The sequence below is a fragment of the Marmota flaviventris genome, chromosome 19, assembly GCF_047511675.1.
Source record: "Marmota flaviventris isolate mMarFla1 chromosome 19, mMarFla1.hap1, whole genome shotgun sequence".
NCBI lineage: Eukaryota > Metazoa > Chordata > Mammalia > Rodentia > Sciuridae > Marmota > Marmota flaviventris.
The window spans coordinates 8,399,379-8,509,988 of record NC_092516.1 but is presented as its reverse complement, the minus strand read 5'-3'; the positions used below and the strand labels follow the sequence as shown (position 1 = coordinate 8,509,988).

General features: G+C 55.7%; 11 protein-coding genes, 1 long non-coding RNA gene and 1 other non-coding gene across 34 annotated transcripts; 7 read left to right on the top strand and 6 right to left on the bottom strand.

The window, feature by feature from the left end:
• Positions 1–3,671: 3,671 nt before the first annotated feature.
• Positions 3,672–37,233, top strand: Rab40c (RAB40C, member RAS oncogene family). Of its 5 annotated transcripts, none has more exons than XM_027940849.2 (7): positions 3,672–3,689; positions 3,762–3,943; positions 27,770–27,830; positions 28,525–28,585; positions 34,358–34,435; positions 34,608–34,830; positions 35,479–37,233. In XM_027940849.2, the coding sequence occupies exons 2-7, from the start codon at positions 3,802–3,804 to the stop codon at positions 35,757–35,759; spliced, it is 846 nt and encodes a 281-aa protein (XP_027796650.1). In that variant the 5' UTR covers positions 3,672–3,689; positions 3,762–3,801; the 3' UTR covers positions 35,760–37,233. The 5 variants fall into 5 exon arrangements, with proteins under 5 accessions (XP_027796650.1, XP_027796653.1, XP_027796652.1 ...); XM_027940852.3 differs by lacking the exon at positions 3,672–3,689 and adding an exon at positions 21,688–21,929 and having other exon boundaries at positions 3,882–3,943; XM_027940851.3 differs by lacking the exons at positions 3,672–3,689; positions 3,762–3,943 and adding exons at positions 7,687–10,115; positions 10,447–10,538.
• Positions 37,234–37,248: 15 nt separating this feature from the next.
• On the top strand, positions 37,249–41,572 carry Wfikkn1 (WAP, follistatin/kazal, immunoglobulin, kunitz and netrin domain containing 1). The gene is made up of 2 exons (XM_027940848.3): positions 37,249–39,306; positions 40,035–41,572. The coding sequence occupies exons 1-2, from the start codon at positions 39,112–39,114 to the stop codon at positions 41,508–41,510; spliced, it is 1,671 nt and encodes a 556-aa protein (XP_027796649.1). The 5' UTR covers positions 37,249–39,111; the 3' UTR covers positions 41,511–41,572.
• Positions 41,573–41,838: 266 nt separating this feature from the next.
• Mettl26 (methyltransferase like 26) lies at positions 41,839–43,634 on the bottom strand. The gene is made up of 6 exons (XM_027940782.2): positions 43,055–43,634; positions 42,735–42,897; positions 42,558–42,617; positions 42,295–42,362; positions 42,121–42,199; positions 41,839–42,048 (listed from the first exon to the last, which is right to left on the bottom strand). Exons 1-6 carry the CDS (start codon positions 43,249–43,251, stop codon positions 42,001–42,003), a joined length of 615 nt encoding a protein of 204 aa, XP_027796583.1. The 5' UTR covers positions 43,252–43,634; the 3' UTR covers positions 41,839–42,000.
• Trnag-ccc (transfer RNA glycine (anticodon CCC)) lies at positions 43,536–43,606 on the bottom strand. The gene has a single exon. It is a non-coding gene; the product is annotated as a tRNA-Gly (tRNA).
• Positions 43,635–46,375: 2,741 nt separating the features above from the next.
• Positions 46,376–51,760, top strand: Mcrip2 (MAPK regulated corepressor interacting protein 2). 3 transcript variants are annotated; one of them, XM_034636501.2, is made up of 5 exons: positions 46,446–47,072; positions 47,154–47,283; positions 50,668–50,795; positions 51,044–51,211; positions 51,391–51,760. In XM_034636501.2, exons 1-5 carry the CDS (start codon positions 47,021–47,023, stop codon positions 51,477–51,479), a joined length of 567 nt encoding a protein of 188 aa, XP_034492392.1. In that variant the 5' UTR covers positions 46,446–47,020; the 3' UTR covers positions 51,480–51,760. The 3 variants fall into 3 exon arrangements, with proteins under 3 accessions (XP_027796586.1, XP_034492392.1, XP_027796585.1); XM_027940784.3 differs by having other exon boundaries at positions 46,455–47,072; positions 51,044–51,145; positions 51,409–51,760; XM_027940785.2 differs by lacking the exons at positions 51,044–51,211; positions 51,391–51,760 and adding an exon at positions 50,917–51,037 and having other exon boundaries at positions 46,376–47,072; positions 50,668–50,813.
• Positions 51,761–52,620: 860 nt separating this feature from the next.
• Positions 52,621–70,096, top strand: Wdr90 (WD repeat domain 90). 11 transcript variants are annotated; one of them, XM_027940559.2, is made up of 41 exons: positions 52,621–52,660; positions 52,960–53,051; positions 53,386–53,562; positions 53,643–53,751; positions 53,924–54,094; positions 54,368–54,482; positions 54,574–54,641; positions 54,838–54,938; positions 55,008–55,223; positions 55,771–55,839; positions 56,519–56,629; positions 56,701–56,846; positions 56,923–56,980; positions 57,916–58,034; positions 58,124–58,285; positions 58,369–58,499; positions 58,568–58,684; positions 59,106–59,341; positions 59,447–59,586; positions 59,831–59,961; positions 60,414–60,544; positions 60,815–60,976; positions 61,116–61,244; positions 61,535–61,650; positions 61,726–61,766; positions 61,970–62,383; positions 62,691–62,791; positions 63,260–63,362; positions 63,558–63,679; positions 63,824–63,983; positions 64,073–64,263; positions 64,359–64,527; positions 64,650–64,761; positions 65,091–65,262; positions 67,507–67,629; positions 67,734–67,908; positions 68,019–68,149; positions 68,240–68,383; positions 68,892–69,011; positions 69,143–69,227; positions 69,612–70,096. In XM_027940559.2, the coding sequence occupies exons 1-41, from the start codon at positions 52,651–52,653 to the stop codon at positions 69,797–69,799; spliced, it is 5,568 nt and encodes a 1,855-aa protein (XP_027796360.2). In that variant the 5' UTR covers positions 52,621–52,650; the 3' UTR covers positions 69,800–70,096. The 11 variants fall into 11 exon arrangements, with proteins under 11 accessions (XP_027796360.2, XP_027796363.2, XP_071461891.1 ...); XM_027940562.2 differs by having other exon boundaries at positions 54,838–55,223; positions 61,970–62,143; positions 62,225–62,383; XM_071605790.1 differs by having other exon boundaries at positions 54,838–55,223; positions 61,970–62,143.
• Positions 70,097–70,438: 342 nt separating this feature from the next.
• Rhot2 (ras homolog family member T2) lies at positions 70,439–75,951 on the top strand. Of its 4 annotated transcripts, none has more exons than XM_027940469.2 (19): positions 70,441–70,520; positions 70,608–70,666; positions 70,746–70,827; positions 70,895–70,938; positions 71,726–71,779; positions 72,264–72,316; positions 72,403–72,511; positions 72,658–72,759; positions 72,858–72,956; positions 73,051–73,159; positions 73,244–73,364; positions 73,692–73,776; positions 73,847–73,989; positions 74,064–74,164; positions 74,241–74,371; positions 74,484–74,564; positions 74,680–74,802; positions 74,893–75,095; positions 75,313–75,951. In XM_027940469.2, the coding sequence occupies exons 1-19, from the start codon at positions 70,484–70,486 to the stop codon at positions 75,437–75,439; spliced, it is 1,863 nt and encodes a 620-aa protein (XP_027796270.1). In that variant the 5' UTR covers positions 70,441–70,483; the 3' UTR covers positions 75,440–75,951. The 4 variants fall into 4 exon arrangements, with proteins under 4 accessions (XP_027796267.1, XP_027796265.1, XP_027796270.1 ...); XM_027940468.2 differs by having other exon boundaries at positions 70,895–70,986; XM_027940466.3 differs by having other exon boundaries at positions 70,439–70,520; positions 74,893–75,951.
• A 1,402-nt stretch (positions 75,952–77,353) lies between these two features.
• On the top strand, positions 77,354–79,956 carry Rhbdl1 (rhomboid like 1). Of its 2 annotated transcripts, none has more exons than XM_027940421.2 (8): positions 77,354–77,505; positions 77,899–78,057; positions 78,267–78,491; positions 78,567–78,715; positions 78,844–78,956; positions 79,028–79,128; positions 79,210–79,270; positions 79,350–79,956. In XM_027940421.2, exons 1-8 carry the CDS (start codon positions 77,467–77,469, stop codon positions 79,619–79,621), a joined length of 1,119 nt encoding a protein of 372 aa, XP_027796222.1. In that variant the 5' UTR covers positions 77,354–77,466; the 3' UTR covers positions 79,622–79,956. The 2 variants fall into 2 exon arrangements, with proteins under 2 accessions (XP_027796222.1, XP_027796221.1); XM_027940420.2 differs by having other exon boundaries at positions 77,362–77,505; positions 77,896–78,057.
• A 196-nt stretch (positions 79,957–80,152) lies between these two features.
• LOC114096829 (uncharacterized) lies at positions 80,153–81,364 on the bottom strand. The gene is made up of 3 exons (XR_003583499.3): positions 81,278–81,364; positions 80,533–81,156; positions 80,153–80,401 (listed from the first exon to the last, which is right to left on the bottom strand). It is a non-coding gene; the product is annotated as an uncharacterized lncRNA (long non-coding RNA).
• A 150-nt stretch (positions 81,365–81,514) lies between these two features.
• On the top strand, positions 81,515–83,690 carry Stub1 (STIP1 homology and U-box containing protein 1). Of its 2 annotated transcripts, none has more exons than XM_027940422.2 (7): positions 81,515–81,764; positions 82,160–82,358; positions 82,442–82,607; positions 82,782–82,890; positions 82,989–83,045; positions 83,131–83,247; positions 83,327–83,690. In XM_027940422.2, exons 1-7 carry the CDS (start codon positions 81,606–81,608, stop codon positions 83,450–83,452), a joined length of 933 nt encoding a protein of 310 aa, XP_027796223.1. In that variant the 5' UTR covers positions 81,515–81,605; the 3' UTR covers positions 83,453–83,690. The 2 variants fall into 2 exon arrangements, with proteins under 2 accessions (XP_027796223.1, XP_027796224.1); XM_027940423.2 differs by having other exon boundaries at positions 81,517–81,764; positions 82,782–82,869.
• Jmjd8 (jumonji domain containing 8) lies at positions 82,657–85,337 on the bottom strand. The gene is made up of 9 exons (XM_027940665.3): positions 85,208–85,337; positions 85,041–85,136; positions 84,890–84,938; positions 84,720–84,816; positions 84,568–84,636; positions 84,357–84,476; positions 84,200–84,267; positions 83,980–84,114; positions 82,657–83,819 (listed from the first exon to the last, which is right to left on the bottom strand). The coding sequence occupies exons 1-9, from the start codon at positions 85,303–85,305 to the stop codon at positions 83,739–83,741; spliced, it is 813 nt and encodes a 270-aa protein (XP_027796466.2). The 5' UTR covers positions 85,306–85,337; the 3' UTR covers positions 82,657–83,738.
• A 142-nt stretch (positions 85,338–85,479) lies between these two features.
• On the bottom strand, positions 85,480–90,534 carry Wdr24 (WD repeat domain 24). Its single transcript, XM_027940659.2, has 9 exons — positions 89,501–90,534; positions 88,404–88,581; positions 87,608–88,280; positions 86,982–87,100; positions 86,782–86,903; positions 86,583–86,687; positions 86,083–86,420; positions 85,809–85,993; positions 85,480–85,728 (listed from the first exon to the last, which is right to left on the bottom strand). Exons 1-9 carry the CDS (start codon positions 89,979–89,981, stop codon positions 85,560–85,562), a joined length of 2,370 nt encoding a protein of 789 aa, XP_027796460.1. The 5' UTR covers positions 89,982–90,534; the 3' UTR covers positions 85,480–85,559.
• Positions 90,535–93,758: 3,224 nt separating this feature from the next.
• On the bottom strand, positions 93,759–103,531 carry Fbxl16 (F-box and leucine rich repeat protein 16). The gene is made up of 6 exons (XM_027940972.2): positions 103,470–103,531; positions 96,491–97,137; positions 95,088–95,596; positions 94,609–94,693; positions 94,239–94,302; positions 93,759–93,907 (listed from the first exon to the last, which is right to left on the bottom strand). Exons 2-6 carry the CDS (start codon positions 97,121–97,123, stop codon positions 93,759–93,761), a joined length of 1,440 nt encoding a protein of 479 aa, XP_027796773.1. The 5' UTR covers positions 97,124–97,137; positions 103,470–103,531.
• Positions 103,532–110,610: the final 7,079 nt, after the last annotated feature.

Here is a 110,610-nt window from a genome sequence, read left to right as displayed (position 1 = left end):
CAGCTCCTTCATCCACCAAACCCCTTTCTTTGACTGGGCCCAATCAGACACCAGGGGTTCCCAACAGTAGTCATCACAAGACTATCAGAACCAGGACCTCATACCAAATGTGTTTCTGCAAGGACTTCTGCTCAGCCATTGTCTGTTCCACCTCTGACTTATCGTCCTTGTGGCCAAGGATTGCTGTTCCATAACAGTATGCATAATCCTTATCTTTGCCTTTTGAAGCACCCCTTAGAGAAGAGCATGGTGGCATATGCCTGTGAACCCAGCCACTCCGAAGGCTGACTGCATTGCAAGTTTGAAGCCAGTCTGGGCAACTTGGTCAGATCTTGTCTCAAAATGAGAAAATGGCAGCCTGGGGCTGTACCTCAGTGGTAGAACCTGCCTAGTGTGAGGCTCTGGTCCATCCCCAGGACCATGCATGTGATAAGGCCTCTCCTTGCATCAACCTGTGTGAAAATGCAGTTTATTATGGCTGCTAAATGTTTACAATACTCATTCCTAAATAAATCCTGTTCTTTGAAGCATCTCTGGTTTTTCTTTTCTTTTTGTACTGGGGATTGAACCCAAAGCCTCCTGCATACTAGGTCAGTGCTCCACCACTGAACTGTGCCGACAGTCCTTCAAGATGGTCTTGCAGAGTTGCCGAGGCTGGCCTTGAACTTGCCTCTTGAGTAGCTGGACCATAGATGTGTACCAGTATGTCCAGTGGCCTGTTTTTTAGTGTGATAGTATAGGTGTATGGGAGAGGATTTATCAGGAGAATTGGCTCATGTGATTTGGGTAGCCAACAAATCCCATGACAGGCAACCTGTAAGCTAGAAACCCTGGGACACTGGTAGTATGGCTCAGTTTAAGTCCAGAGGCCCTAGAACCAGGGAAGCTATTGTGTAACCCTCAGAGATTAAAGGCCTCAGAACTCAGTTGGGCCACTGGGCTCAGTCAGTCCTAGGGTCCAAAGGTTGGAGAACCTGGAGTCCTGATGTCTAAGGCAGAAGAAGGGTGTGTCCTGACTCCAGCAGAGGCTACTGTGCCTTTGCTGTTTGCTCCCTCTGGGGCCCCAGCAAATTAAATGGTACCATTCACTCAGACTCACAGGACATACTCCCCTAGACACACCCATAAAGCTCCACTAGCTCTCCCCACATTCCATAATCCAATAAGGGGATGCCCAAAATTGACCCTCACAGGTGTTCGTGATTTCCAGTCTCTGCAAAGGGGAGTCAGTTTCTCACCACCCTCCCAGCAAGATTATGGACCTTCAAACACATCAGATGTGCTGCAGGGGTGGGGCCAGGCCAGAGACTAGGCTCCTCTGGTTAGAGTGACCTCTGTAGAAGAGGCCTTCCATGGCCAGCTAGGTAGTGAATGCTCAGTCCCTGGTCTCTCTGGGTACTCACCCCCCCCCCCCCACCAGCTCAGGGCCAAGACTGTCTGCCTCGCTGCTGGTCTGTGAACATGAGGTGTATTGTGTGTATCCCCTTTCTGTAAGCATTGGTGGCCATGTCTGCTATAACCCCATGTCCAGGGAATGGCCACTCCTGGGCAAAGGTCTTAGCTAAGACACAGGCAAGAACTTCTGGGCTCCTTTGGGATTATAAATGAGCTGAGCTCAGCCCAGCTTGGAGGCCTTGGTGAGGCTCTGACCACCAGGACCCAGAAGCCCGTGTCCCACCCCCCCTGGCCAAGAGGATACCAGGAAAGCCTCTCCCTGAAAGCAGGTGAGGAAGGCTCAGCAGCTCACTCACCAGGTGCTGCCACCCTCTGGAGGCTCTCCCAGAAGCCTTCTCCAGCACTGCATAAAACAAGCTGCAGTGTCCCTGCAGCTTGGCACTCAGCAAAGTTCACATCTTCAGCTCAGGACAGCAGAGAGAGTGGCTCAAGTGTGGTGCTGCCCATCCAGGGGTGTAAAGAGCATTTGCTGCTGGGGAAGGAGGTTCCTGCCTGTCCTTGTCTGCCACACAAACCTGAGAGGTGTTGCAGCTGGGGCATCCTCTGTTGCCCTCAGACACATGGTCGTTGTAATGACATGACTGCTTCTTCTGCACACATCTCTCTGCAGAGAGCCTTAACAGTCCTGTGACCACATGCAGCAGCAATACTTCATACTCAAAGGACTGCACTTGGGTCAACTGATGACTTTTTGAGGTTTTGGTGTCATATATGTCATAAAATGCACCCATTTTGAGCACATAATTCAATGACTTTCAGTAACTTCACCAAGTGGCATGACCACCACCTATCAAAAGAATTCTGTACCCGTTAAGCAATCACTGCCCCGTGCCCCCTCCCCCAGCTCCTGGCATTACCCAACTTTCTGTCTACGGATTGGGCATTCTGGACATTGCAAATAAGTGGAGTTACGTAATATGCATGGTTGGAAGCTTCACTCGTGGATCAATACTCCGTATCTATTGACGGGTAATACACTCCATACTGTATTTTGTTTATCAATGATCGGATGGATCTTTGGGCGGTTTCCTCTGGATGTTCACGTACAGGTCTCTGTGCTGACCGACACGAGTTCTTGCAGGGTGCGACCTTCGGTGCTCCATTTTTGAGTTACAAGTTGTTACGTACGTGGCTTGAGCGAATGCCTTCTCATGCAAGCGACTGACGAAGACTTTCGGCTGGACCTTTGCGTTGCACCTTCCGCGGGCTGCCCGGCCCGGCGGGTCCCCGCGCGGCCAGCGCTGCCCCGCCGCGGCTTGCTACCGAGGTGACTTCGTCCCCTCGCTGAGGGGGCTAACCCCATACCAGAGGTCCGCTTGTAAGAGGAGCGTGGCTGTCAGACGCTGGCCTGCGCCCACGGGCAAAAATCCCGCGTTTCGGCGGAAGTACCGCCCCCGAGCCTCGGAGCGTCTATAGGTCGCCTCCGCCCCCCGCACGAGGCTGACTCGCTTGAAACAGCCGGCTGGGTCCCCACGCCGCCCTCTGCGAATCTCTGGGAGAGCAGCCGAAGCAGCTTACTAGGGGACTCGATAGTCTCGGATGCACTCACGTGGCCTCAACCGGGAACCGCCACCATCCAGCCGCCAGTCCACAGAGGGGAGGCGGCGCGTGGAAATGCCTGGAGTTCCAGGCACCTAATTGGCAAAAATTAGGGAAGGGACGGGGCTTTCAGGTGCGATCGACGTGCCGGCGGCCCAATGGTTTGTCAGGGGTGGTCAAGGGGGACCGGAGAGTGTGAGAGGTGTTGTCGGCTAGTGGGTGGGGCTGCAGGGGTTGCCTGGGACTCTGCGGGAAGCCGCAGAGGCGAGTGGTGCTGATGGACGTGAAGGGGAACCAATAGTTCAGGAAACGCGGGAGGCGAGTATCCAATGGCGACGGTGGCGAGTTGGGGCGTCCGCTGTCCCCGCAACGGCGTGTGGGAAACGGCGGGGGCGGTCGGTCGTGAGGGACTGGCAGCCCCTCCAACAGCCTCGGGAAAGGGGGCGGCGGGCGGCCAATGGCTACGGCGAGGGGTCAGGGAGGGGCGGCGAGGGGGCGGGCGACCGGAGGCTCCGCGGCTCTGTGTGGGCAGCGTGGGGGCGGGGCTTCCGTGACGGACGGAAGGCTGGACCAATGGTCCACGGAGGGTGGGCGGCGGGTGGCCAATGGCGCCGGCGCGGCCGGGGGCGGGGCGGCGGAGCTGCGCGGCGCTGTGCGGGAAGCGGCGGGAGGCGGGCGGCGGCAGCAAAGCTGAGGTGAGGCGGAACGGCCGAGCGGTCGGGGCCTTCGCGGCGGGCCCGGAGCCGCTCACCCGTCTCCGCCCGCAGGTCCGGTGGCGGCGCCCGTGGGCCGCGGCGGGGCGGGAGGATGGGAACTCAGGGCAGCCCGGTGAAGAGCTACGACTATCTGCTCAAGTTCCTGCTGGTGGGCGACAGCGACGTGGGCAAGGGCGAGATCCTGGAGAGCCTGCAGGACGGCGCGGCCGAGTCCCCGTATGCCTACAGCAACGGTAGGGCGGCGGCCGGGTGGGAGGAGGGCGCGCCGCGAGCCGGCCGAGGCCCGGACCAGGCCTCCCGGGGCCGGCGAGGCCTGGTCGGGCGCGGTAGCCTCCGCGCGGGAGGCGGTCCCGCCGCGCAGCCCGCGAGGGGTTAGCTTCGGCGGCCTGCCGCTCGCGCGGAGGAAACACCTCGGCAGCAATGTTATTAAACATCTTCTTTAACTTCCGGGTGCATGGCTTGCGTACACAAGGTGGATTGCACCACCACCGCTTGCCCGAGCCTGCCTCTGGGTTTAGGAGTGTACCGGGAAAGCGTGGTGGACGGTCGGCGCGGGGGCCTTCAGGGGTGTGTCTTAAAGAAGATCCCGGGGCTCCCAAATTCCAGCGGAGCTGGTGGCCAGTCAAGCATCCATCCTTTCACAGGCCCTTACAAGCTCGGGAAGTGCTGTCTCACCTAATTGTACTTCTTCTGTCCTTGTTGTTCTCTGCCTTCCTGCTTTGTTTCTTGGGCTCTTGTCAGTCCTGTCCGACTGCCCTGAGCCTTTGCAGTTTGCTGAATCGCTTGCCCTGGGGCAGTTGAGAGTGTGGGCATGGTGTCTCCCATCCATTGGTTTCAGGATTTGTCAAGCTGGGCTGATGCAGAGGGCCCTGCCTCTTGAGCAGCAGTGCCAAATCCTGAAGGTCCTGACCAGAGAGGAAGAGCCATGGGTTTGTTTTTAGGTGGGGGGCTCACACTTAAGGCCCTTACACCAGCTAGGCCCTTTGACTAGTATTTGACATTCCAGGGGTTATTTTCCTGCTCGGGCAGGTGGCCAGATTGTTTTTCTAGTAGTACTGTCGCCTCCTGGCACCAGACTCCCAGGAGGCTAATGCAGGAGTGCAGGCTGGGTTGGGCTTTTATAGTGGATTAGTGTTTTCCTGGGATATTAACTTGTGCTTCAGAGGATTGGCTCAGTCCCACTGGCTACTCCACCAACTCCACCTCATGCACACAGTGACTAGCTGGAGAGATAGGGCCCTTCTTTCTCTTCCATCCCCTTTATCAGGCTGCTGTGCCTTCCTACAGTACATTGACCGAAGTGGAACTTGTATTGCATAAAATGTGGAGATCTGCAAGACACGGTGAGCTTGTGTCACAGAGGTCCATCTGCCGGAAGTGGTGTGGAAAGCCTGCACTTAGACTAATGGCAGGGCCTGGGCACACTTGTGCCCCTGCAGGCGTCCTGCATTGTCAAGTTTGGTGATAGCAGTGTCCAGGGCTCTTTAGGTTAAGATATGCACAGAACCAGGAGTACTTGTGGTCAGAGCATCACCTTACTGACCCAGGGTGAACTTGGTGGGACTGAGAACACTTTGGTTTCCTTAGGGAGACTCTTGGGGGTTTGGAATCTCCAAAGCCGCTGATTCTCAGGATTCAGCACTGGGTAAGTTTGCTGCTGTCTTTGAAAGATTTGTGGTAGTTGGAAGCTTTGGATTTCTAGTTGCTTTGTGAATAGGTGAATATTAACTTTTCTCATTTGTGAGAAGTGCCTAGTGTGTTTCCAGTTTCTTGTTCTTGGCCTACACTTGTCTGGTTCCTCTGATCAGGTGGCAGGTGGGTCCCCACCTGGTAAAGGGCATGCTGCTTTAGGGTGACTCAGATCTCCTCCTTGATCACAGCTGGATCACTTACCTGCCTTAAAGGCAGGTCTAGCTTGTTCCTGAGACAGGTATGCAAGTAAGTTTGGGCTCCAGCTTCACAAACACTTGTGTCATCAGAATGGCCTCTTGGAGCAGTGGCAGTGTGATGCTTTGTCTAGGTGCCCACTCTTTTAGGGCCTTGGTTTTGGATCTCTGTGAAGCTTTGGTTTCTCCTAGTATGCAGCAGTGGCTTTAGGGGAATGGTCCTATTCTCTTTGGGACAGAACAGGATACTGAGTAGATATTCTCCCTGGGTAGCCACAGGGGAATTATGCTCTTGAGCAAAAGCCTCACTGCTTCTTGGGAGGGTGTGCTGTGAGCAGCTTCTACTCACTGGCCGTATTCAGCTTCTACTCGCTACCACACAAGCCTGTCCTTGTTCATCTTCAGTTAAACTAGTTACATCTTCCTATCTGGGTTCCTACAAAACTTCCCTGAGTGGGTCTCTGGGAAAGTCTGACGTAATTTGTATGCCACAGCCTAGGAGATTTGTGTGGGTTAATGAGATGAGTCTACGGGTATAACTTGATTTCTCCCCCTCTTCCTTTGGGAGTCAGTATTGGTGAAAGCTTCTGAGTGATACCCTGTCCATTGAGCCCAGGGATTTGGGAGGGAGTCAGGGGATTGTGGACACTGCAAGGCTGACATGGAGGTTTGCTACGAATGTTGGGACCTCCTGGTTGTAGAGGTGTATGCGGGACCAGATGATGCTGTGCTCCCAAAGTGAGGACACTGTGTGCCTGTGTCCTGTGCAAGTTGTGATCTCCCTGCTGGAGCCAGTGCCAGAATGCCATATCAATGCCCCAGAGGCCAGTCCAGATATTGCTTTGCTCCCAGTCCATGTCTTTCTTCTCTTATTTGGAGTGTTTTTTTTCTCTCTTAACTGCAGATTCAAGGGGGAAGCCTGAAGTGCTTCTCTGAGCTCTGTTTCCCTAAATCAGAAAACGTCTTCAGGTCAAGTATCCCGTGTTCTCATCTGTTGCCTTGCTTCTATGCTAGCACCAGGTTTTCATTTGGGAATGCTAACTCAGTGTGTTTTTAAGTGAATAGACAGCCTGTGCGCAGCTTCCCTGGACTGTTGCTTGGTGCTAGTCACACGGTCACCATAGCAACCCCTCATGGTTTGTTCTTTCTTCTGTACTTGGCCGGGGGCTCGGGTCTGGGTTTCCTGGATTGATTTGTCAGGGTCCTCTGTTATAAACCAAGTTTTCTAGTAGGGCTTTGGCCCCAGGAGGAACAGGAGCAATCACCATGGTAACAGCTAATGCCTCCAATATGTAATGTGTCCCCAGAACACTGCTGAGCGTTTCTCTCTATTCCTCATTTAATCTTTACCACCACCCTGTAAGAGAGGCACTGTTTTCCCCATTTTACAGATGAGGAACTGAGGCTCAGAGTCAGAGAGACTGCTGCTGTCAAGAGCAGTGTGGTCAGGGCCGGAGTTGTGGCTCAGTGATAGAGTTCTTGGCCTAGCATGTGTGAGGCGCTGACTTTGATCCTCAGCACCACATTAAAAAAAAAGAAAAGAAAAGAAAAAGAAACAAGGACTGGGGATGTGGCTCAAGTGGTAGTGCGCTCGCCTGGCATGCGGGCGGCCCAGGTTCGATCCTCAGCACCACATAGAAACCAAGATGTTGTGTCCACCAAAAACTAAAAAAATAAATATTAAAAAATTCTCTCTTTAAAAAAAAATAAACAAAAATAAACAAAATAAAGATATTTGTCTATGTATAACTAAAAAAATTAAAAAGAAAAAAAGAAAAAGAAACAAACAAAATAAAGTTAAAAAAAAAAAAAAAGAGCAGTATGGTCACTGTGTTTGTGGGTCCAGCCTTCTCATTTGGAGGGAAGCAGGCAAACCTTACAATGAAGTAGCAGAGGATTATAGCTCTTCTCCCCTTGTCCCCATTTTCATTTCTACTCTAGGGCTTCCTGGTTGCTGCATGCCTACTGCTTCTGTACACTGCTTGAGACCTTGAGAAGTTGATCTCAGAGGACTTTCCTCAGCTCCTGCCTGACCCCTGCCAGCATCTGGAAACCCACATCATTGTTTGGAGTTGGAACTTTTTTTTTTTTTTTTTTTTTGCCATGCTGGGGATAGAACCCAGGGCCTTGCCCATGTGAGGCCAGTGCTTTCCCACTAGCTCTGCCCCTAGCCCAGGAGTTGACACTTATTTTTGTGTGTGTGTGGGGGGGTGCTAGGGATTGAACATAGTGGCACTTTAGCACTGAGCTACATACACCCCAGGTTTTTTTTTTCTTTCATTTTTTATTTTGAAACAGGGTCTCAGTAAGTTGCTGAGCCTGGTCTCAAACTTGTGATCCTCCTTAGCTTTCCAAATTGCTGCAGTTAACAGGTGTGTGATACCACACCTGGCTAATTGGCACCACCTTTTTTTTTTTTTTTTGGTACCAGGGATTGAACCCAAGGGTACTGAGCCACATCCCCAGCCCTTTTTTTATATTTTGAGATAGGGTCTCTCTGAGTTGCTTAGGGCCAGCTGAGGCTGGCTTTGAACTTGCCTGTCCTTCTGCTTTTGCCTCCCAAACCCCTAGAATTATAGGAGTGTAGCACCGAGCCTGGCATAATTATTGGCACTTTTTGATGGACCATTACAACTCTTCTCAAGGCAGGTTTGGCCCTTCAGGTGCTGACCTTCCTTCCAGCTCTGTGACATATGCTGTTCTCCCCAGAATCCACCAGGCCTGAGAGCAGCAAGGAAGGGACCCTTTAAGATAGGATGCAATAGGCTGGGGGAGGTACAGCATGCTTAGATGTGATGGGAATCTACAGAGGTATGCTTATGAACCAGCAGAGGGTCATGCATAGCTTCCTAGAGGAGAGGGCATCTGAAATGAGTCCTAGGGTTTCTCCTTTTCTCTCTCTCTCTCTCTCTCTTTTTTTTTTTTTTTTTTTTTGGTACCGGGAATTGAACTCAGGGTCACTCAACCACTGAGCCACATCCCCAGCCCTATTTTATTTAGAGGCAGGGTCTCACTGAGTTGCTTAGCACCTCGCCGTTGCTGAGGCTGGCTTTGAACTCCTGATCCTCCTGTCTCAGCCTCCTGAGCTGCTGGGATTACAGATTTGTGCCACCATACCCGGCCCTCCTTTTACCTCTTTACCATTACCTGGTCCCACCTGCCCTCAAGAGAACAGATTTCCATGTCTGTGCTAACTGTTCCATGTTTTATGCTAACTGTGCTGCTTTGTAAATAAGATAGTCCTCAAACATGGAAGCTGCTGAAGTTAACCAAGGTGCACAGGTCCTCCCTAAGCTCCCCAAGTAGGAAAGCCACTTCTTGTCAGCCATGATTAGGGGAAGGTGGGCAAGGACAGCTTGCTTGAAGGGCTTGGGGGAGAGGACCAGTTCTGGCCCCAGGCAGTGTAGCTGGGGGCCAGTGAGAGTTCTTAAATGAAAACCAAGTTTCCTTTTTCCTTCTGCTTTTCCTTTTCAATTAGAATACCGAATTGTGTTTTCCTGGGTCTTTAGCATTATCATGAATTCTTTCAGATGACAGAGCAAATGCTTAAGTGGCAGGTATATAGCAAGTAGAGCTAGCTGTCGTGCAGTTGGAATTTTTGTGTTGTATATACATACTGGCATCTTTTTCTTCAGTGTGATTGTGTTTTGGATAATGAACTAAATTTAACACTGTTTCAGGAAGGAAACCACATCAGGGAGCCGAGAAGTTGGTGGGAAGGACACAAAAGGAGAGATACGGTTCTTAGAGGGTCCTTTTGCCTCCTATTCTGTTTAAAGATTGTAGCTGGAAAGGTGTGAAATTGCTGATCCCAGAAAAACTGCTGCTTACCTGGGTCTGAATCCTGTGGTAACTGCATGTGGAACAGGAAGGAGATAGAGCTGCACCCAGACCCTTCTCATGGGCAGCATCCAGGATAGACACTAGGCCACATGGGTATGGGGGGCCCATGGGCTACATTGGCCGGGATGTTGTCCTATATCATCTAAGAACACAAGGAAATGTCGTCGGCATCCAAATCCTAACTGGGAAAAAACTGCAGAAAGAATGCAAGAAGAGCAGGATGTGGTGGCCAGGCCTCTGATCCCAGCACCTCTAGAGGCTGAGGCAGAAGGAGGATCCCAAGTTTGAGTTCATTCATGGCAGCCAGGAAGCAGAGAGAGAAAGGGGAGGGGGCCACGGGGAAGATGAATCCTTCCAGGAAGTGCCCCCAGTGACCCACTTCCTTCAGTCTTGCCATGCCTGTCTATAGTTAACATTCAGGTAGTTCATTTAAACAAGAATGAACTGATTATGTTACAGCCCTCACAGTCCGATCATTGAACACTCTTGTATTAACATAGGAGCTATCCAGACTATACCCAAACCATAACAGGCTGCCAAGGTTCTCTGCTGGGGTCCAGAAAATCGCTGTTGCAGGAGAGGGGAGTGTGGCCAAAGGAGCCTTGATCACTGCTGAGGCTACATGCTCTACTCCATTTTTGCTCTGAGAGGTGGCTGTTCATCAGGCCTGGCCCAGGTATGTTGCCCATGCCTTTGAAGCATCCTTCAGGCTGAGGTCTGTCACACCACTGTGGCAGGGCCTGCAAGACCAATGAGCAGAAGAGAAGAGAGGGCAGGCTGCAGCCCTGCAGACAGACCTGTCTTTAGTCCTGGGGCTCTAGAGTGTTTCCTGCCTACCTGGTCCTGCCCGGGTGGGGTTGGTGGATGCTCAGTGGTATTCCTTCACCTCCTCAGCTATGAAATAGTGGCTTCCTGTTGCTGGCTTGTCTCCCCCCTATGCTGCTATAAGTCAGAAACATCTTTGGATGTTAAGTGTCATACTGATGCAAGGTTTTGTTCCTTTACAGCCCCCCTGAATGTGGGGCACCTTCAGGCAGCCTTGGGCCTTTACTGTCATCTGCGTCCCTGAGCATGACCCTGCTTCTCTTGGTGGAGAGAGGTATTATTACATTAACAATCTTTCCCCTCCCACCACAATGCTGGGGAGTGAACTGATGGCCTTGTGCTTGTTGGGCCAGCACTGTATCACTGATCTATATTCTAGTCCCATCAACTTCTTAAATGACTTTTATTAAACATGGATTATTATTATTGGTACCAGAGATTGAACCCAGCCACATTGATTGAACTAAGCCACATCCCCAGCCCTTTTTAATTTTATATAGAGACAGGGTTCTCGCTAAGTTGATTAGGGCCTCACTAAGTTGCTAAGGCTGGCTTCAAACTCACGATCCTCCTGCTTCGGCCTCCAGAGCTGCTGGGATTATTGGTGTGCGCCACCGTACCCAGTTTAAGAAATTGTTTATTTGCTTATTTTTGGTGGTGCTTATTATTGAACCCCGGGCATTGTGCATGCAAGGCAAGCACTGTACCAACTAAGCTTTTTCCCCAGCCCCACAAGAAATTATTATATTGAATTTTTGGAAGAATTCTGGTGCTTCAGTGTGGCACAGACAGTTAAACACATAACTCATAATCAGCAAGTGAATAAAGCCAAGGTTATTGTCTGTGGGAACAGAAGGGTTTGAATTCCCCAGCCCTTTTTATCTTTTATTAAAAACAGTGTGGCAATTTCTTAAAAATGGCCCAGCAGAGCTGGGGCTGTAGCTCATGGACAGAGCACTTGCCTAGCATGTGTGAGGCACTGGGTTTGATCCTTAGCACCACATAAAAATGAAATAAAGACATGCTGTCCATCTACAACTACAAAAAAAAAAAAAGCCCAGCAAACCAGATGAGGTGGTATACCCCTGTAACCCCAGTGACTCAGGAAACCAGTGCAGGAGGACTGCACATTTGAGGGCATCTTCAGCAACTTAACAAGACCTTCAGCGACTTGGCAAGATCTTTCCTCAAACAAACAAACAAATATAAAAATGAAAAGCACTGGGAATCCTCAGTATAAAAAAAAAAAAAAAAAAAGAAGAAGAAGAAAAGAAAAAATGTGGCTCTCTCTCACTCTGTTTTCTCATCAGCAATGCATGAGAGTTCCAGTCACTAACTTTATGGCCAACATTTGATGCCATCAAACTCTTATCAGTTAACTTCATTGAGGTATAATTTATGTACAAAATACCTATTTGCATTTAAAGTTTGGAATTCGATGAGTGTTGACATTTTTGAACATCTGGAAGTGTACAAAGAACTTTACACATAGTCCTCATGTAGACCACCCCTGTCCACTCTGGAACTGGGCATCTGCTGGTCTTTGTATCACTGTAGATTTGCTTCATTTTCTAGATCTTGTGTATAATGGAGTCACACATATGAACCTCTATGGCCTCATCCGACATTTCCTGGGAGAGGGTTGCACCTTGTCATGGTTAGTGTCCTCCCTTCTCTGTGCTTTGTGGCCCATGTGTGTAGACCGTGGTGCCTAGGTCTGTTCTAAAGATGGGCTTTTAAGTGGCTTCTGTTTTGGGGTTGTTCTGAAGAGTGCATTTGTAGAAATTCTCACGCTTTTGGCAAAGTGTCTCTGCATTTCAGTGAGGGATTTGCCCAGGAGTGGATGTACTGGTTGTAGGTAGGGCATGTATATGCTCAGCCTCAGAAAACACCACCAGTTTTCCAAGCAGTTGAACAGTTTTTCCTCCAGCAGGATCCCTTGCCCTTTTCTTTCATTTCAGCCAGGCTGGTGCTGGGATACCTGTTTCTTTGTAACACCCATAGAACAATTCCAACCTCTAGAACCACCTTTTGCTACTTAACTGTTTCCCAGTGGACTTATTTTTAGTTTGTATCCAACCCTATATAATAAAACAATGTTGCAGTAAATAGCCTTTTGTAATGTTTACACCATTCTGCTTCTTTACTCTTGCTGCTCTACAGTGTTACCTTATGGTGCTGGAGGTTGTAAATCTGACCCTAGCTTCTCTGAGCTAAAATCCAGGTACAAGGTGTTGGCAGGTGCATTGCTTTCTGCAGGATCTGTAGGAGAGTCTGATTGTTTGCTCTTTGGGTTGTTAGCAGAATTGAGTTCTCTGCAGTTACAGAACTGGGATCCTTGTGTCTTTACTGGCTATAGACTGGGCCTGAGCTTTTAGAGGTCACCTGTGACTGCTTCCTCCATCTTCAGGGCTGGCAGCAGTGGGTCACATCCCTCTGATGCTTCTGATTTTTCCTTCTCCCTCTGTCTCATCTAACTAACTTAGATGAGGCTTTTAAGGAGTCACATAAATAAATCAGGTCCACCCAGAGAATCCAGGAGAATATTCCATCTCAAGGGCCAGATCTTCACTTTGCCCTGTGAACTAACCTGTTAATCAATTTCTTTCTTTTCTTTTTTTGATACTGTAGATTGACTCCAGGGTTACTTTACCACTGATCTATATCCCCAGCCCTCCTTTTTGAGACAGGGTCTTATCAAGTTGCCCAGACTGGCCTCGAATTTGCAATCCTCCTGCCTCAGCCTCCTGAGTAGCTGAAGTTATAGGCATGAGTCACCCTATTCTAATCTATTTCTTTATTAAAATCATTTTACAAACTTAAATTTACAGCAATAAACCACTATTCATCAATACCCACGAAAAAGGAATGCAAAGATTTAAGAATACTTGCTTCTGAGCTGGGATTGTGGCTCAGCGGTAGAGTGCTCCCCTGGATGGGCGGGACCTGGATTTGATCCTCAGCACCACATAAAAATAAAAAAGGCATTGTGTTGTGTCCATCTACACCTAAAAAATAAATATTAAAAAAAAAAAAGAATACTTGCTTCTTAGCTGGGCTAAGTGGCACATGCCTGTAATCCCAGTGCCTTGGAAGGCTGAGGTAGGAGGATCACGAGTTCAAAGACAGTCTCAGCAAAAGTGAGGCACTAAGCAACTTAGTGAGACCCTGTCTCTAAATAAAATACAAAATATGGGTTGCTCAGTGGTCAGGTGCCCCTGAGTTTGGGGGTACCAATCCCTGATAAGGCCCCATCCCCCCAAAAAAGAATAGTTGCTTCTTGTCAGGCATGGTGGCATACGCCTATAATCCCAGCAATTTGGGAGGCTGAGGCAGGAAGATTACAAATTTGAGACCAGCTTTAGTAACTTAGCAAGACTATGTCTCAAATTGAAAAATTTAAAAAAGGGCTGGGGATATAGCTCAGTGAAAGAGCACTTAACGCAGCAATTTGAGAGGCTGAGGCAGGAGGATTACAAGTTCATAGCCAGCCTAAGCAACTCAATGAGATCTTGTCTCTAAATAAAATATAAAAAAGGGCTGGGGATGTGGCTGAATGGTTGAGTGTCCCAGGGTTCAATCCTGGTACCAAAAAAGACTACTTGCCTAGCATGCACAAGGCCCTAGTTTCAATCCACAGTACCAAGGCGGGGGTGGGGGTGGGGTGGTGAATACTTGCTTCTCTGTGCATGTACTGGCACAAGTAGGATGTCCCCACTGTGCTCCTGACAACATGATGCTGTCTGAAGCAGTAGGATTCAGGAGCACAGTGACCTGGTGCATGGGCTTTAAGAATTCCTAAAGTTGTATCATTTTCTCAGCCATAGTGCCAGGCTCCAGAGCATGCTCTTTGCCTGGTTTTCACATGGGGCAGTCCATAGCATCAATTCCCCCTAGACTTCTAGAGCCCACTGTGTTCACTGTTGTCAGGGCCCAGTTCATCCATTCCATTTCTGAAATTACTGCTCAGTCTGGGTCAAACATTGCATCATCGAGGTAGAACACTGTTTTGATCATCTTTTTCGTCACTGTGATCAAAAGACCCAACAAGAACAAGTAGAGGAAGAAAAGCTTATTTGGCTTACAGTTTCAGAGGTCTCAGTCTGTAGACAGCCAACTCCATAGATCTGGGCCCAAGGTGAGGCAGAACCTCTTGGCAGACGACTATCGTGGAGAAAAGCGGCTCAGAACATGGCAGTCAGGAAGTAGAGAGAGCTCCACTCACCAGGGACAGAATATAAACCCAAAAGTCATGCCCCCAGTGACCCACCTCCTCATGCCACACCCCACCTGCCTATAGTTACCACCCAGATAATCCTTCAGTGGATTAATGCAGTGATTATGCTACAACTCATAATCTAATCACTGCCTCTCTGAAAATTCTTGCACTGTCATCACACATGAGCTTTGGGGGGACACCTCATATCTAAACCATAGCAAACACAAAAGGGTCTCTCAATTCCTGCACCAAAAACACCATGGTCAGCTAGAAATCCTTAGTGGCAGAAGCGACAACCAATTATCTCTGCTTGGAGTGGGCCTGCACCTCTCCCACTGGGCCTCTACAGCACCAGTGTGACTGACAATGTTGGGACCAGTCACCAGAAAGGCACACTCTGATCACCTCTTGCAGGACTTCCTTGTAAGTTTCTTTTTCTTGTTGTTGTTGTTGTTTTTAAATATAGATTTTTGTAGTATGGGTCAGAAGAGAGTATGTGTACTTTCTGCTAGGTATTATGTGGTCTGGTTGCATTTTGCTGCAGCTTGTTGGTTAGCTTACAGTTTCTATGGGTCAGGCTTGCTTAGGTCCTCACAGAGTCTCAGGGCCTCCCATAGGTGCTAATTGAGGTGTTAGCCAGGGCTGGAGCTCGTCTGAGGATCGACTAGAGAAGGTTGCCTTCTAAGCTTAGCTCCTAGTGAGCTGTCAGCCACCCTCAGTTCCTGGCATCTTCATGGGGTGCCTTACTTCACAAAACCAGTCAGTCAGAATCCAGTCTCATGAAACAGTCTTGGAAGGAACATGCATCCATATTCTGTTGATCAGAAGCAAGCCTCAGGTCCTACTCACCCTCCAGGGGATGAGTCCCAGAAGCCAGCCCTGGGCCCACCTGTAGGCTGGCTCCTGCCTCTCTGCCCTCAGCAAGCTACACCAAGTTTCAGCTCTTGGAGCTCCTGCAGGCTCCTCTTTTTTTTCTATGCATGTGGCTCTTTTCTGAGGAGGTCAGAATCCTCCCTGTGCAGGTGTGGACAAAGCATCTTACCTTCAGGGTAAGGCAAATGAGGACAGATGGATTGCATGGAGGGTCCCCAAACCAGTGTGGGGAGCCAGTGTGCACATCCCAGATCCTACCTGGAAGTGCTGGCCCTTTCTGAGCCTCACCTTGTAAGAGCAGCATGAAGGCTGGCACTGGCAACCTTTGCAGGGCCTGACCTGGGCTGACCTGTGAGCCCACTACCCTCCACACCACCATTTCATGAAAGACTTTCTATCTCTGGACACATGGTCAAAGCTGCTTTTTCTTCCCAAAGAAACAACACACCAAGGAACAGTGGCCACCTCTCCTGGGGCATCAGCTTTGGACATTGTGTTGAAATCTACTGGTGCATAGTGCATTCAGGCGCCTGACATGGGCTCTGCTTTCTGGTAAGAAGGGACCTGCACACAGCCTCCAGCAACTGGCTTGGTGTGGCCCTCCACGCGATCCACCTGTCCTCACTTGCCTCCCTACAAGGGTGAGGTGCTTGGCCCACACCTGCTCAGGGGAGGCTTCCGCCCTTCTTAGGAGAGGGAAACTGCACAACAGGAGTAACCTGTTGGGGATGGAAATGTTCCCTTTCCCCTGGACACTAGCATTCTACTTTCTGGTGCTCAGCTGAAATGCACCCTCTTTTCTCCTTAATCTGTTTTTTTTTTTCTTCTCATTTTCTGTTCATTGTCACAAATAAAAACCTCTGTGACTCTTAATTATGTTGGAAAGGGGAGGAATAATTACATATTTATTCTTTTTTTTTTTTTAAAGAGAGAGAGAGAGAGAGAGAATTTTAATATTTATTTTTTAGTTCTCGGCGGACACAACATCTTTGTATGTGGTGCTGAGGATCGAACCTGGGCCGCATGCATGCCAGGCAAGCGCGCTACCGCTTGAGCCACATCCCCAGCCCATATTTTTTTTTATTCTTTAAAAAAAATTTTTTGTAGTAGTAGATGGACAGAATGCCTTTATTTTATTTATTTTTATATGGTGCTGAGGATCAAACCCAGTGCCTCACGCATGCTTGGCAAGTGCTCTGCCACTGAGCTACAGCCCCAGCACTACATGTTTATTCTTGCCCAGTCTTCCATAAAGGCCCAAACCTTAGGCAGAACAAGGCAGCACGTGTGCATTGTGTGTTCAGGGGACTCACTCCTTGCCGGCTGGGTACAGGTGGGTCTATACTGACTCTGACTCTGCAGTGTCATTAGGTTGGAACTGCCGGCCAGCTTGCATGTAGTGGGTCTTCACTCTGACAGATCCCTGCTCCAGTTAATCGATTTATGTGCAGAACACAGAGAGTCACTAGCACAGTCTTTCTGCCAGGAACTGTCTGACAGATGCAGAACAAGGCACACTTTCTACTTCCACTTGTCTTTCTTTGGAGGGCTCCACAATGCAAGTCTGTAAGAATTGAGACAGTACACCTCAAGGGTATTACAAAGTGCTCAGGAGAGGAATAACAACATTAAACAAAAAAAGAGAACTGAAAACTTTCAGAGGTCAGCTTAGTTCTGATCTGATAGCTCAGCTTCACTCTTTAGGTATATAAATCAATTTCTGCAGGAAAGTGGCTGCCTGCAGCAGATTGTCACTCAGGTGACCCTCACAGGCCCCACACTGCCCTTCCTCCTGTGCTTCTCCAGCAACTCTGCTTATAGCTCCCAGGAAAACAGGGCTCCATGAGCTATGTTCAACTTTCCAAAACTCCATTGAAAACAAAGTCACATTCGAGATAAAGTTGACACTTCAGTGATCTCTTTTTGACTGTCATTCCTTCATTGCCCTTCTGACTGGTGCTATGAAATATCCCTTCAGAGAGTACCTGAGTCAGCAGCCTGGTGATTTTGATGCTCCTGCCTGTCTAGCCTCCCTCAAGTTTCTCCTGGAGTAGCCAAAGAGCAGCCATGTGCTTGCCACTCACCTTTCTGTAGTTTGTCCTCGATCATTCCCAAAGAACTACACATGGGGACTGGCAGTGCAGGGAGGCCTGGGTGCCAACTTGAGATTGTCCCCTGGATGTGGCCTAGGCCCAGGGGCCCTCTTAGACAGTGGCTTGCAGCCTCCCCTTCTCTATCCTGCAGCAAGATGCAGACAGTATAATTTTGCTAATGTACACAATTGAATGTGCCTGTAATGCACAGCAGAAAGAAATGGAATGTAAATTGTGACATAATCCTTTGTATCATGAGTGAGGAAGGGGCAGGCAAAGTACATCTTGTGCCTGTGTTATATGGGATTTCTTTTCCTAGAATGGTGAGCAGTTTTTGGCAAAATCCTGAGCAAGGTTCATTCTCCCATGACTATGCGGCATTGGCATTCCTGGGAAACACAGTATTAGCATAGGACAGAGTCAGGTCCCACCAGACCCCTGGCACAGGTGTTTCCCTGTATGAAAACTTGACTGAGTGTTTGCACATTTGTGGGTCTCAGGACAGTTCCTCATGGTACAGAAGAGCCACATACATGGTGGTTCAGCTGATGTCTCTAACCCATGCCTCCTAATCTCAGGACAACAAAAAACTATTCCACAGATTCCAAACACCCCCTTGGGGTATGCAGCTTCCACAAGAGCCACTGCTGAAGCTCATGGTCTAAACAACAGTCAGGCTTGATTACCATCAGCTCCCAGAATGGTGCTGGTGTATCATAGAAATTTAAGACTCTTGTGTGTAGTGAATTGCCACTGCCTCAAAAACCCCCTAAAGTAACAGCAAAGACATTTTAAAAATATGGGAGTCTATAAGGTGAAAGAGGTCAGTAGTTTGGGAAACAGGGTATGCTGCCATGGCCGAGTGAGGGCTGCATAGAACCCCCTGGACTTTGTATGAAGATGGGCTGAAGTCAGAGCAGGTGTGTGGGAGACTGGCCAGGGACACATGAGCCATGGACACCAGACACTACCAGGGATGGTGAGGGTGGGGAAAGCAAGGAACTAGGAGTAGCCTGACCCCAAATCTGTTCTGAACAGGGGCCCCTGTACCCCATTCCAGCACTGGTGGATAGGAGCTCATGGCAGGAGCCATGTCTTTACTGCACAACTAGTAGTCAAGAGAAATGCCCCAACAGCTCCCCTGTGAGCACCCAGTTCCCAAGCCAGAGCCTCATATCTTCCCACAACTTCTCAGGGTCACTCTTTGAGGGGTGAAGGAACAGCCAAGGTCACCAAAAGGACAGACCAAAGCAGAGACACAAAAGGACCTCAGAGAGCATCTCACCACTAGTGTGCTGGAGCCAACTACCTTCAAGAAGAGAAACAAGGATACTATCAGGAAGGACATCCAGACTCCAGAGAGCTTCTAGAAGTTACAAATCAGCAGAAATATTTAAAACCACCATAGAAAGGCTAGAAAATAAAGTTGAAAACAGAACAAAAAGAAAGGAAAGATCAGACACCTAGGCAGTTATCCCAGTGGTCACTCTGGCCAGCACAGGTCAAGATGACTGATAGCAACTAGGTGTGTAGAGGGATAAACTGAGGAGGACAAGCATACGGAGTTACCCAGCACCAGGGGTGTGGAGAACTGCACAGAGCACTCGGCAAAGAGGTTGTCCTAAGAGCTGTTAGAAGAAAAAGGCCCTGGTGGAGGATGAGGAATCAGACAGCACTGGCCTCTCTGGGAGTCACTAAGCACCTGGCAGGACTTGGGAATGACATTGCAGGATTTAGGCTCATGTAATTTTGGACAGGGAGGTTGCAGCCATGTGGTACACAGAGCCAGGAACTCTGGCTGATGACTTTGTTCTCAGGAGTGAGGCTGGTGTTCTGACCTCCCTGCTTCAGTTTCTTTCTGAGTCTCATGATGATAGTGCTTCTGGAGTCTTATAAGTATATGTGTTAGTGCAGGTCTGCCAAGAGGTAACAGCTCACCAGGGTCAGGTGAGCTAGAGGGACACTGGGGTGGAGCTGAACTAGTGGTAAGGCCTTCAGACCCACCTAGAGCCCCTGGCACTCATGAAGCCTTGGTATAGACTAGCTGAAGGCCCAAGAGAGGCACCAGCCCTTTCAGGGGCCTTGCCTTTTTAACTGAACAGTATATTATCCGATATCCTTAAAAAAGAGTGATTTTTGGGCTGGTATCGTGGCTCTGTGGTAGAGCACTTGCCTAGCACATGCTAGGCCCTGGGTTCAATCCTCAGCACCACATAAAAATAAAGGTATTGTGTCCAACTACAACTAAATAAGTAAATAAATATTTTTTTAAATGAAGGGAAAAAAGGTGGCACAAGAATGGATGGACATGCTGGGGCTTTGGCTCAGTGGTAGGGAGCTTGCCTGGCATCTGTGAGGCACTGGGGTTGATCCTCAGCACCACATAAAAAAATAAACAAAACAGAGTGGATCGACCTCGGCATGGATGACATCCAGACTCCAGCTGCTTATGGCTTTTCCTGGGGGCCCCAGCAGACCTGCCAGCCTGTGCCCAACACAGCCCACCATGCTCCTGGCACCTGGGCACCAGACCTTGTTACAGGTCATTGCTCTGCCTCCAGCAGCTGTACCCCTCCACCCTCCGAAGCAGCCTCCATCCATCATCCCCACCAGAGTTGCTCACTCTGAAGCATTGGATAAATGATAATTGCTCCTCTGAGAAACCTCCCCAGACAAGGGCTCCCTTTCTGGTGGCCCTGGCACAGCCCTGCTAAGTGGACTTTCATTAGCCCTCTGGGTTCTGCCTTTCCTACTGGACTCTCTGCGGCCACCCGGTGCACCATCCCCTCAGCACTGTGCAGTGAGCATTTCCACCATGCGGCCTGCGCAATGGTTTCATTAATGAGGTTCTTGGCATAAAGTTAGCTAGAAGAGATCGAAATAAAACACACAGACTCAGTTACCTTATTTCTATTGCCAGGTCTGAGACGGCTCCCCTCTCTGGCTCCGACCTCTAACCGCCCAGCATGGCAGCAAGGATTACTCAGGGCTAGAAGGAGAGAGAGAGAGTGAACATGCCAGGGAGTAGCCTTTTATTGGGGAACAAGAAATTCAGGGGATAATTCCATCCAATGAAGGTTGAGGGGGGACTGCACTCCAAGGTCAGGGTCAGTGATTGGGCCCCCGGGGTCAGTGGTCAGTCACACCCCCACACGGATGGGTTCTCTCATCAGGAGAGGGCTGGGAAAATTCCGACACAGCCAGAAGCCTCAGACCCAAACCAGGAGTCGCCCAGTCATGTGTCAGGATGGCTTCCCACAAGCATTGAAGATATAGCAGACCAAAGACTGAAATACTAAAAGTGTCTGGTGCTTCTGGTAAGAAAGGCCACGTGTCTGATGGAAGGTCAGGGACCCTGATTCCTTCAGTAGCTGTGAGCCTTCACTTGGTAAGCTGGAGACAGGACTAGGGGGAGCTGATTTTGGATTTTGAAGAATAGAAAAAAGATGCTTTCCAGAGTGAGGAGAGCCAGCTTGTCTTCCTGGGCTTTGGAAAGAAGGGAACGGCTGGTGAGGGCTGATGGCAAAGCCACCTGCTTCAGGTCACCTACTGCTGGCCCCTGAGTTACAGGCCCAGAGACATGGACATCCATGGGACCTATTCTGTGTGTGTATTCAGTGCAAATGTGCTACAGGAGCCAGCTCACCTGGTCATCATGAGTTGCCCGTGTAGCTGGGCTGGTTCTATAGTGCAGTTCTGTTCTGAATGCGAATGGGTCTGACTATGTTGCTCAGGCTGGTTGTGTGCTCCTGGTCTCCCACCTCAGCCTCTCTAGTGCTGGGACTACAGGCTCCTGCCACTAGGCCTGGAATAGAACTCCTGATAATCACTTGTTTTTATTTTTATTTTTGGTGCTAGGGATTGAACCCAGGGCCTCATGCATGCCGAGCACATGCTCTACCCCGAGTCTACACTCCCAGTCTCACCTTTTTTTTTTTTGGTACTGGGGATTGAACTCAGGGACACTCGACTACTGAGCCATATCCCCAGCCCTATTTTGTATTTTATTGAGAGACAGGGTCTAACTGAGTTGCTTAGCATCTCACTTTTGCAGAGGCTAGCTTTGAACTTGTGATCCTCCTGCCTAGCCTCCTGAGCTGCTGGGATTACAGGTGGATGCCACTGCGCCCGGCCAGCCTCACCTTTTGTGTGTGTGTGTGTGTGTGTACTGGGGATGGAATCCAGGGGTGCTCTACCACTGAGTACATCCCAGTCCTTTTTATTTTATTTTGAGGCAGGGTCTTGCTAAATTGCCCAGGCTGTCCTTGAACTTGTGATTCTCCTGCCTCGGCCTCTCAAGTCGCTGGGATTACAGATGTGCTTCACCATGCCTGACCACCCCATCATCTTTTAAAAAGCAGCTGAACGTTTCAGGACTGATGGGAGGATGAGGGGTTGTCAAGGCTGGCCATCACTCCCGGCCTACAGCCCTGTTTTGGCAGACCACTCTTCACAGTTGATATGGGTCTAGGAGATGGAGGTAAGAGGACAAACCAAGCTTGAAGAATGTACTTGATATTTTTTTATATCCATGACTAAATTTCCCAGGTAAAAGTGGTAACCCAGGAACTCTGTGCCCTCCCTAGTCACAGCTGGTTCATGAACCTGTCCTATCTGGACCCTGCTGTCTGCTTTGGGACCTGTTGCCCTTTCACCTCAGTACAGATCCTGCTGAGCCCATGCCACCTGGCCTTCCTGTTCCCTTGAGGCTGTGTGTGCCCTTCTCTTGGAGTCAGACTTGCTCTGGAGTTGCATCTTGGGGCTCAGTGGCCTTGGGTTACCAGTGGTAAGGCCCTTGGTAGACTGTGCTCAGAGGAGTGGCCACTAGGGAGTCTTGTCCATTTCCAGCATGACCGTTATAAGTCTAGATCATTCCACGCCTGTGTTTACTGAGCGCTATGCTACCTGGGAGTGTGGGACAGCTGAGTGTGTGCTGCACACAGGTAGCTAGGGAGCAGGCACTCCCTTCCTCTAAGCAGCCCCCTTCTCAGTGTCTGGATCTGACCCCCAGGCCATAGGGTCTCTATCCAAGAAGAACTCAGGGCCCTCAAGGGGCTGGGCTTCATCCATCCTCTGTCTGCTGTAAGAGCAGTGAACGCATCAGGTAGGCCTCTGGGTGTCACGCAGTGAGCTGGGCCAGTGGCAGGATGGCCTCGAAGTCCAGCTGAGGTCTTTGTTTCCAGTAGTGATGATAGGTGTGATATGTGAGGCATCAGCACAGCTCTTTGTGCCCCAGGTCTTTTGGTGACAAGTGTGGTCTCTTCCTCAGCCTTTCCTGGGTGCCCAGAGCTCTCCTACAGCAACTCTGGCTCTTTGGCCAGGCACAGGGCCACAGTGCCCTCTAGTGGTAGCTTGGCAGCAGGGCAGCACCTTTCCTGGGGGGGGGACAGATGGTAATTCTCAAGCAGGCACTTCAAAAATCACTGTTTGCAGCACTGTCCCTCATGGGTCTCTTGTGGCACCTCCGCTGTCAGCACTGAGTTTCATATAGGACAGAATTCTAGAAGCTTCCTCCAGAAAATCAGAGGGAAAGTTGAGGAGAAGGGGGTGGAAGACGGCTTTGGCTGGGCCTGGGCAGGTCTTTCCCTGAGGGTGTGCATGAGATGCCCTCACTTTTCCTCATTCTGAGAGATCTGATGTCTCAACCGTGTTGGAGCACACAGCTCAGTGGCATGTGGATACTTGTTCTGTTAGCAGTTGTACTACAGTCCCTGGTGCATGGAAGGCTCTCTTTTCCACACCCTTGCCACACTGGCCCTTCGTTTCTTTCTTTTATTTTTATTTTTCTGTTTGGTACCGGGGATTGAACCCAGGGCTATTTAACCACTGAGCCACATCCCAGCTTTTTTTATTTTTTTGAGAAAGGGCCGTGCTAAGTTACTGAGCTGGCCTTGAACTCAAAATCCTCCTGCCTCAGCCTCCCAAGCTGCTAGGATTACAGACATGCATCATCATGAAGGAGCAGCTTGGTTCTGACTCACTTTTCCTGGCGGTATTCCACATTTTTTTTTAGTTATGCATAGTAGTAGACTATATATTAATTTTGGGGTAGTTTTTTAAATTTGTTTTTTAGTTTTAGGTGGACACATATCTTTATTTTATGTTTATGTGGTGCTCAGAATCAAACCCACTGCCTCGCGCATGCTAGGCGAGCGCACTACCACTTGAGCCACATCCCTAGCCCAGTAGAATATATTTTGACATGTTATGTACACATGGGGCATAGCTTCCCATTCTTGTGATTGTACATCATGTGGCATTACACTGGTTATGTATTCATATATGATTCATTCCACTGTCTCAGCATGGTTTCTTGTGCTCAGTGGCTATTGGTGTATCATCTTTGGGGAAGTATCTATTCAAGGCCTTTGCCCATTTTTAATCAAGTTGACTTATAGAACTCTCAGTTCATAACAAAATACATGATTTACAAATATTTTCTTCCATTTTGTGGGCTACATTTTTCTCTCTGCTGATACTTTTTATTTTTTCCTTTTTAGTACTGGGGATTGAACTTAGAGGCACTCAATCACTGAGCCACATCCCAATCCCTATTTTTTATTTTAGTTAGAGACAGCGTCTCACTGAGTTGCTTAGTGCTTTGCTGTTGCTGAGGTTGGCTTTGAATTTGTGATCTTCCTATCTCAGCCTCCCAAGCTGCTGGGATTATAGGCATGAGCCAACATGCTTGGCCTTATACTTTTTAAAGAATTTGTTCTGATTAATAATTATACATGACAGTAGAATGCACTTTGACACATCATACATAAATGATATATAATTTCTCATTCTTCTGGTAGTACACGATATAGAATCGCCGGTTATGTAGTTGTATATGACATAGGGTAATAATGTCTCATTCGTTCTACTGTTTTTCCTATCCCCGGGCCCTCTCCCCTCCCTTCGCTCCCCTGTACCTAAAGTAACTATTCTTCCATAGCCTCCTCCCCCATTGTGAATTAGCACCCACATATCAGAGAAAACATTTGGCTTTTGGTTTTAGGGAATTGGCTTATTTTGCATAGCATGATATTCTCCAGCTCTATCCATTTACCGGCAAATGCCATAATTTTATTCTTCTTTAAGGCTAAGTAATATTCCATTGTGTATATATAACATGCTTCCTTTATTCATTCATCTGTTAAAGGACACCTAGGTTGGTTCCATAGCTTAGCTATTGTGAGTTGAGCTGCTGTAAACATTGATGTGGCTGCATCACTGTAGTGTGCTGATTTTAAGTCCTTTGGGTATAAACTGAGAAGTGGGATAGCTGGGTCAAATGGTGGTTCCATTCCAGATTTCCTGAGGAATCTTCATACTGATTTCCATAATGATTGCACTAATTTGTAGTCCCACCAGCAATGTATGAGTGTACCTTTTCCCCCACATCCTCACCAACATTTATTATTGCTTGTATTCTTGATAATTGCCATTCTGACTAGAGAGAGATGAAATCTTTTTCTTTTTAATATTTTTTTAGTTGTTAATAGATCTTTTATTTTATTTATTTATATGTGGTGCTGAGGATTGAGCCCAGGGCCTTGCACGTGCTAGGCAAGTGCTCTACCACTGAGCCACCCCCTCACCCCAGAGATGAAATCTTAAAGTAGTTTTGATTTGCATTTCTCCAATTGCTAGAGATGTTGAACATTTTTTTCATATATTTGTTGATCAATTGTATTTCTTCTTCAGTGAAGTGTCTGTTCAGTTCCTTAGCCCATTTATTGGTTGGGATGTGTGTGTGTGTGTGTGTGTGTGTGTGTGTGTGTGTGTTTATTTATTTATTTTTGGTGTTAAGGTTTTTGAGTTCTTTGTATATCCTGGGGGTTAATGCTCTATCTGAGGTGCATGTGGTAAAGATTTTCTCCCACTCTGTGGGCTGTCTTTTCACATTATTGATTCTTTCATTTGCTGAGAAGAAGCATTCCCTCTAAAAAGTGGAACAAGACAAGGATGCCCTCTTTTACCACTTCTATTCTACATTGTCCTTGAAACTCTAGCCAGAGTAATTATATAGGAGAAAGAAATTAAAGGGGTATGAATAGGAAGAGAAGAACTCAAACTATTTGCCAATGATATGATTCTATATTTAGAAGATCAAAAAAAAAAAATTCATCAGAAAACTTCTGGAACTAATAAATGAATTCAGCAAAGTAGCAGAATATAAAATCAACACCCATAAATCAAACATGTTCCTATACATCAGTGATAAATCTACTGAAAGAAATTAGGAAAACTGCCCCATTCAAGTAGCCTCAAAAAAATAAATAAATAAATACTTGGGAGTTAATCAAAAGAGGTGAAGGAGCTCTATTTACCATGGGGTAAAATAGGAAGGCACTAAAGAAAAAAAAAAAAATGGAAGAATACCTTGGGAGATGGAAAGACCTCCCATGCTCCTGGATAGTCAGAATTAATGTAGTCAAAATGGCTGTACTACCAAAAGCATTATATAGGTTTAATGCACTTCCTATTATAATCCCAATGACCTTCTTTATAGAACTAGAAAAAGCAGTCATAAAATTCATTTGAAAAAATAAGAGACCCAGAATAGCCAAAGCAATCCTCAGCAAGAAGAGTGAAGCAAGAGGCATTACAATACCAGATCTTAACTATACTACAGAGCAATAGCACCAAAACCAGCATGGTATTGGCTGTATATCAAAACAACAAGGTTTTGATATACAGTCACTAATTTGCTAGGCCAACAAATGCCTGAAAGGAGCTCCTGATGGCTGAAGGGGTGCCAAGTGGTCTGCCTGCCTGGATAGAGCCATACACACACAGACACACACACACACACACACACAGTCATGCACAGACACATGCACAAAAAAATAGATATGCAGAGGTATAGAGATACATGCAGAGGCACATGGACCCACAAAAATAGAGAAACACAGAGATATAGAGATATGCAGAGACACAGACACAGATATAAAGACAGACACACCTACAGATATACAGACACCATCGTTTGAGAGTGACATGTATGTTTAAAATGCCCCTTTCCAGGCTAGGGTTGTAGCTCAGTAGTTGAGCACTCACCTTGCATGCTTGAGATGCTGGGTTCAATCCTCAGCACCACATACAAAAATAAATAAATAAAACAAAGATATTGTGTCCATCTACAACTTAAAAAAATAAAAATAAAAAAAAATGCCCATTTCCAGCCCCCTTGGAGCAAGGGTTATAAAAGCTGAGAACCTGCCAGACACCATGATACAGTCTATAATCCCAGTGACTTAGAAGGCTGAGGCAGGAAGATCACAAGTTTGAGATGAGCAAGTTAATGAGATCCTGTCTCAAAATAAAAAAGGCTGGGGGCTGGGATTGTGGCTCAGAGTGAGAGTGGTCGCCTCGCACGCATGAGGCACTGGGTTCAATCCTCAGCACCACATAAAAATAAAGATATTAAAAAAACAAAACAAAAAAAAAAGGGCTGGGGATGTGGCTCAGTGATAAAGCATCCCTGGGTTCAATTCCTGGTACAAAAACAAAAAAAGGAGAACCTGATATGTTTAAGGCTTGTATGAATGAGGACTGAGCACTATGGGCAGGAGCTGCGGACAGGGTTCTTGTTGCCTGTATATTAAATGTCCAGTGTGGCCTGCTCTAATCAACTTCTCTGGGACTGACTTTTTACACATCAGTGTTTTTTTTTAAAAAAAAGAAAAGAAAACCTCAAGACATAGTAAGCATAGGTCTTCTGGACAGCTCTCCAAAGAAATGGCACTGGTGCGCAGTAATGCACACCAGTGACCCCAGGCACTTGGGAGGCTGAGGCAGGAGGGGTCTCAAGCTCAAGAGAGGTCTTGACTCAAAATCAGAAGGGTTGGGATGTAGCTCAGTGGTGGGATGCCCCTGGGTTCAATCCCCAGTACTGCACACACAAGAGGAAGGGAAGGAGGGGATGGGAAGGAAACAACATCTTTAAGTTGCCTCATCCTTGATAATGCTTCAGTTGTGAGTTCCTGGGGCCACAGCAGGCCTTTGAGAGTTTAGCCTCAGAATCCACATTTAGTAGGTGAAAGTGGAGGTGAGCCATGTCCTTCCAGCCTGCCAGACTCAGAGCCCCTGGAAAGGCTGGTGTGACCAGCCTGCAGTCATTGCCTTGTCCTGACCTCAGCACTTGCCTTGTCCTGTGGTTGCTGTGTGCAGGTGGGCTGGGCTGGGGCCACAGGGAGTACTCCTGCCCTATTCCCCAGCAGGTTGCAGGGAGACATTTTTTTCCACTTTGCAGCACAGGCTCAGTTGAGGAGTCTGAGCTCTAGGGAGGCTGGTTGCTGAGGGTTGCCATACCCCTGTGCTTCTTCACAGGGATTGACTACAAGACAACCACCATCCTGCTGGACGGGAGGCGTGTCAAGCTGGAGCTCTGGTAAGTTGGGGTGTTGGGTGGAGACGGGGAGCCATGGGGTAAAATAGGAAGGCACCCTCTTTATATCCTGCTTGTAGTTGCCATTTAAACAGGCCCTGCTCAAGCAGGGAATGGACTCTGTTCCGAGATAGGAAAACAGGAGGTTTAAGGCATCTTTTCCTGACAGGGCCCATGCCCTCTTTGCCCCAAAAGACATATTTCCACAGTGGGTGATGCTGCCTCTCCTGGCATTTTCCTGGGCTACACATTAAAGAACACATTTCATGGGCTGGGTTGTGGCTCAGTGGCAGAGTGCTTGCCTAGCATGTGTGAGGTACTGGGTTCGATTCTCAACACCAATATAAATAAATAAAATAAAGGCCCAACAACAACAACAACAAAAACATTTCCCAGAACTTCAAAGTCTGCGACAACAATTTCATTGGTCTCTGGGGTTCTCCAGATAGTGTCCTGGACTTCCAGGCCCAAGTGGGACTCATTGAGCAGGTAGACAAGGGCTGCCCTCTTGGTCTGCCTCTGTGGTGTTACTCACCGGGCTGGCATGATCTGTGTAGTTGGCATCTTCCTGGCATACCCTCTCTGCGCTTCTCTGGCTCCCTCGCCTGGTCTCTCCAGGATGTCCAGATGAGCTGCTGAGCCAGAGCGGAGGACATGACCCCTCACTCAGGTCCCTCTGACTCCCTATGTGTTTCAGGGACACTTCGGGCCAGGGCCGGTTCTGCACCATCTTCAGGTCCTACTCCAGGGGCGCACAGGTAAGACCAGTGACACTCTCTTGCTGCTTTTTAGTTGGTTTCTTGTGACCTTTTCTGGTCAGGCAGCTGTCCTGTCCAATATCCAAAGCACATTATTCCTTTTTAGGGTTTTTTTTGACATATGAACATCAGGCTTTCCCTGATAGCCTGTATATTAAATGTCCAGTGTGGCCTGCTCTAATCAACTTCTCTGGGACTGACTTTTTACCCATCAGTATTTTTTTTTTTTAAAAGAAAACCTCAAGACATAGTAAGCATAGGTCTTCTAGAAATGGCACTTGTGCGCAGTAATGCACACCAGTGATCCCAGGCACTTGAGAGGCTGAGGCAGGAGGGGTCTCAAGCTCAAGAGAGGTCTTGACTCAAAATCAGAAGGGCTGGGATGTAGCTCAGTGGTGGGATGCCCCTGGGTTCAATCCCCAGTACTGCACACAGCCATCCTCCTTGACGCTCTTTCTGAGCGTGGAAGCCTCCCCGCAGTGTTGACCATGTCCTCAGTGCACCTGCTTTCAGTGTCCCTGCAGTGCATTGCTATTCTCAAGCTGTGGCCAGTGGCCTTTTGCCTGGTGCTTTGGAATGTGCCCTGAACATAGCACAATGGCCACAGCACCCTCCCCGAGCTATTGAAATACATCTTGTTAAGCTGGATGTGATGGCATGTACCTGTAATCCCAGCTACTCTGGAAGCTGAGGCTGGAGTCCATGAGTTGGAGAGTTGGAGGCTAGCCTGGGCAACATTAAAAAAAAAAAAAAAAAAAAAAAAAAGATTATACATTTTTTTTTTTTTTTTTAACCCAGGATACTTTATCATTGAGCCACATACCTATAGCCCTTTTTGTTTATTTTGAGACAGGGTCTCACTAAGTTGCTTAGAGTCTTATTAACTTGCTGAGGCCGGCCTTGAGCTTACAATCCTCCTGTCTCAACCTCCCAAGCCACTGGGATTATAGGCATGTGCCACTGTGCCCAGCTTTTACATCTATTTTTAAACATATTTTATTGGGAAGCCAGGGTTGTGGCTCAGTGGTAGAGCACTTGCCAGCATGCGTGAGGCACTGGGTTTGATCCCCAGTACCACATTAAAAATAAAAACAAAATAAAGGTATTGTGTCCATATACAACTAAAAAAAATATTTAAAAAAATGTTTTGGGGGATGGGGATGTAGCTCAGTGGTAAAGTGCTTGCCTACCATGTTCAAGGCCCTGGGTTTGATCCCTAGCACTGCAAAAAAAGATAAAGCCTGGTACCGTGGCACACGCCTGTAATCCTAGCAACTTAAGAGGCTGAGACAGGAAGATTGCAAGTTCAAGACCAGCCTGAGCAACTTAGTGAGGATTAAGCAACTTAGTAGACCCTCTCTCAAAAAATAAGGGCTGGGGATATGGCTCAGTGGTAGAGCACCTCTGGGTTCAGTCCCCAGTAACAACAACAACAACAAAAAAAGTTTATTATTTTCCATTTGCTTTTCAGCACTTTCTAGTTTCTGCAATAAACATGTAGACTTTTACAATAGGACAATATAGTAAAGAGAGCAGTTACCCTGGTGGGGCATAGAGGGTTATTGGGAAGTCATGGAAAGGCAGTTTAGAGTAAGCCTGGCTGGGCTCACCTGTGGTGTTCCCACCATAGCACTATTAAGCTCTGCCTCTGCCAGACTGTTTTCTGGGAAGCAAAGCAGGTGTCATCATTTCTGTGTTCTTTCCAAAGTATCTATGGCAATAGGTGGGTTTTGATTTGCTTTGTTACTTTTGGAAGTTCTTAGTTGCCATATCCTGGCTAAGAAGAGTAATTACAAACCCCAAGTGCACATCTTGGGCTCAGGTGGGGAGTGCCAGGTGCTTCCTAGTGGCCTTGTCCCAGGAGAAGCCCCTGAGCCTGCCCTGGTACTGTCCTGTCTCTCCTGTGTGTGTCCTGCTTGGGGAACAGCAGGGAGGTAATGGAGTCTCTAGAGCAAGTGTAGCAATGCTTCTGTGTGCAGCCCCTGATGGCATGCACCATCCTTCCAGATCAAGCAGTGTCATTCTCTGACCCCCTCATGACGACAGAGGCCTGTGGATCTTGGGTCTTGAAGATGGCACCAACAGAGGCCTCTGGCCACTGTCTTGCTCGTCACCTGTCATGTACAGCACTGTCTTGTGGCTGCTGCAGAATCCCTTTACTTTTCACCAAGGAGCCACAGGCTGTTCTCTTGGCACCTATGGGCCAAGCACATATGCTGTCTGTGGCTGAGGTCAGAGGTGGCCTCTTAAGGCCCCAAAGGCTGGTGCTACCCACGGAGGGAGTAAGATGGTCACCCTGGTGTGAGAACCTGGGCCTGGGGGCAGGGGAGTCTGGCTGTGCCAGTGAAGGAACTGTCCTGTTCTGTTGAGGGCTCAGGATCAGCTGGCTTAGAACCACCTGGTGTGGTAGTGATGAGTTCCTCAAGGTAGAGGAGGGCTTCATATGGAAAGCCATACAAGATGACTGCTGAGGACAGCAGCCACTTGTGGGTGTGGGTGGCACATGTTGGAACACAGTGTGGCACTTGTTCTTGGGCAGAGCCTGGTGCTGAGGAAACAGGCAGGAGGGTTTCACTCTGGCTGTTGTTTGTTTTGTAGTACTAGGGATTGAACCCAACCCAGGGCTTTACGCATGCCAGGCAAGTGCTCTACTCAAGCTTCACCCCACCCCCAGCCTGTCAAATACTGTTGTTTTTTTTTTTTAATTTTAAGTTGTTGATGGATCTTTATTTTATTTGCTTATTTATATGTGGTGCTTGGAATTGAATGCAGTGCCTCACACATACAGGGCAAGCATTCTACCGCTGTGCTACAACTCCAGCCCCCCCGCCCCCCTTTTTAATGAAATCTAGCTCTGTTGCCCAGGCTGACCTCTAACTCCTGGGCTCAAGAGATCCTCCTGCCCCAGCCTCCCGAGCTGTGCGACTGCAGGATGATACCTGGATACATTTTTTTTTTTTGGTGTGTGTGTGAGGTGGGGCTGCTGGGGATTGAACTCAGGACCTTGTATATGCAAGCAAGGCAAGCACTTTACTAACTGAGCTATGTCCTCAGCCCCTAAGTTTTGTTTTTAACTGAGGCACCTCTCCATCTCAGTTCATAACATAGGTCCATGTATCTGTCAGAAACTCAGAGTAGCTGTGCCTCCAGCCTGTGTATTTCTGGCATGTGGGTTGGAGATCAGAAAGCAGTCATAACAGAAGGGCATCCCTGCTTGGACCTAGCAGTCACACTTCCAGGAGTTTATCCTAGAGGCTGAGCTGAGCAAAAACAGGGGCGCTCCAAGGGGCCTTACAGCAGGTTGTTACCAAAGGCAGCATCTGAGGCTGGGAACTGGCTCGTGTCAGAGAGGGTGGGTCTGAGCTTCAGAAGGGGACATCCTGAGTGTGAGAAGTAAGCCAGGAGGCATGGGGACCTCTGGGAGACACTCAGGGGGCTGGAGGAAGGGAGCACCTACATTTTTTACTTATGCCTTAGAGTACTACTTAGCTTTTAAAAATCAGAGCATATATTACTTCATCACTAAAAAGGCAAAATGTGGTAAGTAGTCTATTTTCCCCTTGTTCTGCCTCTTTGAAACACAGGAGTGATGCTGGGATTCTTTTGGGATTGGTTCTGATAAAAAGGAACCACAGGGCTGGGGATGTGGCTCAAGCGGTAGCGCACTCGCCTGGCATGCGTGCGGCCCGTGTTGGATCCTCAGCACCACATACAAACAAAGATGTTGTGTCCGCCAAGAACTAAAAAAAATAAATAAATATTAAAATAAAAAACAAAAAAAAGGAACCACATTTTGGTTTCTTGGCTATCCTGCCTCTGGTTCATCCCAAATAGTTTTCCCAGACAAATCCATGATTACTGGGTCTTTCTGCCTATAATGAGACCAGTGCTGGCCTTTGTCTTTGTGACCTTCCACCCTGCCTTTTCTGCTCATAACCCCAACTGATTGGATTTAGACAGTACCAGAAAGGGCCTGCCTGCTTAGGGCACATAAGAGGAGAACTGGGACTGCTGGCACTAGCCAGGAGGGGTGGCCAGGGCTCTCAACCACCTCAGGGCACAGTTGAAGCCAAAGCCAACCTGTCCAGCCTCAGTGAGCCTTCTACTCACTCCTTTAAAATGTGACACAAGTGTCATTGCAGGAAATGGGGAAAACATAAGAAAGAAAGTGGAAATCACCTGCCACCCAGACTTCTCTGTGCAGTATTGTGTTTATATTTATCCTCATTCTGTAAGATATGGTGCCAGGCACAGCGGCCGCACCTGTGATCCCAGTGACTCAGGAGGCTGAGGTAGGAGGGTTGTGAGTTCAGGCCAGCCTGGGCAACTCAGCAAGGTGCTAAGGACTTGGCAAGACTCTGTCTCAAAGTAAAAAGGGCTGGGATGTAGCTCAGTGGTAAAGTGCCCCTGGGTTCAATTCCCTGTACCGGGGGGAAAAATCATCATCCTGTGCACAGCACTCAGCCGTCTCTCGCCCTGAGCTTCACTATCTGACCACCGATCATACCTGTGAAGTGCACTTCTGCTATTTTCATTTTCTGCATGACTGTTATGCCTTACCTCGTCGGCTTTCCCAGTGAGTGTTGGCCTACCATATAGTTGTTCCTGGCTCTCAGCAGTGCTGGGCTGCCCCCTGACAGGGGAGTCTTTGGGCTCCGACTCAGATTGCCACACTAGGGCTTGCTATGATGCTTCAGGAGGCACTGAACCCCCCAAGCCACCCCTCTCCTTGCAGCAAACGATAGGCTAGGTCCCTGTGCCAGAGCAACAGAGCTTACACCTAGATGTGTGTTAATTTATTGTAAGTCTTACCATTTTTTGCCCACCCATCTGGCTCAGGTTGGTCAGTTCTTCATAGGGGTGCCTGGCCTGGGGGTTTCCACTCTGGGCTAGAGGGGTTTCTCCTGGATGTGGATGCGGCCCTGTTCTAGGCCTGCTATCCACAGGAGGCAGGAGACCTGGGGCCACACTGGTCTTGCAGAAACGAGAGGGTGTGTTGGAGGGGAAGGCTCTGAGCCCTGGCCCTGAGGTGCACACTGCCCTTGCCTACACTCTCAGCCCTTGCCTGTCCTCTGTCATATGCAGCTTTGTGGCTCTCTGGGTGGGTTCAGAGTGCTGCTGAATACTGTGGTGGCTGGGTGCCTGCTGGAGAGCCACGAGGGTGTCACTGCTGAGAGATACTCAGGACAGGTGAGACAGCCCAGAGCTGAGCTCCTGCTAATTGGTCTCTAAGGGATGTAGCAGGGAAAGACCCCATAGCAGATCCTGCTCAGCTTGGTTGCGGGGAGCCCTCATGAAAACCTGCTCCTGTAGCAACTAACACCCTGCTCTGCAGATTTCTGGTTGGATGACTCAGAAATGCCTCTGTTCAGCTCTGCTCAGCCCCCAGGTACTCCTGGGGCAGAGTTCACTGCTGGACTGACTGCAAGGACACTCAGCTCCCATCTTGCAGCTCTGTGGCCACATAGCCCATACCTGGGTGTGTTGCAGCTTAGCTTCTGTGATGTTTGAATGGTTTCAGAGTAATGCCTGTGCTGTGCCTGGAGATCAGAAATTGAAGACATTTCAGGGGTGGGAGGGAGTAGTATCTGAGCCACCCCCTCTTACAGAAGGTTTCCTTCAGGTCCCCTCCCCACCCGCCCCCTTGTTTGGCAGCAGGTACATTTCCCATCTGATGTTCATGCTAGTAACCCACGAAGTCTGCTGTGCCACTGTTACTGGGTCCACGCTTAGGTGACCTCTGTAGGTGACCTCTATATGTCTCCCTTGCAGGGGATCCTTTTGGTATATGACATCACAAACCGCTGGTCCTTTGATGGCATTGACCGGTGGATCAAAGAGATTGATGAGGTAGGTGTGGGTCTGCACCCCTGCAGGGGAAGGCACAGGACTAGGCTGTACCTGGGTATATTGCCTGCTATAACCACTCCATAGCTTGTGGGTGATGGGGGTCTGCTCAAGACTGAGGGGTTGGTGTGTCCTGAGATTTGCCTCTGAATACTGTGTGTCTCCCCAACCCAAGCACGCACCTGGGGTCCCCCGGATCCTTGTTGGGAACCGGCTGCATCTGGCCTTCAAGCGGCAAGTCCCAACCGAGCAGGCCCGTGCCTATGCGGAGAAGAACTGCATGACGTTCTTTGAGGTCAGCCCCCTGTGCAACTTCAATGTTATTGAATCCTTCACCGAACTCTCACGCATTGTTCTTATGCGGCATGGAATGGAGAAGATCTGGAGGCCCAATCGAGGTGGGTGGCGATGTGGGGGTGGAGCTGAGAGTGCTGGGGGGAAAATGGGAAGGGTCCTCCAGAGCCACAGTCCCCTTATGCTACATGCAGTGAGCAGTTCTGCATGTGGGGGTCCCTCTGGAGATGGGACGCCAGCAGCTTTGCAGTGTTCTGCCTGCCCTATTCCATACCTCGACCAGAAACCATAGGAGATGGGGCCATTTGACCCGTGCTTCCTGGCAGTTGGCTGCTGGGCAAACGGGTGGTCACAGTGGAGCCCAAACCCCTCCCTTCTTAACAGGAGCCATAGAGAACCTTCTTGTACCCTGGGCCTACTCTGCCACAGGAGCATCTGCAGACTGTGCAGACCTGAGCTGGGTGCCGCCAGGCTGGGCTGAGTTGCACTCTAACCAGAGCTACGGGAGGGGCTGCAGAGTGGCTCCAAGAGCAAGTCGGCTTCTGCCCCACCATGGCTCCTAGGTCTGCTGGTCTCGCAGCAGCACCTTGCAGTGCACTCTATTCTAAGAGGGAAGGCAGGAGGGAGCCACTCTGTGCACGGTGTCTGTGCTGGGAGACTGAGGCAGGGCCCTGTCCTGGTTGGGAGAGGGCAGCTCCTCAGCACATACCTTAGTGGGCCTCCTGGCCCCCATCTGATTCCCCCTGCCACAGTGTTCAGCCTGCAGGACCTCTGCTGCCGTGCCATCGTCTCCTGCACCCCAGTGCACCTCATTGACAAGCTTCCACTACCCGTCACCATCAAAAGCCACCTCAAGTCGTTCTCCATGGCTAACGGCATGAATGCCGTCATGATGCATGGTCGCTCCTACTCCCTGGCCAGTGGGGCTGGAGGCAGCAGTAGCAAGGGCAACAGTCTCAAGAGGTCCAAGTCCATCCGCCCGCCCCAGAGCCCTCCCCAGAACTGTTCTCGGAGCAACTGCAAGATCTCCTAGCAGGCCAGCAGGCACCACTCTGCAGACTCGGGAAGGCTCAGTGGTGGAAGAGCGCTCCCGGGCAGGAAGACTTGGCCACACAGCCTGTTTCGGAAGCGTCCGGTTCTCCTCCACACCCAGCTAGGTGGAGGGGAGAGCACACTCCATGGATGAGGCCCAGGGGCCTTTGGGTAGCTGGGCTGCTGGTGCTACGGAGATCCTGGTCTGAATCAACCCCAGACTCCAGGCTGCCTGGGCTTGGGCCAGGAGGGAGCCTGGCTCCCCTTCCTTATTTATATAGAGAACATTTTGCCTGTTTTGTACATTTTTAAAAAGGCTGTCAGGGAAGATGGATGCATCTGTGCGGTGAGCTTGCCTCTTCACGCCACAGCACCCATGAGGAGGGCCCATACATCTGGGGAAAGAGGGGCTTGAGGAGTGATGGCAGGAGGTGCAGTCGGAACAGGAGTTCTTTAGATTTACATCAAATTTGCCTGGGGTGTTGGCACTGCCCATGCCAGTGAGAAACAGGGTACCCCAGAAGCTTCTGGCAGAGGTCTTGGCCCCAGCGTATAACTCTGGAGATCAGTGTGCTGGGCATAGGCAAGGATGTGTGACTTACAGGAAAGGGGAGAAGCAGGGTGTGAGGGGACCCCCCTCAGCCACTCCAGGGTTCCTGCTTGTTATAACTGAGCACCCTCAGTAATACTCACTACATAGATCAGGTCTCCAGGTCAAGGAGATCTATAGAGCCTTCTGTAGATCTGCGAGTGACACTGGAGTGACACTGTTGGCATCTGAACCTCCAGACACTGCCAGGACTTGTTTTCCCAGCAGCTCGTTCTCATCTGTGGTGCCCTTTTGCCTGTGAGGTCACATGCTACTGGAACCTCTTTGACCTGTTTCTTAGTGGTACTGCCTGGACAGCAGCCTTGTCTGCACCTTGGGCCCCTCTGGAGGACCTCCCAGCAGCCCTTGTGCCGGTGCACAGTGTCCTTATCCTCACCCCATGAAGCCATGGCCTGGTCTTTCTCAGTGCTGCCCCCTTGCCTGGCACCCCCACCCTCGGCCTCACTGGTGCTCAACTCTACCTCCTGCCCTAGGGCCCCAGCCACCAAGGAGCCCTCCCTGGGCTGGGACCCCTCTCTCTGGGTCCTTCATAATGCACGTGGTACAGGACAGTCCTGCTGCAGGTATTTCAGGGCACCGGTGGACATGCAGATGCAGCACCGTGGCTGTACTGGGAGATGGCTCCTGTGCTGGGGAGCTTGTGTCAGGGGTAGCTCCACCATCTCCCAACCCAGCACCCCTGTTGCTGCCAGCAATGCCCTTTTCTCTGGAGTTGTGAACAGAGCTACACAGACTTCATTTTGAGGAGCTGGACAGTCCCACGTGCACCATATCAACACTACCCTCACTGCTGCTGGACCCTGCATTCCTGTGTCCTTTGAGCTGTTCTTCCGTTTCTTTGTACAGTAAATGTAATTCAGCTGTGCCCTCCCTGTTGGTTTTGTAAGGTCAGTCGGATTTTATGGGCTGTGGTGGGGGTGGTGGGTCTGGCAGTGGTGCCCTGCACAGGGACCACCACAGCTTTGTGCCTGCCCACCTGAGCCCCAGCTTTTTTGAGCCCTTTGTCTTCAGGAGCTGACCTTGATGACCTGCAGGCACACTAGGTTTGCATACCTGTATACGAGGGCTGAGAGTGGGCTGGGCTGGCTTGGTCTGTGCACAGTATACAAGCCAGTTTCCTAGGGAAACGCCTCCTCATGTGGAGTCCTTATTTCCAGCACCCACAGTTTGCCACAGCTTCAGGAACCCCAAGGGTAGGACTCTGCCGAGTCCTGCTCGGCCAGGGGTGAGTCATGTCCTGGAGGTCAGACCTGAGCAGGATAAGGATGCTGTACTCCGCAGATGGCCCTTCGCAGATGGGACACATGCTGCTCCTTGGGAGTGGTCTAGGCCTTGGGCACCCCCACACTGGGGCTGCCAGGCTGCAGTGAGCTCCTGTCCTGACCCCATCTGTAGGCTGGCCTAGCCACCCACCCCTCATTATCAGGGGCCAGCTCCCCATAGCTCCTGGGTAAGTCAGGAGTCATTGGCGCCTGGCAGCCATCTCTTGGTTCCATTCTGGCCAGACCAAGCTCTTTATTACCCTGCCTCCTGGGTCAGGAGGTCAGACTCAGGGCTACATCCTGGGGCCCCCAGACCTCTGGAGCCTCAGAAGGGTTTGGAAGGGCAAATTCCAGGCCGCCCTTTGTCCTGCCAGGAGCCTTTGATCTCCCCAGTGGAGGAGGGGCCTCCAGCCCAGCTGGCCCCCAGGTCAGGCCAGGCAGCTGGGGGCAGGGAGAGACTCCTGGGTGCTTGCGGGCCCTGGGTAGTTTGTAGGACTTTGCTCGTTTAGGGCCCTTGGACTTGGCCATCCCTATGGACCCTGGGTGGATACCCATGTGGAGCCATATCCTGGTGCTGGGCAGGCCTCACTTCTGTCCTTCCTTGCTCAGCCCAGGAAGGGCCTGGGCCAAGGCCAGAGCCAGAGCCAGAGGCTCCAGCAAAGTGGGTATCTCTGGGAATGCAAAGTTCTGTGTCGGCTCAGGGCCTGAGCTGCCAAGGCCTCACCCCTGCAGATTCCACATGTACTTCAAGATCTGCTGGCAGGTTGTGACCCTGACAGGGACATGTAGAAAGTGGTGTTCTTCCCAGGAAGTGAACAGACCCCCTCCCCATCTGCTGGGCTGAAATAGCACCCCTGTGCCTTACCTGGACTCAAAGGTGACAGGTACCACTTGGACCTGCCTTGGGGAGACCCAGGCCTGTGGTCAGTTGGGGTGAGGTAGGGGCCTGAACTCCCCCACATGGGAGACCAAAGGGTGGGGACAAAAGCTGCTGAGTTCTATTGGCCTCACCCCTCCCCCCTAAATTGAAGGAGGAGGGTCTTCAAGGAGACTGACCCCAGCTGACTTCAGCCTATGGAGGGAAGGATTCCAGCTACTGTGTCATCCCCCTCCTCTCCTCCTCTCTGGCCAGAGCTAGCCCTTCTCCGCCCCTCGATGACCCTGCGCTATTGAGCCCTGGCCCCTCCCCAGCCTCCCCTCCTCTCCCTATGCTGACCAGGACCTGGGAGCGGCCTGCAGTGTTTGAGAGAGGAGACAGACTAGGGAGGGAAAGGGCTACACAGAGAGAGCTCTGAGATTCCAAAACCCACCCAACTGGGGCCTGGGGGAGCATTTTCAGTGGGCTCCAGCCTCAGGGGCCAAAGGGGAACCCAAAGAATAATCAGGGGAGAGGAAGGGCCAGCCGGGTAGCTCCAGAGAGTGGATGCCTGCAGAGTGTTGGGCTCTGTGGGGCCCCAGGAGGGGCTGGCAGCCACACGGCTATGCCCCCTGGCCCTGTGGTCCCCATGCCTGCCCTACAACTGTTCCTGCCTCTGTTCCTCATCATCAGACTGGCCTTGGGGGCTGGCCTGCTGCCAGAGCTAGGGAACCATCCCGGCCTGTGCCCCAACCAGCTCAGCCCCAGCCTGTGGGTAGACGCCCAGAGCACCTGTGAGCGAGAGTGCGCCAGGGACCAGGTGAGTGTGGGGAATCCCAAGGAGTTTGGGTGCTTGGCCCCACCCTAGCCCTTTCCCTGGGGGTGGAGGGCAGCCCTAGGAACCCACTTCCTACTGGGGCTCTCCACATTCTTATGCCAAGGTTTTGGCCATTCCCCATACAAGGGGCCTGGGTCATACCCTATCTTTGCCCTCACCTGTCTGAGAATGGGATCCCCTTTTCCTCACCAGACCTGTCTATTTCCTGCCTGGGCAGCAGTTATCCTGTGAAGACCAGAGTGGACACAGGCCTCTGAATTTTCCCTTGCACAGCAATCTTACTGTGGGCCATCGCCCTTCCCTCACACTGGGAAAGGGGTGACCAGAGGGTTGGCACATGGCCATCTGTGATGGTGGGGGACTGCTTTTTTCTGTATGATGCCAGGGCAGAACCAGGTCCTCCCTCGTACTAAGCCACACCCTAGCCCAAATCTGCCATTGAGCCCAGGGCCTTGGCACACGGGGAAGGAACCACGGTGAGTCCTGCTTGTGGATGTTAAGGATTCAGTTAGGTGATATGTGACCAGTTTTGAAGCTTATCATGCTGGACAAAAAGCACTTCCTCCACTTTCCAGAGGGAAAGCCAGCTCAGGGAGAGGCACAGGGGCTGTAGCTGCAGGCATCTGTACTCCCTGGTGCAGGGGCAAGGTGGAGACCCTGGGCCAGGTGGGAGGGCCTCAGGGCTCTGCTGAGCTACCTGCCTCCCCCAGGATTGTGCTGCCTCGGAGAAGTGCTGTGCCAACGTGTGTGGGCTGCAGAGCTGCGTGGCAGCCCGATTCCCAGATGGCCCAGCTGCACCCACCACAGCAGCCTCCTGTGAGGGCTTCAAGTGCCCACAGCAGGGTTCTGACTGTGACATCTGGGATGGGCAGCCTGTGTGCCGCTGCCGTGACCGCTGTGAGAAGGAGCCCCACTTCACCTGTGCCTCCGATGGCCTCACCTACTACAATCGCTGCTACATGGACGCTGAGGCCTGCCTGCGAGGCCTCCACCTACACGTGGTGCCCTGCAAGCATGTCCTTAGCTGGCCACCCAGCAGTCCAGGGCCACCAGAGACCACAGCCCGGCCTACGTTGGGGGCTGCCCCCATGCCACCTGCCCTGTACAGCAGTCCCTCCCCACAAGCAGTGCATGTGGGAGGCACGGCCAGCCTCCACTGCGAGGTCAGTGGCCGCCCGCCACCTGCTGTGACCTGGGAAAAGCAGAGCCACCAGCAGGAGAACCTGATCCTGCGCCCTGATCAGATGTATGGCAATGTGGTGGTCACTAGCATCGGGCAGCTGGTACTCTACAATGCCAGGCCAGAGGATGCTGGCCTTTACACCTGCACTGCACGCAATGCCGCAGGCCTGCTGAGGGCTGACTTCCCACTCTCTGTGGTCCAGCGGGAGCCAGCCAGGGACAAGGACCATGGTGTGCCCACTCTGGCAGAGTGCCTGCCTGGCACGCAGGCCTGTTCGGGCCCTGCCTCCCCACATCATGTGCTCTGGAACTTCGATCCACAGCGCGGAGGCTGCATGACCTTCCCCGCTCTCGAGTGTGATGGGGCCACCCGGGGCTTCGAGACATACGAGGCGTGCCAACAGGCCTGCACCCGTGGCCCTGGGGATGCCTGCACCCTGCCAGCGGTGCAGGGGCCTTGCCAGGGCTGGGAGCCACGCTGGGCCTATAGCCCACTTCTGCAGCGGTGCCTGCCCTTCCTATACAGTGGCTGCGAGGGCAATGGCAACAACTTTGAGAGCCGAGAGCGCTGTGAGGACGCCTGCCCTGTGCCTCGCACACCACCCTGCCGGGCCTGTCGCCTCAGAAGCAAACTGGCGCTGAGCCTGTGTCGCAGTGACTTTGCCATCGTAGGGCGGCTCACTGAGGTGCTGGAGGAACCAGAGGCTGCAGGCGGCATTGCCCGTGTGGCTCTGGACGATGTACTGAAGGATGACAAGATGGGCCTCAAGTTTTTGGGCACCAAGTACCTGGAGGTGACACTAAGCGGCATGGACTGGGCCTGCCCCTGTCCCAATGTGTCTGCCGGCGATGGGCCACTGGTTATCATGGGTGAAGTACGAGATGGTGTGGCCGTGCTGGACCCTGGCAGCTACGTGCGCGCCGCCAGTGAGAAGCGGGTGAAGAAAATATCAGAGCTGCTGGAGAAGAAGGCCTGTGAGCTGCTCAACCGCTTCCAAGATTAGCCCTGCCCTTCCCCACCCTGCCCTTCTTTCTGATGAATAAAAGCTCTTCCTTTCCCCTGGAACTCATGGGCTGCTGTCGGTGGGGGATTGTTACCCTTCCAGGTGTCCCCACCCCTTGGCCTGTTACCAAGCTGGGGTCTTCAACCAACTGGGGCTTTGGCTCCATCTGAGGTCTCCAAGGAGAAGCAGCTCACCCTGGGGACCTCGTGTTTCACAGGTGGGGACCAACTCCATTCTGCCTGTCCCTTGAGGCCCTAGATGCCCCCAACCCCAACCCCACAGGCCAGACCCTTTTTCCCACCCGTCCCACAGTGTGGTAGATACTCAATGGGCAGCAGAAAGTGCTTTATTCCAAGGCAGTCTGGGCCCAGGTTCCACGAGCCCAGACTGGTGGGGCTGGTCATTCCAGAAACCTGGTCCTGGGAGATAGGGATGGAGTTCTGGTTTGTGCCCAGACTTGGGCACATGCACGCAGGATGAAGGGGAGGATTCATTCTTTCCGGAAAATCAGGCACTTGTTGTTGGCTGGCATGTCCACCTACAGAAATACTTTGCTGGAGTGGCCCTTGGGCCCCAGGAAGGCCACTCCACCCCAGCTCACCCTGCCTACCATCTTCTCCAGGAGCAGGCCACTGGCCTGACCCAGGTCCTCAAGAAGGGCTGTGTCCCTCAGTCCCCACTCTGGGTTCCTGCAGCAGGGAGGAAGTAGGGTCTTGTCCAGGGCCAACCAGGGACACCCAGCCCACCTGCTCCCTAAGCCAGGCCCCTCTCACCCAGCTCTGACCTGCATCTTAGGGTCAAGTCAAAGTCCACGTTGCTCTGGGGGTAGATCTTCCCATTGACTGCATAGGGCTGCATGGACAGGGGGCACAGAACCAGGGTCAGTCATTCCCCAGTGGGCCATGGACATGCTGGCAGGCTGAGGTCTGAAGAATGAAAAGGACACCCCTTTTCTGCCCCAAAAAGGGGAAGCCTAGGACCAGGTGGAGCCTGGGCAGAGCCCAGCAGGCCATAAGAGGGGAAAGGCCCTGGGGCAGGACAACTCACCCCATAGGTGATGAGCAGAGCCTTGGGTTTGAGCAGATGTCCAGCAGCTCTGAAAAGCCCCTGGGGAGGAGGAGGCAAGGCAGGGTGAGTCACCTTCCCAGACCCTGGAGAACCCCTGCTGGAGACAGGGCTATCCTGGCCGCCACTCCCTCGGGAGGCATCTCTGCAGCCACCCACCTTGGTGCAGCTTAAGGGACTGATGTGGCTCATGTTGATGCAGAGCAGCAGGTCCAGCGAGTGCGGCAGGATCCCTCCCCAGTGCTCCCACTCCCAGGTCACGTCCAGGTACAGCGGGGCCTTCACGTTAGACAGACCCTGGGCTTGCGTGGTGGCGGCGATGCTGTGGAGGGCAGCGGATGAGCGAGAGGCAGAGGGCCCTGCAGTCGCTTCACCAGGAGCCCGGAGAGGCTGAGCAGCGGGCCCGCAGCCCTACCGCTTCCACAGCCTGGTCCCGCACCCCTGCCCGGCCGCCCTCTGGCAGCCCGCACCCTTCGCACCTTTCCAGGCAGCGCTGGTCCACGTCGGACGGCTGCCACTCCGCGTGCGGGAAGGCCCGCGCGAAGTGCACGGCGTGCTGGCCGGAACCAGAGGCCACCTCGAGCACGCGGACGCCGCGTTGCGCGGGGTCCACGTACTGCTGCAGCACGCGCAGGATGGGCTCCTTGTTTCGCTCCGCGGCCGCCGCCACCAGCATCGCCACCGCGCTGCCGGGAGTCGGACAACTGACACAAGGACGCGCGACACCCCTTAAAGGGTGGGTCCGCAGCCCCGAGAGGGGCCCCGGCGGCCGATGCTGCTGGTTTATGGACGCCTCTTGGTTAGGAACCGCGTCACCACTGCGCGCCAGTGTTTTCAGAGAGCCTGTCTCTCCTTGCACCGTAACCGGTGCTTCCTACTTCCCTCAAGACTGCTCTGCTCTTCCTGGCTGCGGTGAGCTGGAGCCGGTTCCAGAGATCGGAAAAAGGGAAAACAATCATATGCGCCGCCCGGGAATCGAACCCGGGTCGCAAGAATGGGAATCTTGCATGATACCACTACACCAGCGGCGCAGCTGAGTAAAGGAAGCTGCCACAAGACCTAAGAATTATGACATAGCCGGCCGCGCAGCGGGCACAGCGCATGCGTTATGGTCACCTGAATTTGGTCTCGTGATACATCTAGGAGTCCGAAGAACGAACGCAGACGGAGAATGCAAATCCGAAGACAGCCTTCATTCGAGCCTTAGCCATGGAAACCATGACAACCATGAGCACTCGGTTGTCGATGGGAGCGGAGCCGTAGTGGGAGTCTGGTGGGCGTGGCCCTAGTGAGGTCCTCTGGTGGGCAGGGCCTTGCTTGGGGTTGGTGAAAGGGGCCTGATGGGCAGGGCCCGATTTGGGGCCCTGGTTGGGGGATCTTACTCAGACCCAGCTGGTGATGCTCAGGACTTCTCTCTAACCCTGAGATGACCAGCGCCCGCTCAGGGTCCCTAGCGGGATAGATAGCGGGAGCAGAGACCCATGAAATCTAGTCTGACGTTGCGATGTGTGTGTACTCAAGGGAGGTTCTCAGAATACTCAGCTTGGGGTCCACCTCTCAGAGGTTCCGATTCCAGAAAATGCAGAGGGCAGTGCTCTGCAGTCAGGACTGGCCAAGAACCCCCATACCCCACGTCTTGCGGACCAGAGCTGAGGGTGGCCGCTGACTAGGACTTTAGCCTGTGGTTGCTGCTGAGGGCATATCCAAGGTTGGCCAATGGCCAGGATGGATGGGATGTGAATGTGTTTAGACCAGGGAGGGCTAGTGAAGAGTCCCAGGGACAATGCTGTAGGGCTGCCACTTAGGATGGCTCCCTCAAGAAAGCAGCCAGTTGGGCTGGGGCTGAGGCTCAGTGGCAGAGCACTTGCCTATCAAGTGTGAGGCACTGTGTTGGATCCTCTGCACCATGTATTGTGTCCATTTATATTTTAAAATGAGAGAAGCAGCCAGTTGAGGACTGGCGGGCTTCCCCCTCCTCCAAACAGCACTGTGAAGTGGATATATATATATATTTTTTTTCATTTTTATCAACTTTTTTTTTGTAGTTGTAAATGGACTGAATGCCTTTGTTTTATTTTTAATATTTATTTTTTGAAGTAGTTGGACACAATACCTTTATTTTATTTATTTTTATGTGGTACTGAGGATCAAACCAGCTACAGCCCCAGCCCTGTGAAGTGGATATTGATGTACATACAGTGTTGATAGTGACCCTGACTGGGTTCTGCAGCAGGTGAGGGTGTAGCTCCAGGAGGACCTGGAGGACTTTGACAGCCAGGGGACCACCTAGGTAGAGGTGTGCCACTCACAACCCAGGCTTCCCCTGGGACTCTCTGCACACAGGCAGGAATCCTGCTTTAAGGAACTGTTCACAGTGTTCAGCAAATGGCATTGTGCTTAATGGTACTGGACTCTGGCGGATACCACCCCCACCCCCACTCCTGCTGCATCCATCACTCCACCTGGCCTCCGCACTGCCAGAGCTCAGCGCCTGGCAGAAAAGCAGATGAGGTGGTGGAGCGGCTATTCCGCAGTCCGTGTGTGGGAGCACACATTTCCTGGCAGGCAAGTGTGTTAGATGCTAGCAGCTGTCTGGGACCTCTGTGGGATAACATTCCCCTGGATAGCCAGGGTTGAACTTGTTGAAGTCAAGTGCCAGAGACTGAATTTAGGCCTGAGGGATGTATGTATACTGGGTAGGAGGCACCATAGCAGGGGCCACCTTTCCACATGTGATCAAATCACCAAGACTCAGCAAGCCACAGGTCCTTGGTTGTATGCTGTGGAAAGAAACAAGGGATTCCCTTGTCCTGCAGCACCTACTGGCCCTTGCCTCATCCTCATTCTTATTCCCTGGACACACTTCCCCTCCTCCCAGCCTGTGATTGTCTTGGGGTCTGGCCTACAGAAGATGCTTAGGCAATGCCTGATGAGTGAGGGTCAATCCTATGCCATTCTCACTCACAAAAGGGCCTGTGGGCCATGTCCCACCTCACCCCAAGTCAACAGCAGGGCCCAGCCTCTTTCCTAGGTCCCAGCTCATCTGCCCACTTTTCATTGCCTGCCCCCCACTATCCAGTGGGGGTCCAACATCCCCACTTTCCTTCTCAGGCCCTATGCAGCGCTCCCTCCCATCCCTCCTTCCACCACTCTCCTGGGTATATCAGTTTGTTTAACTGCTATAACAAATTATCCCCAAACATGGTGACTTTTAGAAAATACATTTATTTACTCTAGAAACCAGACTGTCAGATTATGGCCACATTGCTCCAGTCTCTGTTCCAATTTTTTTTTTTTTTTTAAATTTTTATGTGGTGCTGAGGATCGAATGCAGGGCTGCACATATGCTAGGTGAACGCTCTACCGCTGAGCCACAACCCTAGCCCCTATGCTCCATTTTCATACAGCCTTCCTCTGTGACCAGATCTCTCCCTTAAAAGGGCCCCAACCCTCAGGCCACCTTAATTCAGGATAGTTTCATACTGAAGTCGCTGCCTTTATTACATTTATAAAAACTCTTACTCCAAGTAAAGAGGTGCCAGGTGGAGAGACACACACACACACATTACAGCACTGGGGACTGAACTCAGGGGCGCTCTACCACTGAGCTACATCCCCAGTCTTTTTAATTTGAGATAGGGTCTCACTAAGTTACCCAGGCTGGCCTCAAATTTGCTATCCTCCTGCCTCAGTCAACCTGGGGCAGCCCAGCAAGGGACACAGAGGATCTGATTTCTGAGTAGCCTTGGGGCTGGAGTGGAGCTGACCTTCCTCCACCCTTCCCAGCTTAGACCTGGTGTTGGGCCTCCAGGCTTCCTGCATCCACCTGGGGGCACTGTTACTTCCCATTCCCTGCTAAATTCACCCCTTTTCTCTTCTTAGACTCCCTAGGATGAAGGTGACTCCCAATACCGGCCCAGACCTCTCCAGGCACTGGTTGAGGACCTTCAAACATACGCAGAAGCTCCCTTGCTTCCAGCGTGTGCAGAGCACCCCTCAGCACAGGTTCCCCTTCACTACAGATACCCTCAGCACAGACCCCCACCCCCATGCAGAGAGGCCCCCAGTAAAGCTCCCTAGCACCCAAGGCAGGGCGCCCTCTCTCCTGTTAAGGGCTAAGTCACCGCTCACGGAGGACTCCGCCTGGAGGTCGCAAAGACCGCCGACCTCGTTCTGCACTGCAGCATCGCATCATCACCAGATGCCCCACAGCTGGGAGCGCCGCCAGTGAGACGTGCCAGTCCGGCACCTTCACGCGGCCCCTTTAAGGGCGGGGGTTCGTGCACGAGCCGCTCCGCCTTCTGCCCTGCTCCGCCCGCTGCCCTTAAAGGGGCCACGCCCGCCTCGCCGCGGAGCTGGAGCGGTCGGAGGGTTCGGATCCGGCCGGCGGGCGGGGACGGCGGCCGAGTGAGGGCGGAGCGGTCCTGGGTGCGGGCAGGCGTACCATGTACACCATCACCAAGGGGCCCAGCAAGCTGGTCGCACAGCGCCGCACAGGTGCGCCCAGCGGGCGGGAGCGCGGGCGGGCGCGGGCACCGCGGACCCGCGGCTACTGACGTGCCCTCCCCGCGCCCGTAGGTCCCCCGCAGCAGCAGGTGGAAAGCAGGCTCGGTGAGCTCCTGAAATGCCGGCAGCCCGCGCCGCCGGCTTCGCCACCCCCGCGGGCTCAGCCTCTGGCGCCGCAGCCCGGACCCTGGCCCTTGTCGAGGTGAGCGTGGCCGCCGGCGGCCTGGAGAGTGACCTTGGGGAGAGGTCGGTGGACGCCGTCGGGGCGCACCGGTTAGCTTGCTCGTGCTTCCGCCCACCTGGCTGGGCCTTAGGGCTCGGCCTGGCTAGCGCGGACACTCCTGGCCACGTGGGGCCCGCCGGCCTGTGATCCCCTCGTGGGTCAAGGGGACTCCGGGTGGCAGAGGCAGACTCGCCGGGCGACCTTGGGCTGTATGACGGACCTCTTTTGGACGGCCGAGGTCGAGGGCTGGGAAGAGCTGCCCAGGGCGCAGGCCCTCAAGGTCTCCTGGGTGTCCTTGTGGGAGAGGTGCACGTGTTTCCCTCTTGCCCTGCCAGGCCCCAGTCCTCTGCCCTTCACCCCAGACATCCTAGGGCACTGGAGTCCCCTCCTTTCCAGCAAATGCCCCGGTGCGTTAGGGCCTACAGCTTCCTTCCTTTCCTAACCAGCCGCCTGCCCAGTGCCCCAAGGAGGCTCGTTCCCAGCCACTTTGCCCTCTAGGGACCATGACCTGGAGGCTAGCCTCCTCCCCCAGGGTTGAACCTTTTACTCCTTTGGCTCAATTTACTCCACTGTTTCCTTCTGGAGCCTGTGGACTTTGCTCCTGCCTAGGCCCCAGGTGGGGGTGGCACAGGATCAGCTCAGGGCTCCCTGAGGCAGTGTGGGGCACACCCCAGGAGGTGGGGGCTTTCCAAGCTGAGAACTGACAGCCCCCAGGGGTCTAGAATTGCAGATTAGCTACAGCTGGGGGTGCTGTGTCTCCATGCCCCTCTCAACTGCTGGGGCTCAGAATCCACAGGTGGAGGGATGTAGGGTCAGGTGACTGACTTTTTGGAGAGGGGTGCTTCCTGATTGAAGGACACATTGACATGCTGAGGCTCTCTGGTGGAAGTGTCCTAGGCCAGAGGTGCGCCCTGGGGAGGGGGTGAATGGGGTCTTGGGGACATTTGGCTGACATCAGTCCATGTCCTGGTTGTTCCACCCAGTGGAGGAAGCTGAGGCACCCTAGTGTGTAGCCACCGTGTGGTTATTCAGTCAGGGGGTGTAGGCTGGAGTGGCTGATGGACCCCACACCTCTTACCTGGGGGAGCTTCTTCCTCTCCAAGGCTCCATTGCTGCGGACAGCAAGGGCAGGTCCCTGGCAGAGTTGGGAGCAGTGTCAAGGAGGCAGGAAGGAAGAGGGTAAGGACTGCAAGGGATACCCCCAGGCCCACTGGCTGTTTTCTCTAGAGCATAGACCCCCAGGAGACCAGATGTGGTGTGGACACCTGAGATTTTCCATTAGTCAGCCAAGCCAGGCATGCTGGAGGGGAAAGTGGAGTGGGGGGGTGGCCTTCAGTTCTGCTGGACTGAGCAGGACTCACTGTTCTCATTTCCTCTGAGGTCAGTGGGTTGCACCCAGTCCTAGTCCTTCGGCTAGGAGATTCTGGCAATTCCATATGTGGCCCCCACTCCTGCTTCTTCTCAGGGGCCACCCTCCAAAATCTCCCACCTAACACTCCCACAGCTTCCTTGCTTAGTACCTTTGACCACCCATCATTCATCTGACCAATTGTGGGAGAAGGGCAGTGGTGGCCACTGCCTGTCCTGCTGGCACACAGCAGTCCCAGAGTTCCTGACCTGCTAAATGTATGGGCTCCAGTTCAGGCTAGGCATGGATGTGGGCATTGCCTTTGAAAGTGGACAGGCCAGCTAGATCTGCACCTCTGGCAGTCCTGTTGAGAGAGAAGGAGACAAAATGGGGCAGTATGATTACCTGTCCCCAAGGGCGGTAGGGGGCATGCAGGGACCACCAGAGGTGGGGAGGTAGGGCCTGTGGCCAGCAAGAACACATGAAGGAGGCTGGCTTGAGGGTTGGTACTGGGTCAGGGGTGTGAGCTCTGAGGCCAGGACTACTGCTGAATCTTGTTGCTGTCCCCTTCCCACTTCTTTCCAGCCCAGGTTCTTGGGCCAAAAAAATAGACTGCTGGTCTACCTTGGAAGTGGTAGAGGGGATACATGAGAGGAAGTGATAAAAGAGGAGGTCTGTGGGCTGGCACTTGCCTGCACAGCATTCCTAAAAGCTGATATAGGTTGGCTATCCTTCACAGGTGCACACTGGGGCTGTTTCTTCCCCTCACAGAGCCTGGGCTTTATATAACTGTGGGGTAGTGGGTTGCCTTGCTGGGCCCCCATATCAGCCTGAGCATCACCACCTAGATCCCTTGTAGTTCATAGGGCCAGTTGCATTTCTTCCTCTTAAAAATTTGATGTCCCATCTCCAAGCTTTCCTGGTGTTTGAAGTCTTTCAGGGTGGGGGTGGTTGCAGGCAAGGGGAGGTTGTCAAGAGGAGGACAGACTTTTATGCCCCGGCTTGCGCAGAAGCTCAGGCAGTCTCCAGGTTGGGGAGGAGCCGCTGCCCCTTCTCAGTCTCCACCTGCACATCTAAGGTTCTCTGTGGCAACAAGACCCTGCCGGCCCTGGGGCTGGCAGGACCCTGCGCCCCTCAAGACCCTCCTCTTTATTTTAGTGCCCCTCTCACCTGAGGAGGAACCCAGAGCGGCGTGGGGCACCTGAGCCCAGGAAGGCGAGCAGGCCGCCCGGGACCGCGAGTGCCTGGTGGAGCGGCAGGCGCAGCCCAGGACTCTGGCTCCCACCTCCTGCTGTAGGTGCGGCTCCATTCCCTCCACGGCCCCACCCTGGGCTTCGTGTGGGCATCATGTGCACAGGGCTCAGCCCTGCCCTGGGCCTGCCTGGCTGGGACCTGCTCAGTGGCCCCCTGGACATCCTGTGCAGCGCCATGGGGGCCATCTCACTTGTATTGCCCCTTGTCTCTGGCTCATGGGGAATGGGCTGGGTTGTGGTCACGCTCTCCCCATTTGATTCTCACAGGCTTTCAGTACTCATCCCTCAGGGCCTGGGGGCAGCCAGGGAGTGGGAGTGGCAGAGACCATCCAGCTGTTAGGTCTGTTCTCCCACATCAGTTGTAGGTAGAGGAGTAAATGCGCCTGCCAGGTGGGGCTGGGGAAGAGACCTACTCATGACTGAGGTCTACCTGGGCTGTTGAAGGCCTGTCTGGTGGGGGTGAAGGGCAGTGTAGAGGGGCACTGGCTGTGCCTCTGCCAAGATCGGATACAGCTGGTGATCCCTCCCTGACCCAAAGTTGCTTCCCTGGGACCAAGGTTTGCAGATGTGAGCTGAACTGCCCAGGGCCTGCAAGAGAGGCCTACACCATCAACTGCTGCAGGCCACTGCTCTGTGGTTGAGGAAGGGCCAGGCTGGGCCTGGTCTGGAACAGTGGGCATGGTCCAAGACTGCCCTTGGGCTCTGCCAGGTGGCACCTGGGCCTGGATGGGTACTGACCATACTGTCTCCTCCCTCCCACAGTCCAGGGCCAAGACTTGTGTTCAATCGAGTGAATGGCCGTCGGCCCCTCACCACATCCCCATCTCTTGAGAGAACCCAAGAGACCTACACACTGGCCCACGAGGAGAATGTCCGCTTTGTGTCCGAAGGTAGCAAAGGGCTAGAGGGTATGTCTTGGGCTATGGGTCCCAGTGAGGTGAACTGGGATGACCCCAGGTCCTCCAGCCTGCTGCAGCCTGACTGGCTGTGCTTTTCCTTGGCTCTCTGTAGTCTGTCCTGTGACCACCCAGAAGACTGCCTACTCCCAATGCTGGCCTGAGTCTAGGGTGGCCACTAGGCCCTCAGCAGGGAGGGGCTGCCAGGGGTCTGGCTCAGCCTGACCACCCATCCCCTATAGCCTGGCAGCAGGTGGAGCGACAGCTGGATGGTGGCCAGGCCAGTGAGAGTGGGCCAAGGCCTGTGCAGTACGTGGAGAGGACACCCGATCCCCGGCTACAGAGTGAGCCCCCAGCCCTGTTCCCAGGAATTCTCCCAGACCCCGTACCCCAAGGGAGCCCTACTCCATGTTACTGTCTTCCCTTAGCCTCTCTGTCCTGACCTGGGTCCTGCCAGGGGCTTGGGGAGGGGATTCCTGAGCTGGACGCCTTCTTCCCAATGCCTGATGTTTGGAATCTGAGTGAGGGGCCTGTGCTCAGCTTAAGGGCAGAGACAGTGACCAGTCTGGAAGGTGGTGTCACTGTCCAGCTTCTGCTCTGCCCACAGACTTTGTGCCCATCGACCTGGACGAGTGGTGGGCACAGCAGTTCCTGGCTAGGATCACCAGCTGTTCATAGTGGCTGCCTGGGAATGAACACTGCCAAGACGGACCCTTGGCCAGAGAAGGCCATGATATCCTCCACCTTGTGGTCGGCTAGAAGCTGGCCTCACCTGAAGTGCCACATTTGGACTTTTGTACCTTTGGTTCCTTGGCCCAGCTGTCCCAAGCTGGCAGGGGCCAGAAGCGGAACCTGTCTGACCTCAGTCCTGCTCACTGCCCAGGGACCAGCCCCTGGGGCTGGCAGGGAAGAGCTGCAGGCTAATAAAGTTGAGAAACTGCCCTTTGGAGTGGCCTTGACTTGAGAGTGTGGTGTCCTTGTGTCAGCTAAGTGTACCTTCAGCCATCTACTCTGGTGCTTCTGGGTCAGCAGGGGCTATAGCTCTGTCCAACTCTGTCTTCGGCTTCTCACCTAGCTGTCTTCCTGGGGCCCTCAGCCAGCTCCTTTTGCTGGGAAGTCTGTAGACCCAGCTCTGCCCCATCTAATGCTCTCTTGTTGGCATTTACTGTTGCCAAAGCAACAGGGCCTAGAGAGGCTAAAGAACTGGCCCTGAAATGGGAATCTAGCCACCCACCCAAGATTGGGGCTAGGTCTTGGGATGCCAAGTCTCACTCTCTGAGGCCACCAGGCCTGACTTAAAAGGACTGGGTAAAGATGTCCTGCAGGTCTAGGGGTGGGTAGTAAGCTCGTGGGGACAAACATGGTTGTTTGGGAACCTGAGTCCCCCTGGGCACTGAAACTAGCACTGCCTTTCTGATGGGTCAAGGGTGACCTTGCCCGTCTTGAGGCAAGAAGACCCGGAGTACCGCGGGTGCTGTCCGGGTCCCTCCAGAGGGTTACAGAGCCCAGGTGAGGCTCAGCCTCCTTCCTACTCCCGGCCCTGCCCCGTGCAGCCCCACTCGTAGTGGGGTGCGTCTCAGTCCCGCCACACAGGAGGGTCTGCAGGAGCGGCCTGTGCGTGGCGGCCAAGGAGAACCTCGCGGGAAGGCCCTTCGCAGCCCTAGGGAGCGACTGCGGGGTGCAGGCTCTGGCCTCCAGCGGGGCCGGGTCCCGCGATCACGTGGGTCCTGGGCGCCGCCATGGAGGCGGAAGTGACGCGCCGTTACCAGGCGGCCGTTGCTAGGTGCCGCGCTGCGTGCCCTGCGTGGGGCGGGCGCCGGCTGAAGCGGGAAGCGCGAGCTGCCCGGCCATGGCCAGAGGTAGCTGCGCGCGGCTGGCGTTCCGGGGTCCTGGAACCCGGGTTCGGGGGGTGGGGTCCCGGTCTGGAAGGCTCCAGGGCCAGTGGGCTCTGGGTACCTGGGGCTGCGGGAGCCGGCGAGGGGCCCTGCCGGCCCGGCCGCTGACTTGGCCCCGCGCCCACCACTCGGAGCCTGTCCGAGGGAGCCTCGGCCTTGCTGTGCGGAAGCCCATCCGTGCGCGCCGTGGTTGCGCTGGGGAAGGCGGAGGGTCCCCCTGGCCCTATACCCTCCAGGCCCTCAGCCGCCTCGCTCTCCCCCAGCGTGGCAGCACCCGTTCCTCAACATCTTCAGATACTTCAGGGTGGACGAGTGGAAGCGGTCCAGCAAGGAGGGCGATGTGTCTGTGGTGACGGTACTGGCGGGGCCTTCCTCCTGCTGGGAAACCTCGTTGTGGACGCTTCTCCTGGGCGCTCCCTGGGTCCCTTTATTTTTTTTTTGAGGTGGGGGTCGGCGGATACTGGGGATTGAACTCGGGGGCACTCGACCACTGAGCCACATCCCCAGCCTGATTTTGTATTTTATTTAAAGACAGGGTCTCACTGAGTTGCTTAGCACTTTGCTGTTTCTGAGGCTGGCTTTGAATTTAGGATCCTCCTGTCTCAGCCTCCTGAGCCACTGGGATTACAGGCGAGCGCCACCGCGCCCAGCCCTGGATCCCTTTGGACGCTGCTCCCTTCTTTGTCCAGGACAAGGCCCTTAAGAGTACCGTGTATCGCATCCAGGGCTCTGTCTCTGCCAGCAATTACATCCTGCTTCCCAAAACCAGCACCCAGTCCCTGGGGCTAACTGGGAGATACCTGTATGTGCTCTTCCGGCCTCTGCCCACCAAGCACTTTGCCATCCACCTGGACCTGTCCACCCAGGTGTGGGGCTTGGGATGGGAGCTGCCTGTGGGCACCATAGCCTGTCATCCCCTTCTCACACCCTTGCTGTGCCACCGCAGGATGGCCAGGTCATCCGTGTGTCATTCTCCAGCCTCTTCAAGGAGTTCAGGTCCTCTGCCACTTGGCTGCAGTTCCCTTTTGTCTTTGAGGCTAGGACATCCAGGAAAGGTGATACCAAAATTGAGTGTGAATGATCTAGTAAGGGCAGCCTCACAGCCAATAGCTGGGTGGTGGAGGTCCAGTCAGGCTGCTTTGGTGGTCTGGGATGGGTACAGGATCATCACTGTGGAAGTGGGGGCTGCACTAGGGTAGGCGCTGACCTTGGATATATATCCTGCAGACCTAGCAGGTGTGGCCCCCCCTTGTGCCCGCTGGACCTGCCTACAGCTCGACCTGTGTGACATCTTGTCAGTCTACCTGAGCCGGCGCTACGGCCATCTCAAGAGTGTCAGGTTGTGTGCCAACCTGCTGGTCAGGAACCTCTACACCAGCGACCTGTGCTTCGACCCCAGTGAGGGCCAGGCCCCACACCCCACCCAGTCTGTGTCGGCTCTCCTCCCTCTGTGTGTCCATCCCTACCAGTAGCCCCAGGTTTTCTACCAGGGCACCATGCCATCTTTGAGCTCTGAATTGGTGCAGCTGGAGGCCAGAGCCCCCGATTTCTAGATGTAGCCTAGGGTGGGGGTAGTGGCTGGGCCAGTGGCCAGACAAAGCACTTGTGCCTGGGGCTAGAAGAGGTAGCTGGACCAGCCTGCCTCGATTGCAACAGCCCTGCTCCTTGCAGCTGTCAGTGTGGCTGAGGCTCGGAGGGCAAAGCTGCCAGTCACCCCTGTGCCTCGAGAAATGGCTTTCCCAGTGCCAAAGGGGGAGAGCTGGCATGACCGCTACGTGCATGTCCGGTGAGCAGTCTGCCCTCCTGAGGAAGCCTTGGGCACGGGCAAGTGGCCCCTTGGCCTGCAGGGCTGACCCTCTCTCCACCTGCCCACCAAGGTTTCCCAGGGACAACCCGAAAGTGCCTTCCCAGCTGGTCCAGAAGAGTGATTCCCCTATTGCAGCAGGTGGGCTGGGGGCCTCAAACTTTGGCACTGGAAGAGGGGATGCCAGGGTCTGGAGTGGGATGGCGAGCAGCTGCTGTGGTGTGGCTTCTGCAGGGTGGACAAGCAGGGCCAGTTGTTACCCTGCCCTTGCCAGCCCTCTCAGCAGACATCTTGTCATTCTGCTCAGAAAATCACTAGGGTTCTTTATCTGCTGCAGTCTTCTTGGGGCCAGCATCACAGCTTCCTCCTCCCCCAGTGGTCTTTGGAGAGCCCATGCAGAATGTGTCCCCATTGGTCCAGATGCCCAGCCCCACAGCCGTGAGTGCCCCCAGGAGAGGGCTAGGGGACAGCAGCGCCAAGGTACCAATGTGCTCTGGTTCCCCACAGCCTCCCCAGTTTCCCTCAGCACCCAGTCTCCTTCCAGAAGCCAGCCTGTCCTGTGAGCACTCAGAGGTGCCCAGGGTCAGTGGCCTTAACACCAGTACCCAAGATCCCACGGCCTGGGCAGAGGCTGCTGACATGCACACAGTGGTCAGTAATGGCCATGTGCTTGCCCACAAGTCGACTGAGATGCCTGTGGCTCTTGATGCTGGCTCCTGCAAGGTGAGTGCCCATCCAGAGCAGGCAAGGTATGGGTGGGGTATGGGTAAGGAGCTGCCCAGCCTGGGCTCACCATGGCTACATCAGGCAAGCCTGCCTTCAGTGTCCCTGCTCATGCAGGCTCCTGGCAGGATGCAGAGGTGGCAGGAGACAGCTTTGGGCATGACCCCTATGTGCATGTCCAGTGAGCAGTCTTTCACAAAGAGTAAGGAAGGACTTGTCTTAAGTAACACCCCAGTCCAGGCAGCTTGGGAAAGCAGGACCCAGAGCTCCCGGGTCTGGCATGGCAGCCAGGGTCCTGGCTTCCAGTCTGAGGGAAGCTGCCAGTAGGAGCCACCTGGGACTCAAGTGGCTTTTTCTTATTCCTTTTGGTGGTGCCGAGGATGTAACCCAGGGCCTTGCAAATGCTAGGCAAGTGCCCTACCACGGAGCTGCACCCCAACCTCAGGTGGCCTTTTCTTGAGTGGCAGGACACAGCCCCAGCATTAGAGGGTCAGGCCTTGTATGGGGCGTGTCTCCTGGGATCTCACTACATATTTATCTGTTTCAGCATTTTCTCCCAGACCCAATTCTGAGGCTCAAGGGTGTCATTGGCTTTGGGGGTCACAGCACCAAATGGGTGAGGATCCTGTGGCTGCTTCCAGGGAAACTCTCGTTGGGCAGTTGAGCACTGGGGAGAGATTCCCAGCCCCCTTGGTCATCAAGGTCCTTTTACCCTGCAGGCTCTGTGGGCTTCCCTCTGGTCCCCAGATATCCAACACTGCCATGCCCACCCATGCTTAGAACATCCAGGGTGCACGTAGGTTTCCAGGTCCTAGGTGTTCCCTGTTTGTTCTGCAAAGCCTGATAGCCATGGCTGGGTTAAAGTGCTTCCAAAGACCAAGAGCCCTGGTTTGCACCTTTATTGCTCCATGAGGGTGGCCCACCCTGATCTCAACCAGCTGTGTGGAGCTCTGACAGGTGAGGGGGGCCTACCAGAGAAGAGCCCCAGTTGGGGGAGGCAGTGCTCACCACCTGCCCATGGCAGCCCTTGGCCCTTGTTGAGCTCCCCTGGACTCAGGCTCTTGTACTGCAGGCAGGTACTAGAGGCCGTGCATGTTTTAGCCATCCTTTCTGTATGTATGCAGTCATGGATTGTGCTTGTGATGGAGGAAGGTGTACTCTGTGCTGTGCATACCTGTGTACCAGGCCTTCCACCTCCTCCTTGGACTTGGGTGGTAGATGAAGCTGTCCTCCAGGCAGTGAGGAGGGGCCTTGGGTGCTGCTGGTGACTGTGGTCCTTGGTCCTTGTGTGTTAGGCCCTGTGGACCAAGGATGGGACGTCTGTTGTTTACCCCTGCCATGCCGTCATTGTTGTCCTGCACATTGACACTGGGGAGCAGCGCTTCTTCCTGGGCCACACAGACAAGGTGGGTGCTGCCTGGGCCTGTGGGCCTGCTCCCGCAGCTGCATATCCTCCTTCCACCCTGTGCCTCCCCAGGTCTCTGCCCTGGCCCTGGATGGGAGTAGTGCACTGCTGGCCTCAGCCCAGGCACAGCCCCCCAGCGTGGTGCGGCTCTGGGACTTCCAGACTGGGGGATGCCTGTCCCTGTTCCAGAGCCCAATGCATACCATCTACTCCCTCAGGTGGGCACCAGGCTTCCACACTGGGGCTGGGTGGGGGATTGCCCAGGTGGTGCTGACCCCTGTTTTACATCCACAGCTTTTCTGGCAGCGGAGCTCTTCTCTATGGCGTTGGCAAGGATGGCCATGGCAGGACGGTACTGAGCCCGGCACAGGGTGATGGGGCAGCCCCATCAAGTACACAGGAGCTGTAGCCAGTTTGTGCTTCCTAAAGATCCGTTTCCACTTCTACTTATCAAAGTAACACTCATTCTTTTTTTAAAAAAGTCAAGCCAGGTGCAGTGGCACCTATACTCCCAGCTATTCAGGAGGCTGAGGTTTGAGGATTGGTTGATGCCAGTCGGGGCAACATATTGAGACCCTGTCTCAAAAAAAAAGCTGAGCTGTGGAGCTTGGGTTGTGGCTCAGTGGTAGAATGCTTGCTTAGCATGTGTGAGGCACTGGGTTCAATTCTCAGCACCGCATATAAATGAATAAAAATAAAGGTTTGTTGACAACTAGAAATGAAATAAAAAAGTAAAGGACCAAAACTAAAAAAAGAATAGCCAAGCAACCTAGGAAACCATGCTCCTTTGCCTCCTGCCTGGCAAGACTTTGCTTTTTCTTTTCTTTTTTTTTCTTCTTCTTTTGGTGCCAGGGATTGAACCAGGTATTCTACCACTAAGCCATACCTCAGCCCTTTTTATTTTTATTTTGAGCAAGGTCTTGCCAGGTTGCTGAGGCTGGCCTCAAACTTGTCATCCTCCTGCTTCAGGCTTCCTAGTGAGTCCATGGGATTAAAGGAGTGACCACTGCACCCAGCTGCCTCTTGCTTTTCATTTACTCAATTCCGGGTCACATTCTATTGTCTCTTCAGACACGGCTGTGATACCAGCTCAGGCTTGTCTTGTAGAAGTCCCAGAGTTGGCTACATCTTGGGGAGCATCTGTGTAGGGGCCTGATCCCCCACCCAAGTGCTCACAGGCTGGTTTCTGCACAAGAGAAAAGCTGCTGACTTGTGGACTCACCTGGGCCTCAAGGAGTAGAGGGGGCCCTGGGGGTTGCCCCAGGGCTCAGCGTGGGCTCTTTGCAGGTGGTGGTGGCTTGGAGCACCAGCCAGGTGGGCCGTGGTGGCCAGGTAGTGGTTCTCGCCAAGGTGCACACTGACCTTGACATCCAGGCCTTCCGGGTTGCCTTTTTTGATGGAACCAGGTAATAATCAGTCCTTGGCACTGGAGCAGGGTCCTGGCCTCAGCCCCTCTGCCCCCTGGGTGGTGCTCACTACTCCTTGCTTCTTACAGGATGGCCTCCTGTGGGCGAGGCAGCCTCCGGCTGTGGCGGCTGCGAGGTGGGACGCTACGCTCTTGTTCCGTGGACCTGGGAGAGTACTGTACACTGGAGCTCACTGACCTTGCCTTCGTGCAGGCCCAGGATGGCCACCGAGCACCTTTGGACTACACACTGTGAGCCCTGCCCTTCCCCACTACCCATAACCCAGCCTTCCCTGTGCCCTCAGACCTCCCTCACCTGTCACTTCCTGGGGCAGCTATGTATGCAGCCGTAATGGCCACATCTTGGAGATTGACCACCAGCGCATGGCTGTGAGGTGCATTCGCCGCCTGCTGCCCTCACGGACCCCTGGCAGCTCCCTCCCCCAAAAGTCAACTTTCAGCTCAGGTAGGTGGACACAGCTCTGGTGGAAGTGGCCTCAGGCCAACAGAGGTGCTAATGCCCATACTCTGCAGGTCTGGGCATTGCCATCAGCAGCCTCAGCATCTCCCCAACTGTTTGCGCTGTGGGTTCTGAGGACGGCTGTCTGCGACTCTGGCCCCTGGACTTCTCATCACTGCTCCTGGAGGCAGGTGGGCTGCATGTGTGTGTTGGCTGTACCTGCTCAATGAGACCCTGGCCTGTGTGGGGTTGCGGGGCACTGGAGTCCTATGGGTGAGGGCAGGTCCTCTGGCTCTCACTTTGGCAGTGCTGTCTCTGGGCTAGACAGGGAGTTAAGGGACCAGGGGCTGTGTCTTGAGCCATGGGGTCCACTGACGCCTGCAGGCCAGCTCTGCAGAAGGGCACAGGGCAGGGATGAGGGGGAAAGTACCCTCAAAGCCCTGGCCCCATCTGGTCCAGGAGTGGTGGTCTTAAGGAAGCTGTTCCTCCTGGCCTATGGGGAGCAGATTATCTGTTCCGGCACCTCTGTGCCAGGCAGCACAGTGGCACATCTGCCTAGGCCAGCTCTGGTACCAGTGGGCCTGGCAATTGCTGATCCTGCCTTACCCACAGAGCAGGAAGGCCCTGTCAGCTCCGTCTGCTTCAGCCCCGATGGCCTGCGTGTGCTGTCCACCACCTCCTCAGGCCACCTGGGCTTCCTGGACATCCCATCCCAGGAGTACACTGTGCTGGCACGCTCCCACATGGCCCCCGTGCTGGCAATCTCCACAGAGCGGAGCCGTGGACAGCTGGCTACTGTGTCCTTGGACCACACTGTCCGCATCTGGGACCTGGCCACCCTACGGCAGGTGGGAAGCGGCCAAAGGCAGGCTAGGCAGGGAGGGGATGGATGCCCACAAGGCCTTTAGTCCTCCAGTAGTGTGTGGGCCCTCACAGTGGCCTCTGCCTTCCAGCTGTATGACTGCACGTCCTCTGATGAGGCCCCCAGTGCTGTTGCCCTCCACCCCAAGAGCCCAGCCGTCTTCTGTGGCTTCAGCAGCGGGGCTGTGCGCTCCTTCAGTCTGGAGACAGCTGGGGTCCTGGCAGAACACACGTGAGTGCCTGGCCAGCTGCCAGTCCTTGAGAGACTTGGACCCCACAGGGACCCCACAGTGACCCCACAGTGGAAGCTGGGGTGGCCTGTGGGATCCCTTGGGTGGGGGTTTGGCCAGATGGAGGAGGGCCTTCTTCAGGAAGGCCAGTGGTACCCAGAGCTCTGCCCTCTGTGGCTCTTTGGGCTCCTGTATCCTAGCTGGGTTCCTAGGGTTGAGGCCAATGGCTGTTCTCATGTGGTACAGGTGTCACCATGGACCCATCACTGGCCTGGTTGTCACCCCCGATGGCAACTTCCTGTTCAGCTCCTGTTCCCAGGGCTCCCTGGCCCAGTACAGCTGTGCTGTCTCCCAGTGCCCCGTCCTCTGTGTAGCAGGTGAGGCTCCTAGCGCCATTTAGGCAGGTCCTCCTAGGAGGCCAGCACCCAGACACTCAGGACCCACAGGCACTGCATGGCTGCCTCCCAGAACCTTTCATCTAGACCCCTACCAAGGGCTAGGTTCAAAGCTCACCCGAAGGGTCTGCGTCTGTCCTGCCCCAGGCAACAGACAGCTGATCACCTGGGGCTGCAGGTGGGCTCTAGCACTAATGGAGGCATCTGCCTCCCTGTGGACCTGGGACTCTGCTTTCAGAGCTCTTGCTTGGTCATTCCTGGCCCTCAGCCCTCCTGGGGTGTGCTGGCCTCTGGGTGCTCTTCTGCCCGAGGCCAAGGCCTTTGTGGAACATGCTGCTCTCCCTGGCTGGTGTCCTTTGGGTCAGGATTGGGTGGACCTCCTCAGGCCCATTTGCCCAAGGTGCTTCCCCACATACTGCCCTGTGCCACCACAGTGAACGCGGTGTGCCAGGATGCCCACCCAGGCCCCAATACCCTGGCAGTCAGTGGGGACAGCCGCCTGCTGGCCTTCGTGGGCCCCTCTAAGTACACAGTGACAGTCATGGACTCAGCCTCCCTGAACGAGGTGAGTCTGCAGGATGTTGTGGGCCCAGGGGCTCTCCTTGGCTGGGTGGGTTCATGGGGGAGGCAGGAGGCCAAGGTCATCGGGAGCGAGCTCTAGCTTCCCTTACACTTGTGGGCAGAGATGTCGCTGAGCCAAGTGGACTACTAAGCCAGCCCTGTGTCCTGGTAAAGCGGGGCTCCTGTCTGGGGGTGGTGCTGGGTACCCAGGTCTGTGCCTCCATCTGCCTCCATCCCTGGCTCATTTGAGACCAACAGCCACTCTTACCCCCAGCTGCTGCGGGTTGATGTCAGCACCCTGGATCTGGCCAGCAACCACTTGGACTGGGCTGTGGCCATCTGCTTTGGGCCTGCAGCCCTGGGCCACCTCCTGGTGTCCATCTCATCTGACAAGGTTGTGGTTCTTGATGCCTTGTCAGGACGCACCATCCGGGAGGTAAGCCCTGGGGCTGTGGCCTGGCCTTCGCTTCCCTTTAGCCAGGCAGGGGGCCACAGATGCACTCTGAGAAGGGGAAGCTCCAGCCTGCCTGCCGCCCCACCATGAGGGGGTGTTTTCCAAGAATTCTCTATTGCAGCTGCCCAGTGTCCGTCCCATAGCCTGCTCCTCCCTGGCCCTCAGTGAAGATGCCCACTTCCTGCTGACAGCCACCAGCCGGGCCATCAGGGTGTGGAATTACTGGACACAGGCTGACTCCAGCTGCCAGGTAGATGCTGTGGGCAGGCAGAAGGCCCTTGCTGTTGGGAGCCTCCACAGGGGGTTGGGGAGACCCCTGTGGGCCTAGGAGGAGTGGAGCAGTGTTCTCTAGGGATAAGACGGGTAGGGGATGGGAGGGAAGGTGACCTTCATTTTGCCTGTCAAGGCCTAATGTCACATGATTGACTGTTAGTCTCTGGCCCTGCAGGTCTGGGGCTCACTGCCAGGTTGAGATACTGGGAGCACAGTCATTCTCTGGCCATAGTCAGGGTCCCTGAATGTGACACCCACTGCCCCCAGGTGTACATTGGCCACTCAGAGCCAGTGCAGGCTGTGGCCTTCACCCCAGACCAGCAGCATGTACTCAGCGTCGGGGACGCCATCTTTCTCTGGGATGTCCTGGCCACCCCTGACAGGCAAGTGTCTGCCCTTGACCATATCCAGCTGGGCCTCCTGCTGGCCCCCCTGACACCCTCTCTCATTGCCTCCAGTGGCCGAAGCATGCCCAGAGTGCCCCTAGCCCATGACGTTGGTGAGTGGTCTGGCTCTGCAGGAGGGCAGTGTGGGGATGCCTGCGGCACCATGGTATTGCTTGGGCGGGGCCTTCTGCAGACTGGGCAGAGTGGCACCTGTTCTTCTCCCATATCCATGTACCCGTCACCACCAGAGGCTCGCCTCCCCTGGCAGACCCTGCTGTGCCCAGCTCTGAACACCACATGCTCCTTGCATCCCCAGGCCCAGGTCCCGGGCAGCTGGAGGGTCCAGCATGTGGGGCCGACAGGCTCCCCGGGCAGCTGGAGGGTGCAGCATGTGGGGCCGACGGGCTCCCCCGGCAGCAGGTGCCTGTGCCATCTCAGGGACCCCCACCGAGGCTGGACATGTGTGCCATGCCCCCTGAGGGCAATGATGGTGAGAGGCAGGGGTCCTGGGGCCCCAGGGAGGTGCAGATGGGCAGGTGGTGTGGGTTCCTCTTCCTCTTGCTGCCCCCAGGTACGTTCTGCATGTCGAATGAGGAAGAGCTCTGCAAGGAGAGCCAGGGCCCACCCGTGCTTGTGGAGAGGGAGACTGGTGGGGCTGGCAGTGCGGCCTGGGGGTCTGTGAGGAGATCCCAAGGACTCTTCATGTCTCCCCTTTGCCACAGCTGGTCCAGTAAGCAGTTCAGAGCAGCTGGGTGGGTGGGGACCCTTGGTGACAGAGTACCAAGTCTCAGGCGCAAGTGTGCAAGTGTCTTGAGGCCTTAAGGGGCCTAGGTGGCTCTGACTGCCCTGACCTTTGGGGTGTTTCCCCCTAAAGATGCGGTAACCTGCAGAGCCAGGGCCAGGCTGGGATGTCCATGGGGCTGGGTGGGACACAGCTCTCACTGCCCAGCAGTGTATGGGACTTTGTGTGAGGGGAGGAGTCTCTGAAGGGTTTGAGGAAGCACAACATCCTGTGGCCTCTTTCTTCTCCCTGCCAGGTACCCGGAGCATCCAGGAAGCGAGGGCTCAGCCTCTAGCCCGCCCAGATTCCTACAAGCACTTCACAGCTCGCTATAAGGCCTCCACACTGGCCGAGGTTGTTGTGCCCTGTCTGCAGACAGGTGGCTTCTGGGGCTGGGGTTGTGGTAGAGCACTTGACTAGCATGTGTGAGGTCCCTGGGTTTGATCCTCAGCACCACATATAAATAAATATAATAAACATGTTTTTTTTTAAAAAAAAAAGGTGGCTTCTGGGAGCCCTCCTTCCCAGGACTTCCAGGGCCTGTTCCTAGAGGGACACTCTTCCTTCCTGCGCTCACACTCCTTTCATCCCTCTGCTACAAGCATGGACCTGGTGGTGGCCTGCTTAGCCACCCTCTGCCTCTTATCAACCACTGCCCCTCCCCAACTTCCCCATGCTCTAGGCTCCCAGAGCTTCTGGGGTCCCCACCTGTCCCCAGCTCCCAATTTTAGCTGGCCCGGATGTCCCCCAGAGCAGCTCCCACGTTCGGGTCAGGGGTCCAGGTGACTGTGCTGAGCACCAGCATCCGGGTCTGCTTCCCTTCAGAGCACCTCCTTCCCTCCCGAGGGTGCCAAGCAACTGCGCCTGAGAACCGTGGTGGGCTACAATGGGAACGGGCGGGCCAACATGGTCTGGAAGCCGGACACAGGTAGGCCCAGCGGTGCAGGCAGGACCCAACTCCATCCCAGGCCAGGTCTCTCAACAAATGAGTGCTGGCTGTCAACTGGGAGCTCTGGGGGGGGCTCTGCTGCTGCAGGACCTGTCAATGTGAGCCTGCACAGCTGCTGGCACTGACAGGGAGAAGGCACCCCAGGGGCCCTGGCTGGCATTCTCCCTGCTGCAGGGTTCTTTGCCTATACCTGCGGCCGCCTGGTGGTGGTGGAGGACCTGCACTCTGGTGCCCAGAAGCACTGGCTTGGCCACCCTGAAGAGATCTCCACACTGGCTCTCAGCCACAACTCCCAGGTGCCTGCCCAGGGCCACGGTGCTCAGTAGAGCTGGCTGTTGCCCAGTCAGTGGGAAGGACCCTGTCCCAGCCTCCCTTCTGCAGAGATAGGGCAGGCCAGCTGCTGTATGCTCTCCACTGACCGCCCACCTCTCACCTACCAGGTCCTGGCTTCTGCATCTTGCTGCAGCAGCGCAGCCGCCCGCTGCCAGATCCGCATCTGGGATGTGCCTGGGGGCCTCTGCCAGCAGCTCATTTCTCACCACAACACTGCCGTGCAGGCACTGGCCTTCTCACCAGATGACAAGCTTCTTGTGTCACTGGGTCAGTGAGTAGGGTAGGCAGAAGCAGAGCTTCCTGGGACCCTGGGGAGGCTGGCTGAGTTCACAACATGGCTGCCCACACATCCCCAGGGGACTATGGTGACTGCACACTGGCCTTGTGGAGCACAGCCACCTATGAGCTCGTGTCCTCTGCCTGCCTCCTGGAGTCCATGCATGGTGTGGCCTTTAACCCCTGGGATGCCAGTGAGCTTACCTGCGTGGGCACAGGTTCTGTTGCCTTCTGGTTCCTGCAGCAGCGTGGAGCAGACGTGAACCTCCAGGTGCCAGGCCCTGCTCGGGTGCTTAGGTTCCCAAGAGGTTTTCAGGGATGGAGTCTGGACATCCCTAACTTACAGTCACCCTTGTGCCCTGCCAGATGCACAGAGAGCCAGTCCCTGAGGAGGTGGGGGCAGTGGAGCTTACCGCACTCTGCTATGGGGCTGCTCCCCTGCTGTACTGTGGCTCCAGTTCTGGCCAGGTCTGTGTCTGGGACACATGTGCTGGCCGCTGCTTCCTGGCCTGGGAGGCAGATGATGGCGAGATTGGTAGGTGCCCAATGGGAGGACCCCTGGATGGCTAAGGGCTCAGACCTAGCTCTGGGATGGGGGACCTGGTTTCCAGTCTCGGGGCCCGTGGAAGGCAGCTTGCGACCACCCCTGCCTCCTAGGGGTACTGCTGTGCTTGGGTTCGAGGCTGGTCAGTGGTAGCAACACTAAACGGCTGCGCCTGTGGTCCGTGGGGGCTGTGCCAGAGCTGAGACGCAAGGGCTCTGGTGCCAGGTGAGCTGGGGGGGGGCCTCTGCTGCACACGGTACCCATGGGTTCTGGCTGCGGGTCCTCTGGTGTCCTCAGTAGCCCTGAAGATCATCACTAGCACTCCTGCACACGTTGCTACTCCTAGGCAAGGCTGCCTGCAGAGCTGTCACCTAGGGGTCTGTCTCCACATGGCCTGAGCCCCAGAGGCCACAGCCCTAGGCTCCATGCTGCTATCTCCACCCAGGAGCACTGCTGGGCCTCAGACATGATGGCTGTCGGCTTTCACCTGGCAAGCTGAGCTGGCTCCCATCTCCTGCCTTGAGACCAGCTGCCCCTTGTCTCTGTGCTCTTAGGTCCAGCTCTGTGTTCATGGAACGCGAGCTGACCCTGGATGGGGCTGTGGTGAGTGCCAGCTTCGACAGCAGCATGGACATGGGCATCGTGGGCACCACGGCTGGCACACTGTGGTATGTCAGCTGGGCTGAGGGAAGTAGCACCCGCCTCGTCAGCGGCCACAGGAGCAAGGTGAGCCACTGGGTGGCTTGAGATGTTCAGAGGTCTCCAACCTCGGTAGGGCAGGTTGTGCAGGGAAGCAAGCCTGTCTGGCTGCCCCCTGAGGTTTCATGTCTCACTAGTGACCAATAGGGAGCCTCAGGATGGCCAGAATCTGTGGTGCCTATGTGAGGCAGGGGTCTGAGGTGCTCTGCAGGCTTCTAGACCTTTCCTTCCTTCCTTTCTTAAACTCACTTATTGAAGGCCTGTGCCATCTGCCCCAGCACCTCCCACACTGGCTGTGCAAACACCATCCAGTGTAGTTGAAGCCTGGGGTTGGTAGGAGGCCAGGCAGGTCTGGTTAGGTTTGGTTCTGGCTGGGTCAGCTTGAGTCTAGTCAGGGTTTGGTCAGATCTGAGTCAGGTCTGCTCGGAGTCGGGTCAGTTCTGGATGGGTTGTTGTCTATTCTGGTTGGGTCTCTAGAGGGTCAGGGTCTGGTCAGGGTCTGGTTGGATCTGCTTTTAGAGGAGTGTGCCATTGTGCCCAGCCAGCCTGAGGTTGAGTTGATTTTTTTTTTTGTTGTTGTTCCAGGGATTGATTGAACCCAGGGGCACTCTGCCACTGAGCCACATTGCTAGCCCTTTTTATTTTTTATTTTGAGACAGGGTCTTGCTAAGTTGCTGAGGCTGGCCTTGAACTTGGGATCCTCCTGCCTCAGCTTCCCAGGTTACTAGGACAGGTGTGCACCCCATACCCAGCCATCATCCCATTAAAGTCAGTGGTTCTAGCATCTTCCATCGAGTTATCAATCATTACACACTCAATGTCAGAGCATTCTCATCACCCCAAAAGGACACCTCATACCTGTCAGTGTCCCCATTTCCCCTCCTCTCAGCCCCGGCAGCCACAAGTTGGCTTTCTGTCCACATGGATGTGCTCTTTCTGGTCAGTTCCTATGAGTGGACTGTGTCCAGCCTCCCTCCTTGAGCACCCGTCCTCAGGTGCATCCCAGCTGTCGCTATTGTTAGTGCTTCTACTTTATGGCCAAGTACTTCCAGTGTATTGGCATACCATGTGTGTCCCGAGTCTTTGAGCTGAGCTGGTTGTCACTGGTGGCACTCAGGTGGTGTGGGACTGCAGGGCTCAGAGGCCACATTCTGGGCCCACTCTTGCTCTTCTGAACTGAGCTGGGGTCAAATGCGTGCTAGGCCAGACCTCTGCCTCTTGAGCTATTGCACCCTGAGTCCTCTTGGGTGAGACATATCAAGAATTCACACGGGTACCCGAAACAGGTTCAGCTCTAGGCTGTTTGGTTGTGCCACATTAGAGTGTGGCATCTGTGCCACCCTTTCTCCAAAATCTCAATTGCCAACTGGCAGCTGCATGATGACACATCTGCTATCTGCCTTGACGTGTGCTGAGCACTGCATGCCACCACTGTCATGACCACCACAACAGCAGGGGTGTCTGCTGGGCTCGTCTGCAATCTGCATCCCTCTGGAGACAAGTCACATCACTGTGTCTCAGATGCTGCCAGGGTTTTCTGTGGAATCCCAAGTCCCAGGGGCATGTGGGGTCCACCCATGTGGGTGTAGTGGACCAGGCAGACTTGGGCAGCAGAAGGGTATTCTTGCCTTGACCCTGGAAGCATAGATCAGAAAGGCCCAGCCCCACCCCAGGCACAGTGGCCAGGCCTGTTATCTCAGCCACCTTAGAGGCTGAGGCAAAAGGATCGAAAATTCAAGGTCAGCCTCAGCAACTTAATGAGGCCCTAAGCAACTTAGTGAGATAGGGTCACTAATATAAAAAATAAGGGCTGGAGTTGTGGCTCGGTGGTAGAGCGTTTGCCTAGCACATGTGAGGCCCTGGGTTCAATCCTCAGCACTACATAAGAATAAATGAATAAGGTAGCTGGGCGCAATGGCACACGCCTATAATGCCATGGGCTCTGGAGGCTGAGGCAGGAGGATCATGAGTTCAAAGCCAGCCTCAGCAATAGTGATGCAGTAAGCAACTGTGTGAGACCCTATCTCTAAATAAAATACAAAATAGGGCTGGGGATGTGGCTCAATGGTCGAGTGCCCCTGAGTTCAATCCCCTGTACCCAAATAAATAAATAAATAGATAGATAAATAAAACTATAGGAAAAAAGTTACATTTAAAAAAGTGGGGGGGGGGCAGGCTGGGTCAATAGTTAGGTGCCCCTGGGTTTAATCCCCAGTACCAAAAAAAGAAAAAGAAAAGAAAGGCCCAGACCCAGCTGCCCGGGTTCTACAGGTGAACGAGGTGGTCTTCAGTCCAGACGAGTCTCACTGTGCCACAGGGGGTGAGGACGGCAGTGTACGGGTGTGGTCCTTGGCCAGCATGGAGCTGGTGATTCAGTTCCAGGTGCTGAACCAGGTATGTCAGGGCCCAGGCCACCATGCATCCTGCCTGCTGAGCCCTCCCTCTGACTTTGGCCTTGTCCGTGGGGTAGTGCTGATCTCCCCTATATGGATGTCCAGAGCTGCCTCTGTCTTGCATGGAGCCCCCCATCCTGTGGACATCCAGAGCAGCAGCAGGTGGTGGCCGGCTACAGCGATGGCACACTGCGCGTATTCAGCATTGCCCGTACCTCAATGGAGCTCAAGATGCAACCCCACCGGGCTGCCCTTATGGCCCTGGCCTTTTCCACTGATGGTGAGGACCAGGACTGCACAGGGCAGCAGTGGCTTCCCCTGCCCAGGCCCAGATCAGATCTCTAGGTTGGGGTCTGACTCACAAGGTATCCATGTTCCCACCTGGCCCAGGTCAAACCATCCTCTCTGGAGACAAGGATGGGGTTGTGGCTGTGAGCCGCCTCCGCACAGGGATAACCTTTCGTGTGTTGAGTGACCACCAGGGTGCCCCCATCTCTACCATCCAGAGCACAAGTAAAAAGGTTGAGCAGGCTGTGGGAGGGTCCTGGGCTGTGGCAGGGCAGGAGGGTGGTGCACGGGGCAGGAGGTGCCCACAGCCCTCACTTTCCCAGTATGGAGATCTAGGGGTGGAGGGCACAGACCTGTGGCTGGCTGCTAGCGGGGACCAAAGGATCAGCGTCTGGGCCTCTGACTGGCTTCGGGATTGCTGTGACCTCCTGGACTGGTTAAGCTTCCCAGCACCTGCCACCTTGGAGGTAAGCATCCCAGTGGTGGGGCTGGCATTGTGGCTCAGTGGTAGAGTGCCTGCCTGGCGCGTGTGAGGCACTGGGTTTGATTCTTAACAGAACATAAAACAAATAAAGATTAAAAAGTGTGGTGAGGGTGCTGGGAGGCTGGGGACATAGGTCAGTTGGTAGAGTGCTTGCCTCACATGCACATGTTCAATCCCCAGCACCACAAAAAAAGTGTGTGGGGGGGGGCACGGGTGTGGTGGCACATTCTGGTAATCCCAGTGGCTTGGGAGGCTGAGGCAGGATCGTGAGTTCAAAGCCAGTCTCAGCAAAAAAAAAAAAAAAAAAGCTAGGCTGGGCACTTAACAACTCAGTGAGACCCTGTCTCTAAGATACAAAATAGGGCTGGGAATGTGGCTGAGTGGTCGCGTGCCCCTGAGTTCAATCCCCAGTACCCCCCCTCAAAAAAAAAGGGAGGGTTGGGGGAACAGTGCCTGCCCACTCCACCACAGCATGCTGCATCCCTCTTCAGGCCTCAGGCCTCCCTCCACCCTCCCTTGCTGCCTTCTGCCCTTGGGATGGGGCACTGCTGGTGTGCGTGGGCCTCGGTGCACATGAAGAGGTGGTCTTCTACAGCCTCCGCCAGAAGCAGGTGTGTGTATATACCTGTTTGGGCCAGCAGCCCCATAGGGCCATGGGGTCAAGGGATCCTGGGTTGGGCCCCAAGCGGGAGTGCCCCCTGCCTAGGCCAAGACCCCTAGCCTCACACCGGCTGCCCCACAGGTAGTGGAGAAGATGTCATTGCCCTTCTTTGCCATGTCCCTGAGCCTGTCTCCAGGGGCACGCTTCATAGCCATTGGCTTTGCTGGTGAGTGTGGTGGGTACAAACTTGGGCCTGTCTTAGGTGGGGCCAGGCAGGCTCACCTGCCTCCCAGACACGCAGCTTACATGTGCCTCAGGATGCTTACTCCTGAAGCAGCGTGAGGGCACCTGTCCCAGAGCGTCACAGGCTCAGAAGACAGAGCGGGAGGCACTGGGTGTGAGTGGAAGATTAGTTGTAGCACCAAGGAGGACTTGCCTCACCCTGCCAAGACCTCCACAGTGGGCCCCAGCATGTGGAGATTACAGCCCTGACCCCTCTGGTCTCAGGTTTCCTGATGCCAACACCATGCCTAGCTGGGGACATGGCCAGGGAGGGTTGGGGGTCACTGAGCACTGCCTAGCCCTCCTCACCTGTGCTGTCTACCCACAGAATGCACACTGAGGCTCTTGGACTGCATGTCAGGGGTAGCGCAGGACTTCACTGGCCATGATGACTCTGTGCATCTGTGCAGGTTCACCCCATCTGCCAGGCTGCTCTTCACAGCTGCCCACAATGAGATCCTGGTGTGGGAGGTCATGGGCCATGGATGCAGAGTGACTGCAGTCTTAGGTCCCTGATGGCCTGCTGGGCACCTACAGAAAAGCCAGGTTGGGATCGTGGCATGCAGAGCCAGATGGCCTGGACAGGCTGGGACTCTAAGTCATCAGCACCAAGTTCCTTTGAATTCGAGTGACCAGAACAGACAATAGGGCGTGGGATGTAGCTCAGTGGCAGAGACTTGTCTAGCATGTTATGAGGCCCTGGTTTCTATCCCCAGCACTAAAAACAAAAACAAAAAGACCTGTTGCCTTTTACTCTAAGGAGTTGTTGATGTTCCTATCTTTTAGAATTTAAATAAACATGCACATTTATTACATTGTGCTACGTTGTTTCATTATTGCCCGATCTTTCACCTTCGCTGGTCACTCCAGTCCTGAAGTCATCTCCCCCAGCCCGCCCAATTCCTAGTCAAAGGCCCTGTCGCTCCACTTACCAGCTAGGAGGGCCATTCAGGTCTCCAAACCTGCGCCCACGTCACCTGCAGTGTCGGGCTCGCCCGTGTGGTGGCGCAACCGCACAGTTCCACTCCTCTGCCCCGCAGGGCTCGCTGATGCGGCTGCGCTGTCGGGGCCGGAAGTGTCCCTCAAGCACCGCGGTGGGAACCGGAAGTGAGGGCGCTAGGGGAACGCCAGGAGGAAGGCTGGGGAGGGTCTGGGCTGCGGCTGGGGCCGGGGGCCGGGGGCGGGGCACCGGGCACAGCCATGAGGCGGGACGTGCGCATCCTGTTGCTGGGCGAGGGTAGGCGCTGGGCTGGGGACCTTGGCGGGGGCGCGGGGCCGCGTGGTCTCGCCGCCCGCGTGACCGCCCGGCCACCCGCCCGCGCAGCCCAGGTGGGGAAGACGTCGCTGATCCTGTCGCTGGTGGGCGAGGAGTTCCCCGAGGAGGTGCGCGCGGGCGGCCCAGAGTGGCGGGCGGGCGCGAGCCGGGCGCGGGTCGGGCGCGGGCTGAGGCCGCCTGTTGCAGGTGCCCGCGCGCGCCGAGGAGATCACCATCCCCGCCGCCGTCACGCCAGAGCGGGTGCCCACCCACATCGTGGACTTCTCAGGTAGGCCCCGCGCGGCGCCCGTGCCGGGCCTGTCCGCGCGCGCCTGCAGCGGGTTCTCTCTCTCCAGAAGCCGAGCAGACGGATGAGGAGCTCCGGGAGGAGATCCGTAAGGTGCGGGAGCTGCGTGGATGGAGGCGCCGGCCGTCCTCGACCCTGACAGTCAGCATCCGGAGCGGGACTCCTGCAACACCCCCTTCAGGGATCCAGGACAGTCTAGTGCCTGCAGTGCTGTCCAGAGGCAGAGGGCCCTCCCTCCGTCTCCTTCCCGGCATCTGAGGAGGCACAGTCTCCCCTTAAACTCCTCTGCAGTCCCCTTGCCCTGTACTCTGGTCCACTGCGCAGGATCTCCAGGCTCATCTGCTTTCAGAGCCCCTGGATCTAGCTCTTGCAGTCTCCATTGTATCCTGGTTGTATCCATCACTAGTTGTGCGCAGGCCACAGCAACCCAGGGGCAGCCCCCCAGCCCTCACAGGGCACATTGCTGTCCTTCTCTGGACTTTGGCTGCTTGTGACTTGAAAGTGGGAGGTGGAGTCAGGAGTCTCATCTTACAAGTAGCTTGCTCTTCAGGGGTGTGGCTGGGTCTGTCCTGAGCACTTGGGCCTACAAAACAGAGCTGTGGTGCTGGGGCCTGGTGTCTCCCTCTTGGGGGCAGGGAGGGACTTGTCTGAAGCTGCCTGGCCCAGGGTGATCCAGCCAGGGATACCCTGCCCTGTGAGTACTTGCTGTAATTGGTCAGGTTCCAGGGTAGGGTGGGCTTGCCAGGCTTTGGAGCTGCACCCTGTGCTGCTCAGAAGCACTTGAGACATGCTGGAGTCTTGGGGTGTGTGGAATGGTCTGAGCTGTCCACTGTAAGTGGGCAGCTTCTGGTCACCCTGTGCCTTGCTGCTGTTCTTGCAGGCAAATGTGGTGTGTGTGGTGTACGATGTGTCTAACGAGACCACGATTGAGAAGGTGAGCAGGAGGGAGCACCCCATCCATCCCAAGTCCCTGCCACTGGCTCTTTCAACAGTCCCCAGTGCAGACCAGGTAGTAGTCAGTGGCCTAGGGGAAGTTTTGTCCATGCCTGTGACCAGCCCTATCTCTATTAAGCATTTCAAGAAGCCCCACATCTCTGTGTTGAGGTCAGGCTTCTGGTACTGATTTCTCCACAGAGCACCTGGATGATTGTTCTATTTAAGCCAGCATTTCCTTTCCCTTTCCAACAAAGATAGCCTTAGAAAAAAGGTCCGGGGCCTGCCTGAGGTCTAGGATCTCAGTGTGCCTGGAGGGGCTTGTAGCTGCTCAGATTAGACATGGCCCTGCTTTCCCTTGTTTTCTCTTACTGGCCTCAGTTAGCCTCAAGCTCCCCTCCTCTCCTTGAGCCTGGTGCAGGCCCTGGGTGGGCACCTTGGACTGGGTGGGATGCCTCCTTTCATGGCCAGGCTTTGCCTTTCAGATTCGAACCAAGTGGATTCCACTGGTGAATGGGAGAACTGAGAGGGGGCCCAGGTAATAAGCAGGACCTTGGCAGGGAGGAGGAGTGGGACTGAGCTCCAGTGGCTCCCTGTACCTGGTAACCATGGGCTTCTCCCCAGGCTGCCCATCATCCTGGTGGGCAACAAGGTGGACCTGCGGTCAGGAAGCACCATGGAAGCTGTGCTACCCATCATGAGCCAGTTTCCTGAGATAGAGACCTGTGTGGAGGTAAGCAGGGAGAAGGCCGAGAAGAAGAGGGGCTCTGGTGAGTACAGAAGCACCAAGTTGCTATTGCAGGTGCTCATGGTGGCCGGCCTGACCTCACATCTGTGTCCTCTTCCATTGCCTTCTGAGCCTGTGCTGTGCTCTTACAGTGTTCTGCCAAACATCTGAAGAACATCTCAGAGCTGTTCTACTATGCCCAGAAGGCCGTTCTACATCCCACAGCCCCCCTGTATGACCCTGAGACCAAGCAGGTGGGCAGAGGCTTCTCTGGGTATGGAGAGTGAGCAGATGGGAGTGGCAGGGTGGACCTTCCAAAGGCTGCTAGGGTGCTAAGTAGATGTTCCTGCAGCTGAAGCCTGCGTGCACCCAGGCCCTCACTCGAATCTTCAGGCTCTCCGACCAGGACCTGGACCAGGCACTGAGCGATGAGGAGCTCAGTGCTTTCCAGGTGTGCCCTGACCCAACTGCCCATCCTCAGGTAATAAAGCCCTGCTGTTCTGGGGCATTTGGCTGATCTGAAACCACTTCCTTTTTGGAGACAGAAGTCCTGCTTTGGCCACCCTCTGGCCCCACAGGCCCTGGAAGATGTAAAGAGGGTAGTGTGCAAGAATGTGGTGGGCGGCGTGCAGGACAACAGACTAACCCTGGATGGTGAGGCCAGATGCTCTGTTGAGCCTGAGTATGTGGGGAGAGGGCCGCGTTGTTCCAGGTGCTATCCGCCTCTGCCCTTTACAGGCTTCCTCTTCCTGAACACACTCTTCATCCAGCGTGGACGGCACGAGACCACATGGACTATTCTGCGACGCTTCGGCTACAGTGACTCACTTGAGCTGACAGCAGACTACCTCTGCCCACGGTGAGTGGTAGGTAGGGCCTGGGGCCAACCCGCCTGTGTGTAAGGTCCTGCTCAGAGGACAGCTGAGACTGTTCTGCAGTGTGGGCCTCTCACTCTGGTCTGCCTGGGTCCCTGTGTGTGTAGAGGACTGGGTTGAGTGGGGCCCCCTGCATCAGGCCTCATGTACCAGAGACCATGCCATCCTCCTTGCCTGGCCCCAGCTGAGGAGCCATAGGAGCCTCAGAGGGGCCTTGGCCACATGGATGGTGCTGGCAGGGTGAGGCAGGAGCTGAACTACTGTGGAGCACAGGATCCCCTGGGAGCTAGATGTCCCATACATTCCTGCAGGCTCCATGTACCCCCTGGTTGCAGCACTGAGCTTAACCACCGCGGCTACCAGTTTCTGCAGCAGGTGTTTGAGAAGCATGACCAGGTGAGTGCTACCACCCTGGTCAGCCCTTGCCGTTCCCCAGCACTTGTGACTATGGCCCTTCTGCCCACAGGACCATGATGGCGCCCTCTCACCCTTGGAGTTGCAAAACCTCTTCAGTGTGTTCCCAGTGGCCCCCTGGGGCCCTGAACTCCCACGCACTGTCCGCACTGACACCAGCCGGCTACCCCTGCATGGTTTCCTCTGCCAGTGGACGTGAGCACATCCCTTCTACCCCTGCCCCCACCCCCTGCTGCCTTCCTCACTGACGCTGTGCCTCGTGCCTCCAGCCTAGTGACCTACCTGGATGTCCAGCGCTGCCTCGAGCACCTTGGCTACCTAGGCTACCCCACCCTCTGTGAGCAGGACTCCCAGGCACAGGCCATCACAGGTGGGCACCTACCCTCACCAGGCCCTGGGTCCAGCCTCTCCCCAGCATTTTCCTTCACCTGAGTCTCTGCTCACAGTCACTCGTGAGAAGAGGCTGGATCAGGAGAAGGGGCAGACCCAGCGGAATGTCCTCATGTGCAAGGTGGTAGGGGCCCGAGGAGTGGGCAAGTCTTCCTTCTTGCAGGCCTTTCTTGGCCACAGCCTGAGGGTAAGCATCTGCAGAAACCCCAGTCCCACCTGGGGACCCAGGGGCAGGAGAGGGCACTGTGGGGAGTGCGGGACCAGGAAGCATAAGGCTCTCTTTGTCCCTATGACACCAGGACACCAGGGCATCCCCTGGGGAGACTCCCATCCACGTCATCAATACAGTGCTGGTCAGCGGACAAGAGAAGTACCTGATTGTGAGTGCTGGGAGTGAGATACCCATGTGCCCATGCCACGTGGTAGATTTGTCACAGGGTGGCCCTTGGGGTGGCCAACTCCTGGGAACACCCCTCAGAGCTCTATCTGTTCCAGCTATGTGAGGTGGATGTGGACAGCATGCTGGCCACTTCCCTGGACACCGCCTGTGATGTTGCCTGCCTGATGTTTGATGGCAGTGATCCTGCATCCTTTGCATTCTGCGCCACCGTGTACAAGGCAGGGTGACACTGGGAGCCCTGCAGGTGGAGGACAGCTCTGGGGCAGGTGGCTGGTGGGCCCTGCCTCACACAGCCCCTCCTCCCACAGCGCCATTACATGGATGGCCAGACCCCTTGCCTCTTTGTGTCGTCCAAGGCCGACCTGCCTGCAGGTGTCGCCCCACCAGGCCTGTCACCTGGGGAGTTCTGTCGCAGGCACCGGCTGCCTGCCCCCACCCCATTCTCCTGCAGCGGCCTGGCCCAGCCCAGCACTGATATCTTCACTCAACTGGCCACCATGGCTGCCTTTCCGTGGGTGCTTGCCACCAAGGCCTTGGGAGGAGGGTGGCCTGCCTTATACCAGGGCTCTAAGGGTGCTGATCACCTGGCTGTGCTGGGTGGGGGCTGTGGAGTGGGGTTCTGTGGCACTGAGAGCTGTTCTTGGTGCAGCCCTCCAGGCCTAGCTTCTGCCAGCGGCCTGGGACACAGTGGGGAGATATGCACCCTAAGTACCCATCTTCCCTCACAGACACCTGGTGCACACAGAGCTGCGCCCCACCTCTACCTGGCTCCGGGGAATGCTGGTGGCTGTTGGGGCCACCGTGGCTGCAGTCCTCAGCTTCTCACTCTATAGAATCCTGGTGAAGAGTAGATGATGCCTCTCAGCCCCCTCTCCTGACCTAGTGGGGCTCCACAGGGGCAGTCTGGTGCAGGCTTTCGGCCTCACAGCATGACTATGAGCCCCTGGGGCACTGCTCTGGCGCCCCTGCATCCCCTGCCCTTTCCTCAGGCCCCTCCTCAGGGCTGGGTGTGCCCCCGGCACTGTCTCACGAAAGCTCTACCCAGTCTGCCTGGCTGAGCTGTGCTGAGAACCTGGGCTTGTGACCCAGAAGCTCCACTGCCTGGCCTGAGGGCTCCATGGCAGATGTTCCTGGTGGGAGGCCCTTTCCTCACCTTTGTGGGTATTGGGTAAGGTGACCATTGACCCTAGATCCAGAATTCTTAGGGCTCTCCCTTGCTTCTGGTGTCAGTGGGTATGCAGGGGCCAGTAAGTGGCTAGGCTGTTGTGTAACCCCACCTTCCCATCCAGTTTGAAGCCTTGTCCGTGGCAGAAGACATGAGGTTGGGTTTCCTGATTAAACCTCACTTGTTTTTTTCCTCTCTGGGATCTCAGTCTCTGGAGACTGCTTTTCTTGAATCAGTCTAAAGTATGTTCTTTGTCTTGGTGTGATTGTGTCACTGGACCCCCTCACCTCCCTTCCATCCCTAAGTCCCCATCATGTGACCTCAGGCCAATGTGGAAAGTCCAGTTTTGGGTAACCTGTGGTCCAAGAGCCTTAATGTCCACTGACATGCATTCTCTGTGCTCCCTCCCTTTCCTTGGGCCCCCAACACTGCCTCCCCAAACCTTTCTACTCAGTCAGCCTGGCTGAGCTGCACTGAGTACCTGGGCTTCTTGTGACCCAGCTGCTGTAACAACCCACCACAAACATGGACAGAGGGAGCTCTGGCCTGAGATGAGTAGGGCCTTCAACCACAGCATGGCTTCCCCAACCTGAGCCCCTCTTCCTCATCTGCCTTTAAGGAGTAGCAAGTGGGTGTCCCAGTGAACCTGTGTGCTGCCTGCTCTAACAGAAATGCCTGATTTGAGGGTCTCGAGCTGGACCCTGATATCCCCCACCTCTCTGCCAACTTAGTTCCACTGGCTTTGAGGCTGGACAGGAGATGCTATTTGTAGCTCACAATGTCCCCTGAGGCCCAGTGGCCTGAAGTAATAGCTCTATTGTATCTGCAGCAGTGGGCAACTTTGGCCCTTGGCCGGTTGCCATCGCTTCATGTCCTCTTTACCCATCACCTCCATCATTAGAAGGGTTTAGTTGCTCTCCCCAGGAGCAGCTGCTCTTCTCCCAGCTGCAGCCCTGCCCTTGAAGACTGCTGTCCATGTGGATGCCCCGTGTTATCCTGTTTGGGGCTTCCCGGTTGGGAGGCCCTGATGCCCTGATTCTCCCACATTCCTCCAGGCCCCTGGGGTGGGGGACGGGGGATGCAAATGGGTTGTTTTGGTCGTCTGAGCAGGAGCAGCTGTGGCAGGACCTTTCCCACCTCTGCTACCCACCTGGGGCTATGAGGTTTCCTTGCTGTGGCACTGGGGAGAGGAACAGGGGTCACCTGCTGCTGGACAGATGCACTTAAGGAACTTCCATCCCAGCGACGGGAGCGCAATGTCACAACTTGGGGAGTCAGGAAGCCTAGCGGTCAGGAGAAGCTTCTCGGAGGAAGGGAGGCCCATGCTGAAGCTTGAGCCCCAGAAGGCTGCAAAGGAAAGCTGAAGGTCTTAATTCGGCGGAGTTTTAGAAACTGCACCTTGACTGAATCGCCGTCTGAGCTTGGCAGAAGGAGCTTCAGCTGCCCGGAGGGCGCACACAGTGCCTGCATCGGAACCATCCGCTTGGAGGAGGCCGGTTCCTACCCAGGGCGTGCATCCGGGGCGGTGCGTCCGTGTGCGAGGGGCGCGCGTTTCGTGGCGGCGTGTGCGCGGGGCGGGCGGTTCCGTGACGCGACTTGAGCGCGGCGCGCGCCGAGCGGAGCAGGCGGAGTGGGCCGGCAGGGGCGGAGCGGAGTCGTCCGCAGAGCAGCCCCTCCCGGCCTCGGCCGACCCCGGCCCGTTGCCCGGCCCGGCTCTATGGACAGGAGCTCGCTGCTGCAGCTCATCCAGGAGCAGGTGCGTGGGGTGGGGGCCGGCACCGCCCCCCGACGATCCTCCCGCTGCGGCGCTGGGCTGGGGGAGGGACCGGGCTTCCAGACAGCCCCGCCGGACACCCGCCACCCAAGCCCCCTCTCCGCGTGCCCCTTGGCCCCTATGCCTGAGCTTCCAAGGAAAACAGAGCGGTGAGAGGGTGGTCTCGTCTTCTGACTCGGGCCCTCCCTCCCAGGACGGGGAGGGTGGAAATAAGGTGGGGGGAGCCCTGGGGACCCGGGCACCGTGCCCTGGAAGGACCTGGGAACAAGCCAGGTCCCAGGAACCAGCCTGCTGCTCTTAGCCAGCCCGGCTCAGCCCCATGGTCCGGGTGGGCGCACCCTCAAGCCTTGGTCGGCGGCTCCCCCACCACAGCAGCTGGACCCTGAGAACACAGGCTTCATCGGTGCGGACACCTTCGCTGGGCTGGTGCACAGCCATGAGCTGCCCCTGGACCCTGCCAAGTTGGACATGCTGGTGGCCCTGGCCCAGAGCAACGAGCGGGGTCAGGTCTGCTACCAGGAACTGGTGGACCTGGTCAGTGCCACGGTGGGTGGGCAGCAGGGGGGTGGCCCAGACCTGGACAGGCACATTGCCCTGGCCAGAGCAGGGTAGGCAGGTGGCTTCTTCCTGGGGAAGGCTCATAGATTGGGGCAGTGCAGGGCCTCAGACCCTGTGGGCAACCTAAGGGGCAGGGTGCTGTGGGGGATGACACTACAGCCCATGCTGATATCCCTGTCCCCCAGATCAGCAGCAAGCGCTCCAGCAGCTTCAAGAGGGCCATCGCTAATGGACAGCGGTCACTGCCCCGAGATGGGCTGCTGGATGAGCCTGGCCTAGGTGTCTACAAGCGGTTTGTGCGCTACGTAGCCTATGAGATACTGCCCTGTGAAGTAGACCGCCGCTGGTACTTCTACCGGCACCGCAGCTGCCCGCCCCCTGTGTTTATGGCCTCAGTCACCCTCACCCAGGTGGGCCTGCCCACCTGCTGCCCTAGGAGCTTCCCACGGCCCTGCCCTACCCAGCCCTAACACTCCTGTCCCCAGATCATCGTGTTCCTGTGCTATGGGGCACGCCTCAACAAGTGGGTGCTGCAGACCTACCACCCCGAGTACATGAAGAGCCCCCTGGTGTACCACCCTGGGCACCGCGCTCGCGCCTGGCGCTTCCTCACTTACATGTTCATGCACGCTGGGTGAGTGGGGCTGCTGTGCCTGTCGTGAGCACCGTTATGGTCAGGCCAGCTCAGCCAGAAAAATGCAGTCTTGAGGTGGGCCTGGAGACAGGTGGGCAACACAGCTGACCCCACCCTCCTGCGGCCAGGTTGGAGCAGCTGGGGTTCAATGCCCTCCTGCAGCTGATGATCGGAGTACCCCTGGAGATGGTGCATGGTCTCCTCCGCATCAGCCTGCTCTACCTGGCGGGTGTGCTGGCAGGTAAGGCAGGCGTGGGCCCTCTGCCCACTGCCCTGGCTGGCTGCTTCTTCACACTTCCTTCTGCTCTGCAGGTTCCCTGACTGTCTCCATCACGGACATGCGGGCCCCTGTGGTGGGGGGCTCTGGAGGGGTCTATGCCCTGTGCTCAGCACACCTGGCCAACGTTGTCATGGTAATGGGGCCACCTGGAGGCTGGGTGTGGGAAGGGGCCCACTTGGCCTGCCTCACGGCCTCTCTGTCTGCATGCCATCAGAACTGGGCTGGGATGAGGTGTCCCTACAAGCTGCTGAGGATGGTGCTGGCCCTGGTGTGCAGTGAGTAGGGGGCTGGATGGGGGAATGGGGGGCCGCAGTCTGTAAACAGGACAACTCCCACCTGTTGCTCCCTCTGCAGTGAGCTCTGAGGTGGGCCGGGCCGTGTGGCTGCGCTTCTCCCCACCACTGCCCTCCTCGGGCCCACAGCCCAGCTTCATGGCACACCTGGCTGGCGCAGTGGTGGGGGTGAGCATGGGCCTCACCATCCTGCGCAGTTACGAGGAGCGCCTTCAGGACCAGTGCGGCTGGTGGGTGGTGCTACTCGCCTATGGCACTTTCCTGCTCTTCGCCATCTTCTGGAACATCTTTGCCTATGATCTGCTGGGTGCCCACATCCCCCCACCGCCCTGACCTACTCCCAGGCACCTAGGCTAGGCCAAGCATGCGGTGGGTTGACCACCAGGCAGGCCTGCATGTTGCCCCTGGTGAACAGACACCTCAAGGCTGCTGCTCTCTGTGGGGCAAGTGGGCCCTGCAGTCCACTGAGCTGAGGCCAAGCCTAACACCAGCCCTGGCTGCCCCTCCCAGTCCTGGGGAGAAGGTTGCTGGGCCAGGGTTGGACGGAGATCCCTAAAGACAGCCCCAGAGAAGACACCACCTCACCAACCCCACCCCAACCCACCCCCAGGACTTGCAGTCTGAGCCTTTTGGGGAGAATGAATAAATATTTTACACGGTGACAGGAACCTGTCCCAGGGCTTTGGAGGCTTCTCTGCCCCTAACCCAGATCACAGGGGACCCGCCACACACTGAAGAGAGCCTGGACTTCCTTCCTCCTTGTACCTCTGAACCTAGATGAGAGTGGAGTTAGAGTACCAATGACCCCATGCTATAAAGGAGCTGGTGGTACCTGGGGAGGGACTGTGGGCCTTCTGCTCAAACTGAGTTTAGCAAATGTTTATTGAGCTCCTGTGGCACCCAGTCTCCTATTTGGTCAGCCTGCCATCCAGAGAGACCTGTGTCCTGAGGTCTTGTGGCAGGTTAGCAGGCCCTGGCCCATGGTCAGGTTCACTTGGTGGGAGTCCTGTGCTTCTTGACCAGCCTAGTGTCTTGTGGGTGGCTGAGCTGGTGCTGAGATCGGGCAGCAGGTCTGGCACAGCTTCGGCTCACAGACCACGTCCACTGTACTGTCTTCACAAGGGGAGGGGGTCCATCACCCTGAGGCACAAGCTGGGGAAAAGCCGGAGTGGGCCCCGAGGGCCCAACCAGTGCTCCCTGATAAGGTCCTGGATGTCCTCCCAGCCCACCAGCTGCTTACTCACCTCTGTTCAGGGCTGCAGCACTCTCTTGCCCCTGGTCCAGGTACAGCAGGTAGTGCCTGAGAATATACTGCAAGGTAGGCCGGCCAGGCAATGTGGCCAATTGGGGGGTTCCAGCTGCCCCCCAAGAGATGGGGGGATTCTCAAGACGGATCTCAAGACCATATCATACATCACCAACTCTTTCCACAAGCAAGGGCACTCAGGTGCCCAGGCTGCGCCTGATTTCCCCAAGACGGTGGCGCCACCCACAACACCGAGGGTGCACAGCTTCGTGACTGCGGCGCGCTCCCTCGGAAAGCTGCCAAAGGCAGTGGCTGAACGCTGCATCACCAGCTCTGGGGGTTGTTGGCCACAAGCTGCTGCAGACAGTGCATTGAGGGAAGCCCAGGTGCGGGACCTCGCCAGGGAGGCTCGGACCCCGGAGAGGCCCCGCCCCGCAGGAAGCCCGGCCCATCGAGGCCCATCCTGCACGAGGCCCCGCCCCGGAGGAAGCCCGGCCCACCGTGACCCCGCCCCTCGCCGTGGTTTCCACGCCGGCGGCCGCCACAGCTCTTCTCTTGGCCGTTGTCCCTCGCCGCCTGTCCACTCGCCTCACGCTGGCCGCTGACAGCTCCTTCCCAGTACCTGAGGAAGGATGGTGAGGGGAGTCCATGACGCCCTACCTGCTGGCCCTCTCCTCCCTGCCGCCTTATCAGTGGTCCAGGACCTCCAGCTGTCCCCTGGCGCCCGCGCGCTCCCGAAGCACCTTTCTGCGGCGCGTCGAGATGACGGCCCAGCGTTTCGGGTCTTCGCTGCCCCAGAGCCTGCTGAGGGCCGCCATGTTCGTGTGGAGGGGCGGGGTCACGGGGCGAGGTCGGAGGCGGAGCCCGCCCGGAGCGCCCCGCCCCCAGGTCGTCGGTCGCGCGGCTCCGCGCGCGTTCCCGTTCTGCAACCCCGCCCCGCGCCGGAAGTTCCGGTGGCGAATCGCCCGACCGGGCCGAGCGGATCGCGGCGCGGGCTGCGGGTGAGGGGCGGGTGAGGGGCGGCCGGGCGCGGAGCCCGGGAGCGGAACCCAGTCCGTGCCGCGCGGCGCCATGAAGGGCAAGGAGGAGAAGGAGGGTGGCGCGCGTCTAGGCGCCGGCGGCGGCAGCCCAGAGAAGAGTCCGAGCGCGCAGGAGCTCAAGGAACAGGGCAACCGGCTCTTCGTGGGCCGCAAGTACCCGGAGGCGGCGGCCTGCTACGGCCGCGCCATCGTGAGTGCGCGGGGCGGGGGCGCGCCCGGCGCTCCTCCCCAGCCCGGGCGCCGCCAGCCCCGCGGGGCTTTGGGCTGCGGAGACTCGGTGGCGATCTCATTCCACAGGCGGCTATGCGCGACCCGATCCCGGATCGGGCGGGTGGGATGCTTGAGGCCGGCTGGGCCGGGGTCCTCAGCAAGATTGGGAAACTTACTTTAACAAAGTCAGTGAATTAGAGTCATGAGGGTGGTGTCAGCCAGAACCCAGGGGTCTGACAGCTGAGAAACCTTTAGTTTCCCGACTCCAGCCATGGCCCCAAAGCCGGGACTGGACCTGGGACATGGGGTTGTCAGCTTGCTGGGGCAGAAGGGCAAGGCGGGCCCACACCCTCTCGTGCTGGCCTTGGTCCCCAGACTCGGAACCCCCTGGTGGCAGTGTACTATACCAACCGGGCCCTGTGCTACCTGAAGATGCAGCAGCCAGAGCAGGCTCTGGCCGACTGTCGGCGAGCCCTGGAGCTGGATGGGCAGTCCGTGAAGGCACACTTCTTTCTGGGTCAGTGCCAGCTGGAGATGGAGAGCTACGACGAGGCCATTGCCAATCTGCAGCGAGGTGGGCCAACACCCTGCCTTGCCTTGGGCACCTGGGGCCCCAGGGATGGGCTGGCCAGACTAATCTTAAATCTCCATTCCCAGCTTACAGCTTGGCCAAGGAGCAGCGGCTCAACTTTGGGGATGACATCCCTAGTGCTCTGCGCATCGCCAAGAAGAAACGCTGGAATAGCATCGAGGAGCGGCGCATCCACCAGGAGAGCGAGCTGCATGCCTACCTCTCACGGCTCATCACTGCAGAGCGCGAGAGGTGGGCCCCTCCCGCTCCTTGTCAGGCTGCCTTCTTGGGTTAAACTGAGTCACCAGCACAGGTGTTTATTGAAAGCTAAGGTGGCACAGAGGAAGCTGGGGGAAGATGCCCAAGGCTGGGTGGGCTCTGACATCTGCCCAGGTCCGTTTTGACCAGCTCCTGGTCAACCCTTAGGGAGCTGGAGGAGTGTCAGCGGAACCACGAAGGTGATGAGGATGATGGCCACGTCCGTGCCCAGCAAGCCTGCATCGAGGCCAAGCACGTGAGGGTGCCCCTGGCCCATGTGTGTGTGTTGGGGTGTGTGTGTGAGACAGAGGGTACCCCCGACTGATGTTGGGTTGTGTGCCTGCGCGTGGCCCACACATGCTCCACTCTTCACAGGACAAATACATGGCGGACATGGATGAGCTCTTCTCTCAGGTAGACGAGAAGAGAAAGGTGAGCATCTATTCCCTGAAGCCTGAGAATCGAAGGTACTAGAACAGTGTCTCTTCCTATCTTTGATACTGCTCTTATGTTACAGAAACGAGACATCCCTGACTACCTGTGTGGAAAGATCAGCTTTGAGCTGATGCGGGAACCCTGCATCACGCCAAGTGGCATCACTTATGACCGCAAAGACATTGAGGAGCATCTGCAGGTAAGGCCATGGGCCTGGGGACCAGGGCTAGAGGCGCAGCTCCAGCACACTGAGCCCCCTGACCCTGTTGTAACTGCAGCGTGTGGGCCATTTTGACCCTGTGACTCGGAGCCCCCTGACCCAGGAACAGCTCATCCCCAACCTGGCCATGAAGGAAGTCATCGATGCATTCATCTCTGAGAACGGCTGGGTGGAGGACTACTGAGGACCTCGCCCCAGAGGGTCCTGAGGCAGAAGCCCCAGAACCTGTACATAGTTTGTGTCTCTGGGCCCATCCCCATCAGTTCTGCTGGTGGGCTCTGGACTGCTCCCTCTTTCAGCATAGCCCTTGCTGGGCCATGAGCCTCCCCTGTCCCTTTCTGGGCAGGAAAAGCAGGTGAGGGTGGGCTGGGCTGAGGCCCCTGCTGCTGCCACTGTCTCTGTAATAAAATCTGTGAGCACTACAGGGGCACGTGCTGGTGTATGACAAGCTCACCAGCTGCCTGCTCTGACTAACCAAGGAAGGTTGAGATGAAGACACTGGTGTCCAGGTTGAGAGTGGCATGCCACCAGCGGTCAGGGAAGTACAGCACCTGAGGGTTGGACCAGAGAGGATTAGTCAGGGAACTTTGGGTCTGGCCCCTGCTGCCAGCCACTAATCTCACTGGCCCAGATGGTACACCTGGTGGGGGATGTGGAGCATAAAGATTGGGCACCTTTGGGCCTGGCCTGGTCCCCCTACTTGTCACTGACCTCACCAGCTCGGATGGTACACTCCAGGGGCCGCTCTGATGATGTCAGGGCTGGGTATGTGTCCTGCAGCCAGGCCAGTGTAGTTTTGTTGGGATGGAACTCTGGTGCCTTCTCAGGTGGGTAGAGGAACCAACGCTGCTGGCAGGAGCATGAAGTCACTATTGGGTCTTGTAGCCAGCAAGTCCCAAGCCTCAAGCCTCAGCCCTCAGCCTGTACAGACCTTGCGGCCATAGATGACCTCCGAGAACCCCGGCCCATGCCAGTGGAAGGGCACCCCAGAGCCAGCTCCTGTGGAGTCAGTTATGAGCAGCTGGTGACTAAAACAACCTGCACTGGCTGCCACACACCCTCACACATGACTCCCAAAGAGCACCTACCCGCGATTCCAAAGCTATAGGCAGGGGTGGTTCCCAGAAGACGAAACGGGGGTGGTGAATAGTGCCGAAAGAGCGATGCCCACTCAGTGAAGTTGTTGTCCCCAAAGAAGTACAAGGTGTCTGCCAGCAAAGAAGGAAGTCCCCGGGTGCCAGAATCTGGCACCCGGGGACTCCCAAGTGTCCCATACCTCTGCTATCAGGTCTGGCTCACCGTTCCCCAGGGAGGCAGGATCCTGAGGGTGTAGCAACTGCTCAACGTATTCCTGGAAGGGCAGATCCACTATGGGGAAAAACACTGGTCAGGACCGGGTGATTCTGCGTTCAAGACTAAGCATATTGGTCCCCCTTGGTGTGGAAGCTCACCTTTCCGGTAGGAGTAGGTGTTGGCAGTGCTCAGCCTCACTACATTGTCCCCAAAAGAAGCCAGCAGCCTTTCTCGGGAACACAGGGCCCGGAACCTCTGCGGGGACCAGCAGAAGGCTTAGCGGCAGGGCGGGCAGAGCCGGCGGCCCGCGGCGGGCGCCAGCACTCACCGAGTTGTCCGTGAGCCCCTGCAGGATGACCGGCCTGAGGAAGGCGTACCTGCGGAAGGAGGAGCCGCGCTCAGGTTCGGCGCACGCCTGTACCCGCCCCCCCGCGCGCTGCGGGCCGAGCCAGCCGTTCCCGGGCTCTGAGCGCACGTACTGCTGCATGAACTCGGCGTAGGTGAGGTCCGCCCGACGCTCCACGGTGCAGCGCTCCTCTTCCGCCACGGCCGCCGCCGCCGGCCCGCCCAGCCGCCTGCGGGCACAGCCCGGTCAGCGCCGCCCGTGCCCCGCCGCCCAGCGCGCCCTCCCGCCCGCGCCGCTCACCATCCCCCGCCGCCCGCCTCCCAGGAGCCGGAGCCAGGTCGAGCCAGCGCCGCCAGCGCCGCCAGCACGAGCAGGAGCGCCCGCGGCCCCCGCGCCATGAGCCTCGCGAAGCACGCTGGGAGCCAGCGCCCGACCGAACTGTCGTCATGGCAACGGCCGGAAGCCTACATGGCCCGCCCCCGCCCCGCCCCGGAAGGTGGTGTGGAGGCTTCGCCTGTGGCCACGGCGACAGCGCCCGCCCGCCCGCGGTACGTTCGGGGATAAGCAGCAACTTCAGCTCCCACTTATTTTATTGCGTTCACAAGTCTGGTCCCCTTCCACCCCGGCACTGGAGCTGCGGGCCGGCGCTGGGTCAGGAGTACTCGCAGAGGTGGCCGCAGCCAGCAGGGCAGTGAGAGCTGCCCTCCAGCCACTTCATGATATGCTGCAGGTGGCCTCCGTGGCTGCAGCCCTGGCACCACACGAACAGACCCTTGACCACGTGGTGGCAGACAGCACACATACTGGCACAGCGGTGGCACCTGGGGGTGGGGGATGCCTCAGCTGGGGCCTCCTGGGTTGCCCACGTGTCCCTGGGTCCCCCCAACCCACACTGCCCCACCTGTCGCAGACCCAGCCACGGCTGCTCATGGGCCGTTTGCAATTGCTGCAGTTGACATGCAGTGTGGTGGACGCCTGATTGAGGCAGCTGACCGCACGGCTGGTGCTCAGCTTGACCACCTCGTTGGACACGTTCCAGAGGCGGAAGCGCTGCAGCAGGTCGATGTAGGATGTGTACCAGTGCTCCTGCAGGGAGACCCAAGGAGGTCAGGATGGTCAGACAGCCTAGGGCATGGGAGCTTTTCTAGGAAGACCCTCCCCACCCCAGCACACACCTGGGTCTGCTCATCAATGTCCTTGCGCACCCGTTCACCCAGCACAATGAGCACAGACACAGCCATCTGCACGTCACCCTGCTCAGCATAGAAGCGCAGCATGTCACACACCAACACACTAAAGAAGTCCGTTGGCAGGCGGCTGTCATAGAGCGCATGGGAGATGGAGAGGAGGGAGAAAGAGTCCACAGGTGCCAGAGAGGCTGCATCTGCCTCACTGCCGCTCACGTGTGGTGAGTCGGCCTTGTCCTGCAGGTGCTCGGGCCCAGAAGGTGTGTCCAGAATCTCGTGGCGCAATGGGAAGGCTTCCTGTGGTAGCACGTACTCGGGCTCCTCGGCTGGGAGGCAGGGTCAGGCAAGTGGGCCTAGGCCACCCCACTGCCTCCCTGCACTCCCCAAACCCCCAGTCTGCCCAGCTCCCACTCACAGTGGGCATGTTGTAGGCCTAGGCTTCTGCCCTACCCGCCACCTCCCTCCACCCTACCAAAGCCCCCACTCACGGTGCACATGTTCTGGGTCCAGTGGGTACAACTCGTCCTCCTCACCCTCAACGTCACCCAACAAGTAGTCAGCAGGTACATCGCTACCCTCAGTTTCTTCATTATCTGCCCGTGAGGGAGGGAGGACATTCAGGGGTGGTTTGCTGTGGAGTGCCTCAGCTTCACTCCTGCCAGCATCCCCACCTGCCCTCCAGTCTACCCTCATTGGTGATGAGTGTGGCTGAGGAGTCAAGCAGAACCGTGTCGCTCCGTGTGTCCCCCTTGCTCCGGTCTAGCCGTGTCTCACTGCCTAGCCCTGGGGCCATATCCTTCAGGTTGAAACTGGGGACAGGAAAGGCTCATGGGTGGCTGGGCTCCAGTAGCCCCACCCCCTGGGGAGAGCTAGCCCTAGACACCTACCTGTTCATAAGTGGCAGGCCACAGGAGCTGCCTTTACCCACACTGTGGTTAAGGCTGGCAGACGGCACAAGACCAGGACTGCAGTAGATGATCCGCAGCATGGTCCATGTCTGCGCCACCTAGGGGCAGGCACCAGCCACTCAGAGGGTCCTGGGCACCCAACACCCCAGACACACACCACCCCCTGCCTGAATAGAATCACACCAATATCCCAATATCCTGCCCCAACCATACTGGGGAAAATGTAGCCCATGGGAAGCAGAAGAAGCAAAACCAGGAGGCAGCCAATGTGAAGATGAGCAGAGTGACCCAAGGGTGAGAGACTGGCACAGAGCAGGCACTCTCTTCAGGAGGGCTAGGTGCTGTTAAGAGGTGCAGCACCAAGAGGAAGGCATGGAGCACATGCCCAAATGGTGACAGCATCAACTGTGACTCCTTAGACCTCTACCTCCAAGAGGGCAGCCCCAGGATCTGGTCCACTCTGCCTATGTGATCTTGACACCCTGTTACTAAGACAAGGGTTGGTGCTGATCTTGGGATGGGGATGCAGCTGGCAGAGCAGCCGATCCCTACCCCAAAGTCATGGCCCCTGCACCCCCACTTCCCCGCAGCCCAGCCCCACCTACCTGGTTACGGCCTAGCTCCCGAGCCACCTTTGCATTGTGGTCACAGAGCTCGGCCAATGGCCGGCCAGCCAGAGCATAACGCTCAGCTGTGTCCACAAACCAACTCATGCTGCCACCACCAGACTCTGTCTCAAAGACACTGAGAGCACTAGAAGCAAGGCCAGAAAAGGGCTCAGCAGGGTCCAACTTGCGCTTGAAGAAGATGGGGTGGCGCCGGTCGCCAGCATAGGGCTTGCGTCCAGACTCAGCAGCCACTAAGCTTTCCTTGGCTGCAAAGGCCACATCCCCGAAGAGGCCATAGCACAGGCCCTCAGGGTTGGCACGCTCCACAGGCTGGCTGGCATCACGGAACAGATGCTGGCACAGCGTGCTGTCCTTGGAGCCTGAGAGCAGAAAGCAGGGGTCGTGTGGGTGGCGCCAAGCAATGCCTGTGGTGACATCACGGTGCTCCTCGAACATAGCAGCTGGCACAAAGGGCCGGCGCACATCCCACACGTAGATGTTGTGATCTACCATCATGGAGCACGTAGCCAGGTGGTGGCGGCACTCGGGCCGCCACTTGACTCGGGCCACAGAGGCGATGGTCTGCACGCAGTGCATCTCCTTGGCACGAGGCGTGGTCATGTCCCAGACCTTCACCATCTTGTCACGCCCACCTGTGGCCAGCCAGCCCCTGTAGGAAGGCCCCCAAACCCTCAGTGACTTCTCCTAAGAGAGAAGGGACCCCCCCAAGCCCTGCCACTCCCCACTCTCTCACAGGCCTTCAGCCCTGTGGTCCCTGCAGCCCAGACCACACCTGTCCTCGGGGTGCCAGTCACAGCAGAAGACAGGCCCATTGTGAGCTGTGAACATTCTCTCACATCTGTCAGGACGGCGGATGTCCCAGAGCTGCACATTGCCATTCTCAAAGGTGGAGGCAAAAGTAAAGTAGTCTCGGATGCTGAATTGGACATCCCGTACACTCTCAGACTGGCCTGCAGGCAGGGCATCATTGGAAGCAGAGGTGAGGGAGCTGGCCTATGGTGTGTGTGGGGGGCAGCACTTGGAGTGGCTGTGGGATGGTGTCACACACCTGCCTCTGGCCAGATGGCCAAGAGTGCAAAAAGGACTGCCCCCAGGGTCTTCCTAGGGTGGGTTTTTTGCACAAACTCCCAGGCCTATTTCCCCTGGAATCTGCATGTTGCATTAGTCCTTGGTAAAACTGAGTTTCAGAGTACTGGAAAACAGAAACTCCACCTGGCTATCTGCTCAACTCCCCTGGATGCCATGGCTTGTAGGAGAACCAAGGAATCCAACCTTTTTACCTAGGGCTGGAGCTGCCTGGACAGCCCAAAGGACTAGAGGACAAGGGACCACATCTGCCCTACAAATCCACCACACCAAGAGCCTGGGAGGGCAGTGTTCAGCCTTTTTCTGACACAGATAGCTCATGATCTGTCTTAAGAAGCCCACAAATTCTCCAAGGCCCCAGGGCTCTGCCTTGTGCTTCACCTGGTCTCATCAAGGTGGACAAGTGATAGCAGGCTCAGGGATGGCCCTGCAAGGACTAGACAGTGTACTTCACCTCCTCCACATCCCTGTGCTGGGAACCTTGGAGGTTCTGGTAGACATCCTGCAATGAGGTAACCTGGAGCTGGGCTGAGTCTGTGGGGCTATGCCCTCTCTCATGCCTCACCCAGCCTCAATTCCTGGTAGTCCTGCCTCTTGCCTCTTCCCCACTATTGATGCTCTGGCTCACACCTCACCCAGGCCTGCCCCCATCCACTCTTCTACTTCTGGCTTATTTCCAGGAGTGCATCTGAGAGCCTCTGGTGCACAAAGCACTTCTTAGCTTGCCTAGACAGGTACCTGCAGAGTCACACACCTGCCCTGACCTGCCTCTGTGGGCCTCACCCGAGAAGGTGCTGACAGAGTCCTTCCTTCGGAGGTCAAAGCACTTCATGAAGCCATCCTGGGAGCCGCTGAGCAGCACATGGGCTTCAGTGGGGTGGAAGCAGACTTTGTTCACTGTGCGCTTGTGTTCTGTGAACAGCTGGTCCTGCTTGTTGCGGGATGGCCGACCCAGGTTCCATGTGACCACCACACCATTTGTGGCTGCTGTGGCCAGCAGGTTCTCATCCATCTGGTGCCAGACCACATCAGCACAGCTCAGGTTGAGTGAGGGCTTGCGGCCCACACGGAGGTTCAGCTTTTCTACAAACTGTTCCTCCTCTATTGCGTAGATCTTGAAGATGCTGCGGCCTGCCACGACTACTTGGGCTGCATCACGGCAGACGCTGATGGCATTGGCTGGAGCATCCAAGTGGCAGTTCATGGTGCGGCCTGTCAGTGCACTGCCACCTAGGGCTGTTGTCACACGGGACATCTTCTCCATGGCTAGACTGGTGGTGGGGTCAGGAGATCAGTGAAGAAGGCTGGTCTAGTCAGTCTGGTGTCTGTCGAATCAGTTCAGACCTTTCACTGCTTTGCCTGGGCTGGTCAAACTTGCTGTCTAGACCAAGGCAGTCCATCAGCTAGTCAACATCACAGGAGAATTCCAAACCACCAGAATCTGCCAGAAGACTCCGCTGCTGCCCTAAGCCTGGTTAGTCCCACGTCTGACCTCCCCAGAAGACCTTATATGGCTGGTTCTGGCCAAAGGCACTCATCTCTCCAACAGCCACCTCCCGTGATTGCGCCATTGGACCGCAGGTCAGTCGATTTCCGCAGGGGAGCCAAGTGGCTCCCGCAGTCCACACCCGTCAGCCCGGGGCGTCCGAGGCAGCGGGGCTCCGGAGAGGCGCAAACGAGGGGAGGAGGCAGAGGGCTGAAGGGACCCAGGGAACAGAGCTGCTCAAGGCCGGTGGCCTTCCCCTCAGCACTCCAGTCATGTACCGGCAGCACACCGTGGCGTGGGGAACCCATCCGTCTCCATCACGCCCCTCGCCGGAAGTGGTCCGTTATTTACTCGCCCCTCGCCGGAAGCGGGCAGGAACTCTCGCCCGCACCATAATAGTTCCGGGTCAGGGCGCAGTACGGGTGGAGGGTCCCGGAGCAGCCCAGACACCGGCCTGCGGGCTCTCCGGTTCCGCCTCGATAGTTGTTCCTGTATTTCTTAATTCGTTTTTCTCTTGCGGTAATGGGGATTGAACCCAGGGGCTCTCTTCCTCTGCGCTTCATCCCCAGCGCCCCCTCTTTTTTAAAATTTTGAAACAGGGTATTGCTAAGCGGCCCGGGTTGGAGCCTTGAACTTGCGACCCTCCTGCCTCAGCCTTCGGCGTCGCTGGAGTGGCAGGCGTGTTTCTTATTTCAATCTCAGTTCTGTAATAGCGGTGCGTATTTCTCTGCTCAGGTTCTTCAGCGGAGTCTGTCATGCCGGGCTCCTCCACCCTCCTCCCTCCCTCAGCTCGCGGGAGCAGTATCCCCGCCTGTCCGGGTTCCCGTCTGAACCCCGCGCGGCAGTCCGGTCCCTCTTTTTCCTGGGGCCTCCTACCGCACTGCCAATAAACCTCAGACTCCGGACTCCGCAGCAGTGCCGCGCGGTCCCCTTCCAGGCGCCCACGTCCAGTTAACAGAGCGCCAGCTCCGCCCTTCTTATCCTTCAATGCTCAGCCTCTGCCTTCTCTAGCACCATATCAAACGGGGCCTGACCAGTCACAGTCGCCTCCCCAGCGCTTGTCACAGCCTGCTCCTTTGTTCACTGGTAGTTGTCTGTCACACAGAGGTGTGAGGGCCACCACAGAGGGATTCCATCTCCCAGGGCCTGACATTGCCCATTCAGTTGGTGGCCCTGTTCACCTGCAGCCTCCCTTACTCTTCTGGGAGTAAATTAACTTGCCAATTCACAGTGCCATCTCTTGAGACATCCTCGCCCCTGCTTAATCTCAGCTATCCTGTGCACAGGACAAAAGGTTCATTTCTGCCTTTCTGGACAGGTGGTGGGCTAGATCTTAGATACTTACTTTTTTCCCCTTGTATTACTGATGATTGAACCCAGGTGCTCAACCACTGAGCTATATCCCCAGCCTTTTTTTTTTCCTTTTGAGACAGGAAAAAAAAAGTTGCCAAGACTGGCCTCAAATTTGCAGTGCTCCTGCCTCAGCCTCTTGGGAGCTGCTGGTATTCGAGGCCATGGGCCAATGCACCCTGCTAACCCTAAATATTTTTGTGGGAATATTATGGTAATGATTTTAGTGCCATCCCTGCCTGTATGCAGTAGAGGGTTAGGGAACTTCTGTGCTTATCACTGCCGAGTTTTTATTCTTGGCAGGGGCATGCAGCCTCTACATATTTGTTGTAAAGACAAACATCTGATGAATCCAGAGGTGCTTGAGAGTCTAGAGACCAGGACCACCCACAGCAGATACAACCTCCTGCACTATCATGTGGTGACCTGAACACAACCCAGACTCATATTTTTACAACTTTTTTTTAATATATATTTTTATAAACAGGTCACGTGATAAAATAGCACAAGAAACACTTACCAAATATAAGGTTATATCTTCCGCATATACAGGAGAATGAGGTCGTTATGTACAATAAGAAAATGATTTTAGGGGTTGGTTGGTTTTGTTTTCCTTTCTCCCCTTAAATTTTCCTCCTACAGTCGTTGGAAATATCACAGCTTCAGTTGCATTAATACTTTGGGCAAATGGACAGCTGCCCCCTCCCTACTGGGGGGGCTATGGGAGGAGGGCCTGAAGAAACTGGCTCCTGACCACTTCCACATGGAGCCTCCTCGGCACTCGGGGGCAGGGAACTCTTTGGGCTGTTGAACTGTTTCTCTGCTTCAACAGCATCTCTCTCTCTCACTCGCTCTCTTTCTCTCGCTCTTTCACTCTCTGGCTCTCTGGAAACTGGTTACTCCCTTCCAACCAAATAGGGGTGTCCCAAGATTGGTGTGGATGCTAAATCTGGGGATCAAGGTTGGGATGGAAAGGGGTCCCAGCCCCCTCCTCAGCATTGTCAAGATGTGCCAGCATCCCCCAGAACTTCCAAACTTCTTGGGATCAGACAGGACACGGGACACGGTTGGAGCCCATTTGGGCAGGCAGAGGTTTGGGAAACTGGGGAGGGGCAAATGGGGTGGGGCTAGAATGGAGCCCTCCCTCCTTGCAGAGTGTGGATGGTGTGCTGGCCACTGGAAGATCAGAGTCGCTGGTCAGTGCTGATCCTGACCCCTTGTCTGGGCCCGCTTCTGCACAAACTTGCCCAGGATGAATCGCGGTGCTGACAGGCCTGAGCCCCACTGGCGCAGGGCTGTGGCTGGGCAAGACTGCTCCCAAGCCTGACAACCCCAAGGATGACTCCAACTTGGGTCTCTCTAGGTGCCTGTACCGCTCCTGGACTGAGGTGGGCTGCACTAGGTTGGGCTAATGTTGACTATTCCAAGGTCATAGTCATCTCAATGCTATCCTAGGGGCCAGGGGCCAAGGATCTGTAAAAGGCCAGTGTGGGCGGCGGTGGGGTTGGGGGTGGGGGGTGGGGGTAGGAGGGGAAGCCAACAGGGACTGCCCACTCAACAGTAAGGGAAAAAGGCCCCTTGTGTTGGGCAGGCATGGGGGAGGAGGAGGGGCTTGGAGTTGGGCTCCTCATCGGGCCATGGCTTTGGCAGTGGCCTGAGTCCCCTCGCCCCTAAGAGAGAGGGCTCCAGGCGCCGTGCAGTGGAAGATGTTGAAGGTCCTTGAGGCTCTTCCGGGCCCCTAAGTCCTGGGGGACCCAGCCCCCCAATCCTCTGGGCCCTGCCCGGGATGGGGGACAGCAGGGAGGCAGAGAGCGGGGTGTGGCAGGGAAGGCAGCGGCGGGGGAGGGGGGCGGGTGGGCTCAGAGTGCCCCCCAGGGACCGAGCCCCGCAGCGGGGCGGGCGAGTGATGGCGGCGGCTGTGGCGTGGTGGAGGGCGGGCGTGCAGTGCGGGCACGAGGGGCATGCACAAAGTCCCCGAGTGTGCGTGCGTGCGTGGGGCTGGCCCGGTCGTCCCCTGCCCGGGGCGGACAGAAAGAGGAGCGGAGGGGGCCGAGGGCGGCGCGGGGCGGGGCTGTCCTCAACTCGTCCCGCCTCCCGCGTGGGATCATACGCGGCTGCTGGGCAAGGTCCACTGAGGGGCCTGGAAGAGCCCCTCGCCCCGCCCAGAGTGTGGCGGGTTCCCAAGGCCTGGGTGGGAGCCCAGCGCTACTCGATGACTAGGCAGCGGGGCAGGTGCTGCGAGAAGTACTTGAAGAGCTCAGGTGTGGCTCCCGGGCAGTTGGTCAGCTCCAGCTCCTCCAGCTCCTGCAGCTGCACCAAGCCCGACAGCCCCGTGGTGGTCAGCAGTGGGCAGCCTGAATCAAACCAGTGGAAACAATGGTGGGGCTCAGCTTTGCCAGACAGAAAACTGGGACCCCGCGGGCCAGCACTCTGTGGATGGGCCTTGAGCTGAGTGGGAGAGGCCCATGCTGGGCTCTTAGGTCCTTGCTGAGTGGCAGGGGCCTCCTTCGGCCGAGTGGCTCTGGGAGGAGCCCGGCGTTGCCTGAGATGGACTACAGCTTGCCCCTCTCCTAACTTGAACCTGCAACTCAGCCAGCCAAAGTCAGGTGTGAATCCGCACAAGGGAGGACTAGATGAGTGTAGTGGACCCTGCCTGGGAGGCATGCAGGGGAGGGAGGGTCTCACCTGCCAGAGACAAGAGACGCAAACTCCTCATAGCCAGGAGGTGCTTCAGCCCGAAGTCCTGCACCTGGGCAAAAGTGGGAGAGGGCAAGTTAACTGAACCTGGAGCCTCAGGAGTTGCTGGAGGCAGGGTTCAAGATGGAGGTTTCTCAACGCCCCCCCTCCCACCAGCCAGAGGCTGGGAAGTGCTGTTGAGGACCCTGGGGTCCCCACCTGTTCTGTCTAGGTTCGCTAATGGGTACAGATGGATCTTAGACCCCTGTGGGATCTGAGTGGGGCCGGAAAAAGGTAAGCAGGCTGGACTGGTGCTTTCCCCTCACCCCCCACCACGCCCGCCTATCCCCCTATCACAGAAGGCATGAAGGTCCAGTACCTGGCAGCACCATCGCAGGTAGAGGCTGCGGAGGGATGACATGGTGGACAAATAGCTGAGGCCAGTGTCCGTGATGCGTACACACCTGTGGTGGCACCAGAGGGGGACTGCCCACCTTCAAATCACTTCACCCGCCCCCTAAACTGCTGCGCCCTACCCCCTACCCCACCTTGTCCCTAGCACAAACCCCCACCTCACCCATGATGGCCCCACCATCCTGTAGCCCACCCCTCTTCAATACCCCGCCCCCGCACGTCCTAGCACTAGCTTCTGGGAAGGATTTGGGTTCAACCAAACATTGCTGTAGTTCCCCCGACTATTGGCACTTTGCTCTCGCTGGTGCTGCCCACTACACCATAATCTGTCACTGTCTGTCCCCTCAGCAGCCTCACCCACACCAGAAGCCCATGGACTCAGACCCACCCACTCTAGGCTTCTGGTACATGGTGACCCTGCAGTGGGTGCGGGGACATGCGCACCTGTCCAGCACAAGCTCCTCCAGGCGGTGCAGGTCGCAGGCTACATACTCTAGAGCCATGTCTGTGATGCGAGGGCACCACGACAGGTCGAGGCTGCGCAGCTTGCGTAGGTTCTCCGCTACGAGCTCAACACCATCATCGGTGACCTTTGAACAGCCTGAGAGACTGAGTGCTGTGAGGTTGGGCAGGCTGTGCACCACGTTGACCACGCCGTGGTTAGTGATTTCCCAGCAAGAGAGCAGACGCAGCGTGTGCGTGCTGTGACCCTGCCGCGCCGTGAAGTAGGCCAGCGCCGTGTCCGTCACGTGGTAGGCCTGCAGGCTCAGCTCCGCCAGGTTAGGCAGCAGCTGCGAGATGGCCGCGATGGCGTCGTCGGCCACATTGATGCAGTCGCTCACGCTCAGCGAGGTGATCCGCGCACTGAGGCTGGACCACAGCCCTGCCTCAGTGAAGTCGTTGCAGCCCGACAGCTCCAGGCGCACCACGCCCTGCATCTGCTCCAGCATCACCTGTGGGCAGCACAGGTCAGGGCCATGCCTGGCTCTGCTCCCCAACCCTCCCCAGTAGGCTCCTCCCTCAGGGTGTGGTGAGGATTGCCTGAGATGGGTTGGAATGAGCTGCTGGGAGCCAGGAAGCAGTAGTCTCTTGGGTGTGGACTTGTGCAAGTATGTTGAACTCTGAGGACTGCACTTATAGTGTAACACCTCAACAACATTCCAAAGAGGGGCATGGCACAGGGGCCCCAGGAGCCATGGCTTTACCAGAGTAGGTGCTCAGATCAGTTGGTATAGTCCAGATAGTGGGGACTGGGCAGGTTGTTCACTGCTCCTCTGACCTTTGCTAATAGGAGACCCTTCCTCAACTACCTTTCACCTCCCTCCAGCATCCTACCCACCCAAGGCCAGTGAAAAGTGACTTTCCTTCTCAGTCTCATACTTAATTGCTCTGCTGTTGCCCCCTTGAAATTCTTTTTTTCTTTTTTTGGTACCAGGGATTAAACCCAGGGGCACTTAACCACTGAGCCAGCCCCTTCTATTTTTTATTTCAAGACAAAGTTTTGCAAAATTGCTTAGGGGCCTCACTAAATTGCTGAGGCTGGCTTTGAACTTGTGATCCTCCTGCCTCAGCCTCTTGAGCTGCTGGGATTATAGGCATACACCACCTCACCTAGCTCATCTTGAGATTCTTAATCATCTCTGAATAAGCATCCACATTTTCACTTTGCATCAGGTCCCACAAACTATGTAGCCAGTCCTCCCTGACCCCTGGCAGTGCTCCTCCTTAGGGCAATGATATGCTTCTTTGTTCTCTGTTGTGCTAAGCTTCCTCTGTGCTCCATACCCTTCCACACCCATACAGCTCTGCTGCCTGTCCCTGCCACCTGGACCACTTTGGGGGCACACCTCTAGGCCAGCATCCGTGATGGTGGAGCGCTTGAGGCTCATGGCCTTGACCCCCTTCTTGGAGAGCGCATAGTTGTCGATGAACTCACAGATGTCCAGGTCAGAGACCCCAACCAGGCAGAAGCCCTCAAAGCCACGTGCAGCGAAGCCCTGCAGGTTCACGAACTCCTTCTCACCACTAGGCAGCACGTTGTAGAGCTCCTTGGCATGCAGTACAGGTGTGAGGCCTGCCCAGAACTTGGGCTGGTAGAGCACACGCCGCCAGGCCTTGCACACCTGGGCTAGCACGCACTTCTCACATGCTGAGAAGTACCAGAAGAGGCCGTTGAGGATCTTCTCATCTGTGGCCAGTGGCGGCCGCTCTGCTGGGGGTCCAGGCACCGAGGCTGAGGCTGGTCCACCTGCCAGGGGGCAGGGGCCCCCAGCAAGTGTGCCCCGGGACAACGGGGAGGCCAAGCTGGGAGGTGGAAGGGTGGGTGGGGGCGGTGGCTGGCAGGGACGGTTCTTGGCAGCAGGAGTGCCCTTGGTGATGCTGGCTGCTCCCAGGCCATTGGGCTGGCCCGGCAGCTTTACCAGGCCATTTCGAGGCAAGCATGGAGGTTTGGGGTCGCCGTTGATACCGGGGCTCGACATCTTCCTCGAATGTTCTGCAGACAGGCCAAGAGCGGCAAGTGAGTCTGATAGTCTCTGGGAAGGCTGAGGAAGCCTGCTCCTTCCCATCCCTGGGTGCCCCCCACCATGGTACTCCTAGAACCAAGCTCTAAGTGTGTACTTCCCTGGTTGAGTGCAGCAAGGGGAGGCAATGATCTCTGTACTCATTTAGCACCTACTGTGTGCACTAACTCAACCTGCTCTGCTCATGGTACTCTTGGATGCTTATTCCCATTTCACACATGAGAGAATGGAGGTGGAGAGATGAAGTCCCTGACCACTCCCTTCACCTGTGTTCCTCTGCCTATCACCAGGACCCTAACTCTACTGGTCAGGGACTGAGAAACTGAGGATAGAGTTTGGGGCAGTCTCTGGCAACCCACCTCTACAGGATGCCAGCACAGCTCTCTGAAGGGCCTCTTGTACCCTTCTGAGCCTCAGGGTCTGCCCAGAGAGAGAGAGAGAGAAGCTGCTTTCCCCAGCATGGTGAGCCCTGGACACACTATTTATTTATTTATTGGAACTGGGGGTCGAACCCAGGGCTCTGGGAATGCAAGGTTAACATTGTGCCACTGAGCTACATCCCAGTCCAACACATGCTTTTTCTATAATTCTTCACCTATGCTGATGAGGATAGTGCTGTGGTGACTATACATTGTATGGATGAGGAAGACAAGGCCAAGGTTAGGTGAATTGCTTGTCTGAGGCTATGATCAGTTAAATGATGGAGTCAAAGTTTGGACCACAGCTGGCTGATGAGAGCCCCAAGGAAGACTCTTCTCAGGCCAGGGTCATTGCCCACAGGATGAGAGTAAGGCCACACCTAGTCCAGCTCCCCTCCTCAGGCCCTCAGGGCTATAACTGGGTGGCACAAGACACAGCACAGAAAGCTATGGTGGGAGGAAACAGTGAGACTCACAGTGCCATCATCTGCTCCTGCTCACCCCCATCCAACATCCATTGAGGAAGCAGAACACCCAGAGGTCTCACTGGTACACACTTGAGGTCCCATACCCTGGACCCCAAACAGGCCCCACTTTGAATTGTGGTCTCAGCTAGCCACTGGCCTTTTCAGAGCCTCCATTTCCTCATTTCAACCCCTGCATGGTGCCCAGTAAATCTTGGACAGCGACCTGGAGTTAGCTTTTGGGCCTCAGGGCAGAACCAAAAGCAATGCATGATCTACCTTCTTGGGTCTGTAGGTGACCCCGGGACCAAGCAGGAACCTACATGCAGGTCCCCATCTTCTTGCCCCACAGTCTCAGAGGAAGGGCAGGAGCTGCTCCAGTTCTCCCTTCTTCTCCTGCCTGATGAAGATGGGCCATCACCTCACAGAAGTCTCACAGAACCACCATAGTAGTGTCTGAGAAGAATCCTAAGGACTTCCCAAGGCTTGGGGTGGATACAATATGCAGACCCTCAGGAAGAGAACAGTTCCTGTCCCCCTTTTGGCCATCTTCCATCTAGAGCTGCAGGACTGAGGACGCTGTCTGTCTATCCCCCACAGTTTCCAAGAGAACAGGAACCACCGTGGGAGGCAGAGGGAGGTGGGGGGGGGTGGCCATTATTGGTACCCCAGTTTTCAGATAAGGAACTTGAGGTGCTGGTGAGTCACAGTGTCATCACAGTTGTGGAGGAGGCCTAACACAGAGCTACTCCGGTGTCAGTACAGGGAAATGTGGACCACGGTAGGACAGCAGCACCCCCTAAGGACCAGGGTGAGGCCCGCGACCGCCTCCACTCCTGCCCCAGCAAGGCCGTTCTGGAAGTTGTACAGAGAATGGAGAGGCAGCCCCCGGCTGAATATATGCCATGTCCCCAGAATGGGCCCCCTGCTCCCTAGACCCAGGGCGCCCTGGTTTCCACGTCCAGAATGCCCCACCCACCCGGACTCCACCCTTTCCCGCGGACCAGTTTCAGCGCCCAGCCTGTAGCACCATGGACAGCGGCCGTGCATGCTCCCGGGGGCCAGGCCGGCCGACCGCACCGCTGACAGAGGAGGACGGGGTTGAGGGGGAGGTTCCGATAAACCCAAAGCCTGGCAAACCTAGCTCACCAGGGAGGGGCCCCCAGAGGCGGAGGGGGGCGGGGGGAGAAGCGGCCTGCTCGGCTAGGATCCGGAGGAGGCGCGGAGGCGGCACCAAGGAAGAAATATTCCAAGAGCTGTGCGGATTTAGCCTGAAAATGCTCCCAGCCGCGGGTGTGCACGTGGAGCACCCAAATTGGGGGGACGCACGTGGGTGCCCCGGGCATCTGCGGGACTCCTTGCGGTCCCTCCATGGGAGCTCACATGTGCAGGAGCTCAAGTCCCATCCCTACCTTCAGGCCTCAGGGTAGAGCTAGTGAAAACAAGGTGGTCTGAGCGTCTGTGGAGGGAGGAACAGGCTGAGGATGGCTTCTGACTGACCCTCAACCCACACTCCCATCCAAGGCCTTCTGCCCTGGCTTGGAACTGCACCACAGCGCACCACTCCCCAACTTTGTGCCCACTTTCTATGGGGGCTCCGGCTGCTCACATTCCTGGCCTGACTAACCCAGCCCTAGAAGCCTCCACCACACCTGGGTCCATGGGCTGAGGCCTTGGGAAAAGGCGGAGCTCACGTTGGGAGACTGGGGCCTTCCTGCCAGTTAGATAAGAGGTCCCTGGAGGGTTCTAAGAAGGGCCCCTCTGCCTGTCCCTGCCACTCTGCTGGATGGTGACCAAGGCCCTCTCCCCCTGCCTTGGCACTGCAGCTGCTCTCCAACAGGGTGACTCTGAGAGCTTGCCTGGAGCTTCCTGCTAGGAGTGCAGGCACAGCTGCCAGGCTGTTCAGGGCTGGTTCTTCCTTAGGGACAAGCACCTTAGGAGCTGACCCTGGGAAGAGAGGCTTTGAAAACGTCAACAAAGCTTGCATGACAACTGCAGTCCTGGTGTGTTCTGGTCAGTTAAGAGTGGAATTCTGGGGAGGTTCCCTGTTGGAATAGGCTGTGGAGGGGCTACTGGGGGAAAGGGAAGCAGTGGTTATTCTCCTGAACTTGTGAGCCCAAGCCAGGGTCAGATCAGGGTGCTCCTGGGGAGTGATGACTGGACTCTGTTCTCCTCAGAGTCACATCAGGAGCTAAAGGAGTGCAGTGGGCACTGCGGGCTCCCAAGAGGACTCCAGCTCTGGGCAGTTTTATGATTCACAGATGGCCATATTGGAGCCCTACAAGGAGCTACCTCTTCTGCCTACCAGGTCATTGGGCCCTAAGACCCAGGTAGGCCTCAGAGCCTCCCCTCCAGCCCTCACACCTGGCCCAGCCAGTCCCCCATTCCTCTACTCCAGCTGCAGGTGTGAGCCCCACTCCTGCCTCCGTGACTGGGCATCTCCAGGGTCTCACCCACTTCCTGGGCTGTCATCACTATCCACCTCTTTGCTGGCTTGGGGACTTCTTGAGAACAGACAGCACGTATAGGTGAGAAATGGCAGCCCAGTTAGCAAGGCTGTACAGAGGTCCGAGAGGCTCAAGGGAGAACAGGAGGCTGACTGAGAGGGGAGGCAGGCTATCAAGAACTTAATCACAGTTGTGATAGGGATCAGTGTTCATAGGGAAGGGAGGCCACTGGGGTTGGGACTGAGTTGGTACTGTGGTCGCTGGGAAGACTCCCAAGACCCTGGGGATTTAAGATAGGCCTTGGAATACGCAGAACCTGGGGAAAGAAGACACCTTGCATCTATTTTTCTGCTAAGTCCCCCTTCTGGAGCTATGGGGATAAAGACACTGGCTGTCCATCCCCCATAATCTGGCCTGACCCTAGGGAAGAGGGCAGGTGCCTCCAGGAGAGAGGGACAAGGGAAATTCTGCCTAGTTCTTTCCCATTGCTGGCCTGAGCTCTTCCCATACCACCTGACCAGGGGTTGGGAAAGCAAAGCTCAGAGGGCGATTTTTCAGAAGCTGTGAAAGCTGTGATTAACCCAAGACCTCTAGGCTATCTGCTCCCCAGTGCCCCTGCATAGGTGCACATCCATGGCTCCTTGCTCTGTCCTCTTCTGCTTCATGGGGTTCTCTGTGTTCTGCTGGGATTCAGGCTAGTGGTCTCTCTGAGCCTCACCCGGCAGGATTCCTACTGTCCTCTTGCTCTCTTTCCAGAGGCTGCAATCTGCATGCCCACCAACATCCTTGCCTCTTATCTCCCCCAGTTTTGGGGACTCTTCTCCCATCTCTGATAGCCCCATCTCTGAGCACCAGGTCAGGATATAACCTGTCTTGGATTCTGGGAGGTGTGACTTCCAGAGAACTTGTACTGACCAGCTCCTTCTGCCTGCTGAGGACCTGGGAGCTAGGCAAGGCATGGGTAACCAAAAACTCACATCAGGCTGTCTGCAGTGGCAGCCCCCATGGACCAGGGTGACAACCACAGTAGTTGGGATTGGGGGCACGGTGCAGGCTGACACATTCCATGACAACCCCGTGACTCAGGCACATCCCTGCCACTGCACGTGTCTCCAGTTGAGGGTGGGAGGGGAGCACCTTCCACCCTCAGTTGGAGATGCTTCTGGAGTGCACAAGACTTTTAGCCCAGGGTGCACATGGGCCTTGAGACAGACCTATGTAGATGCTCCAGCATACTGAGGCCCTGTGATCAAGTCCAGGGCAGCTCAGTCATGCAGGGCTAAGGAGTGGACCTTGGATTCAGGCTCATCTGGCTCCCCTGCTCTAAAGAATATGAGCATCCAAGGCTTAGGATAGTTCCCCTAGTACCTACTGCTTTGGGTGCTTGCCAAATTAAAAGACATAGTCTGCATGCACCCTCTGCAGTGGGTGCAGCCACTGGTTCCTACTGGACTACTTACTGGTGGGAAGGCTCTGGGCTATCCACTAGTCCTCTAGAGCTTCCATTGCTGCCCTCCCTACCTTCCCCCCTGCACCAGCCTTGGAGGCATAGCACAGGGGAGGAGACAGGTTCTGCAAGCAGTCAGTGCATGCCAGAGGAATAGCCCCTCTTCCACCCTGGAATGTAGGGGTGTGCCTACATCTCAGCAGTTCAGGGTTTCCTGGGCCTAGGTCCCTCCTACCTAGGGACTTGTTTTCCTCTCATCAGTGGAGAATAGAACTTGTTCAGTACCTTGAAAGTGGGTGTAGGCTGGAGGGGTGGGCCTGCTCCCTGAACATCCCCTGTGGTGGGGTGTTCAGCTGATAGGCTGGGCGCAAGGTAAGCAGTGGTTGAGAAGAAGGTAGTGGAAGTGATAGGAACAATGCCAGTTGAGTCCTGGCATCCCCATGCACTGCCCACGTTTACAGCTGGGCTTTGAATGTCCCTTCCTTCCTGATGGCTCCTCATCCAGTCCCTGGCCTGGGCAGCCCCAAAGCTTCAGGCTCCCTGCCCAGCCCAGGCCTTCAGCTCTGAGGCTGCTGTCCAGCATTTTATTGAAGGGGCGGCTGGGAGAGAGGGCCCTGTGTCCAGTAAGCACCATGGAGGTTTGAGCTGCCTACTGACCAGAGACAACATGGCTATGGACTAGGGGCCTGAGGGAGGGAGGCAGGTGAAGTGGTATCTGCCATCTGGTCCTCCTGCAGAGGTCAATCTGCCTGCTCGGAGCCAGGAGGGGCCGGAGGAGTGACTGCTGGGCCATGGGTTCTGAAGCTCTAACAGTCAGGCTTCTCCTGGGATGGTGAGTGGGAAGCCTTCCCCACCCACCCAAACCTCCAGGAGGGCATGGGATCCCTGTGCCCAGTTTCCCATCTAAGGCTCTTCAGCCTTGGCTAAGGCCTAATAGGCCTTCCCAAACCAGGGACATGCCAGCCCACTCCCTCTTCTCCTTCTGCCACCCCACATCATGGGTGGCAGCTCCATACAGGTCCATGTCAGTGGAAGGTATCCAGGAGGGGACCAGCCCCCAGGCCACATACCCACATGGTTCCTCCTGGAGTTTAATTACATCGAACACCTGTCACTAGACTCAGGGGCTAAGGACACTGGAGCAGGGGGCCCAGAGTCCAAAACCCAGCCAGGAAGCGTGGGGGCTGGGGATCTGCAATTTTGTGTCCTGGGGCGGGGGCATGGAGCTTCCTCTTGGCGGCTCCAGTAGCACTGATCCACAGCTCTGACCGCGTTGCCATTGGGGAGGGGGCCTTGATCAGGCGGGCTTCTGCGGCGAGGTGCTACGGAGGGCCTGGTAGGGCTGAAGGCCCAGCGGCTGCGGGGTGCAGTGGGGAAGGGGCTGCCGTTACGTAAGCCTTTTCCTGGCGACGGCGGCGGCTGTGAGGTCCTAAGCCCCCACGCTGTCCCCTCCTCATTGTGGCCACAGCCGTGGCTTGGCCTGGACCCCTCCCCGCCTCGCAGCCTGGCCCCGCGCGCACACCTTACCTTGGCCTGGGCTCCTGGCTCATGCCACGCTGTCCGCCCGGCGACCTCGCGTCATAGGGAGCCCAGCATGGGCGCCGGCGAGCTCGGAAGTGGCCGAGGTGCTGGACTGGCGGGCAGAGCCCAGCCGCGCCCCGCGCCCCGCGCCCCGCCGGGCCCCCTCCGCCGCGCCCGGAGCGGAGCTCCCCGGTGGGAGAGGATCGGCCGCCCGAGCCTCCCACCGGGGAGGCTATGGCTGTGCCCAGATAAATAAGGCCGCTTTGCAGGGAGCGGGGCGGGTGTCTCCTCCCTCCCCTCGCCCTCCTCCCCGCGCTCCTCCTCCGCGCTCCTCCCCGCGCTCCTCCGCGGCCGCTCGCGGCGCCGCGCGCGCCCCCAGCACGGCCCTAAGCGCCGCGCCCTCGCGCGCTCCCGGAGTCAGAACCAATCCGGGATCGCGAGCCGGGAGGGGGCGCCTGGGATGTTGAGCCCCGCCCCACCCCCACCCTCACCCCCGCTCAGCGCGCGCCTGGCTCGTCGTCAACGGGCACGCGCCAGAACCCGCGCGCCTCGGCACCCGCCTTCGCTGCGGGCGCCCGTACAATAACAAACGCAGGCACGCGGTGAGACCCGGAGGTCGCGGGAGGGGAGGACCGGGAAGGGCAGCGCGCGCGGCCGGAGAGCAGCCTCCAGCGGCCTGCCGGCGCGAAGCTGTGGCGACCCCGCAACCTGCGGGCGGAGAACTCAGGATCCCTGATGCCAGCGGTTGGCCAAGGCAGCGGTCCTTCGGGGTTGGGAGCCAGCCCCGCGCGTGCAGTGGATTGTAGTTGCCACCTACTGGACCGAGGAAGGGGAAGCCAGGTCTGAGGAGACCAGGTGGTCTGTCCCCACCCTCTGGCACCCTCCAGGGGAGCTGGAGACCAGGCCTGATGGCTTTCCAATCCCTGACACTTGCTGCGGGCCAGACCCAGGAACCCTCTTGGTACTCTTGGTACAGGCACAGACCTGCGGAACCATGCGAACAAGTGACTCAATATCACTTCAGAGGGTGATGATGAAAGGGTACCATGATGAGACCTCTAGAGGGTGGTGATCCTGAGGATGTCACCGTGAGCTGAGACCTGAAGGGTGAGACGAAGGAGTGTTTCTGGAAGTGGAGTGCAAAGGTCCCCAGAGATGGACTAGAGGTCAGGAAGGATAGTTGCTGCAGGCAGGGTAAGGATGGATATGGGAGTCCCTGTAGAGGCTACAGGGTGCACAGATCTCCCAGCAGCCTCAGGGCTGAAGGAGAGATGCTAATGGTGCCCCATCCTGGGGAACAGGATGGCAGAAGTGTCAGGTGGGGGACAGCAGAGCAGGGTATTGGAAGCAGGGAAAAGTTAAAGGACTCGGTGTCTTAACAAAATGAAGCCAGCTGGTGTTGGGAAGCAGGGCCCAGTGGGACTGGCATGAGGCCTGAGAGCAATAGAGAGCAGGGTCAGGCTGGCTGGATCCAGGCTGGTTTGGTGGGGTACAGTGGAGAGTGTTCTCCTTGCTGTCCTCACTGGGTCCAGGGTGCTGCAGCCAGGTGAGGGCAGCATCTGTGTGGTCTTGCCTGAATGTGGACCACAGAAGGCAGCTTGGCATGGGATGGGTAGGATGAAGCCCAAGAAGATGCTGGTGCTAAGAGGGCATCTGTCCTACCTGTGCCGTCACCTTCCAGCAGCTGCTTCTGCCACCTGCTGTGAGCAGGTGTGCACTATGAGTGCTTCAGGTGGCACTGAGACTTGGCTCCTGGCTCCACCAGATGAGCACACCCAAGTGCACAGGGGGGACGTGGGAAAGGCCAAGGCACATAATGATTTGGGATCACACAGCCCTGGAATGGGCCCCAACCAGCAGCCCTGCCTTTGAAGAATCTGAGCAAGGATAGTGTTTGCTCACAGGGACATTAGAGATTATTATTTAGAAGGCTGCTTGGCTTTCCTATCACCAGAGGTCCCACCTGCTTCCCTCCACCTCTGTCACCCTCCCCATGTCAGGTGCATTCCTCTCCCTCCTCCATGGCTGCCAGCATGATCTCTCTACCCCTCTGTTCTCCTCAGGTGCCAGGCATGGTCCAGTCCCTCCCAGGGCTCTGTCCATTCCAGGATGCAGTCTTCAAAGCCCTGAGCATCAAGCCCTGATGGCCCACAGCCTCATGCTCTACCTAATCCCTGGCTCTTGGAGTTTCTGCCATGCTGGTCATCCCCTGAGGCCAGGAGGGTGCCATGTCCCTTGCCTGTAGCACCCTAACGTGGTCTATCCCTTACCTGCATCAGCTGTCTCTCCTGCTGCTCATCCCCATGCACCTGGATGACTCTGGTGACCTTGACAGCTGTTTTCTCCCCCAAGACCTTCCCTTCCTATGCCCTCCTGGTCTGTCTGCTGGCTGTCTGTTGTTGTGTTTGAGTGGGCTGTCAGCTGACAGCAGCCTCTGGGGGCCAGGAGGGTGTTTTCCTTCCCATTGCTGTGCCCCTGGGCACTGAGCACAACACAGGTGCCCAGCACACAGTGGGGAAGGAGGAAGGACAGGTTGCCAGCACCAGGATTTGGTGGGGATATGTCCCATTTTGTAAGATGTCTTTGGAGAACAGCATTTACCCCCAGAGAAAACTGACCTCAATGAGGTTGGGCGCTAAGTGGCTTTTAATCTCCTTTAAAGAATGTGAGGTACGAAGCTGGGTACAATGGTGCATGCCTGTAATCCCAGCAGCTGGGGAGGCTGAGGCAGGAGAATCACAAGTTCAAAGCCAGCCTCAGCAAAAGTGAGATGCTAAACAACTCAGTGAAACCCTGACTCTATGGGCTGGGGATGTGGCTCAAGCAGTAGCGCGCTCGCCTGGCATGCATGTGGCCCGGGTTCGATCCTCAGCACCACATACAAACAAAGATGTTGTGTCCGCCGAAAACTAGAAAATAAATATTAAAAAATTCTCTCTCTTTTTCTCTCTCTCTTTTTTTTTTTAAAAAAGAAAGAAACCCTGTCTCTAAGTAAGATACAAAATAGGGCTGGGTTGTGGCTCAGTGGTTGAATGTCCCTGAGTTCAAGCCCTAGTACCTCAAAATAAATATTTTTAAAAGAGAACATGGGTTACTGGGCCTGGGGTTGTGGCTCAGTGGTAGAGTACTCTCCTAGCACATGTGAGGTACTGGGTTCAATCCTCAGAGCCACATAAAAAAAATAAAGTTATATACATATGAATGAATGTATAAGTGTGGGGCACCAACTGGGGCCAGCTCACAGAAGATGCTCATTTCCTCTATCAGTTCTGGGGACTGGTATGCGAGGGCCTGTGTCCTGGGCTCCTGAGGGCACTTGGAGTACCTTCCACATGCAGCATCCCTCACTGGACTCACCTGAAGGATCCTCAGCTGAAGGACCCTCTCACCTAGAGACTCCCTCAACTAAAGCACTCTCTCACCTGGAGCACTCCTCACGTAGAGAGACCCTCACCTGGAGTACCTTTTGCCTTGATGCCTCAGAACAGAGGAGTCTTCCACATCTGTGCCACTGTGGGCCTCAGTCCTGGAGTCAAGGAGGGTTGAGGACCAGAGGCTGCTGGCACATTTGGCCCTGAGGCCTTGGAGGGCTGTGAGAGGGGGTAATGGTAACATCAGAGCTAAAAATGTTACCCCACATGGAGTGAGGGCTCTGAAGCCTGCTGCAGTCTTTTCATGGGAGGTCCTTGAGGGCTCTGAGAAGGAATTTGTGCCCTGGAGCCACAGACCTAGGTCACACCCTCCCCAGATGGGGCTCAGGCATTCCCCCTTGTTGAGCCCTTCCTGGGAAATGGGTCTGGACTCTACAGGGAGACCTGAAGATCTCAGCACAGTACTGATGGTGAGAGCCCCTTCAAGAGCAAAATGATTTATCCTGGGACCAGATGGGGGCACCCTGCTTCCACTCCCCTGACCCTGCTTGGAGGCAGAGGAGATAGGCAGAGAGTCTTGGGGATAGGCAGATGGGTCATCTGGCTGTGGAAGATCATGTCCACAGGTGTGAGAACTTCATGGCCATGGTGGCCAAGGTGGCTGTGGTGGCCATGGGTGAGGATGGTGTGGCACTGCTGCCCTCAGCTCCTGCTCGGTCCTGGCCCGCCCCCTGTCACGGCTGAGGATGACTCAGGGCCCATCTGTCACCGCAGCAACACGGAGTCGCCTAGCGATGGCGGTCTCCCAGCAACGGTCGTCTCCTAGCAATGGGATATTTTCCTGGCCCTGGCTGGAGCCAGCAGCTATTTTTAGCTCAAGTGCAAATCAATCAGCAGCTGCATTTTCAGCTCCAAAGATTGGGGGGGGGGTTCTCAGCATGTGAAGAAAAACATCTGAAATAGGAATCTTGCTTCCTACACCTTGAGGTGCAGGGCAGAAGGTGGGCAGGAGCCATAGGTTGCACAGACTCCCTGGGATAGTCGGCAGCTATGACTGTTCCTGGGAACCCCAGCCCAAAGAGCTGGTGGCTTGAGCACTCCGAGTTTCCATAGATTAAGCTGTGTGGATGACCCAGGTCAGTGCTCATGATGGATGCCACTGAGCATGTTACTGGATGGCTCTGATAGCCCCATCCCTCAGTTGTAGAAACTATCTCCTTATACCCAGGGCTATAGCACTATGCCAGGGCCATCCAGAGCAGCACATGCGACCATTCCTGGTTGTTGGGATCTCAGTGCCAAGTCCTTATCTGAGGACACAGGGAGGGCCAGCCTCAGGTCACCCACATCTCTCCCTCACCTGGCTACCAGTGAAATCTGAGACTTGGGCAGAGAACCCTGTGCAAGCTGGAGACTTGACTATTCTCTCTGGGTTTTCTGGTAATTTCCTCCAGAGTTCTGCTCACTGGTACCTTGAGGCAAGCTCACCTTGGTCAGTAAAGCTGGCAGGGCTGGCCTTGCCATCCCCACCATCCACTCCAAGTAGTCTGGGTTTGCTCTGAGCTCCATCAGTCTTGAGGCCATTGCCCCCTGCCCCCCTTAACTCTGACTGCTCTGGGGGTTGTTCCTGGGGGCTGTGCAATAGCAGAGGTGGGCATCTGAGAGGTGACACCCTATGGCAGTGCCTGAGGCTCCACTGCCCCTCACCTCCATCAGGCTGCTCCTCCAAGGCTCCTTTGGGGAAGCCAGGCCTCAGGATTTTCTCCCAGGCTGGCCACCCCTCTCTGGGACAGGAGGCTTTGGGATGCTGCATGCCACTTGGCCAAAGCCAGGCAGAGCAGAAGCTGGGGAGGGGGGCACAGCCATTCAGATCTCTTCACTCTCACAGGGGGAATTCAAGCCTTCGAGGTCTGATGTGAATACACTTAAGCGAGCCCCAACTGGCAGCAGTCAGCAAGTTCCCCAAGTTCCCCTTATTCATTCACTTAACCTTTCCCTGATTTGCTCTCCAGGTAGTTACTGAGCACAGGCACCAGGTGCATTGTATCCTGTACCCATAGCAACTAAGGCCACACATGGCCTTCGGGATCCCTGCCCATGGCATTGGAGCTCAATGGCTGAAGCACCGAGGTGCTTCCCTGGGTGGGACAGGAGCTATGAGAAATGGTTTCTCTCTGGGTTTTCTCCCTTGGTAACAACATCATTGCAGTATCACCAAAAGATTGGCATGGTGCAAGCAGCAGAAGGAGCGTAGTGTTGAGGAGGCAGCTTAGACCAGGTCACCCTCTGGGAACCCCTCTCTTGCACCCAGGACACTGTCCCCTTCTCTGGGTGAACGCTGGAGTTAGTGGCGCGATTCTGAGGCTGACTCCTCACATGCCTCCAGAGGGCGCCTGGAGCCCACTAAATGCCCCTGGGGCCTGGTCTTGGGTAGCTGCAGCCTGGTGATGATGGAGAAGGTGATGGTGCAGCCTTTGGGCCAGAACAGCTGTGGCAGCTGACCCAAGGGTCCCCCTTCCTTCTTCAAATATCTGATGAACCTTCTGTTCACACCGGGCTCTCTCGCTTTTTTCCTTTTTAATTTTTGGATCTGGGGATTGAACCCAGGGGTGATCTACTATGGAGCTCCAGCCCTTTTTTTCATTTATTTATTTTGGATTTTTTTTGGGGGGGTGCTGAGGATTGAACCCAGGGCCTTGTGCTTGCAAGATAAGTACTCTACCAATTGAGCTATATCCTCAGGCCCCCCCCTTTTTTTTAAGACAGGGTCTCATGAAGTTGCCCCGGCTGGCCTTGAACATTTAGATCCTCTTGTCTTGGCCTCTCAAGTAGCTAGGATGACAGGTGTGCGACAATGCACCCAGCCCATCAACCCTCTTAGGCTCAGTAGTATTAAGCACATTCTTACTAGTGTACAACTAATCTCCTGAGCTCCTTCCATCTCCTCAAACTGAAACCAAGCCTGTAAAACCCAACTATTCCTCTACCTTTGTGAATGTCACGGCTCTAGGAACCTCATATAGGTAGAACCGCATAGTATTTGTCTTTTTGTGACTGGCTCATTTCCTCAGGGCTCATCCATATTATAGCAGGTGTGGAACTTTTGTTTTGAATAACAGAATGATATAATAGTAATAATAACCTATTGTGGATATGTTTGCCATGGACATTGGGTTACTTTCGTTTTTTGGCTATTGTTATGCTCTGTTCTGGCTCCCTAGCCAGAGGCAGCAGGCCACCTGAGTCCCATGGCTCCTGGCCTGTCTTTGGTTTGGGAAGGTTCTGGGGACAGGAGAGGGCATCAGTACTAGAGAGCCTGCTGGGGCTGGCTGGGGACTCCAACCACTCCCTCCCACTGGGGCCCTCCAGTCTCATCTGCCTGCTATAAGCTGCAAATCCAGGGCTACAGGGGAAGCTGGGGCAATGGGCACAGGGTTCAGAGTCTAGGCTGGCATCTCGAGGTTTCCTGGTGGGTCAACAACTCTCCCTCAGAGTCTTGCCCACACTGTCTGTTCTTCCTGCTGCCTCCCCCAACACACCCCTCAGGCCAAACTCAGAGACCCCTAATACTCAGAAGTTCACCACTCCCTGCTTCACCTGACCCCCTGCTTCACTTGAAAGTGGAAGGCCAGCTGGTCTGGACTTGGGTCTGCTTCTGTGGCACAGGGTATCCTTCTACCTGACAATTACCTGTATCACAGGTCTGTGGCTTCCCCATACTAGCTCCTCCAGACGATTCCATCCTCCACAGAATTCATCCAACAACCCTGAGGTGT

Excerpts from the sequence above, each read along its gene's own strand:
- Rab40c (XM_027940849.2), top strand. The coding sequence starts at position 3,802 with ATGGGAACTCAGGGCAGCCCGGTGAAGAGCTACGACTATCTGCTCAAG. Across the intron at positions 27,831-28,524 it reads CGTGTCAAGCTGGAGCTCTG|GGACACTTCGGGCCAGGGCC; the intron begins GTAAGTTGGGGT and ends TATGTGTTTCAG. Across the intron at positions 34,436-34,607 it reads GGATCAAAGAGATTGATGAG|CACGCACCTGGGGTCCCCCG; the intron begins GTAGGTGTGGGT and ends CCCCAACCCAAG.
- Mettl26 (XM_027940782.2), bottom strand. The coding sequence starts at position 43,251 with ATGCTGGTGGCGGCGGCCGCGGAGCGAAACAAGGAGCCCATCCTGCGC. Across the intron at positions 42,618-42,734 it reads GTCCCTTAAGCTGCACCAAG|GGGCTTTTCAGAGCTGCTGG; the intron begins GTGGGTGGCTGC and ends CCTCCTCCCCAG. Across the intron at positions 42,363-42,557 it reads CTCTGCTCATCACCTATGGG|CCCTATGCAGTCAATGGGAA; the intron begins GTGAGTTGTCCT and ends CTGTCCATGCAG.
- Jmjd8 (XM_027940665.3), bottom strand. The coding sequence starts at position 85,305 with ATGGCGCGGGGGCCGCGGGCGCTCCTGCTCGTGCTGGCGGCGCTGGCG. Across the intron at positions 84,637-84,719 it reads CACCTACTCCTACCGGAAAG|TGGATCTGCCCTTCCAGGAA; the intron begins GTGAGCTTCCAC and ends TTTTCCCCATAG. Across the intron at positions 84,477-84,567 it reads TCCTGCCTCCCTGGGGAACG|ACACCTTGTACTTCTTTGGG; the intron begins GTGAGCCAGACC and ends CTTTGCTGGCAG.
- Rhbdl1 (XM_027940420.2), top strand. The coding sequence starts at position 77,467 with ATGGACAGGAGCTCGCTGCTGCAGCTCATCCAGGAGCAG. Across the intron at positions 78,716-78,843 it reads TACATGTTCATGCACGCTGG|GTTGGAGCAGCTGGGGTTCA; the intron begins GTGAGTGGGGCT and ends TCCTGCGGCCAG. Across the intron at positions 78,957-79,027 it reads CCTGGCGGGTGTGCTGGCAG|GTTCCCTGACTGTCTCCATC; the intron begins GTAAGGCAGGCG and ends TCTGCTCTGCAG.
- Wfikkn1 (XM_027940848.3), top strand. The coding sequence starts at position 39,112 with ATGCCCCCTGGCCCTGTGGTCCCCATGCCTGCCCTACAACTGTTCCTG. Across the intron at positions 39,307-40,034 it reads GAGAGTGCGCCAGGGACCAG|GATTGTGCTGCCTCGGAGAA; the intron begins GTGAGTGTGGGG and ends TGCCTCCCCCAG.
- Rhot2 (XM_027940464.3), top strand. The coding sequence starts at position 70,484 with ATGAGGCGGGACGTGCGCATCCTGTTGCTGGGCGAGG. Across the intron at positions 70,667-70,745 it reads GCGAGGAGTTCCCCGAGGAG|GTGCCCGCGCGCGCCGAGGA; the intron begins GTGCGCGCGGGC and ends CGCCTGTTGCAG. Across the intron at positions 74,803-74,892 it reads TCTGCGCCACCGTGTACAAG|CGCCATTACATGGATGGCCA; the intron begins GCAGGGTGACAC and ends CTCCTCCCACAG.
- Wdr24 (XM_027940659.2), bottom strand. The coding sequence starts at position 89,981 with ATGGAGAAGATGTCCCGTGTGACAACAGCCCTAGGTGGCAGTGCACTG. Across the intron at positions 88,582-89,500 it reads CTCTGTCAGCACCTTCTCGG|GCCAGTCTGAGAGTGTACGG; the intron begins GTGAGGCCCACA and ends CCCTGCCTGCAG. Across the intron at positions 87,101-87,607 it reads GGGAGCTAGGCCGTAACCAG|GTGGCGCAGACATGGACCAT; the intron begins GTAGGTGGGGCT and ends GCCTGCCCCTAG.
- Mcrip2 (XM_034636501.2), top strand. The coding sequence starts at position 47,021 with ATGTACACCATCACCAAGGGGCCCAGCAAGCTGGTCGCACAGCGCCGC. Across the intron at positions 47,073-47,153 it reads GGTCGCACAGCGCCGCACAG|GTCCCCCGCAGCAGCAGGTG; the intron begins GTGCGCCCAGCG and ends CCGCGCCCGTAG. Across the intron at positions 51,212-51,390 it reads CCAAGGGAGCCCTACTCCAT|CTTCTGCTCTGCCCACAGAC; the intron begins GTTACTGTCTTC and ends GTCACTGTCCAG.
- Stub1 (XM_027940422.2), top strand. The coding sequence starts at position 81,606 with ATGAAGGGCAAGGAGGAGAAGGAGGGTGGCGCGCGTCTAGGCGCCGGC. Across the intron at positions 82,359-82,441 it reads CATTGCCAATCTGCAGCGAG|CTTACAGCTTGGCCAAGGAG; the intron begins GTGGGCCAACAC and ends CTCCATTCCCAG. Across the intron at positions 83,046-83,130 it reads AGGTAGACGAGAAGAGAAAG|AAACGAGACATCCCTGACTA; the intron begins GTGAGCATCTAT and ends CTTATGTTACAG.
- Fbxl16 (XM_027940972.2), bottom strand. The coding sequence starts at position 97,123 with ATGTCGAGCCCCGGTATCAACGGCGACCCCAAACCTCCATGCTTGCCT. Across the intron at positions 95,597-96,490 it reads TCACGGATGCTGGCCTAGAG|GTGATGCTGGAGCAGATGCA; the intron begins GTGTGCCCCCAA and ends TGCTGCCCACAG. Across the intron at positions 94,303-94,608 it reads ACCTGCGATGGTGCTGCCAG|GTGCAGGACTTCGGGCTGAA; the intron begins GTACTGGACCTT and ends ACTTTTGCCCAG.
- Wdr90 (XM_027940557.2), top strand. Across the intron at positions 62,792-63,259 it reads CCTCCACACTGGCCGAGGTT|AGCACCTCCTTCCCTCCCGA; the intron begins GTTGTGCCCTGT and ends GCTTCCCTTCAG. Across the intron at positions 67,630-67,733 it reads AGTTCCAGGTGCTGAACCAG|AGCTGCCTCTGTCTTGCATG; the intron begins GTATGTCAGGGC and ends ATGGATGTCCAG.